This window comes from Scleropages formosus, chromosome 9, assembly GCF_900964775.1.
Source record: "Scleropages formosus chromosome 9, fSclFor1.1, whole genome shotgun sequence".
Lineage (NCBI taxonomy): Eukaryota > Metazoa > Chordata > Actinopteri > Osteoglossiformes > Osteoglossidae > Scleropages > Scleropages formosus.
In genome coordinates this window covers 7664991-7772846 of record NC_041814.1, presented here as the reverse complement: position 1 = coordinate 7772846, position 107856 = coordinate 7664991, and the positions used below count along the sequence as shown (strand labels likewise).

Below are 107856 nucleotides of genomic sequence, written 5' to 3'. Positions count from 1 at the left end.
GAAGCAGGGCTGGGGGGACGCACACCCAGGATGGGACGCCAGTCCATCGCAAGGCACCGGAAGTGGGACTTAAACCCCAGACCTGCCAGAGAACAGGACCCATCTAAACCTGCTGTGCCACCGTGCCACTGCACCCCCCAAACCTTTCAAAAACTCTCTAATTTTTACTGGAACAATTCATTCATTCATACTGTAATGACCCGCGTTACCATGTTTAGGTGGGAAACTTGTTAAATGTAAATAGTTGCATTGTGGGGAAAAATGTGGAACGTAAGTGTGCATCCACTGGGGGCACTTCCGGGGGGAATGATGGAGTGACTGTGTTTGCTAGTGTTAGGAGAGACCCTGGAGCTGCTAAGCAGGCTGCGAAGGCTGGCTAGAGGCACCGGTCCTAGAGGAAACGAGGTCCTCAGACCAAGAGCATTATTTCCCTGGTGTTGGTGTTCAAATAAATAGTTTGATGTGAACGCTGCCTCTGCACCCTTCTTCACCCCATCCAAACCCACAGCACTGCGCACCTCATTGGTTGTCAGAAGTGGGATGAGGCAGGACGATGAGAGGCTGGATTTGTGTGTGTGTTTGCATGGCAGTTTTTAGGATTAATTTATTTATTGAAGAAAGATTTTAATTATCGGAAATGATGAATGGAGAAATTTATTCCTGTCCAGTGTGTGGAGCCAGACACCCTTGGGTTGGTAATCCATTCTGAGCCGTAAAAATGAAAAAAACAAAAGTCTTGAGGTGCAGGTCCTGAAGGAAATGGGGTTCTTGGACCAAGAGCATCATTTCACTGTGTGCCGGTGTTCGAATAAATCATTCGGAATGAATGCTGCCTCTGTATCCTTCTTTGCTCCATCCAAACCCACGGTGCTGCATGCCACAATACATTGATCAAAGATGCTTCTGCAGGTGGTGGGATTTCAACATGGGATTTTTGGAGTTCTTAGAAAAGCTATATTTATTCATTTAGCAGACACTTTTCTCCAAAGCGACATACATGTCATAAAAAATACAATGTGTACATTACACTAGCAGAAAGAGACACTTAGATTCACAGGCATGATTTAAGTTTCTTTCCACCATGTGAACCAGTGTACATCTCATGAGTAGCTGCATAAAACTTTATCTGAATATCAATGATTCCTAATCAGCTTCCTAGTAATTTTTTTAATATAGAACCCCAATTCCAAAATTATGGAATATTTGGATAATTATTATTATCCAAAACTTAACCCCATTGTAAATCGGGAACCACCTGTATACAGCATAAACATTTACCCTACATTACAGAAGCAGCTACATAAGGTTTATCCATTTTTTAACAGGCATGATCTCAAAGTTATAGTACATGAACAAGAGATTTTGATAACACTAGTACTTACCTACTATAACTGCAACATTACACAGTCTTAATCCTTTCCAAAAAGGCAAAGGTAGGGCTCAGGAGGAATGAGGAACGAGGGATGAGGAACAAGGAAGAAAGGTAAGACATTGAGTATACACAAAGAGCAAGTCTGAAGCCATGTTTCTCGTCTTCAGGAATTCCAAGCCTCCCTTTTATGCGCTTGTCCCCTGATCCGACGCAGGTGATCCTTGTTGCACCGTGTACAATACTAAAAAACACTAACAGTAGAGGAGACCACAAGTGGATGTCACACTTTTTACACTCATCAGGATTTCTCAGTTTAAGCCCATCCTTGAAAGCTAATTTCAGCATTGATTTGATGGACACTTGGTGATGGTTTAGGGATGAACAGAAAGAAATACTTAAACAGCATTGCACACAAAGATCGCTGATCACACCAAATGCATATCTCTTGGAGGAAACCAGAACTCCCAGAAGAAACCCATGTATCTCCACACAGGCTTGTGTTCTTATACTTTTTGTTGATCACTCTTAAGATCCTGCATTTGTTACAATGTTTAATTGAATTCTTCTGGCATAAATGGTTAGAGGGTGAAGGGTATTCAGCTGGTTCAAAAGCCTCATTATTGAACAGCTGGTATGTCTCAACTGAACTAAGGACAACAGGATATCTCCCACAGTAGATTGGAAATCCACTGTTATATTTATTTATTTAGCTGATGCTTTTCTCTAAAGCAACTTATAATATTAGTCTATCTACAATTATTTACACAGTTGGGTAATTTTACTAGAGCAGTTTAAGGTAAATACATTGTTCAAGGATACAACAGTGGAGATTCAAACCTGAAATTTTTGGTGCCAAAGGTAACAGCTTTCACCACTATACTACCAGCTGTCCCTTTCTTTCTCAGCCCTGCTTCTTGCAGTTTTAGAGTTTTTATGAGGCCTGTGGCCTTTCTTAGTTACAAGAGATTGTGGGTGGGTGGGTGATCTTATTGCCACATATCACAGCTGGCTTGTATCCACCTGGAGATTCATGAGGTCTCACACCTGAAGTAAAAGTCCTTAACTTGCTGAGTGCATTGTCCATTCCTATGCTGAGTCCACTCCCTAGTGGAGTGCACATCAAAGTCATTTGCTGCATGACTGTTAGGAAGCCTTGCACATTGTCCCAAGAGGGGCAGCAATCTGGCTTGCTATCACAGCATTGTCCACCCTGGAGCACAGCAGACTGGATATTCAGATCCTCTTTGTGATGCCAAGAAACTGTGAAGGGAATTCTAGGAACATTTAATATCATTCTTCAAACAAAAGTAAAAAGTTTTAGTCAGAAGATCAGTTAACATCAGTTCAGCACTCAAACCAGTGCTGAGGAGTCAGGGTTCCCCAAACAAAAAAAAACAATACACTGCTGAAATACAATTAGAGTGGGTGTCAGTTACTAGCAACTTCATGTTGGTGAAATCATGTTTACATAACATGAATTTAGTTATTAAAGCAAAACAAACAATTTGTAAAACACAATGCTTAGGATGAGGACATGGCATATTTCTGACAACAGAAAGACAAAATATCAAAACATGAGCATCTTGTACAGAACAGAGGCATAGTGTCATGACAACAGGACAAGAGGTTCAGAAAGTGTGTGTGTGTGTGTTCATTATTACACTTAACACAATAATCAGTCTAAGACTAAGAGGCACTGCGACAGGAAACTTTAAATGTGAAACTGAAAGGAACTCTCTGCAAACAGAAACACCTTCATTCTCTGCATTTCATAAAATGTATTTTAAACAAAATACAGTATTTCTGTACAGTATTTTAACTGGTGTCATATTTCAGAGGTTTTTAGTTTTGTCCACGTTTCATCTGCGCTGCTCAGGGTACGAAAAAAAATGTCTGAAAAGTGAAATTCACTTGAACAGGAGGAGAGACCGAGGGTTGATGTCACTTTTCACACTCGTCAGGATTTGTCAGTTAAAGCCCATCATGTAACCCCACCCCTTAGTGCACAAAAAGAACATGTAATATCCCACAGCTTTCACTTTCTCTCTCTCATCGGCCTTTAGCACAAACCCGAGGAAGGAGACCTGTTTCTGATGAAATACACATTTCTCTCCCTTGATGTACAACCGGTTGTCTAACAACTTCCGTAGAACCTGCCTCACCAGGCGGATATGCTTGTCCATCATCTGGGAATAGATGAGGATGTCGTCCAGGGACATGAGAACTCCCTTGTTTACTAAGTCCCCCAAAGCATGATTAACAAAAGCTGGGAACACAGGTGGCGCATTGGCTAGGCCGAACGGCATGACCAGGTATTAATAATTCCCTAAGGAGGTGCTAAACGCGGCCTTCTGCTCATCACCGTCTTGAATCCGGATGAGGTTGTAGGCGCTGCACAGATCTAACTTCGTAAACAATCGAGCCCTGTGGACCTGTTCTAATGTAGCGGTGATGAGTGGCAAGGGGCGAGGGTATTTCACTGTGACCGCGTTCAGTCCTCGATAGTCAATACAAGGCCGCAGCCCTCTGTCCTTTTTTGTAATAAAAAAGAATTCGCCTGCTGCTGGGGAGGTAGACGGTCTAATGATCCCAGAGCCCAAGGCCTCTGTCACATACTCCTGAAGGCCTGTTGCTTGTGTAATGACAGAAGGTAGATCCTGCTCCCAGGGAGAGTCGTGCCCGACAGCAGATCAATTGCGCAATCCCAGGGCCTGTGCGGGGGCAAGGTAGCCACCTTACTCTTACTGAACACCTCAGCTAGGTCCTGGTACTCTCTTGGCACAACAAAAGCCTCGGATGCTTCCGGGATCTCCACTGAGGTGGCCTGACAGGGTAGAGTCAAGCGAGTGGTGGCGCACTGTGGTCCCCAGGCCACTAACCTCTCCCGGCTTCTGGAGAAGGCCAGGTCATGCTTCGCCAACCACGTGAACCCCAAAATCACAGGTGGCTCCAGGGAAAGGATCAGATAGAACGCGAGATCCTCTATGTGACACGCCCGGACTTGCAACGGCACTGTCTGTTTCTCCTCTACTCCCACACCCAGTGGCTGCCTGTCCAGGGCACTAATCCGGCGTGTGATTTTGCAGTCTCGCACTGCAATGTTGTGTTACTGGGCGAAGGTCGATAATACTGGGCGTCCGTAAAATAGTTGGCAGCCCCTGAATCCACTAGAGCGTGAGTCTGTACCTGAGAGGCCCCCCAGGACGCCTCTAGGAGTACCGTGAGCTGTGTCTCGGTGTGGAGGGTGGCACTCATCTCTGCTCCGTAGCTGGGCTTGCAAGCAGGTTCTTTCGCAGGGCAGTCTGCTCGGAAGTGCCCCGACTGTCCACAATACAGACACAGCTGGCCCCGGAGCCGCTGCTGTCTCTCTTTGTGAGAGAGAGACACCCCTGTCCCAACTGCATTGGTTCCAGGGCCTCAGGAGGCGTTGACGTCTCCCATGGGGGTAACCTGGGACAGGGCAGATGATCCCGTGCGAGACTATCCACCATGATTGCACTCTCAATAAAACGATCCAGGGTCGAGTCCTCCCCTCGGTACGCCAATTCAGCCTGGATCTGAGGGTGCAGCCCATGGCGGAAGGAGGTTAAAGGGGCAGCCTGGTTCCCACCACTTTTCTCTGCCAGGGTCTGGAATTCTGGAGAATAGGTTGCCATGGTCTGATTCCCCTGCTGGATCACCATCAGGTAGTCGCTGGCTGAGCGCGCCGACAGTGGGTGATTGAACACACCCTGGAACTGCTTTAGGAAGTGCTCATAAGTGGTGGGCTTCTGCTTGTGCCAGACCACTATAGCCCAGTCCAGCGTGGGTCCGGTTAGGAGCGCAATTAAATATGTTATTTTACTAGCATCTGAACTATAAACGTGGGGCTGCCTCAGTGGAGCACTAACTCCCCCCGGCTCAAGGAGAAGGCCAGGTAAGATAAGTCCTCGGCACTTCTCAGGCAAGCTGTCATACCTTTCAGGCGTGGCCAGCCAGGGGCCCGTCGCCGGCAGACACGGGATGATTTCTGATGACGCAGGGGTTGCAGCAGAAGCGGTCGCTGGCGCTCTCATGGCGACTGGTTCAAGTACCATGGCGGGTTTGGAGACCGGCAGCTTACGCATCAACTTTTGGAGCGTCTCCAGGATCTGCCACAGGGTCTGATCGTGGGCGCTGAGCAGGGCTCTCTGCGTGGACACCGCATCTGGCAGGCGCTCCAGCTCTGTTGGGTCCATGGATAAGGCGGATTCTCCTGTCATGCAGAAGGGGCTGGAGACTTGGATGGACCCAAGTGCGTGTCGGCTTTATTTCAGGACGGGTTTTCTAGGACAGATGAAAACAGTGGTCAGGGACAGGCAAGGGTCGTACAAGGCTCAGACGTTGTTACACAGGCGAAGCAAGACTCAGAGTAGTCAGGTGAACAGGCAAGGGTCAGAAGCCAGAAGATCAGAACACAAGCATGCACAAGTCAAGGAGTAACGCTGATTCTGTACAATCCACACAAGGAGGCATTTGCAAGAATCCGTGATGTTGTGCAGTCACGGAGCTCCCTTTATACCGGGTCTCACCAATCAGCTGCAGGTGTTGCCTCTCTACTTGTTCCCAGGGGCGTGACAATCATAATAATGAACCATGTTTTAACTTTTGGCATTGCTTCAACGTTTTAGGATTAACTTAGTTCCAGTTAAAATAACGATTCAACTGATCGCATTTATCTTCAGTGGAGCAGTGTTTTATTTACTATAAAGTACTGTATATACTCAGTCAATTTAAATATGAAAGTAAAACGCAGCGGCACAGCGGGGTTAGCTGGGTCCTGCTTTCTGGTGGGTCTGGAATTCGAGTCCCACTTAGGGTGCCTATTGATGGACTGGCGTCCTACCTTGGATGTGTCGCCTCCCCCTTTCAGCCTTGCGCCCTGTGTTGCCGGGCTAGGCTCAAGTTTGCCTCAACCTTTCAGAAAGTGTGTGTTTTTCTGTACAGTATTTCCACCGGCGTCATATTTCACAGGTTTTTATTTTAGTTCATAGACTATGTTTGAACTGCTTTGCACAGGGTATGAAAAAAATGAAAGTGAAATTCACGAGAACAGTAGAGGAGACCAGGGGTTGATGTCACTTTTTACACTCGTCAGGATTTATCAGTTGAAGCCCATCTTGTTACCCCACCCCCTTAGCGCACAAAACGAACATGTAACATCCTACAGCTTTCACTTTCTCTCTCTCATCCAGAGCTGTTTCCTTGCATCATTTTACTGAGGTGAGTTTAATGTGCTCTTAGTCATGTTTATGCATTTGAATGCTTCTGTATTTAAGGACTATCCATATTACTAATATCAATATAAAATAACAATAACACATTCATAAATCATAACAGTGAACTGCGTTTTAACTTTCGGTATTGATTAAACGTTTTTGGATTATTACATTTAAACTGATAAACTTTATCTTTAGTGGAGCAGTGTTTATACGCTATAAAGTATATACTCAGTCAATTTAAATATGAAAGTGAGATGAACCATCTGGAAGAATGTGTTCCGTGTATCTCACACAATGCATCTTTAAAATATGTAGAGGCCTATTTAAAATTTTGTCAAATAACCTAAGAACGTTGCCATCGGAATTTCGTACATATATTTCTCTTTAAATGTATTGAAAAAGTCTGTTGCTGTATCTTAGTTCCAGTTAAACATTGTGCAGTAGGACTAGTACTTTTAAATGTATTCTATACCATGTCATGTACTTTTTAATTCACCAGAGACTGTTTTCATTATTACATTTAACACAATCATCAGTCTAACAGGCATTGTGACAGGAAACTCTTTAAATGTGAAACTGAAAGGAACTCTCTAGAAACAGAAACACTTCCATTCTCTGCATTTCATAGAATGTATTCTTAAAAAACATACAGTATTTCTGTACAGTATTTTTACCGGTGTCATTCTTCACAGGTTTTTAGTTTAGTCTATATTTTTCAACTGCGCTGCTCAGAGTACGAAAAAAACAGTCTGCAAAAGTGAAAGTGAAATTCACGAGAACAGTAGAGGAGACCGGGGGTTGATGTCACTTTTTACACTCGTCAGGATTTATCAGTTGAAGCCCATCTTGTTACCCCACCCCCTTAGTACACAAAACGAACATGTAACGTCCTACAGCTTTCACTTTCTCTCTCTCATCCAGAGCTGTTTCCTCGCATCATTTTACTGAGGTGAGTTTAATGTGCTCTTAGTCATGTTTATGCATTTTGAATGCTTCTGTATTTAAGGACTATCCATATTACTAATATCAATATAAAATAACAATAACACATTCATAAATCATAACAATGAACTGCATTTTAACTTTCGATATTGATTAAACGTTTTTGGATTATAACATGGGGGAGTGCGGTGGCGTGGCGGGTTTTACCGGGTCCTTCTCTCCAGTGGGTCTGGGGTTCGCATCCCCCTTGGGGTGCCTTGTGACGGACTGGCGTCCCGTCCTGAGTGTGTCCCCTTGCGCCAGTGTGTTGCTGGGTTAGGCTCTGCCTCCCTGCGACCCCGCATGGGACAAGCGGTTTCAGATGATAGGTGTGTAGATTATTACATTTAAACTGAAAAACTTTATCTTTAATGGAGCACTTTTTTACATGCCATAAAGTATATACTCAGTCCATTTAAATATGAAAGTGAAACGAACAATCTGGAAAAATGTGTTCTGTGTATCTTACAAAATGTGTGTTTAAAATACAGATCATAGTTCCAGTTAAACAATGTGCAGTAGTACTTTCAAATGTATTCTATACATGTAATGTACTTTTTAATTCATCAGAGACTGTTTTCATTATTATATTTAACACAATAATTAGTCTAACAGGCATTGCGACAGGAAACTGTTTAAATGTGAAACTGAAAGAACTCTCTGGAAATGGAAACGCCTTCATTCTCTGCATCTCATAAAATGTTTTTTTAAAAAACATACAGTATTTCTGTACAGTATTTTCACCGGTGTCATATTTCACAGGTTTTTAGTTTAGTCCATATGTTTCAACTGCGTTGCTCAGAGTATGAAAAAAAATGTCTGAAAAGTGAAATTCGCTTGGACAGTAGAGAAGATCTGGGGTGGATGACACACTTTTTACACTCATCTGGATTTCTCAGTTTAAGATCATTGTTGGAGATTCATTCCAACATTGATGTGCTGGACACTTCATGATGGTTTAGAGATGAAACTGCACAGCACTGCATACAAAGATCACTGTAACAGCACCAAATGCATGTCTTTGGGAGGAAACCGAAACACCCAGTGGAAACCCATGCAACGCCACACAGAACTGATTTTCTCACAGACCAGTATGTTGAAAAGTATTTCTACATGTTAATAATACCTTCCAAGGTTAAGACATGAGCATTCAAAGAGATTTGGCAAATTACATTTGATCCAAAACAGAAGCAATCCACACCACATCTCACTGACTTCACGACCCTTTTGCTTTGCAAAAGTGGACAGAAAAAACATGTGCAAATTGCAACGTGAAATAAATTGAACAGAAGGGGGTGATTACAGTGGAACAGCAGGAATACATCAACACAACTGATAAAGACAGCACACTCCCTGCCTGTGATCAACAGATACCACAGTTTCAACAGTCTGATCAAGAAACAAACCAAGTTCTTTATTCGGTCACATGGGAAAAATAGGAAGATCAACTCAGGCACAATACTGAAGGAAAGTATATTTCTTTCTCGTTTGGGACATTGATTTCTACTTTACAGACATCCTCATCCTTTCCTGGGACAGCTTTTTGACAGCTTTTTTATGGTGTTGTAGAAATGATCCTGGAAAGTCAGTGTAAACTGTGGCGGATAGGTCACAGGCTAAGATACAGGCACGAGTGAGTGCAAATAGTTCAGCCTGCTGGGCAGAGCATGTATTGGATAGATGGGCCTACTCAAGGACGTCATCTAGGGTGCCAAAAAGAGCACGAGAGGTCAACAAACAAGACAAGGTCAGAGTTAGGGAGGGGCTGATCAGATAAATCAAATAGTAGTTTCAGTACCATATCAACAGTAAGTTCACAATCATGGCTGTTCTCCATGGGTCGGACACCGAAAGAGATAAGCTGGGTTTGGAAGAGGGCAGTGTTCAATGGATAGGTTAAAGGTCATGAGCAAAACAAGTTCACAGGCGCTTGGCAAATGTAAAATGTTACACATTTTTTAGACACCCCGCAGTTTACAACATATCATTCACTGAATGAATGTACGTTTTTAAATGTGTTTTTAACAACTACGGATACATTAATTAATACGAATAAGAAATGGGAAAACTCCTTTGAACAGGTCTGGTAACTGAAGTCTGGAAAGTCTGAAAACTTAAGATGGGAGGCTCTTCGTCCAAACCTCAAACACCTCAGCAAGTGTACAGGCCTCCTCCCAGTCCTGTAGTAAATGGTGAGTGTCATGTACTGCTCTAAATAACCAGTGCTGCTGTTCCTATTTTCAATTACAGTTAAGGTTTTATTCATAAGTTGTGTATATTGCTAGTGCTCTTTTTCTATTTTCTCTCAGAATCTGAAAAACTTCTTGATAAACCATGGAGGGACATTGAATGGACTGCAGTGTATGTGCCAACTGAATCTTAATTTTAAGCTTGTGTAAGTTTTAGGACTTTCTTCTGATTGAATGCATGTTCCTGGCTAATTTTCCAGTTTTGTTCTTTCTAGGAGAAAGGAAAAACTGTTAAATGAAATCAAGAGGTACAAGCCCAGTGTCAGTTCAGTGAAACAGGCACGGATTCTGCTGGTTGGTCCGATTGGTGTTGGAAAGTCCAGCTTCTTCAACTCCATCAACTCTGTCTTCCATGGTCATATTACCAGCCAAGCTGTGGCAGGCACCACTTTAGAAAGCAGCGTGACCCTCAAGGTACAAGGATTTTTTGAGAAACCAAAAAGTGATTGCTCATTATTTCCAAAATAATCATATTATTTATATAATATATTATTATTTTGGTGAACTGAATTCACATACAAGCAAATTGGTGAGCATTGTCTACGTTCAAGTTTATATTCAGTTTTTGCATATTTATCCAAAGTGACACACTGCACAAAGTGTATCCAACAACACAGAGGGCTTAGGTACAAACACAAGGTTATTGAACCACACTACAGTAGAATAATAATATTACAGATTATATCAAATGTTCTGTTTCTAATGCTTTTCCAAATTGTGTTTAATTATCACTTGTGCTTCCAGTTTCGCACTTACCAGGTTGAGGCAGGTCAAGATGGTGAACCTCTGCCATTCATCCTGTGTGACACCATGGGACTAGAGGAGGGCCTAGCACAAGGGCTGAATATTGAAGATATTCCTAACATTCTGAATGGTAAAATTGGAGACAGGTACCAGGTAAGGATAGATTGACTCAATAAGGACACGAGTATTTTGAACGGTGACCAAAAACAGAGGTACTTTAGCACTTTCTGTTAATTGAATATTTAAAAGCTTAGTCGTAACGTCTTGACTGAAAGCCATTTTATTCACCATATCATGAGTAATCATATTGCAAACCTGTACCATCATTTGTTGAAATTTTACAGCTGAAATATATTACATGTTCATTATTTTGTGCAGACCACTTTGCACATCATATTTATGTAACAGAGACAGTGACTAGCACAGTAGGTAAGCATTATTCATAGCAGTGTAAGTTTTCAATCTACATCCACCTGTTCTCTGATCATGCTGTGTACTGATTAATTCAGTCATAGATCCATTTTCATTAACTGCTTGTCCTGATCAGGGTTGCAGGGATCCAAAGCCTCGACCGGAATCAATGGGCGCAAGGCAGAGGGGGGTACACCCTGGATGGGGCACCAGTCCATTGCTGGGTAGCCACACACACACACACACACACACACACACACACACACACACACGCTCACCCATTCACACACTAGGGACAATTTAGCATCAACAATCCACCTGAACTGCATTCAGTTGGACTGCGAAAAGAAACTGGAGCACTTGGAGAAAACCCATGCAAATACAGAGAGAACATGCAGACTAGACACAAACTCAGACAGATTTTAAACTACGCCAGAACAGCTTAGGTGCTGTGAGGCAGCAGCACTGCTCACTGCACCACCATGAGGTTTACTGAAATTACAACTAACTTAGATTTACATTTATTCATTTACCAGATGCTTTTCTCCAAAGCGACGTACATCTCAGAGAAATACAATTTGTGCATTACATTAGGAGAAAGGGGGGGCACGGTGGCGCATCGGGCTTGGCCGGGTTCCCCTCTCTGGCAGGTTTGGGGTTCAAGTCCTGCTTGGGGTGCCTTGCGGTGGACTGGCATCCCTTCCTGGGTGTGTCCCTTCCCCCTCCAGCCCTGCGCCCTGTGTTTCTGGGTTAGGCTCCTGTTCACTGCGACCCCACTTGGGACAAGCAGTTTCAGTCTGTGTGTGTGTGTGTGTGTGTGTGTGTGTGACATAGTTGCAGGTATGTGATTCTTAAGTAAACTTAGTTTGTTTCTTTCCACTATGTGCACCAGTGTTTATCACACGAGTAGCTGCATAAAACTCAGAAGAGACAATTCCCGATAACCTCCCTACAATTTTTTTTTGAGATACACAAACAAGAGTAGCAGCTGTGTAAAGGCTTTTCTGGACATGATCATAAAGTTATGGTCAATGAACATATACACCTTACATGAGCTTAAGAGATTATGGGCAAAGTGAGTCTGGAAGAGGTGAGTTTTCAGACCCTTTTTAAATGTGGACAGTGTTTCAGCAGTTCCAAGTGAGAGGGGGAGGTCGTTCCACCACAATGGAGTCAGAACCGAGAACCTCTGTGCTTTTACCTTTCGTATGTAGGACCACCAAGTGGGCAGATGTGAAAGAGCAAAGTATTCTAGGTGTGTAGCTGATGATCAAGTCCTGTAGATAGCTGGGAGCAGTTCTATTGATGCATTTGTAGTCAATAACCAAGGTCTTAAATTTTATCCGGTCAACTACAGGAAGCCAGTGCAGAGAAACGAGTAGATACATGGGAACACTTGACGGCAAGTCAAACACAACTCGGGCAGCAGCGTTCTGTATCAGCTGTAGAGGTTTGATGGCAGTAGCAGGAAGGCCACATAAGAGAGAGTTGCAGTAGTCCAGAAGGGATTTCACCATGGCCTGTACAAGTAGTTGGGCAGAATCAGTTGCGAGGTAAGGATGGATCCTACGGATGTTATGCAGGATGTATCTGCAGGTCTGGATTGTGGCTTTGATGTGCTGAGAGAAAGATAGACTTGAGTCAATCATCACTCCCAGACTCTTTGCTGAGGAGGTAGACAAAATGAGTGAACTATCCAGTTTGATTGAGAGATCGTTACAGGAAGACGGGCCAGCTGGGAGGTGTAGGATCCCTGTTTTGGAGAGGTTGAGTTGGAGATGGTGATTAGACATTCATGCAGAGATATCTGACAGACAGGCAGCAATGGGTGGAAAGGAGAGGAAGAACTGGGTATCATCAGTGTAGCTGTCATATTTGGATCCATGAGAAGCTATGACAGGGCTGAGGGAAGAGGTATAGATCGAGAAGAGCAGAGGACCCAGTACCAATCCCTCCGGGACACCAGTTGAGAGAGGCAGAGGAGAAGATCGGGAGATCCACCAGACCACTTGATAGGATCTCTCAGATAGGTAGGCCTCAAACCATCTTAGTGCCGTTCCTTTGATCCCAAGCAAAGAGAAGAAAGTCGAATCTGGTGGTTGTCAGTGTCAAATGCTGCAGACAGGTTGAGGAGGATGAGGACCGAGGAGAGGGACGCAGCTCTAGGCAACTGGAGAGCCTCAGACCCTGCCAGGAGTGCTGTCTGAGTTGAGTGACCAACTAGACCGATATCCATCGAGGAGATTGTTCCGGTTGAGGAAATCAAATAGTCGATCACAGGCTGCCCATTAGGGTTTTAGACAGGAAGGAGAGGAGGTAGACTGGTCTGTAGTTTTGGACTGAGTTGGGACCCAGGGAGGGTTTCTTTAACAGAGGTAAAATAAAAGCAGTTTTGAAGGCAAATGGGGAGCAGCCAGAGGAGAGCGAGGAGTTGATAATCTTAGAGATGAAGGTGAAGAGTTGCGGGGAGATGATCTGTGAAAGGTGAAACATGGTCAGCTAAAGTGATAAGATTGAAAAGAAGGATTCTGGTTGTCCAAGAGTTAGCAGAGATCATCAAAGAAAGGCTAAAACACTAGAAAATAAGTCATATATTATCAAAATGCGTATTTTTTCATCATGCTTATCATTTATTTGCAATAGATTGCTTTTGGTAGGTTTTGCAAAAAAAAAAAATCTAATTTAAAAGTTATTGTGCTATGAGCTTTGACTTGGCTATAACTGTACTGTATGAGAAGTCCTTTGTAAGGTGGGGGTACACTGTACTCTGTATTTGATTCATGACTTATTTCCTTTTTAGTTCAATCCTGCATCACCTCTCGAAGACAGCAATTCCAGCAACCCAGAGAAACTGGAAGACAAGATCCACTGTGTTGTATATGTTCTCGATGTATCCAAAATGGGACTCATTCCAGAAAAGCTGTTTGAGAAAATTCGTACAGTTCAAAAGAAAGTCAATGGATTTGGTAAGTCAGCAAGATTATACAGAAAAGTAGGGACATGTGGTCAAGACTGTCCTCAAGTCCTGATTTATGATATAAGAATTAGATTTTGACGGCATTTTGATTTGATCTAATACACGACCAGTGTTTGTTTTGTATTTAGAGCCTCAATGAACAGTCACCTGTTCACATCAAGGGCTGTAACAACTGCTTTAGTGGAAAAAGGAACTAAGAACTGAACAATGAAAAACCTGTGTTCTCTTCACTAAATTTTATGCTTTACTTTTGTGAGATTGATTTGTACTGTGCTGTACAGATGAAGTCATAATGAGGAAAGTGATTTTGTTAGGTACAATGGGTCACCTGCCATATGTAAAAATAAGTGAAGTGTTACACTTAAGATCCTGGTTACTTCTAAGTGAAAAAAATGCATGTTTCAGGTGTTCCTCAGGTGTTGCTTCTGACCAAAGTGGATCAAACATGTCCCCCAGTAGAGAAAGACATACAGAAAGTGTATCACAGTGAATACCTGCAAGCAAAGGTGAGATTTGCAGTGTTATAGGATTTGTCATTTAATGACCTTTAAAAAATAAATGTGTTAAACAGTTGCAACTACCAATATGAAAGCTTTAAAGAAATTGTACTAAGTTTTAATGTAGAGCCTAGTAATTAATGTACAGCAGAAACTTTGACTTAAAAAGGGTCCTACACTTTCAGGATAAGGTAAAACAATAGTGTACTGATTTTCGGACTCTTTCTCAATGGTTTAATGAGCCTTAACAAGAGGCTTACCATTATACCTTTGCTGTAAAAATAAAATCAGTAAATGTCACGTCATCATCCGAACCGCTTGTCCTGTACGGGGTCACAGGGAACCGGAGCCTGACCCAGCCACTCAGGGCGTAAGGCTGGAGGGGACACACCCAGGACGGGATGCCCGTCCGTCGTAAGGCACCCCAAGCAGGACTCGAACCCCAGACCCACTGGAAAGCAGGACCCGGTCTAACCCACTGCACCACCACGCCCCCTTAAAAACAGCAAATGTTAATGTTAAATAGACTTTGTTGCTCAAACTTTCAGACAAATATCTATGAGTACTGATTGATCTCTAGTAATATGTTTCTGAAACCACAAGTTACAGTCATAATCAACTAAAATTAGCAAACTCAAACTTAAATGACATACAGATAACAGGAAATTAGATGTGCAGCAAATTTTGACACCTCTGGACATAAAGCCCATAATAGTAATGTACTGACCGCTCTGTGATCACCAAACAATTTTCAAAAACTGATTTTGATATTGAGGGGACGCGGTGGTGCAGCAGGTCTGAGGTTCGAGTACTGCTTGGGCCGCCTTGTGATGGACTGGCATCCTGTCCTGAGTGTCACCCCTCCAGCCTTACGCTCTGTGTTGCCGCGTTAGGCTCCAGCTCGCCTCGAGACAAGTGGTTTCAGATAGTGTGTGTGTGATTTTGATATAGATATTTAACATAGACTGTATCCTTCAAACACTAAAATTCATTGTATTTATTCACAAAAGAACTTCACCTTTACCTTCACCTCAGATCAAGGATGCAAGTGCTCGTCTGGGCATACCACTGCTTTCTGTGTTTCCAGTGAAAAACTACACCCGCGAGGTGGAGCTTCAGCAAAATGATGACATCTTGCTACTTAGCGCTCTTCAGAAAATACTTCATTTTGCTGATGACTACATGAGGGACATGAATGACAAAAGTGAGTGTTCTTTTTAATTTGTGTGCATATTTTTCCAAATGGTTATTTTTACAGTGTATTTTTACCGTAGAGACTGTACATTTATTCATTTATCAGCAGTTTCTGAATTGTCTCTGCTAAACAGGATGTAACTAATTTAATGTTGAAGATGGAATGAATTACAGTTTAATGCAATTCCTAATTCAAGTTTAAATGCAATTCCTAAAGCCAAGTCATGCAGACCACAAAACGTGGTTTTGTTACCTGAAAACAATTCTTTTTTTTGTTTGCTGCTGAGCAATCTACTTAGATGTTGGAAAAGAGTTACTGATTCAAGAATATTGTGTTCAAGTAATGAGAATGCATGCACTGTTTTATGGAATTTGCCTGAAAGTTTGTTAAATGTACTAATTTTTTTTGATAATTGTGCTTAAGCAAAAACTATAATGTTAATTATTTTCAGCCAAATAAAATGTAAGGTATTGCTTCCAAATTAAAAAGTAACAGTTAAGCTGGGTACAGTAAGTATCAGCACGGTGTTTAGAGCAGTTACCTTACTATCACAAGACCTGGGTTTGAATCCCTGCTCTCGCTATAGTACCCTTGATAAAAGTGTTTGCCCCGGATTGCTCCGGAAAAATGACCCAGGTGCATAAATGGGTAAATCATCCAAAGTCTCTTACTGTAGAAAACTTATTTAAACAAATTAAGGGACAAAAAAGCACCAGCTAATTAATAATTGTTCTTCCACCTGCTTTATTTATTCTCAATTTGGGACATTCTGATTGCTATAGCAACTGCCTACTGTACTGCCTATACAAATGTTATAAACTGGTCTGAGGTTCAAACTGTTACAGTTACTCAATCAGTGCCCTACAGTTTGAGACAGATTGCTCTGGTTTCAACTTAAAAATAAATTGTGGCTTATCTTATTTTGTTCTATTTTGTTGTTTCTTTTCTCAGAACTTATAGGATGTCTTGAAGAACCATGGAGGAAAACTGTGTGGAAATCAGAGTACGTGTTATACAATTGCATAACACACAGTGAAAAACTTCTGTAGCAGCTTATAAAAACAAATATCCTTTCTAATATACTGAGTTCATTATTCAGTCCAATAGCACATTTTGTATTCAAACATGGATCCTTTGAGCCCTGAAGAAATAAAAATAACCAATGAACTGTAAATTTATGTTACTTAAATTATTGTGATGAGCTTCTTTCAGGAACAGGACTGGTGTATACGAATATTTATGTGTTTATTTAATATAAATGCCTTGTTATTTGCTGTTTGTTACTTCTAGGACAAAGAATATGCTGATAAATGAAATCAAGAGGTACAAGCCCAGTGTCAGTTCAGTGAAACAGGCACGGATTCTGCTGGTTGGTCCGATTGGTGTTGGAAAGTCCAGCTTCTTCAACTCCATCAACTCTGTCTTTCATGGCCATATTACCAGCCAAGCTGTGACAGGCACCACTTTAGAAAGCAGCGTGACCCTCAAGGTACAAGGATTTTTTGAGAAACCAAAAAGTGATTGCTCATTATTTCCAAAATAATCATATTATTTATATAATATATTATTATTTTGGTGAACTGAATTCACATACAAGCAAATTGGTGAGCATTGTCTACGTTCAAGTTTATATTCAGTTTTTGCATATTTATCCAAAGTGACACACTGCACAAAGTGTATCCAACAACACAGAGGGCTTAGGTACAAACACAAGGTTATTGAACCACACTACAGTAGAATAATAATATTACAGATTATATCAAATGTTCTGTTTCTAATGCTTTTCCAAATTGTGTTTAATTATCACTTGTGCTTCCAGTTTCGCACTTACCAGGTTGAGGCAGGTCAAAATGGTGAACCTCTGCCATTCATCCTGTGTGACACCATGGGACTAGAGGAGGGCCTAGCACAAGGGCTGAATATTGAAGATATTCCTAACATTCTGAATGGTAAAATTGGAGACAGGTACCAGGTAAGGATAGATTGACTCAATAAGGACACGAGTATTTTGAACGGTGACCAAAAACAGAGGTACTTTAGCACTTTCTGTTAATTGAATATTTAAAAGCTTAGTCGTAACGTCTTGACTGAAAGCCATTTTATTCACCATATCATGAGTAATCATATTGCAAATCTGTACCACCATTTGTTGAAATTTTACAGCTGAAATATATTACATGTTCATTATTTTGTGCAGACCTCTTTGCACATCATATTTATGTAACAACAGAGACAGTGACTAGCACAGTAGGTAAGCATTATTCATAGCAGTGTAAGTTTTCAATCTACATCCACCTGTTCTCTGATCAAGCTGTATACTGATTAATTCAGTCATAGATCCATTCTCATTAACTGCTTGTCCTGATCAGGGTTGCAGGGATCCAAAGCCTCTACCGGAATCAGTGGGTGCAAGACAGAGGGGGGTACACCCTGGATGGGGCACCAGTCCATTGCTGGGTAGCCACACACACACACACACACACACACACACACACACTAGGGACAATTTAGCATCAACAATCCACCTGAACTGCATTCAATTGGACTGCGAAAAGAAACTGGAGCACTTGGAGAAAACCCATGCAAATACAGAGAGAACATGCAGACTAGACACAAACTCAGACAGATTTTAAACTACGCCAGAACAGCTTAGGTGCTGTGAGGCAGCAGCACTGCTCACTGCACCACCATGAGGTTTACTGAAATTATAACTAACTTACATTTACATTTATTCATTTACCAGATGCTTTTCTCCAAAGCGACGTACATCTCAGAGAAATACAATTTGTGCATTACATTAGGAGAAAGGGGGGGTGCGGTGGCGCATCGGGCTTGGCCGGGTTCCCCTCTCTGGCAGGTTTGGGGTTCAAGTCCTGCTTGGGGTGCCTTGCGGTGGACTGGCATCCCTTCCTGGGTGTGTCCCTTCCCCCTCCAGCCCTGCGCCCTGTGTTTCTGGGTTAGGCTCCTGTTCACTGCGACCCCACTTGGGACAAGCAGTTTCAGTCTGTGTGTGTGTGTGTGTGTGTGTGTGTGTGTGTGTGTGTGTGTGTGTGTGTGTGTGTGTGTGTGACATAGTTGCAGGTATGTGATTCTTAAGTAAACTTAGTTTGTTTCTTTCCACTACGTGCACCAATGTTCATCACACGATTAGTTGCATAAAACTCAGAAGAGACAATTCCTGATAACCTCCCTACAATTTTTTTTTTGAGATACACAAACAGGAGTAGCAGCTGTGTAAAGGCTAATCTGGACATGATCATAAAGTTATGGTGCATGAACATTTACACCTTGCATTAGCTTAAGAGATTATGGGTGAAGTGAGTCTGAAAGAGGTGAGTTTTCAGACCCTTTTTAAATGTGGACAGTGTTTCAGCAGTTCCAAGTGAGAGGGGAAGGTCGTTCCACAACAATGGAGTCAGAACCGAGAACTTACGTGCTTTTACCTTTCGTATGCAGGACCACCAAGTAGGCAGATGTGGAAGAGCATAGCATTCTGGTTGGGGTGTAGCTGATGATCAGGTCTTGTAGATAGCTGAGAGCAGTTCTATTGATGCATTTGTTGGCAATAACCAGGGTCTTAAATTTTATCCGGTCAGCTACAGGAAGCCAGTGCAGAGAAATGAGTAGAGGAGATCCATGGACCCTTGACGGCAAGTCAAACACAACTCGGGCAGCAGCGTTCTGTATCAGCTGTAGAGGTTTGATGGAAGTAGCAGGAAGGCCACATAAGGGAGGGTTGCAGTAGTCCAGAAGGGATTTCACCATGGCCTGTACAAGTAGTTGGGCAGAGTCAGTTGCGAGGTAAGGATGGATCCTACGGATGTTATGCAGGATGTATCTGCAGGTCTGGATTGTGGCTTCGATGTGCTGAGAGAAAGATAGACTTGAGTCAATCATCACTCCCAGACTCTTTGCTGAGGAGGTAGACAAAATGAGTGAACTATCCAGTTTGATTGAGAGATCGTGACAGGAAGACGGGCCAGCTGGGAGGTGTAGGATTCCTGTTTTGGAGAGGTTGAGTTGGAGGTGGTGATTAGACATTCATGCAGAGATATCTGACAGGCAGGCAGCAATGGGTGGAAAGGAGAGGAAGAACTGGGTATCATCAGTGTAGCTGTCATATTTGGATCCATGGGAAGCTATGACAGGGCTGAGGGAAGAGGTATAGATCGAGAAGAGTAGAGGACCCTGTACCAATCCCGCCGGGACACCAGTTGAGAGAGGCAGAGGAGAAGATCGGGAGATCCACCAGACCACTTGATAGGATCTCTCAGATAGGTAGGCCTCAAACCATCTTAGTGCCGTTCCTTTGATCCCAAGCTGACTAAGAAAGGAAAGTAGAATCTGGTGGTTGTCAGTGTCAAATGCTGCAGACAGGTTGAGGAGGATGAGGACCGAGGAGAGGGAGGCAGCTCTAGCTGACTGGAGAGACTCAGACCCTGCCAGGAGTGCTGTCTGAGTTGAGTGACCAACTGGACCGATATCCATCGAGGAGATGGTTCCAGTTGAGGAAATCAAATAGTCGATCACAGGCTGCCCATTAGGGTTTTAGACAGGAAGGAGAGGAGAGAGACTGGTCTGTAGTTTTGGACTGAGTTAGGATCTAGGGAGGTTGTCTTTAACAGAGGTAAAATAAAAGCAGTTCTGAAGGCAAATGGGGAGCAGCCAGAGGAGAGTGAGGAGTTGATAATCTTAGAGATGAAGGTGAAGAGTTGTGGGGAGATGATCTGTGAGAGGTGAAACATGGTCAGCTAAAGTGATAAGGTTGAAAATAAGGATTCTGGTTGCCCAAGGGTTAGCAGAGATCATCAAAGAAAGGCTAAAACACTAGAAAATAAGTCATATAGTATCAGACTGCATATTTTTTCATCATGTTTATTTTTAACTTGCAATAGATTGCTTTTGGTAGGTTTTGCAAAAAAATCTAATTTAAAAATTATTGTGCTATGAGCTTTGACTTGGCTATAACTGTACTGTATGAGAAGTCCTTTGTAAGGTGGGGGTACACTGTACTCTGTATTTGATTCATGACTTATTTCCTTTTTAGTTCAATCCTGTATCACCTCTCGAAGACAGCAATTCCAGGAACCCAGAGAAACTGGAAGACAAGATCCACTGTGTTGTATATGTTCTCGATGTATCCAAAATGGGACTCATTCCAGAAAAGCTGTTTGAGAAAATTCGTGCAGTTCGAAAGAAAGTCAATGAATTTGGTAAGTCAGCAAGATTATACAGAAAAGTAGGGACATGTGGTAAAGAGTCCTCAAGTCCTCAAATCCTCAAGTCCTGATTTATGATATAAGAATTAGATTTTGACGGCATTTTGAGTTGATCTAATACACGACCAGTGTTTGTTTTGTATTTAGAGCCTTAATAAACAGTCACCTGTTCACATCAAGTGCTGTAACAACTGCTTTAGTGGAAAAAGGAGCTAAGAACTGAACAATGAAAAACCTGTGTTCTCTTCACTAAATTTTATGCTTTACTTTGGGGGATTGATTTGTACTGTGCTGTACAGGTGAAGTCATAATGAGGAAAGTGATTTTGTTAGGTACAATGGGTCACCTGCCATATGTAAAAAAAAGTGAAGTGTTACACTTAAGCTTCTGGTTACTTCTAAGTGAAAAAATGCATGTTTCAGCTGTTCCTCAGGTGTTGCTTCTGACCAAAGTGGATCAAACATGCCCCCCCGTAGAGAAAGACATACAGAAAGTGTATCACAGTGTATACCTGCAAGCAAAGGTGAGATTTGCAATGTTACAGGATTTGTCATTTAATGACCTGTAAAAAATAAATGTGTTAAACAGTTGCAACTACCAGTATGAAAGCTTAAAGAAATTGTACTAAGTTTTAATGTAGAGCCTAGTAATTAATGTACAGCAGAAACTTTGACTTAAAAAGGGTACTACACTTTTAGGATAAGGTAAAACAATAGTGTACTAATTTTTGGACTCTGTCTCAATGGTTTAATGAGCAAGAGGAACGAAATGAAGCGAGGCTCTCCATCAGGTTTTTGCTGTAAAAATAAAAACAGCAAATGTTAATGTTAAACGGACTTCATAGCTCAAACTTGCAGGCGAGCATCTATGAGTACTGATTGATCTCTAATAATATGTTTCTGAAACCACAAGTTACTGTCATAATCAACTAAAATTAGTAAACTCGAACTAAAATGACGAACAGATAACAGGGAATTAGAGGTGCAGCAAATTTTGACACCTCTGGACTTAAAGCCCATAGTAGTAATGTACTGACCGTTCTGTGATCACCAAACAATTTTCAAAAACTGATTTTGATATTGAGGGGACGCGGTGGTGCAGCAGGTCTGAGGTTCGAGTACTGCTTGGGCCGCCTTGTGATGGACTGGCATCCTGTCCTGAGTGTCCCCCCTCCAGCCTTACGCTCTGTGTTGCCGGGTTAGGCTCCAGCTCGCCTCGAGACAAGTGGTTTCAGATAGTGTGTGTGTGATTTTGATATAGATATTTAACATAGACTGTATCCTTCAAACACTAAAATTCGTTGTATTTATTCACAAAAGAACTTCACCTTTGCCCTCACCTCAGATCAAGGATGCAAGTGCTCGTCTGGGCATACCACTGCTTTCTGTGTTTCCAGTGAAAAACTACACCCGCGAGGTGGAGCTTCAGCAAAATGATGACATCTTGCTACTTAGCGCTCTTCAGAAAATACTTCATTTTGCTGATGACTACATGAGGGACATGAATGACAAAAGTGAGTGTTCTTTTTAATTTGTGTGCATATTTTTCCAAATGGTTATTTTTACAGTGTATTTTTACTGTAGAGACTGTACATTTATTCATTTATCAGCAGTTTCTGAATTGTCTCTGCTAAACAGGATGTAACTAATTTAATGTTGAAGATGGAATGAATTACAGTTTAATGCAATTCCTAATTCAAGTTTAAATGCAATTCCTAAAGCCAAGTCATGCAGACCACAAAACGTGGTTTTGTTACCTGAAAACAATTCTTTTTTTTGTTTGCTGCTGAGCAATCTACTTAGATGTTGGAAAAGAGTTACTGATTCAAGAATATTGTGTTCAAGTAATGAGAATGCATGCACTGTTTTATGGAATTTGCCTGAAAGTTTGTTAAATGTACTAATTTTTTTTGATAATTGTGCTTAAGCAAAAACTATAATGTTAATTATTTTCAGCCAAATAAAATGTAAGGTATTGCTTCCAAATTAAAAAGTAACAGTTAAGCTGGGTACAGTAAGTATCAGCACGGTGTTTAGAGCAGTTACCTTACTATCACAAGACCTGGGTTTGAATCCCTGCTCTCGCTATAGTACCCTTGATAAAAGTGTTTGCCCCGGATTGCTCCGGAAAAATGACCCAGGTGCATAAATGGGTAAATCATCCAAAGTCTCTTACTGTAGAAAACTTATTTAAACAAATTAAGGGACAAAAAAGCACCAGCTAATTAATAATTGTTCTTCCACCTGCTTTATTTATTCTCAATTTGGGACATTCTGATTGCTATAGCAACTGCCTACTGTACTGCCTATACAAATGTTATAAACTGGTCTGAGGTTCAAACTGTTACAGTTACTTAATCAGTGCCCTACAGTTTGAGACAGATTGCTCTGGTTTCAACTTAAAAATAAATTGTGGCTTATCTTATTTTGTTCTATTTTGTTGTTTCTTTTCTCAGAACTTATTAGACGTCTTGAAGAACCATGGAGGAAAATTGTGTGGAAATCAGAGTACGTGTTATACAATTGCATAACACACAGTGAAAAACTTCTGTAGCAGCTTATAAAAACAAATATCCTTTCTAATATACTGAGTTCATTATTCAGTCCAATAGCACATTTTGTATTCAAACATGGATCCTTTGAGCCCTGAAGAAATAAAAATAACCAATGAATTGTAAATTTATGTTACTTAAATTATTGTGATGAGCTTCTTTCAGGAACAGGACTGGTGTATATGAATATTTATGTGTTTATTTAATATAAATGCCTTATTATTTGCTGTTTGTTACTTCTAGGACAAAGAATATGCTGATAAATGAAATCAAGAGGTACAAACCCAGTATCAATTCAGTGAGTCAGGCACGGATTCTGCTGGTTGGTCCTGTTGGTGCTGGAAAGTCCAGCTTCTTCAACTCCATCAGCTCTGTCTTCCATGGTTATGTTACCAGCCAAGCCATCTCAGGCAATTCTGGTGATGGTGTGACAACCCAGGTACTTGGATCTTTCAAAAAGCAAACACACGAAAGCAAACTCACAAAGTAGTTCATATTTAATGCATTAAAACTTGTAATATATGTTTTGTTTTTTACTGAACTGTGTCTATAGCCATGTCTGCATACAGTCCTCACCAAGCCAATACTTATGATGCTCACTTTATATTGAAACATCTCATAGTAATACTACTTCAAATACACACACACACACACACACACACATTTTCAGAACCGCTTGTCCCATACGGGGTCACAGGGAACCAGAGCCAACCCGGTAACACAGGGCGTAAGGCCAGAGGGGGAGGGGACACACCCAGGATGGGACACCAGTCCATCACAAGGCACCCCAAGCGGGACTCAAACCCCAGACCCACAGGAGAACAAGACTTTGGTCCAACCCACTGCGCCACCGCACCCCCGTACTTCTTCAAATAATTTGAGAAATTACCTTTGCTTCCAGCTTCTTCCTTTCAGGATTAAAGCAGGCGAAGATGGCAAGCCACTCTCATTCATTGTGTGCGACACCATGGGGTTGAAAGCGGCTCCAGGTGAAGGAGTGCATGTTGAAGACATTTGCAACATTCTCAAGGGGCATGTTCCTGATCGGTATAAGGTATGAATAATGCATTTAATATGAATATGATTAGCTTCAAGTGTAACCTAAAATTCAGAACATTGTAAGCACTGAAAATTAAACAGGGAAATTTTATCCATTGTTTTTGTTTGAATATTTAAAAGTTTTGCTCAAAGAGTGTGTTTTGCTTCATGAATGATCATATTACGAGAGCTTGTACTAACACTTCTAATTTGTAATTATAAAATTTGCATAATAAGGTTTTTAACACACATTAATGGGAAATGCCTTACAAGACCAAAAATTTCAATTCAAAATATGAGCCTTAGTCATTTTGAGCACCACACAAGGTGAGCAGCCTCTCCCACATGCGTAGCGTGGCTTCTCACATGCACCTCAGTTTTTCTCATAACTCTGTGGCCACTTGCAAGCACACACACACATTTTCAGAACCGCTTGTCCCATATGGGGTCGCGGGGAACCAGAGCTTACCCGGTAACAGAGGGCGTCAGGCCGGAGGAGACACACCCAGGACGGGACGCCAGTCCGTCCCAAGGCACCCCAAGCAGGACTTGAACCCCAGACTCACCGGAGAGCAGGACTGTGGTCCAACTTGCAAGCATTTCTGAGAAATCTTTTGTCCTGTGTTTTATGCTTTGAGATTCCTTCATGCCGTAAAACTATTGTCTGTCATAAATCCTGAAGCGAAATTTAAAAATGAAAGTGCTAGGAAATGTGGGAAATGCCAAAGAAAACCCTTACCTACCAATATAAAACTTCAAGTGAAAAAAATAATTGTCTTGAAAGACAATATTAGTATGAATCAAACTGTTATACTTTGACTGGCTCAGCAAAATGAGGTACACACCTTAGAAGTTATTACAATTATTACAAGAATTGTTCTAATAAAAATAATCTTTCTCTTACATCTTGAAAGCTGTGTTTCAAAGTGCTTTACAATAATTTAAAAAAATATAGGGTACAACTCTACAGCAAAGAAATGTATAATAAATATTAGCATTTAACATTTAAAGCAAAAGAATAACAGAATCAATTCATCTGTTATTTTTAATCACTCGTACTCATACTATGCAGGGTCTCAAGTGGTTCAATCCTTGAAGCTGAAGCTGTGATGCTGTGATGTTGTTCACTCTTATTTGAACAGTTATTTTACTCTGTAAACAGTAGTTTGGTGTGTGAACATAACTAACACTTGTCCTGCTAACAGTGCAATTATATTTATTACAGTATATAGAACTACACAAATCACAGCCTTCATTCTCTTGCTTTCTGCTTCCCTATCTTTTCTCATTCTCTGCATCTCACAATCTCTGGTAACCATACTATATCCCCTCTTTTCTTTTCTGTGACTATCATACAACTGTAATTAATCCATAGCAAGTCACAGGAAAGTATTATCTGTAAAAAAGAAATTAATAATATGGAAATGGAAATCTTCCATTTCTACTGAGTGCATTCAAACATCAAAATATATACATAATGGCTCAAATGTTAGTTGTGTCTGTTTAAAATACTTGTAAATATCACCTCATTTCTATTGGTCTAAGTAACTTTCTGCACAGAAACAAAATAAGGCAGTTTGACATTTGGAAAGTCATGCAGGTCCTTTATTTTGTAATTGTCTTTTTAACAAGCAGTTTTCTTGATAACCCTGCCATTTCTGGTTGTGATTTCACTTTTGGATAAAAATTATCTGGCTTTCTTGTGGAGGTACTCTCCACCGTCTGAGGAAGTTGCACTTCCTGCTGATCGGGAGGTTCAGTGTTCTCAGCATATTTTATTTGTATACAGTGTCACATCATTTGTGTCTTATTGATGGGACATCCAGATCAAAGTGCCTCAAAGTAGCCAACACACTGAAGTGAAACACACACACACACTTTCTGAACCACTTGTCCCATATGGGGTTGCGGGGAGCCGGAGCCTAACCCAGTAACTCGGGGTGTAAGGCTGGGGACACACACACACACACACACACACACACACACACACACACACACACACACACACACACACCCAGGACAGGACGCCAGTCCATCGCAAGGCACCCCAAGCAGGACTTTAACCCCAGACCCACCGGAGAGCAGGACCCAGTCCAACCCACTGCACCGCCGCACCCCCCTATAAGTGAAACAGTTTGTACATTAATATAGAACTTCTTCCCCAAGATGTCCGCTTAAGTTTAGCTCCATGTCAACTTTGTTGAACAGCTCTATTCACTTTCTGTGTCTGTCACCATTTTTATCTCTTGGCCATTTATTTGAACAGTTTCTTTACCTTCAGGGTCAATGGAGAAGACAAATTCACCTGAGATGAAGAAGATTTTTTTTAACTGTGCTCACTGGTTTTTCCAGTTATATTTCAGTTTTCTCCTGTCCACACAAATGAGCAATAAACCACTACTTCACACACTCTATGTAATATGAAAGGGCTCAGAAAAACCATTATGTTTCCTGTATAATTCTTTTTGTTGCTCTCAGTGATTCATTCCTTTTCCCTCCTCTATCTTTAGTTGAAAACAGCATCACCCTTGAAAGAAGACGACCCTCAGTTCGACAAATCAGCGAAACTGCAGAACAAGATCCACTGTGTAGTATATGTGATGGAAGCCTCTAAAGTCACAGACATGCCTGAGCAGCTGATGAAAAAAATTGATGCTATTCGACAGAATGCCAATGAGATTGGTAAGTTGGGAACAATTATTGTGAGAAGTGAGGTTGTTCCACATACATTTTGAATTTCTGACACTGAACCTGTCTTTAACAGTTTATGTCACGATTTCAAATACATAATATTTAGGGTGCAGCAGGTGGCACAATAGCACAGCGAGTAGTGCTTCTGTCTCACAATGCCTGTGTAGCCCCTACGCAACTTGTTCTCGTGTAGTTGGATGTTTGGGGGCGGGATGTTCCGGGGGAAAAAGGGGAGTTGTTTTTTTTTTGGGGGAGACCGGGCGAGGAGAACGAGCAGTTTTGGGTTCGTTCTCGGGCGAAGGGGGTTTTGTGAAAAAAAAAAACCGGCGCGAGCGACAACCAGCTCGCGAGGATTGGGGAGTGGAGGATTAGGGTTTGGCCAGCGCGACTGGCCCCGGAGAGAAGGTCGCCAGGACTCGCCATCATCGTCCCGCCATCCTCACTGGAGAGAGAGTGGCTGTGAGGACAGGTCGCTGTCGGTTTCCTGCCCTGCACGAAAACCGTGAGTAACGGCGGGAATTTCCCTCGGTGGTGGATAAGGAGCTCCAGACTAAAGCGCGCCAACGAGACGACGCCGGCACCAGAGACTGAGTCGCATAAAAGGAAAAAAAAACGTGTTCGTTTTGGTGGTGTGAATTATTTGTGTGGACGTTTTATATTAAATGTTTGTTGGGCTTATTTCACCTGAATGTTGTAACCGTCCCTGTGTAGGTGTGAAGGTTCTTTTTTACGGCAAAGGAAGGCGGGGCTGGGTCGCTGTGTGTGAAGTATGGGAGGTTTATACGACTGTAATATAACAGTATAGCTGTACTACGCTAACTGGGCCTCTCCTCACCCTAGCAAGAGCCATACCCCGAAGTTGGGGGGGGGGGCGACAGTACACGCATCCCAAAGTTGTGCTGTAGACACCACCGATTCACCTCCCATGCTAGAGAAAAAAACATCAGAATTGAGTGGGTGGGCTACACTTGGGGGCTCGTCCGGGATCTGATTACTGTTTTCTGTAATTGTGAGTATATTTTTGTATGATTTGATGTCTCTTTGATATGATTTGTGGTTTGATGTCTGGAAAGTTGTTGTAACATGGAGTCAAAGCAGATAGTCCAATGGTGTAACGACAAGGGTATTGATATAAGAAAAGCTGTTGTGCTTAGTGGGGTTTCTGTTGACATTACTGATGAGACTGTGTACAAGGTGCTGGATGGGGTGGGAGTATTTGGTCATTGTAAGGTAAGGGGACGGTGTTTAGAACCGGCTGGAGACAACCAACTTGTGTTAGTTGAAACCACAAATGATATGACTAAGGCTACCATACCTGAACAGTTAGCCTTTGGAGGTGAGTCGGGGCCCTGGGTGGTTAATGTCAGCGAGACCCGAGAATGTCCAATACTTGGTGAAAGAGGCAGTTTCCAGGCAAAATTCCTGTCATTCCTAGCAAGTGAAGGGAAGACTCTAGCTGATGTCTCAGGCTGGTTTGGGCCTACTCCAGCGCCACCTGTCGCTCCAGACTTGAACACCAAACTCGTGGATGCCATCTCTTCACTTGTGGAGAAATGCCAAGCCACGCCTATGGACGGACTCGGCTATCGTAAACTTCGCTTGTTCTCCGGTGTGAAACCAACTCCACCGGGAGAGGAAGAGTATGATGCCTGGGCTGAGCAGACCACTCACATGTTGGATGAATGGCAGTGTTCAGATATTGTCAAGAAGCAGAGGATAGCTGAGAGTCTCAAAGGGCCAGCAGCAGACATTGTCCGGTGCTTAAGGGTTAGTAACCCCTCTGTCACTGCCGATGATTACCTCAAAGCCCTGGAGGCAGCTTTTGGGACCACAGACAGTGCGGCTGATCTCATGGTAAGGTTCCGTGGTACATTCCAGCAGGAAGGTGAGAAACTATCAGCATACTTGTTCCGTCTAGACAAACTGTTGCATGCAGTTCATCGTAAAGGTGGGGCTGAGGTGGCCGACCTGGACCAAATTCGCATTGAGCAGGTTGCACGAGGAGCTCTGTCCCATGATCTTGTTGCCATGCGCATCCGAACGATGTATAAGCTTAAACCTCCTCCAAGTTTCACAGAGTTGCTCCGTGATGTCCGAGAAGAAGAGGAAATGATCCTGGCAAGGCAAAGTGTGGGGAACGCTGCTCTTCCAGCAATGGTTAGGTGTGTGGGGTGCGCTACACCCTCCCCCGTACCAGTGCAGCCTGAAAATGTTGCAGTACCTGTGGTAGCGGGGAATGGTCAGGAAATAGAACGGCTCAGGGAAGAGTTCAGAGGGCTAAAGACGGAGGTTGCCCGGCTGTTTTCTGCCTCGATAGCTGCCTCCGATGGCATACCACAGCAGACCATGCAGAATCTCAATCCGAAGGGTACAGGGACCTTGTATGCCTGCGGAAGGGAGGGTGCTCCCAGACCCCAGTATCGTGCTGGTGTTTTTTGCTATCGATGTGGTGAAGATGGGCATTTCCAGCGAGAGTGTCCTAATCCAGAGAACCTTCGAAAGGTGACGAACCGACTATTGAAATTAAGGCAGCCGCCGGGAAACTTCCCAGGGGCCCAGTGAAGGAACGGCCTGCCGCCCCGGAGAAGACACGTTCCACCAGGTGTGATATGCTACGGCAAAGGGAGGCTATATTGCCAGAGGGTTTAGTTGGACCCAGTGCTATTGTCTCGGTACAAATTGAGGGCATTTACGCTAAAGCTTTGCTCGATAGCGGTTCCCAGATTACTCTACTGTATCGCTCCTTCTATGACCAGTATTTGAAGCACTTGCCTTTGACCCCTATCGAGTGCCTAGAGATTTGGGGCCTTAGTGTGGAGCAATATCCATATGATGGCTATCTGTGCGTGAAACTGGAGTTCACTGGAGACGTAGTTGGAGTAGTGGAGACCATAGAAACGCTTGTGCTTGTGTGTCCAGACCCGGTTGTGAAAGGGGAGGTTTCTGGGGTGATTGGTACAAACACCTCCATAGTTAGGAGGCTCTTCCAGTCTTGCATAAATCAAAAGGGGGGAAATTTCTTAGCTACCCTTGCTGTCCACCCAGTAATAAAAGAAGCGTATGAGAAGTTCCAGGAAGCTTCTGACGGCCTGGCCGAGGAAAGGCGAGGGACCGTCTGGTTCACGAGGAGCAAGCCTTTCACTCTGGCCCCAGGGGGTGTTGCTACAGTGATTGGCACTCCAAAGTTTCCTGGGCACCTGAATAGTCAGGCCGTGGTTGTAGATCACCCAGAGGAGGGCCCTTTCCCGGAAGGGCTGCTGGTAATGCCTGTTGTAGAGGAGCCAGGAACTGTCCAGTGCCGTCACCTCGCAGTCACTTTGAGGAATGTGTCTCAGCAGCCGGTGACATTAAAACGTGGAATGCCTATTGCGCACCTATTCCCAGTGGATGTGATGAATAAGGGGCTAGGTAGGGAGGAGACGATGCCACATATGTCTCAACTATCCCCCTCCTCTTTCAACTTTGGGGACTCTCCTGTGTCTATTGAGTGGAAGGATAGACTGTGTTGGAAAATGATGGAGAGGAAAGAGGTCTTTTCTTGCAGTGAGTTTGATGTAGGGTGTGCTAAGAGTACGCAGCACCACATTCGAGTGACGAATGAAACGCCTTTCAGAGAGCGTTCTAGACGTTTACCGCCAGGGGATCTAGAGGATGTGAGGAAACATCTCCATGATCTAAAGGAGGCTGGAATCATCTCAGAATCTCGGAGTCCTTACGCTTCTCCGATAGTGGTGGTTCGGAAGAAAAACGGAACCATACGTATGTGTGTGGACTACAGAACCCTGAACAGGAGAACAATTCCTGATCAGTACACAGTCCCTCGGGTGGAGGATGCTTTGGCTTGCCTGAGTGGTAGCCAGTGGTTCAGTGTGCTGGACCTCAGAAGTGGTTATTATCAGATCCCTCTGAGCGCGGCAGACAAGGAAAAGACCGCATTCATCTGTCCCGCAGGATTTTACCAGTTTGAGCGGATGCCCCAAGGGATATGTGGGGCCCCAGCAACCTTCCAACGGGTCATGGAGCGGACTGTAGGAGATATGAATCTTCTGGAATGCCTGGTGTATCTTGATGACATCATTGTATTTGGGCGAACATTGGAAGAGCATGAGCAGCGCCTTCTAAAGGTGCTGGACAGACTAAAGGAGGAGGGACTGAAGTTGTCTTTGGACAAGTGCCAGTTCTGCTGCCCTTCGGTGACTTACCTTGGGCATGTTGTGTCCAGAGATGGCATTGCTACAGATCCCTCGAAGGTTGACGCAGTGAAGTCGTGGCCACGCCCAGAGAGCATTACTGCTCTTCGCTCTTTTCTCGGGTTTTGTGGGTACTACAGACGGTTTGTGAAAGATTTCTCCAAGGTCTGTTATCCTTTAAATCAGCTGCTGCAGGGCTGCATCGTAGCTAGAGGACCAAGAAGAGTGGCAGGGGCTAAGACTGCCTCTCAGCATGGAAGGAAACCAACATCAGGTCTGTGTCCAAAGGAGTGGCACCACCCTTCAGAGCCGTTTGGTCCTAGGTGGGATGAGGACTGCGAGAAAGCTTTTGAAACGCTAAAAAGGAGTCTCACAGAGGCCCCAGTTTTGGCCATCGCCAATCCAGGACTGCCTTATGTGCTACATGTTGATGCTAGTAGAGAAGGTTTGGGGGGTGTCCTCTATCAGGATCAGGGAGCAGGCCTGCGCCCTGTGGCTTTTGTCAGCAGAAGCCTTACCCCAGCAGAGAAAAATTATCCCACCCATAAGCTAGAGTTTTTGGCATTAAAGTGGGCGATTACCGACAAGCTGCATGATTACCTCTATGGAGCTAAGTTTGAGGTGCACACAGACAATAACCCATTGACTTATGTCCTGACCACAGCCAAGTTGGATGCAGCAGGGCATCGATGGCTGGCAGAACTGGCCACATATGATTTCAGCCTGAAGTACCGCCCCGGGAAGCAGAATGTTGAGGCAGACGCCTTGTCACGGCGCTCACATGTCCCTCCTGAGGCATCTCAGGGGAGAGGGGCCATGCCAGCTGACTCAGTCCAAGCTATCTGCCAGATGTCCTCAGTCAGACCACCTCGCTATCGTCACTGCAGAGCGATTGATCTCATGGGCTCATCAAAAGGGGCGGTACCCAAAGCCTATTGCAACTTGTCTTTCCTGAATATTCAGCAGCTGCCCCAACTGACTCCAACAGACCTCTCATATTCACAGCAGAAAGACCCCTGCATTGGCGAAGTGTGGCATGCGGTTAATCAGAAGAATGCCGAGCGTGCCAACAAAGTGAGACATCCTGATGTGTCTTTGCTGCTGAAAGAGTGGGATAAGTTACAGGTTGTGAATTCCGTATTGTACAGGATGAGTAAGCCACCCAACAAGCCGCCTCGCCAGCAACTGTTGCTTCCCCAAGAGTTCAGAGAGACAGTACTCCAGTCTCTACATGACCAGTCGGGCCATCTTGGGTTTGAGAAGACCTATGGGCTGCTACGAGAGAGGTTTTATTGGCCTCGCATGAAGACACAGGTTGAAAGGTACTGTAAAAGCTGTCTCAGGTGTATTCAGAGGAAAACACTGCCCAAGAGAACTGCTGAGTTGTCGCATCTTCGCAGTGATGGACCGATGGATCTCGTTTGCATGGATTTCTTGACGATTGAGCCTGATTCCAGCAACCTCTTCAACGTGCTTGTGATTACAGATCACTACACCCGCTATGCTCAAGCTTTTGCAACTAGGGATCAGAAGGCGGAGACTGTCGCTAAGGTTCTGTGGGAGAAATACTTCATCCACTATGGGCTGCCCAAGAGGGTGCACTCTGATCAAGGCAGGGATTTTGAGAGTCGGCTCATCCATGAGTTGTTGGGCATGCTCGGCATAAAGAAATCAAGAACTACACCTTACCATCCTCAGGGCGATCCCCAGCCGGAGCGGTTTAACCGAACTCTGCTTGATATGCTCGGGACCCTTGACGCGCCAGACAAAAGGAAATGGGGTAAGCACATTGGCTATCTCGTACATGCGTACAACTGCACGCTGAATGAGTCAACCGGCTACTCGCCGTATTTCCTAATGTTTGGTCGAGAGGCTAGGTTGCCAGTAGATGTGGCATTTGGAGCATCGGGTGACGGTACCTCCAACAAATCCTATACAAGATACGTCAAAAACATGAAGCGTGAGCTTCAAGCTGCATATCAGTTGGCTGAGAGTGTGTCGAAAAAGAGGAATGAAGGGAACAAGCGACAGTACGATCAGAGGGTCCGTTACTGCCCTTTAGCTCCTGGTGACCGCGTCTTGATTCGAAATCTTGGACTGCAGGGGAAGGCCAAGCTTGCTGACCGCTGGAAGGACACCCCTTATGTTGTGGAGGATCAACTTCCTGGGTTGCCTGTGTTCAGATTGAAGCCAGAGGGTGAATTGGGCCCTGGGAAAGTACTGCACCGCAATCACATTCTGCCTATTGGGCAGGAGGTACGGTGGCGGTCTGAAAAGACTACAGAGGCATCCAAATTTAAAAGGAGGGCTAGTAAGCGGCTCCAAACGAGAGATGAGAGTTGTGGTCGCTCATGCTTGCCAGCGGTTGAACTGGAATGTGCAAGGGAGCCTGAGTCTGATTCAGAAGAAGAAGAAACGGGGGTCTGGTATGACTGTTATCCTCAGAGGAGGTCACCGGAGCCAGAGCCTTTAAGCAGTGGATCTGTTGAACTCTTTGACCTGGATTTGGGTCTGGATGTTCTCACGAATGGCTCAGGGCTGGAAATGACTGCGGTTGAGGGGCCGGCAGTGATGGACGTGGATGGACCCACTGCAACTTGTAGGACGGATGTTCCGGGAGATGAAGTCGAGTGTGGTGCTGGGGTACGGACAGCAGAAGAAGTGAGTGAGGGACGGGATAATGTCGCAGAGAACTCGGCGGGGTCTGCGCGGCCTCAGCGACTGAGAAGGGCCCCTACCCGACTCACCTATGATAAGCTGGGGAGCCCCACTACAGTAGCTGTTAGCACACATAGAGCTATTTCAGTTAAGGTTGGGGAAGGTTTCGCTAGTTTCTCTTCACCTCCTATCCGGAGATACACCAGCACTTTGTACAAGTGGATAGGTTGAAGGGAATGTATATATTCTGTTCTAATATGATGTTGAAAGGATGGGATGTGATGTGGGTTGCTTGTCATGAGGACATGACAAATTTTGGTGGGGGAAGAGTGTAGCCCCTACGCAACTTGTTCTCGTGTAGTTGGATGTTTGGGGGCGGGATGTTCCGGGGGAAAAAGGGGAGTTGTTTTTTTTTTGGGGGAGACCGGGCGAGGAGAACGAGCAGTTTTGGGTTCGTTCTCGGGCGAAGGGGGTTTTGTGAAAAAAAAAACCGGCGCGAGCGACAACCAGCTCGCGAGGATTGGGGAGTGGAGGATTAGGGTTTGGCCAGCGCGACTGGCCCCGGAGAGAAGGTCGCCAGGACTCGCCATCATCGTCCCGCCATCCTCACTGGAGAGAGAGTGGCTGTGAGGACAGGTCGCTGTCGGTTTCCTGCCCTGCACGAAAACCGTGAGTAACGGCGGGAATTTCCCTCGGTGGTGGATAAGGAGCTCCAGACTAAAGCGCGCCAACGAGACGACGCCGGCACCAGAGACTGAGTCGCATAAAAGGAAAAAAAAACGTGTTCGTTTTGGTGGTGTGAATTATTTGTGTGGACGTTTTATATTAAATGTTTGTTGGGCTTATTTCACCTGAATGTTGTAACCGTCCCTGTGTAGGTGTGAAGGTTCTTTTTTACGGCAAAGGAAGGCGGGGCTGGGTCGCTGTGTGTGAAGTATGGGAGGTTTATACGACTGTAATATAACAGTATAGCTGTACTACGCTAACTGGGCCTCTCCTCACCCTAGCAAGAGCCATACCCCGAAGTTGGGGGGGGGGCGACAGTACACGCATCCCAAAGTTGTGCTGTAGACACCACCGATTCACCTCCCATGCTAGAGAAAAAAACATCAGAATCGAGTGGGTGGGCTACACCTGGTTGGTGGAAGAGGACGTGGGTTTGATACCCCATCAGTCTATGTGGAGTTTGCATGTTCTTGCCGCGTCTATGTGGGTTTCCTCCCACAATCCGAAGACATGCTGTTCAGGTTCACCCGTAGTGTGACAGAGAAAGTATGTGTATTCCACTGTGATGTATGGATGAGTGACCCATTTTAAGTAGTGTACAGTACTCTCACTCTAAGTCACCTTGGAGTGTAGGCTCATAACACTATAAAGTTTGTTGGAAGTCACCGGAGAAAAGCATCTGGTAAATGAATAAATATAAATAATAGCCCATATAAATTTTATGGCCAAATGTCTGAAGATGAACACAATCTAAAACAAAGCATTTCTTTACAGAAATGCCAAATGTTTTATAGAAAGTGTGTTTTTATTTCTGGTTTTTGTCTTTTAAAAGGGTGCTTATTTTAGTTAGTAATAAATAGGGAAATTTTCCCACAGAGTACACTGGTCAACAACATTTTAACTTTTTTGCCCCACAAACTAAAGTTGGTGTACTTTATAGTACTTTTTACACTGAATTCAGGTATGTTTTCAGAATTTTTCTGTCAGACAGGGTTTAAAATGTACAAAGCAATTAAGCTTTGAAAAAAATGTATATTACTTATTCTTAAATAAGACTGTTATTACACTTAAAATAAGTACAAACTTTCTTGTGAAACATACAAGTGTATGATTTTCAGCTGTATTTGGCCTCAGCAATATCCCTCTTCATTGTCCAGCAATTGTCTGCCAACATACTGGGACTCCACCTACCTTGGTATCGTTTTTCCATATCCAAAATGTTTTGGTGAAATCGTTCACCATGCTCGTCACTGACTTCCCCAAGGTTGTCACCTATTGTACTGCACAAATGATGAAAATAGCTGTTTTGCAAACTTTGCTTGAAATGGAATTTAGCATCTTCCCGAGTGGACCGCGTCATCATAGAAACTAATCCCAACATTCTATGACGACGTGGTCCACGCTGGAAGATGCTACATTCCAGTCTAATGACAACTGCCACGGAAGACTACGTGACTTGATATTTGCTTGGAATGCCCCGTATAGTATCGGTACCAATATACGATATTGTATGATATGTAAATATACTAGAACATAACAACTATGGGTGATAGAGAAATTCTGAAAACATATTTCAATTCAGTGTGCAAAAATACATTGAAAACAGGCATTTTTTTCATAGGACCAAAAAAATCTGTTCACCAGTGGTTTTGAAACATTTGATGATAAAGAAAACACAGGTTCTTCATTTTAGGCCTGAATTTGTTTTGGGAGAGTGTATGCAGTCCTTCACAGGTGCAATCAATATATCCCCAAACAATTTCCTGATTTTTAAAAAGTGAATTTAAGCAAATAAGAACTGTAGTAGTGGATAACACTGATTTTTATGTGTGACAAATTATATGATTTCAGGTGTCCCCCAGCTACTGATCCTGACCAAGGTGGATGAAGCATGTATTTATGTGGAGAAGGACATACAGGATGTGTATCGCAGTCCATATATACAAGAGAAGGTGAGAGTTACTATTTAAGAGGCTTGGTTGTTGTATTCTGAACTTCATAAAATATATGGTCTGTGTTATAATTATAGCACATTTTTTGAAACAACATCTGCTAATATTGTGCGAGTAACAGAACAGCAGACAGTGGACCTGCTCTCCCCTCTCGGGGATCCGCTGGTGTGTAAGGGATACGTTCAGCTTCAAGTTAATCACCCTGAGCGGTAATAGTTCTGTGTGATTGGATTTTCATAAACTGAGATTTTATCACTGATAACTCTTATTGATTGCTGAACTTGGTTTCAAGTGGCAATCGAACATGGAGTCGAGTGACATTGGCAAACCTGCACTTCTTTACTAGGAGACAGTATCTGACATTAAAGGAGCTCTAACAAGTGAGCCACAACAATCTGTTCCTAAAATATAAGACTGACTGATTTGAAATAGACTAAAAATAAAAGTTGAAATTGAATTTGTTTTGTTTTTGGAAGAGAGTACTCCTGAGAAATTTTAAAATCATTTCAATGGTGTCATGAAGCAGAAGAACAATTTGAATGATTACAAGGGACACAACCCCAGCTCCACCCAGCCCCATCAGCACACCTGATCCCAAATTACTGACCAGCCCTCTAACAGGGGTGAAGGAGGAATACCAGGTTGTGGACTATTAATCAGCACCGCATTGCTTTGCCTGCATCCAGCAAAAGATCCTCGTTTATGTACCTGTTTTATGAAAGTCTTATTCTCAGTGTATTTTGTCCCTTTCCTGTTTTCACCAGTTCTTTGCGCTGCCGTCCAGGTCCCGTATTCCAGCCCCATCTCCTTCACACCCCTGTATACCCACTCCATTCTCCAACACCTGTTCCACTTACTGTCCTCCTAAGAGGAATCTGTGCATCTTTGTTCCATGTTCATTTCACCTGTGCACTTCACTTTTTGCTTCTAGTTACATTCTGCATTTGAATTCTCACCTAGTGTCCAGTCATTACAGTGAAATATGCCTGTTTGTGTCATGTCTGGAGGTTACAGATGATGATTAAAAAAGTATTTACACAAGATCTGTATCTTTTCTCAGATCCACAAGGTGAGCGATCAACTGGCCATACCAGTGTCTTGTATATTTCCAGTGAAGAACTATAACCATGAGACTGACCTGGAGGAGAACTGTGACATCTTGCTGCTGAGCACTCTTCAGCAAATTCTCCGTTTTGCAAACAGTTACTTTAGCAATATCTGTGACTCAAACGATGATTTGGATATGGAACATTGTTTGTAATTCTAAAGTGTCACTTTCATTAAAAACATATTTTGCAGATTGTCTTACAACATCAGAAAAAGTATAAAAAATAGAAAAATAAATGTACTCCGTTGCAAGTGTCAAATAATGCATGACACCACTTGATTATGGTGATTCACTGAAAATACCTTGTAATAGTGATAAGTAGCTATAAACAGTACAGTTATTTAATCATTTATATACTGTAGCTGGGTAATTTCTCTGAAATATTTCAGTGCAGAAGACAAATCTGTGGTCTGGTGCAAAACGATTATAGGGAACAGTTAGAGGCTGCTGCTTAGATGCCATATTAATAAACTCTTGTAATTTCCCAGTTATGCTGCACTATTATGACTGAGCATGTAAACCTGCATGATTGTCTGTTACATTTGTGAGGGAACAATTCTAATTGATCAAATAAAGCCTCTGCTAAAGCATATACCTCATTGTCTTTGTGAATTCCCTGACAGTTGATTTACATTCATTTCACCATTTATACAGCTGCATAATTTTTACTGGAACAATTCATTCATACCTTGATCAAACATTCTTATGCAGGAGCTGGGATTTGAACCTGGGTCCTTTTGAGTCCTTTGGAAAAAAGCTATAAACATTTAATGATTAGCTCAGTTACTTAAACCATTGTGAAACACAAGCAGCTGTCAGGATCAGGAATAAGGAGAGATTCAAGGTTATAGCGCATACCTCTAGTTGTACTATTTACGGAAACAATGACTGGTGCAAGATAATAGGTAACCTCTCTCAATCTCCTTGCTTTAAATGTAAAAAGTAAATTACATTTGAAGTTAGAGTGACATGGTCAACTAATTTGTTGTAATATTTGTTTCTGAATTTCAATTTTCACTTCTAAAATGGGGAACACCCAGAACAAGCTGCATTAGAGACCAAAGGATGTTAACACTAGTACTTAACGATCACTGCATTCGAGCTACAATGCTGTAATAAGATGCAAAATTCTACAGAATGAGAAATAAACACTTTTTATGCATTCTTGTACCACATCATTAAGTCTCCAAAGAACCAGGAATTGCCAGGGAGAAGATCAATTCTAGCCTATAATTCGACTGTGGGATGTGGTGGTGCAGCAGGTATGGCTGGGGCCTGCTGTGTGGTGAGTGTGGGGTTCAAGCCCTCCTTGGGGCACCTTGCAATGGACTGGTGTCCTGTCTTGTGTGTGCCCCCTCCAGCCCTGTGCTACTCTGGTTTTAGACATTGTGTGTATTCTACTGGATGTTGTCATTGCTCTCAATACAGTAGCTTCCGCCAAAGGTTATATCATAACTGGGAAAGGAGACAGGCTTGCCACCGATCCGACAGAAAGCTGTTTGTATTAACTTGTGTTGAAGGGTTTGACATCTTAATGAGGGTAATTTCCTATCTTAATCCTTGACAAATTAGCTAATAAATTTCCTTTTCCCTGGTCAAACACCTTCTCAGCAATGAGAGAGATGAGGGGAAAAAGGTTCTTGCTAGCCTAACAATAAAACTTATAACATTTAAACCGTGATATGTGTCATGAAAAAAAATGTCTTCTTCCGGATTTCTGCCCTTATTGTAAACTTTTGACAGGGTTTTGAGACAAAATTTAAATTAAATGGAATCTGAGTGAACAAAATTTTTCTTCATGAGCAAAGTTAACACCACCAACAGGTGCTGTGAGAAAATTAATTGCACCTTAGTTACTGTAAATCAACTCCATCAAAGGAATGATGTTAGCTGATTGAATATAGCCAGACTTGCTCAGTACAAACCTCACTTGTTTAATTCTTTACTACGACAGTCAAATTGTCAGCATAAAGATTCAACAAGAACATTATGCCATAATCAAAGGAAATTCCTGACGCGTTCAGGAAAAAAGTTGATACTGAGCAGTCTGGGTTATTTGTAAGGCTCTAAGAATCCACTGAACCCCTGTCTCCAAATGGAGAACAATTTAAACAGTAATGAATCTTCCCAAGAGTGGCTGACTTACCAAAATTTCACTGAGGATGTAAGAAAGTCATTCAGAAAGCCAGAGGATCCTACAAACCATTCAAAGAACTGCAGAGTTCTTTTGCTTCAACTAATATCAGTGTTTCTGACACCACAATCAGAAAAACCATTTAACAATGGGCTTCATGGGAGAGCAGTGAGGCAGAAAACTCTGCTAACCAGTAAGAACAAAAACACTTCTCTCTCATTTTCCAAGAACTATTTGGATGATCCCACAGCCTTTTGGGCAAATGTTCTTTGGACAGATGAATTCAAAGCGGAACTTTTTGGATGATATGGGTTCAATAAGCGGTATAAAGGACACACTGCATTTCACATTAATAAAATCATACCAATAGTCAAACACGGAGGTAGCGTGACAATTTTAGGATGCTTTGTTGCCTCAGCACGTGTACAACTTGACATAATTAGGAGGAACCATAAATTCTTCTCTGTATCAGAAAATTGGGGAGAATGTCCAGTTATTCATCAGTGAGCTGAAGTGTAGTTGGGTCATGCAGCAAGACAATGATCCAAAACACAAAAGCAAGTCCATTTCAGAATGGCTAAAAATGAGCAAAATTAAAGTTTTGGAGTGGCCTAGTCAAAATCCAGACCTAAGCCAAATTGTGATCCTGTGGAAAGATCTGAAACTAAAGCATTTCTGCAAAGGACTGATGTAGAATTATAGGAGTTTCTTTCTTGCAGTCGTCTAAGCTAAAAGACATGCAACCAGTAACTAAGTGAAAGGGGACACTACTGTATACAGTATGTTACTGGTGCTAAACCTGGTTGAGACAAACCCTGTTTCAAGAGGTTTAATGATTCTTGGGAAGACGGTCTCCAGCCTACACGCCAAAGTTTTGGTTACAGTTTTAAAATCCATATTAGACAAACTAGGGGGGGGGCGGTGGTGTGGTGGGTTGGACCGCAGTCTTGCTCTCCGGTGGGTCTGGGGTTCGAGTCCTGCTTGGGGTGCCTTGTGGTGGACTGGCGTCCTGTCCTGGGTGTGTCCCCTCCCCCTCCGGCCTTACGCCCTGTGTTACCGGGTAGGCTCCGGTTCCCTGCGACCCCGTCTGGGACAAGCGGTTCTGGAAGTGTGTGTGTGTATGTACCTATATTAGGCAAACTGAAAAGAGGTGCATCTAATGAATTGTCCCCGTTCTTCAAAATTAAGCAGTATGATTAGGAGTGAGGGATACAACCCTCTTTAAACATGTTATTACCAGTATTGGTATAGAACATTATTCAGAGTTTGGTCCTCATTTCAGCGACTTCTAAAGGAGTTCTTCTCTGGTTGAGCCTTTCCCTGAACAGTGTAAAGAGACCTATAAAATGCACTGAAAGTAACTGCAAGCATAGACCTTTCATTCTGTTGTGATTTCAACTGATAGGCCAGAAGAAACTATTTACTCATACATTTGCAATACATTCAGACTGCAGAAAAAGTGGACACTGGAACAATGGATTTTAGGAACAATGGAGAGTAAATTAAATTATGTATTGGGAGATGAACAAAAATAGAACGATTTAAATTGTCACAAAAGACAAAACACAAAAAATGGGCATTAAAAACAAATGTATAGTCAGTCTGTACATTTTTCCATGACCTGAAACAATGGGACCCAATGTGTCTACATCTGACTGTATGAACAAAGCTGTTAAAGATTAAACTATCTAGAATAAGATTTGTCAGAATAAAATGTATAATCTCTAAGGTCAGGGTTCAGATGTGTCCAGAAATCAACCAGAGCTAGAGTGGTGCTCACAGTCATAAGGGTTTTAAATTTGACAGAGAATTGTGATTTACTATTTAATGTACTGATAAAATCACCCACCAGACTTCCAAATCCTTCATAATATTTGTTACATAACACCATGTGGCATATGAACTGCAGAGAGTCAACATTCAGGGCATGATCATTTAAAATTGCAATATGTCTAAAAAGAAAGCCAGCAATGGAAAAAGAACTGAATGAATTGACAGAAGAAAGGAGTTTATTATAATGTAGAGCTGTGCCTGCAGTGAGTGTGGTTGCTGACAAAAATTTGTGTTTTTGAGTATATTTCTACTCCATTTGAGAGGAAGGGAAGGGAGGAGAAAAAAAAAGGGGGGGAGGGGAAACACCTCATATTAGGTCCGCTGTGTACCACTTCATGCCTGTTCACCTCACAAAGCCAGCATCCCATAATGAGCAGGAAAACTCATTTCTGTTATTCAGGGATGCAGCAGAACCACAAACAAGCTATTTTCAGAACTTCCACATCTTAGTCAGGATACAAATCAACAAACTGGATCCAGTCATTGCAGCCCCGGATGTGTTTCCTATGGTTTAGCAGGAATAAACTGATAATACAAAGTACTGCAGAGAAAATACCCCATAAACAAGCAACAGTGCATTTTACCAAACTGTGACATGGTGAACTTAACACATTTCTTCTGAAAATATGTTGTCCAAAGTTTATTTGCTTGCATAGAGACGGTTTGCTTGAATTCCTTACTAGGAATAAACTTGATTAGGAAGTGTGAAGTATACGTGTGGCATGCACATGTGGCAGGATGAGGGGAACTGGAGGAAGGACAGACACCCACCTTTAGCTAATCATTCACCCTATTCAACCCCTATTCCTAACAGTAGATGGACCCGGAACCTGAGAGTAAGCGAGAACAGCTATGAGACAAAGGACAGACAACCAACACAACCCAAACCCAAGCACCTGTGAAACTCTGACACCAAACTGTTTCTCTTCCCCTCCTGTCCGAGCACTGTAATAAAAGTGCACCTTTTAACACTAACCCATCTGCCAAATTGGTGCCTGTTACAGTGGTGCCGAAACCCAGGGTCATTTGCCCTTTGTGTTGCCATTGATGGTCAACAAATAGAGCAATTCCAGCAGTGGTTACAGGATCAGCAACAGGGGTTGATGTACATGCTGTTGGCAGCCCAGATGGCCAAGAGGATGGCACTGGTTCAAGCCCTGGCAGTCCTCGCAAAGCACATCTGCCAACCTCCGCCTCTCCCAGTACATCCCCCGAAGATGGGCCCCAAGGATGACCCCAAGACCTTCCTGGAGGTTTTCAAAGAGACTGCTGGAGCCTGAAGGTGGACCTTCCAACTCACACCACTTCTCACAGGAGAGGCCCTGACAGCAGCATGTCGGAAGGCCATTAGGGAGCAGGTTGGGCTCACCCAGGAAGGACTCCGGAAGATCCAGCAGGGCTTGAAGTTTGAACCACACAGGCCTTCGTCTTCACCCAGCATGTTCTTGACTCTGCCAGGCAAGGGCTGCAACTACACCAGTAGGAACCCAAGAAAACTGTGAAACTTGGAGCAGACACTCTGGGTTGTGGCATTGCAGCCTTTTGGCAGCTGTGGGAGGCATTGTGGCTATGGAGCAGTTCGTGGCCACAATGCCTCCCACAACTGTCAAAAGGCTGCAATGCCACAACCCAGAGTGTCTGGTGGAGGCTGACTGGCAGAGAAACACCTGACAACCACTCCAGGGACCGTAGTCCTCTCACTGGAGGACTGGGTGTGAGAAGTACCCCAAGCCTGTACAGGGTTTTCCCCCTTTGAACTTTCATACGGGTGGCATCCTCGGAGAATCTTGAATATTATCTGGGAAAGCTCAAAGGCAGGATGCAGCCCAAGAAAGAATGAAGTTCTATATATCCTGGACCTGTGAGCAACATAGCATGCATTGGGATGAGCCATGAGAACACCTGCTCCAGTCCCAGGAGCAACAACCCTGTTCGTACAACAAACCAGGAAGTCGAACTATGTCACTTTTCACCTGGGGACAAAGTCCAGGTGGTGCTCCCCACTATGCAGTCCAAATTACTCACCAATTGGCAAAGGCCGTTTAGAAGTCACACTGGCTATTAAGTAAAGGTTTCTTACCCTCTGCTACTACCTACTAGGGCTGGAGTTCCGTCACTGCACAGACCACACTACCCTTTAGTGGTTGCAATCCATGAAGGACACTAACCCCCGTATCAACTTCTGGTATCTGACCCTACAGCCCTTCCGGTTCCGGATCACCCACCGGCCTGGAGCAGACATATTGGTCCTGGAAAGTGAGAATGGCAACGAGAAAGGATGGACCACCAACATGGCACAAACTGAAGCACCTGTGAAACCCAGAGACCGACCTGTTTTCTCTTCTCCCATCTGAACACCAAGCACTGTAATAAAAATTTACCACAGTCTGCAGGGTACCTATTAAAATATGATGTACATGAATTTTGCTGTGGGAAGAAAAATTAATTTTTTTTTGGTGGGGGGGGGGTTGTATAAACAGCTCTACAGAGTTACAAAATACAATTTAAAACACTACATCAGAAAACACACACACACACTTTCAGAACCGCTCATCCCATACGGGTCACGGGGAACCGGAGCCTAACCCGGCAACACAGGGCGCAAAGCATGCCATCCTTTTCCGTGAGAGAACCATGGACTCTGACTTTGAGGTGCTCATCCTCATCCCAACCGCTTCACACTCGGCTGCAAACCGTTTCAGTGCATGTTGGAGGCAATCATGTGACGGAAAAAAAAGCAGAGATGTCACCTTCCGACTCTCACAAAGACTACCCTCCTGGCCTCAACTGCGCCTTGATATCCTGTCCATGAAGACCACAAACAGGAGTGGAGACAAGGCACAACCTTGGTGGAGTCCAACACCCACACTGAACAGGCTTGACTTAATGCCGAGTATGCAGACACAGCTTTCGCTCCAAATATACAGAGACCGGATGGCCCACAGTAGTGGCCCTGGTACCCCATACTCCCTAAGGACCTCCCACAGGATTTCCCAGGGAACATGGTCATAGGCCTTCTCCGAGTCCACAAAACACATGTAGACTGGATTAACAAATTCCTATGCCCCTTCAATTATCTGTGAGAGGGTAAAAAGCTGGTCTACTGTTCCCTACCCAGGGCGGAATCCGCATTGTTCCTCTTCAAGCTGAGGTTCAACTATCGGCCGGAGCCTCCTCTCCAGCACCCCGGCATAGACTTTTTAGACTCCTTAAGGGAGGCATATCACTCGGGTTTAGGAATTCTTCAAAGTGCTCCTTCCACCTCCCGACAATGTCCTCATCAGAGGTCAGAGTTTATCCACTCCTGCTGAGCACAGCCTGAGCGAAGCTCCTCCGACCCCTTCTGAGCTGCCAGATGGTTCTCCAGAACCTCTTTGAAACCCACCGATAGTCGTTTTCCATGGCCCCTCCAAACTCCTCCCATGCCCTGGATTTTGTTTCTGCAACCGCAGCCATTGCTGCCTGCCGGTACCTGTCTGCTGAGTCAGGAGTCCCCAGAGCCAACCAGGCCCTAAAGGCCTCCTTCTTCAGCTTGACAGCTTCCCTCACCACTGGTCAATTCAGACTCCATGTCCCCTACCTCCTCCGGGACATGGGAGAAGCTCTCCTGGAGGTGTGAGTTAATCATTACGGACAGGGTCCTCCAACAGTTGTTCCCAGCACACATTCATTAAACGTCTGGGCCTACCGGGTCTGTCCATCAGTTTTCCCCGCCATCTGATCCACCTCACCACCAGATGGTGATCGGTTGACAGCTCAGCACCTCTCTTCAACCGAGTGTCCGGAACATATGGCCTCAAGTCAGATGAAACCCACCAGATCACCCCTACCAGATTTCCCAGTCATTGCCAACGTGAGCGTTGAAGTCCCCCAGCAGGACTATGGAGTCTGTAGGCGGGACCTTGTCAAGAACCCCACCCACCCTCTCCAAGAAGGTCGGATACTCTGAACTGCTGTTTGGTGCATAAGCACACACAACAGTCAAAGTTTTCCTCTCTGCGACCCTAAGTCGCATTGCGGCGACCCTCTTGTCCACCAGGACCAACTCCAACTGTATGGCAGCCAGCCAGGGGCTTGTGAGTATCCCCACACCCGCCTGGCGCGTCTCGCCTCACCCCGTGCAACCCCTGAGTAGGAGTGGGATCCCCCTATCGTGGAGTTTGGTTCCAGAGCCAACATTGTGAGTGGAGGTGAGCCCAACTATATCTAGTTGGTATTTCTCAACTTTCCGCACCAGTTCCGGCTCCTCCCCCCCACCAGTTTTTATGTGTTATAAAAAATATAAATAAAAAATTCATAAATCACTTTCATACAGGGTCTCATCAATCAGCCGCAGGTGTTGCCACTCTGCTTGTTCTTAGGGGTGTGACAGGAGACCCCCCTTATGGGCAGCTCCTGCTGCCTGCAGAGGCCAAGGCGCCTGGCAATCTGGGTGGTCTCTGTGAAAAGAAGAGATTAGATCCGGATCCAAGATGTTCTTTGCCGGTACCCAGCTGCGCTCCTCTGGGCCGTACCCCTCCCAGTCAACCAAATACTGCAGACAGCCGCAACACCTTTGGGAGTCCAGGAGCTCTTTAACCTTGTACGCCGGAGTTCAATCAACCTGTACTGGTGGAGGCAGTGCTGCAGCTCTCGGGGACTGGAGATGAAACACTGTATATTGTTTGAGGAGGGAGAAATGGAAGGAAAGATGGACTCGGAAGGACGGAGGCAGACACAGGCGATACGTGATGGGAGTGACCCGGCGGATGATCTGATAGGGACTTATGTACCAGGGACTTAGTTTCCGGGACAGGAGACGCAGCTTCAGGTCCTTGGTTGACAACCAGACCCACTGGCAGGGACAGAAGGTAATGGGGTGCTGGTGGCGATCGGCCTGTTGCTTGTAATGGCCTTCGCTACAGCAGAGCTGGGCAGCTACTGACCTCTATGTTTTCTCACTGTCCTGGTACCAGGCGTCTATGGTGGGGACCTCGGTGCGTTCTGGATGCCAAGGGAACAGGGGAGGTTGATACCCTAGGACACACTGAAACGGGGTAAGTCCGGTAGACGAGTGAGACAAAGAATTGTGAGTGTATTTGGCCCAGGGGAGGAAGCAGACCCACTGGCGTTGTTTTTGACTGCAGTAACAACGCAGGCAGTGGCCTAGGTCCTGGTGTAATCTCTCCACCTGTTCACTGGCCTGTGGATGATGCCCGGACGTTAGGCTCACTGAGAAATCAAGTTTCCGCCAGAACTCCTTCCACAGTCGTGAGGAGAATTGCGGGCCTCTGTCAGAGATAATGTCCTCCGGAAGACCATATAGGCGAAGATGTTCTGGGATTGGGCCACCGTGGTTTCCATGGCCAAAGGGAGTTGCAGCAAGGGTAGCAAGCGGTATGACTTGGAAAACCGGTCAAGGACACTGAGGGTATCGGTGTTACCTTGGGACACTGGGGGTTCACCAGGAAGTCGATGGACATGTGTGACCAGGGCTGAGCCGGAATGGGGAGGGGCTCAAGCAGACCTGCGGGCTTCTGAGTGGGCGTCCAGGCCTGGGCACAGGTCTCACAGGCCTCCATGTACTCCTGCACGTCCTCTCGGATGGACGGCCACCAACAACGTCCCTGGAGGAGGGCTAAGGTCCGGTGGTGGCCGGGGTGTCCTGTCACTGGGGAGTTGTGCGCCCACTGCAGGAGGGAAGGTTGGAGCTGAACCGGCACATATTCCTTACCTTCTGGTTTCTCTGTGGGTCGGGGGTCCTCTTCTTAGGCCGCTGCAGCTCTTCCTGGAACTACCATCTTACTGGAGCCACCACGCAATGTTCCAGTAAGATGGGAGCGGGCAGAGCCCTCTCCGGTTCCCAGCCATGAACTCAGGACAGGGCATCTGCTTTGATGTTCTTGGACCCCAGCCTGTAAGCCACTGTGAACCGAAACCAGATAAAAAACAAGGCCCAGCGTGCTTGCCAGGGTTCAGCCGCCATGCCTTTTGCAGGTACTCGAGATTCCTGTGGTCTGTCAGCACGAGGAATGGGTGTTCAGCGCCCTCCAGCCAGAGTCGCCATTCCTCCGATGTTAATTTAATGCCAAACAGTTCCCGGTCCCTTATGTCATACTTGCACTCGGCTGGAGTCAGCTGCCTCAAAAAGTTTGCACGGGGTGGAGTTTTGGGGGATTACCCTGTCACTGTGAGAGGATAACACCGACCCCTACCTCCGAGGCATCCTCCTCCACCACGAACGGGAGCAATGGATCTGGGTGTCGCAGGATCGATTTTGTAGTGAACCTCTCCTTGAGGGTCTGGAATGCTGTCTGGGCCTCCTCAGTCCATGCCAGTCTCGTTCCCTTTCCCCGCAGCAGTGCCATCAGCGAAGCTGCCACCAAGCTGAAGCCCCTGATGAACCTACAATAAAAGTTTGCGAAACCGAAGAAGTGTTGCAAGGCCTTGACAGTCGTAGGTCGGGGCCAGTCCAGCACTGCCTGGACCTTGTTTGGGTCCATGGCCACATCGTCGGTCTTTAGCACAAACCCGAGGAAGGAGACCTGTTTCTGATGTAATACACACTTCTCTCCCTTGACGTACAACCAGTTATCTAACAACCTCCGTCGAACCTGCCTCACCAGGCAGACATGCTTGTCCATCATCTGGGAGTAGATGAGGATGTCGTCCAGGTACATGAGAACTCTCTTGTTTACTAAGTCACCCAAAACATGATTAACAAAAGCCAGGAACACAGATGGCGCATTGGCTAGGCCGAACGGCATGACCAGGTATTAATAATTCCCTAAGGAGGTGCTAAACGCGGTCTTCTACTCATCACCGTCTTGAATCCGGATGAGGTTGTAGGCGCTGCACAGATCTAACTTCGTAAACAATCGAGCCCTGTGGACCTGTTCTAATGCAGCGGTGATGAGTGGTAAGGGGTTATGGTATTTCACTGTGACCGCGTTCAGCCCTCGATAGTCAATACAAGGCCGCAGCCCTCTGTCCTTTTTTTGTAATAAAAAAGAATCCGCCTGCTGCCGGGGAGGTGGACGGTCTAATGATCCCGGAGCCCAAGGCCTCTGTCATGTACTCCTGAAGGGCCTGTTGCTTGTGTAATGACAGAAGGTAGATCCTGCTCCTAGGGGGAGTCGTGCCCGACAGCAGATCAATTGCACAATCCCAAGGCCTGTGCGGGGGTAAGGTAGCCACCTTACTCTTACTGAACACCTCAGCTAGGTCCTGGTACTCTCTTGGCACAACAAAAGCCTTGGATGCTTCCGGGATAGCCATTAGTTGACCGTCTTCTTTGTTTGTGTCTGTTTTTCTTGCCTTATGTCTGTGTTAAAGCGCTCTCTGTCACTGCGTGAGAAGAGCGCTTTATAAAAAAATGAAATAATAATAATAATAATAATAATAATAATAAATTTCCACTGAAGTTGCCCGACAGGGTAGAGTCAAGCGAGTGGTGGCGCACTGTGGTCCCCAGGCCACTAACTCCCCCCGGCTCATGGAGAAGGACAGGTCGTGCTTCGCCAACCACATGAACCCCAAAATCACAGGTGGCTCCCGGGAACGGATCAGATAGAACGCGAGATCCTCTGTGTGACACGCCCCAACCCGGACTCACAACGGCACTGTCTGTTTCTCCATCACCCCCGCACCCAGCGGCTGCCTGCCCAGGGCACTAATCCGGCGTGTAATTTTGCAGTCGCGCACTGCGGTGTTGTGGTACTGGGCGAAGGTCGCATACATAAAATAGCTGGCAGCCCCTGAATCCATTTGTGCGCGAGTCTGTACCTGAGAGGCCCTCCAGGACGCCTCTAGGAGTACCGTGAGCTGTGTCTTGGTGTGGAGGGCGGCACTCATCTCTGCTCCGTAGCTGGGCTTGCAAACAGGTTCTTTCACAGGGCAGTCTGCTCGGAAATGCCCCGACCGTCCACAATACAGACACAGCTGGCCCCGGAGCCACTGCTGTCTCTCTTTGTGAGAGAGACACCCCTGTCCCAACTGCATTGGTTTCGGAGCCTCAGGAGGCGTTGACGTCTCCCATGGGGGTAACCTGGGACAGGGCAGATGATCCCGTGCGAGACTATCCACCATGATTGCATTCTCAATAAAACGATCCAGGGTCAAGTCCTCCCCTCGGTACGTCAATTCAGCCTGGATCTGAGGGTGCAGCCCGTGGCGGAAGGAGGTTAAAGGGGCAGCCTGGTTCCCGCCGCTTTTCTCTGCCAGGGTCTGGAATTCTGGAGAATAGGCTGCCATGGTCTGATTCCCCTGCTGGATCACCATCAGGCGGTCGCTGGCCGAGCGTGCCGACAGCGGGTGGTAAAACACAACCTGGAACTGCTTAAGGAAGTGCTCATAAATGGTGGGCTTCTCCTTGTGCCAGACCACTATAGCCCAGTCCAGCGTGGGTCCGGTTAGGAGCGCAATTAAATATGTTATTTTATTAGCATTTGAACTATAAACGTGGGGCTGCCTCAGTGGAGCACTAACTTCCCCCGGCTCAAGGAAAAGGCCAGGTAAGATAAGTCAGAACACAAGCATGCACAAGTCAAGGAGTAAGGCTGATTTTGTACAATCCACACAAGGAGGCATTTCCAAGAATCCATCGTGTTGTGCAGTCACGGAGCTCCCTTTATACCGGGTCTCATCAATCAGCCGCAGGTGTTGCCGCTCTACTTGTTCCAAGGGGCATGACAATCATAATAATGAACCGTGTTTTAACATTTGGTATTGCTTAAACGTTTTAAGATTAACTTAGTTCCAGTTAAAATAACGTTTCAACTGATAGCATTTATCTTCAGTGGAGCAATTTTATTTACTATAAAGTCCTGTATATACTCAGTCAATTTAAATACGAAAGTAAAACGCAGCGGCACAGCGGGCTTGGCCGGGTCCTGTTTTCTGGTGGGTCTGGAATTCGAGTCCCACTTGGGGTGCCTATTGATGGACTGGCATCCTACCTTGAATGTGTCGCCTCCCCCTTTCAGCCTCGCGCCCTGTGTTGCCGGGTTAGGCTCGAGTTCGCCTCAACCTTTCAGAAAGTGTGTGTATTTCTGTACAGTATTTCCACCGGCATCATATTTCATAGGTTTTTATTTTAGTTCATAGACTATGTTTGAACTGCGTTGCTCAGGGTATGAAAAAAATGAAAGTGAAATTCACTTGAACAATAGAAGAGACCAGGGGTTGATGTCACTTTTTACACTCGTCAGGATTTGTTAGTTGAAGCCTATCTTGTTACCCCACCCCATTAGCGTACAAAAAGAACATGTAACATCCTATAGCTTTCACTTTCTCTCTCTCATCCAGAGCTGTTTCCTCGCATCATTTTACTGAGGTGAGTTTAATGTGCTCTTAGTCATGTTTATGCATTTGAATGCTTCTCTATTTAAGGACTATCCATATTACTAATATCAATATAAAATAACAATAACACATTCATAAATCATAACAGTGAACTGCGTTTTAACTTTCGGTATTGATAAAACGTTTTTGGATTATTACATTTAAACTGATAAACGTTATCTTTAGTGGAGCAGTGTTTATACGCTATAAAGTATATACTCGGTCAATTTAAATATGAAAGTGAAATGAACAATTTGGAAAAATGTGTCCTGTGTATCTCACAAAATGCATCTTTAAAATATGTAGAGGCCTTTTTAATTCACCGGAGACTGCTTTCATGATTACATTAACACAATAATCAGTCTAACAGGCATTGCGACAGGAAACTGTTTAAATGTAAAACTGAAAGGAACTCTCTAGAAACAGAAACACTTCCATTCTCTGCATCTCATAAAATGTATTCTTAAAAAACATACAGTATTTCTGTACAGTATTTTCACCGGTGTCATTCTTCATAGGTTTTTAGTCCATATGTTTCAACTGTGCTGCTCCCAGTATGAAAAAAAATGTCTGGAAAGTGAAATTCACTTCAACAGAAGAGAAGAAATGGGGTGGATGACACACTTTTTAAACTCGTCTCGATTTCTCAGTTTAAGACAATCCTTGAAAGCTAATTCCAACATTGATGTGCTGGACACTTTGTGATGGTTTAGAGATTAAACTGCACAGCATTGCACACAAAGATCACTGTGATCACACCAAATGCATGTCTTTGGGAGGAAACCGACACACCCAGTGGAAACCCGTGCAATGCCACATGGACTCATTTTCTCACAGACCAATATGTTGAAAAGTATTTCTACATGTCAGTAATACCTTCCAAGGTTAAGACATGAGGATTCACGCAAAAGTGGACAGAGAAAACATCTGCATAGTGCGACATAAAATAAATCGACCAGAAAGGCGTGATTAAAGTGGAACAGCAGAAATAGATTAACACAGTTGATAAAGACAGCACATTCCCTGCCTCCAGTCAACAGATACCACAGTTTCAATAGTCTGTTCAAGAAACAAACCAAGTTCTTTATACAGTCACATGGGAAAAATAGGGAGAGCAACTCAGGCACAGTCCTGAAGGAAAGTATATTTCTTTCTCATTTGGGACATTTGTACTTTACAGACATCCTCATCCTTTCCTGGGACAGCTTTTTGACAACACCCAGTGGCCATTATTTTTTTATGGTGCTGTTGCATGATCCTGGAAAGTCAGTGTAAATTGTGGCGGATAGGTCACACGCTAAGATACAGGCATGAGTGAGTGCAAACAGTTCAGCCTGCTGGGCAGAGCATGTACTTGCTAGACGGGCAGACTCAAGGATGTCATCTAGGGCGGCAAAAAGAGCACAAGAGGAAGAACTATCAACAAACAAGACAAAGTCAAGGTTAGGTAGGGGTTGATCAGATAAATCAAATAGTAGTTTCAGTGCCGTATCAATGGCAAGTTCACAATCATGGGATTCTTCATGGGTTGGAGTCAGAAAGAGATGAGCTGGGTTTAGCAGAGGGCAGCGTTAAATAGATAGGTTAAAGGTCATGAGCAAAACAAGTTCATGGAGATGCACGAGGGGCAGTGAGATGTTGAATGAGTGAATTTTTTCAACCGAGTGGGGAACCATCAAGGTAAGAGGGTGACCAAGTACAAGGAACAATGACTGGTTAACCACATACACGGCTGCAGCAATACCACAGAGGCACGACGGCAGAAATGGGATCAAGGGTGATTCAATTCACACACACATTTTCAGAACCGCTTGTCCCATACAGGGCCGCGGGGAACCGGAGCCCACCCAGCAACACAGGACGTAAGGCCGGAGGGGGAGGAGACACACCCAGGACAGGACACCAGTCCATCACAAGGCACCCCAAGCAGGACTCAAACCCCAGACCCACCAGAGAGCAGGACCAGGTCCAACCCACTGCGCCACCGCACCCACTGCAGTAATACAGTGATGCTATAATAAGCAACTGGCTTGTGTAATATGTGTCATGTTTTTGAGTCAGCACTGATTGTGCAAAGTTCTTCATAGTGGCAGCAAACAGAACAAACAGTTTTGTGTCATCGCAAAAGCTAGCTAAGGAGGCAATGCAAGTGCCTGTTTTAAGGAAACAAAAGAAGCACCTGCTTTGTCAGTAAAAGTGTCCTTTTACGTATAAAGGTTGGCCATACTCGTTCACAGTTTTGCCCCAAGCTACAGTAAAAGCCCCATTCTTTTCTCACACACTCTTAAACAAGATCTTAAGGATGTTCATTTTATAGCTGGCTCCACATTGGTCCAGATCGTCAACATACAGGGGTTAATGCAAAATCTGAATTTTTGTTTGATAATATAATTACAAGCAGTAAACAAATTTGAGCATTTAGATTTTTACAATTTCCTTATATTCACTTTCAAAAATGTAAACACGCTTTAATGTACAAATTTCTCAATCCATTGCATATTGGAGGTAAATGTTTGATTTACAAAGAAAGAAGGGTTTCTGAAATATGTTGAAAAGTGGTTGAAATTTTAAATCATTTGTTAACATCCAAGCACTAAATTTTGTGAACAGGCGAGTGGCAAATGTAAAATGTTACACTTTTTTCGACGCTCTGCAGTTTACAACATATCATTCACTGAATGAGTGTACATTTTTTAAATCTTTTATTAAAAACTATGATTACATTAATTAATACGAATAATCAATGAAAAAACTCCCTCAAACAGGTCTGGCAACTGAAGTCTGGAAAGTCTGAAAACTTAAGATGGGAGGCTCTCAGTCCACTCCAAACGGTGAGTGTCATGTACTGCTCTAAATAACCAGTGCTACTGTTCCTATTTTCAATTACAGTTAAGGTTTTATTCATAAGTTGTATATATTGCTTGTGCCCTTTTTCTATTTTCTCTCAGAATCTGAAAGACTTCTTGATAAACCATGGAGAGATATTGAATGGACTAAAAAGTATGTGCTAATTTAATCTTAATTTTAAGCTTGTGTAAATTTTAGGACATTATTCTAATTGAATGCATGTTCCTGGCTAATTTTCCAGTTTTGTTCATCTAGGAGAAAGGAAAAACTGTTAAATGAAATCAAGAGGTACAAGCCCAGTGTCAGTTCAGTGAAACAGGCACGGATTCTGCTAGTTGGCCCGATTGGTGCTGGAAAGTCCAGCTTTTTCAACTCCATCAACTCTGTCTTTCATGAACATATTACCAGCCAAGCTGTGACAGGCACCACTTTAGAAAGCAGCGTGACCCTCAAGGTACAAGTACTTTTCGAGAAACCAAAAAGTGATTGCTCATTATTTCCGAAATAATCATATTGTGTATATTATATATTATTATTTTGGTGAATTGAATTCACATACACGCAATTTGGTGAGCATTGTTTACGTTCAGGTTTATATTCAATTTTTGCACATTTATCCAAAGTGACACACAGCACAATTGAGAGTAAACAAAAGTGTATTCAACAACATAGATGGCTTAGATACAAACACAAGGTTATTGAACCACACTACAGTAGAGTAATAATATTACAGATTATATCAAATGCTCTGTTTCTAATGCTTCTCTGCGTTGTGTTTAATTATCACTTGTGCTTCCAGTTTCGCGCTTACCAGATTGAGGCAGGTCAAGACGGTGAACCTCTACCATTCATCCTGTGTGACACCATGGGACTAGAGGAGGGCCCAACAGAAGGGCTGAATATTGAAGAGATTCCTAACATTCTGAACGGTCATATTGAAGACAGGTACCAGGTAAGATTAGACTGACTCAGTAAGGACATGAGTATTTTGAATGGTGACCAAAAACAGAGGTACTTTAGCCCCTTCTGTTAATTTGAATATTTAAAAGCTTAGTCCTAATGTCTTAATTGAAAGCCTTTTTATTCACCGTACCATGAGTAATCATATTGCAAATCTGCACCACCATTTGTTTAAGTTTATTTATTTATTTTATTTTTATTTTTTATAGAGCGCTCTTCTCACGCAGTGATACAGAGCACTTTAACACAGGCATACAGCAAGAAAAATTGATACAAACAAAGAAGACAGTCAACTAATGGCTACCATAATGAAGAACTTATTATAGAGCTATAAGTATACCTACTGGCCACCAGGGAAAGGAACAAAAACTCCCAACTGAAAGTTGAGGGAGAAAAAAACCTCTGGGGGTCCACGGGCCAGCGGTTGCCCACCCCTCCTGGGCATTCTAGAAAGTAACAATTTGTAAGCCAGTGTTTAACAAGTAATTATAATGTTGATAAATGGCATCTTGGATCCCCAGTTCGGCATGGAACGTCTTGATCGTCATGGCAGATGGACATCATCCTCTGTCAGCACGGGATTCATCTGTCACCACTGGCCAGCCTCCTCAAGTCTTATGTAGCGAGGTAGTGCTCAACGAGAAGATAGGACAGAGTTAGTAATTTGTTACTTAAGTAAATTTAAAATGCAGTTTTGTAAAGGTGATAAAATAAACAACCAAGGCAGGTCAAATTACATTACGAGGTGGAATGCCTGAGTGAACATATAAGTCTTAAGTTGGGATCTGAAAACAGAAACAGACGGAGCATTTCTGACTAACTGATAGACTATTCCACAGTTTAGGTGCTTTATAACTAAAGGCGCGACCTCCTACTGAGGTCTTATTGATCACAGGTACTTTAAGGTAACCTGCATCTAATGAACGGAGATATCGTCCTGGGATATAAAAATTAATGATCTCACAAAGGTAAGCCGGAGCAATGCCATGTGTTGCCTTATAGGTCAAAAGTAGGATTTTATAATCAACTCTATAAGAGACCAGGAGCCAAAGCAAGGATTTAAGTACCGGTGTTATATGGTCGTACTTCCTAGTTCTAGTAACAATTTTCGCAGCAGCATTTTGTACCAACTGGGGCCTGGGTACAGTCTGGTACGGACAACCCGACAATAAAGCATTACAGTAATCCAGCCTGCTGGAAACAAAAGCATGAACCAGTTTCTCAGAATCCCGTCTACAAAGGAATCGCCGTATTTTAGCTATGCTTCTTAATTGAAGGAAGCACGACTTAGTCAAAGCATTTACATGCGATACAAATGACAGCTTTCCATCCAGCAGGACACCCAAATCCTTGACACAATCCGGACGCTTGAAGGTAATACCACTTGTTGTAAAACAAATAATCCATGATCCATAATTCTGAGAAATTTGACAGCTGAAATATATTACATGTTCATTATTTCATGCAGACCACTTTTGCATATCATATTTATATAACAGGGGGTGCGGTGGCGCAGTGGGTTAGACCACAGTCCTGCTCTTTGGTGGGTCTGGGGTTCGAGTCCCACTTGGGGTGCTTTGTGACAGACTGGTGTCCTGTCCTGGGTGTGTCCCCTCCCCCTCTAGCCTTATGCCCCGAGTTGCTGGGTTAGGCTCTGGTTCCCCGTGACCCTGTATGGGACGAGTGGTTCTGAAATGAAATTTATATAACAACAGAGACAGTGACTAGCACAGTGGGTAAGCATTATTCATAGAAGTGTAAATTTTCAATCTACATCCACCTATTCTCCGATCATGCAGTATACTGATTCATTCAGTCATACATCCATTCTCATTAACTGCTTGTCCTGATCAGGGTTACAGGGATCCAAAGCCTCTACCGGAATCAATGGGTGCAAGGCAGAGGGGGGTACACCCTGGATGGGGCACCAATCCATTGCTGGGTAGCCACACACACACACACACACACACACACACACACACACACACACACACACACACACACAAACACACACACACTCACCCATTCACACACTAGGGACAATTTAGCATCAACAATCCACCTGAACTGCATTCATTTGGACTATGAGAAGAAACTGGAGCACTTGGAGAAAACCCATGCAAATACAGAGAGAACATGCAGACTAGACACAAACTCAGACAGATTTTAAACTACGCCAGAACAGCTTAGGTGCTGTGAGGCAGCAGCACTGCTCACTGCACCACCATGAGGTTTACTGAAATTACAACTAACTTAGATTTACAGTTATTCATTTACCAGATGCTTTTCTCCAAAGTGACGTACATCTCAGAGAAATACAATTTGTGCATTACATTAGGAGAAAGGGGGGGGTGCGGTGGCACATCAGGCTTGGCCGGGTTCCCCTCTCTGGCAGGTCTGGGGTTCAAGTCCTGCTTGGGGTGCCTTGCGGCGGACTGGCGTCCCGTCCTGGGTGTGTCCCTTCCCCCTCCAGCCCTGTGGCCTGTGTTCCTGGGTTAGGCTCCTGTTCACTGCGACCCCACTTGGGACAAGCGGTGTGTGTGTGTGTGTGTGTGTGTGTGTGTGTGTGTGTGTGTGTGTGAGAGAGACATAGTTGCAGATTTGTGATTCTTAAGCAAACTTAGTTTGTTTCTTTCCACTATGTGTACCAATGTTCATCACACAAGTAGTTGCATAAAACTCAGAATAAACAATTCCTGATCACATTCCCACATTTTTTTTTGAGATACACAAACAGGAGTAGCAGCTAAAAGGCTAAAACACTAGAAAATAAGTCATATATTATCAAACTGCATATTTTTTCATCATGTTTATCATTTATTTGCAATAGATTGCTTTTGGTAGGTTTTGCAAAAAAATCTAATTTAAAAATTATTGTGCTATGAGCTTTAACTTGGCTATAACTGTACTGTATGAGAAGTCCTTTGTAAGGTGGGGGTAGATTGTACTCTGTATTTGATTCATGACTTATTTCCTTTTTAGTTCAGTCCTCTATCACCTCTCAAAGACAGCAGTGCCAGCAATCCAGAGAAACTGGAAGACAAGATCCACTGTGTTGTATATGTTCTTGATGTATCCAAAATGGGACTCATTCCAGACGAACTGATTGACAAAATTCGTGCAGTTCGAAAGAAAGTCAATGAATTTGGTAAGTCAGCAAGATTATACAGAAAAGTAGGGACATGTGGTCAAGACTGTCCTCAAGTCCTGATTTATGATATAAGAGTTAGATTTTGACGGCATTTTGATTTGGTCTAATACACAACCAGTGTTTGTTTTGTATTTAGAGCCTTAATAAACAGTCACCTGTTCACATCAAGTGCTCTAACAACTGCTTTAGTGGAAAAAGAAGCTAAGAACTGAACAATGAAAAACCTGTGTTCTCTTCACTAAATTTTATGCTTTACTTCTGTGACATTGATTTGTACTGTGCTACACAGGTGAAGTCATAATGAGGAAAGTGATTTTGTTAGGTACAATGGGTCACCTGCCATATGTAAAAAAAAGTGAAGTGTTACACTTAAGCTTCTGGTTACTTCTAAGTGAAAAAATGCATGTTTCAGGTGTTCCTCAGGTGTTGCTTCTGACGAAAGTGGATCAAACATGCCCCCCCGTGGAGAAAGACATACAGAAAGTGTATCACAGTGTATACCTGCAAGCAAAGGTAAGATTTGCAATGTTACAGGATTTGTCATTTAATGACCTGTAAAAAAAAAAAAACTCCTCCGTGAACCGCCACCTTACCGTGGTGGAGGGGTTTGAGTGCCTGAATGAGTCCAGGAGCTATGTTGTCTGGGGCTATATGCCCCTGGTAGGGTCTCCCATGGCAGACAGGTCCTGGATGACAGACGAGACAAAGCGCGGTTCAAAAACCCCTTATGACGGAAAAATCGAGGCTTTCCTTTACCCCGCCCGGTATGGGGTCACCGGGGGCCCCACCCTGGAGCCAGGCCTGGGGGGGGGGCTCGCATGCGAGCGCCTGGTGGCCAGGTCTATGCCCACGGGGCCTGGCCGGGCTCAGCCCGAAGCCATGACGTGGAGCCGCTCTTCGGTGGGCTCACCACCTGCCGGAGAAACCGTAAGGGGCCGGTGCATTGTGATTTGGGCGGTGGTCGGGGCCGAGTGCCCGGCCGACCCAAACCTCGGGCGCCAACTCTGGTTTTTGGGACTTGGAATGTCACCTCACTGGCGGGGAAGGAGCCTGAGCTGGTGCGGGAAGTCGAGAGATACCGTCTAGATATAGTCGGGCTCACTTCCACTCACAGCTTGGGTTCTGGAACCAATCTCCTCGATCGGGGGTGGACTCTCCACTATTCTGGCGTTGCCCAAGGTGAGAGGCGGCGGGCTGGTGTGGGCTTATTAATAGCCCCCCAGTTCAGCCGCCATGTGTTGGAGTCTACCCCGGTGAATGAGAGGGTCATCTCCCTACGCCTTCGGGTCAGGGAACGGTCTCTCACTGTCGTTTGTGCTTATGCGCCTAGCGGCAGTGTAGAGTACCCGGCCTTTTTAGAGTCCCTGGGGGGCGTGCTGGAAAGCGCTCCCACTGGGGACTCTGTCGTTCTACTGGGGGACTTTAACGCCCACGTGGGCAGCGACAGTGATACCTGGAGGGGCGTGATTGGGAGGAACGGCCTCCCTGATCTGAACCCGAGCGGTGAGTTGTTATTGGATTTCTGTGCTAGTCACGGTTTATCCATAACGAACACCATGTTCATGCATAAGGGTGTCCATCAGTGCACTTGGCACCAGGACACCCTAGGTCGGAGGTCGATGATCGACTTTGTAGTCGTTTCTTCTGACCTTCGGCCATATGTCTTGGACACTCGGGTGAAGAGAGGGGCTGAGCTGTCAACTGATCACCACCTGGTGGTGAGTTGGATTCGATGGCAGGGGAAAAAGCTGGACAGACCTGGCAGGCCCAAACGCATAGTGAGGGTCTGTTGGGAACGTTTGGCGGAGGCCCCTGTCAGAGAGGTCTTCAACTCCCACCTCCGACAGAGCTTCAACCAGGTCCCGAGGGAGGTGGGGGACATTGAGTCTGAATGGACTATGTTCCGCGCCTCCATTGTCGGGGCGGCGGTTCGGAGCTGCGGCCATAAGGTCTCCGGCGCCTGTCGCAGCGGCAATCCCCGAACACGGTGGTGGACACCGGAAGTAAGGGATGCCGTCAAGCTGAAGAAGGAGTTCTATCGGGCCTGGCTGGCTCATGGGACTCCTGAAGCAGCTGACAGGTACCGACAGGCCAAACGGAGCGCGGCTCTGGCAGTTGCCGCGGCAAAAACTCGGGCTTGGGAGGAGTTCGGTGAGGCCATGGAGGAAGACTTTCGGTTGGCCTCAAAGAGATTCTGGCAAACCGTCCGGCGACTCGGAAGGTGGAAGCGGTGTTCCACGAACACTGTTTACAGTGGAAGTGGTGCGCTGCTGACCTCAGCTGAGGATGTTCTCGGGCGGTGGAAGGAGTACTTTGAGGATCTCCTCAATCCCTCCGACACGCCTTCCGTAGAGGAAGCTGAGGCTGGGGACTTGGAGGGGGACTCGTCCATTACCCTGGCTGAAGTTGCTGAGGTAGTCAAAAAACTCCTCGGTGGCAAGGCTCCGGGGGTGGATGAGATCCGCCCCGAGTTTCTCAAGTCTCTGGATGTTGTGGGGCTGTCTTGGCTGACACGCCTCTGCAGCATTGCGTGGAGTTCGGGAACGGTGCCTCTGGACTGGCAGACCGGGGTGGTGGTCCCTCTTTTTAAGAAGGGGGACCGGAGATTGTGTTCCAACTACAGGGGGATCACACTCCTTAGCCTCCCTGGGAAAGTCTATGCCAGGGTACTGGAAAGGAGAATCCGACCGATAGTCGAACCTCGGATTCAGGAGGAGCAATGCGGTTTTCGCCCTGGCCGTGGAACACTGGACCAGCTCTATACCCTCATTAGGGTGCTGGAGGGTTCGTGGGAGTTTGCCCAACCAGTCCATATGTGTTTTGTGGACCTGGAGAAGGCATTCGACCGTGTCCCTCGTGGCATCCTGTGGGGGGTACTTCGGGATTATGGGGTTCGGGGCTCGTTGCTACGGGCTGTTCGTTCCCTGTATGACCGGAGTAGGAGCTTGGTTCGCATTGCCGGCAGTAAGTCAGACCTGTTCCCGGTGCATGTTGGACTCCGCCAGGGCTGCCCTTTGTCACCGATTCTGTTCATTATCTTTATGGACAGAATTTCTAGGCGCAATCAGGGAACGGAGGGTGTCTGTTTTGGTGGCCGCGAGATCTCATCTCTGCTTTTTGCGGACGATGTGGTCCTGTTGGCTTCATCAAGTCAAGACTTGCAGCGTGCACTGGGGAGGTTTGCAGCCGAGTGCGAAGCGGCGGGGATGAGAATCAGCACCTCCAAATCCGAGGCCATGGTTCTCAGTCGGAAAAAGGTGGATTGCTCCCTCCGGGTTAGGGGGGAGTTGCTCCCTCAAGTGGAGGAGTTTAAGTATCTCGGGGTCTTGTTCACGAGTGAGGGAAAAATGGAGCGGCAGGTCGACAGGCGGATCGGTGCGGCGTCCGCAGTAATGCGGTCATTGTACCGGTCTGTTGTGGTGAAGAGGGAGCTGAGTCGTAAGGCGAAGCTCTCAATTTACCGGTCGATCTACGTTCCTACCCTCACCTATGGTCATGAACTCTGGATCATGACCGAAAGAATGAGATCACGGATACAAGCGGCAGAAATGAGTTTCCTCCGCAGAGTGGCTGGGCGCACCCTTAGGGATAGGGTGAGGAGCTCAGTCACCCGGGAGGAGCTCGGAGTAGAGCCGCTGCTCCTCCGCATCGAGAGGAGCCAGTTGAGGTGGCTCGGGCATCTGTTCCGGATGCCTCCTGGACGCCTCCCTGGGGAGGTGTTCCGGGCTTGTCCTACTGGGAGGAGGCCTCGGGGCAGACCCAGGACACGTTGGAGAGACTATGTCTCCCGGCTGGCCTGGGAACGCCTTGGGGTTCCCCCAGAGAAACTGGAGGAGGTGTGCGGGGAGAGGGAAGTCTGGAGGACTCTGCTCGGACTGCTGCCCCCGCGACCCGGCCCCGGATAAAGCGGAGGAAGATGGATGGATGGATGGATGACCTGTAAAAAATAAATGTGTTAAACAGTTGCAACTACCAGTATGAAAGCTTTAAAGAAATTGTACTAAGTTTTAATGTAGAGCCTAGTAATTAATGTACAGCAAAAACTTCGACTTAAAAAGGGTACTACACTTTTAGGATAAGGTAAAACAATAGTGTACTAATTTTTGGACTCTGTCTCAATGGTTTAATGAGCAAGAGGAACGAAATGAAGCGAGGCTCTCCATCAGGTTTTTGCTGTAAAAATAAAAACAGCAAATGTTAATGTTAAACGGACTTCATTGCTCAAACTTGCAGACGAGCATCTATGAGTACTGATTGATCTCTAATAATATGTTTCTGAAACCACAAGTTACTGTCATAATCAACTAAAATTAGTAAACTCAAACTAAAATGACGAACAGATAACAGGGAATTAGAGGTGCAGCAAATTTTGACACCTCTGGACTTAAAGCCCATAGTAGTAATGTACTGACCGTTCTGTGATCACCAAACAATTTTCAAAAACTGATTTTGATATTGAGGGGACGCGGTGGTGCAGCAGGTCTGAGGTTCGAGTACTGCTTGGGCCGCCTTGTGATGGACTGGCGTCCTGTCCTGAGTGTCCCCCCTTCAGCCTTACGCTCTGTGTTGCCGGGTTAGGCTCCAGCTCGCCTCGAGACAAGTGGTTTCAGCTAGTGTGTGTGTGATTTTGATATAGATATTTAACATAGACTGTATCCTTCAAACACTAAAATTCATTGTATTTATTCACAAAAGAACTTCACCTTTGCCCTCACCTCAGATCAAGGATGCAAGTGCTCGTCTGGGCATACCACTGCTTTCTGTGTTTCCAGTGAAAAACTACACCCGCGAGGTGGAGCTTCAGCAAAATGATGACATCTTGCTACTTAGCGCTCTTCAGAAAATACTTCATTTTGCTGATGACTACATGAGGGACATGAATGACAAAAGTGAGTGTTCTTTTTAATTTGTGTGCATATTTTTCCAAATGGTTATTTTTACAGTGTATTTTTACCGTAGAGACTGTACATTTATTCATTGATCAGCAGTTTCTGAATTGTCTCTGCTAAACAGGATGTAACTAATTTAATGTTGAAGATGGAATGAATTACAGTTTAATGCAATTCCTAATTCAAGTTTAAATGCAATTCCTAAAGCCAAGTCATGCAGACCACAAAACGTGGTTTTGCTACCTGAAAACAATTCTTTTTTTTTGTTTACTGCTGAGCAATGTACTTAGATGTTGGAAAAGAGTTACTGATTCAAGAATATTGTGTTCAAGTAATAAGAATACATACACTGTTTTATGGAATTTGCCTGAAAGTTTTTTAAATGTGGGGCATGGTGGCGCAGTGGGTTGGACCAGGCCCTGCTCTCGGGTGGGTCTGGGGTTCGTGTCCCGCTTGGGGTGCCTTGCGGCGGACTGGTGTCCCGTCCTGGGTGTGTCCCCTCCCCTTCCGGCCTTACGCCCTGTGTTGCTGGGTAGGCTCCGGTTCCCCACGACCCTGTATAGGACAAGCGGTTCCGTGTGTGTGTGTGTGTGTGTGTGTGTGTGTGTGTGTTTCTTTTTAAATGTACTGATTTTTTTGATAATTGTGCTTAAGCAAAAACTGTAATGTTAATTATTTTCAGCCAAATAAAATGTATGGTATTGCTTCCAAATTAAAAAGTAACAGTTAAGCTGGATACAGTAAGTAGCAGCATGGTGTTTAGAGCAGTTACCTTACTATCACAAGACCTGGGTTTGAATCTCTCGCTATAGTACCCTTGATAAAAGTGCTTGCCCCAGATTGCTCCGGTAAAATGACCCAGGTGCATAATGGGTAAATCATCCAAAGTCTCTTACTGTAGAAAACTTATTTAAACAAATTAAGGGACAAAAAAGCATCAGCTAATTAATAATTGTTCTTCCACCTGCTTTATTTATTCTCAATTTGGGACATTCTGATTGCTATAGCCACTGCCTACTGTACTGCCTATACAAATCTTATAAACTGGTCTGAGGTTCAAACCGTTACAGTTACTCAATCAGTGCCTTACAGTTTGAGACAGATTACTCTGGTTTCCACTTAAAAATAAATTGTGGCTTATCTTATTTTGTTGTTTTTTTTCCTCAGAACTTGTAAGACGTCTTGAAGAACCATGGAGGAAAATTGTGTGGAAATCAGAGTACGTTACACAATTGCCTACCATACAGTGAAAAACTTCTGCAGCAGCTTATAAAAACAAATATCCTTTCTATTATACTGAGTTCATTATTCAGTCCAATAGCACATTTTGTATTCAAACATGGATCCTTTCAGCCCTGAAGAAATAAAAATAACCAATGAATTGTAAATTATGTTACTTAAATCATTGTGATGAGCTTCTTTCAGGAACAAGACTGGCATATATGAATATTTATGTGTTTATTTAATATAAATGCCTTGTTATTTGCTATGTTTGTTACTTCTAGGACAAAGAATATGCTGATAAATGAAATCAAGGGGTACAAGCCCAGTATCAGTTTAGTGAGTCAGGCACGGATTCTGCTGGTTGGTCCTGTTGGTGCTGGAAAGTCCAGCTTCTTCAACTCCATCAGCTCTGTCTTCCATGGTTATGTCACCAGCCAAGCCATATCAGGCAGTTCTGGTGATGGTGTGACAACCCAGGTACTTGAATCTTTCAAAAAGCAAAGATGGGATTCACAAAATAGTTAATATTTAAGGCACTAAAACTTGTAATATATTTATTTTTACTGAACTGTGTCTATAGCCATGTCTGTATACAGCCTTCACTAAACCATGATCATGTAACAGACCAGTGATGGCCAAGACTTGACTGATGATGGTTTAGTTGATTCATTGAAACTAACTTGACAACCTCCACCAACGTAAGAGCTGGTGTAAAATGCCATCTCATTTCCATGGACAAAACAACAAGTACAATTACATAAAAAAAAAGAAACATTTACAACAATATACATGTACAAACCTTGTGCCTCTTCGGAGGGTTGCGAATCCTTGTATTAAATAAATTCTTTAGTTCTTGTAGCACGCAGCTAACCACAAGCTGAGCTAAGTTATATCTGCGCGCCAACCATTTAAACTAATTCGTCAAATCTAAATGCAGGGCTCTTGGGAATACAAGATCAAGTCAAAATAAAAGCCACCTTATAATGACCGTATTTCATTGCAGTTATATGACAAAATAAAAGTACAAATACAAAAGGAAAAATTTAACAAAGGTATTGACAAAGGAAGACAAGTTTTAAACATCCACTGGGGTCCTTTACAATGATGCTCACTTTATATTGAAACATCTCATAGTAATACTACTTCAAATAATTTTGAAAAATTACCTTTGCTTCCAGCTTCTTCCTTTCAGGATTAAAGCAGGCGAAGATGGCAAGCCACTCTCATTCATTGTGTGCGACACCATGGGGTTGAAAGCGGCTCCAGGTGAAGGAGTGCATGTTGAAGACATTTGCAACATTCTGAAGGGGCATGTTCCTGACCGGTATCAGGTATGAGTAACGCATGCAAATATGAATATGATTAGCTTCAAGTGTAACCTAAAACTCAGAACATTGTAAGCACTGAAAATTAAACAAGGAAATTTAATGCATTGTTTTTATTTGAACATTTAAAAGTTTTGCTCAAACAGTATTTTTTGCATCATGAATGCTCATATTAGGAGAACTTGTACTAACACTTTTAATTTGTAATTATAAAATTTGCATAATAAGGTTTTTAACACACATTTATGGGAAATTCCTATACTTTGACTGGCTCAGCAAAATGAGGCACACAGCCTTAGAAGTTATTACAATTATTGCAAGAATTGTTCTAATAAAAATAATCTTTATTTTACATCTTGAAAGCTGTGTTTCAAAGTGCTTTACAATAATTTTCAAAAATATATAGGGTACAACTCTACAGCAAAGAAATGTATAATAAATATTAGCAATATTAGCAAAAGAATAACAGAATCAATTCACCTGTTATTTTTTAATCACTTGTACTCATACAATGCAGGGTCTCAAGTGGTTCAGAGTCTATCCTGGAAGCAGAAACTGTGATGCAGGATCCAATGTTGTTTGCTCTTGTTTCAACTGTTTCAACAACTCCAAATCAGCGAAACTGCAAAACAAGATCCACTGCGTAGTATATGTGATAGATGCTTCTAAAGTCACAGACATGCCTGAGCAGCTGATGAAAAAAATTGCTGCTATTCGACAGAATGCCAATGAGATTGGTAAGTTGGGAACAATTATTGTGAGAAGTGAGGGTTGTTCCACATACATTTTGAATTTCTGGCACTGAACCTGTCTTTAACAGTTTGTCACAATTTCAAATACATAATATTTGGGCGGCAGCAGGTGGCACAATAGTGCAGCCAGTAGCACTGCTGTCTCACAGCACATGGGTGGTGGAAGAAGACGTGGGTTTGACCCCCACTCAGTCTGTGAGGAGTTTGCATGTTCTTCCCGCGTCTGTGTGGGTTTCCTCCCACAATTCGAAGACATGCTGTTCAGGTTCACCCATAGTGTGTGAGTGACAGAGAAAGTGTGTGTGTTTCACTGTGACGTATGGATGAGTGACCCATTTTAAGTGGTGTACAGTACTAGCACTGTAAGTCACCTTGGAGTGTAGGCTGATAAGACTGTAAAGTTTGTTGGAAGTCACTGGAGAAAAGCATCTGGTAAATAAATAAATGTAAATAATAGCCCATATAAATTTCATGGCCAAATGTCTGAAGATGAACACAATTTAAAACAAAGTATTTCTTTACAGAAATGCCAAATGTTTTATAGAAAGTTGGTTTTTATTTCTGGTTTTTGTCATTTAAAAGGGTGCTTGTTTTAGTTAGTAAATAGGCAAATTTTCCCACAAAGTACACTGGTCAACAACATTTTTTTACTTTTTTGCCCCACAAACTAAAGTAGATGTACTTCATAGTACTTTTTACACTTGTAACCCTGTAAATATATTGCACAATATATTACACGATTAGCAGATTTAACATAAATTAAGGGAAATAACTTTATGATAGAGAGGAATTATTTTTTATTAGAGGAATTAGTTTTAATTTTTTTTTTTTTTGGAGCAACAACGAATTTTTACGCGAAGGCGTAGATGGCAAGCCACCCCAAAAGAACTGAGCCTTGGATTTGACTGTGACTGGGACCCATGGCATCATGGCATGATTTCCAGAGTGTGGTAGGAATAGCTCTGAAATGAATGGCGTATTCACCACTGTAGGAAAAGGACTTGATTTCCAATCTTCAGGTGAGGAGTTTGGCAAGTTTTGTGTTATAACGAACACTATCACTACTTGATGGACACGATTCGATTCCCCCCTCTCTTGGAACTAATTTAAACTTCGGTTATTGAACTGCTGTGTTGAACTGCAAGCACTGAGAAATTAATATTTGAACTGTAAATACTGATTGTTTTACTACTGGTGTGTTAAATTTTAATAATTAAAATTGTTAATTGTTATAATTAATAATTGTTAAACAAGTGTTAGCTTGGTATGCCTAATAATATTGGGGTGCACCCTAGTCTAACAGTAACTTAGTTGCTACAATTTGTATGGTGTGTATTCATTGTGTGTAAGCAAATTATTTTTTTTCCTTGTTGCTTTAGACTATCAGAGTTCAGTTTTATGTTATTTAATGTAATGTTTTACTGAAAATAATGTATATGAGAAAATAAGAGAAATATAGTTTTTGGTAAAGTTTAATAGTTAATTTTAATAATTGCCAAGTCGAGTGGTCCTTTATATTTTTACACCTCCACGGACGAACCTACTGGCCTTAGAACAAAACATTACACCACGTGTTACACGTGTTACACACTGAATTCAGGTTATGTTTTCAGAATTTTTCTATCAGACAGGGTTTAAAAGGTACAAAGCAATTAAGCTTTGAAAAAAATGTGTATTACTTATTCTTAAATAAGACTGTTATTACACTTAAAATAAGTACAAACTTACTTGTGAAACATACAAGTGTATGATTTTTGGCCTCAGCAATATCCCTCTTCATTGTCCAGCAATTGTCTGCCAACATACTGGGACTCCACCTACCTTGGTATCGTTTTTCCATATCCAAAATGTTTTGGTGAAATCGTTCACCATGCTCGTCACTGACTTCCCCAAGGTTGTCACCTATTGTACTGCACAAATGATGAAAATAGCTGTTTTGCAAACTTTGCTTGAAATGGAATTTAGCATCTTCCCGAGTGGACCGCGTCATCATAGAAACTAATCCCAACATTCTATGACGACGTGGTCCACGCTGGAAGATGCTACATTCCAGTCTAATGACAACTGCCACGGAAGACTACGTGACTTGATATTTGCTTGGAATGCCCCGTATAGTATCGGTACCAATATACGATATTGTATGATATGTAAATATACTAGAACATAACAACTATGGGTGATAGAGAAATTCTGAAAACATATTTCAATTCAGTGTGCAAAAATACATTGAAAACAGGCATTTTTTTCATAGGACCAAAAAAATCTGTTCACCAGTGGTTTTGAAACATTTGATGATAAAGAAAACACAGGTTCTTCATTTTAGGCCTGAATTTGTTTTGGGAGAGTGTATGCAGTCCTTCACAGGTGCAATCAATATATCCCCAAACAATTTCCTGATTTTTAAAAAGTGAATTTAAGCAAATAAGAACTGTAGTAGTGGATAACACTGATTTTTATGTGTGACAAATTATATGATTTCAGGTGTCCCCCAGCTACTGATCCTGACCAAGGTGGATGAAGCATGTATTTATGTGGAGAAGGACATACAGGATGTGTATCGCAGTCCATATATACAAGAGAAGGTGAGAGTTACTATTTAAGAGGCTTGGTTGTTGTATTCTGAACTTCATAAAATATATGGTCTGTGTTATAATTATAGCACATTTTTTGAAACAACATCTGCTAATATTGTGCGAGTAACAGAACAGCAGACAGTGGACCTGCTCTCCCCTCTCGGGGATCCGCTGGTGTGTAAGGGATACGTTCAGCTTCAAGTTAATCACCCTGAGCGGTAATAGTTCTGTTTTGTGTAATTGGATTTTCATAAGCTGAGATTTTATCACTGATAACTCTTATTGATTGCTGAACTTGGTTTCAAGTGGCAATCGAACATGGAGTCTAGTGAAATTGGCAAACCTGCACTTCTTTACTAGGAGACAGTATCTGACATTAAAGGAGCTCTAACAAGTGAGCCACAACAATCTGTTCCTAAAATATAAGACTGACTGATTTGAAATAGACTCAAAATAAAAGTTGAAATTGGATCTGTTTTGTTTTTGGAAGAGAGTACTCCTGAGAAATTTTAAAATCATTTCAATGGTGTCACGAAGCAGAAGAACAATTTGAATGATTACAAGGGACACAACCCCAGCTCCACCCAGCCCCATCAGCACACCTGATCCCAAATTACTGACCAGCCCTCTAACAGGGGCGAAGGAGTAATACCAGATTGCAGATTATTAATCGGCACTGCATTGCTTTGCCTGCATCCAGCAAAAGATCCTTGTTTATGTACCTGTTTTATGAAAGTCTTATTCTCAGTATATTTTGTCCCTGTCCTGTTTGCCCCAGTTCTTTGCGCTGCCGTCCAGGTCTTGTATTCCAGCCCCATCTCCTTCACACCCCTGTATACCCACCCCAGTCTCCAACACCTGTTCCACTTACTGTCCTCCTAAGAGGAATCTGTGCATCTTTGTTCCATGTTCATTTCACCTGTGCACTTCACCTCTTGCTTCTATTCACATGCTGCATTTGAATTTTCACTCAGTGTCCAGTTACTACAGTGAAATACATCTGTTTGTGTCATGTCTGGAGGTTACAGATGGTGATTATAAAAGTATTTACACAAGACCTATATCTTTTCTCAGATCCACAAGGTGAGTGATCAACTGGGCATACCAGTGTCTTGTATATTTCCAGTAAAGAACTATACCCATGAGACTCACCTGAAGGATAACTGTGACATCTTGCTGCTGAGCACTCTTCAGGAAATTCTCCATTTTGCAAACAGTTACTTTAGCAATATCTGAGAGTGAAATGATGATTTGGATATAGAGCATTGTTTGTAATTCTGAAGTGTCACTTTCATTAAAAACATTTTGCAGATTGTCTTGCAACATCAGAAAAAGTATAAATAATAGAAAAATAAATGTACTCCGTTGCAAGTGTCAAATAATGCATGACACCACTTGATTATGGTGATTCACGGAAACTACCTTGTAATAGTGATAAGTAGCTATAAACAGTACAACTATTTAACCATTTATATACTGTAGCTGGGTAATTTCTCTGAAATATTTCAGTGCGGAAGACAAATCTGTAGTCTGGTGCAAAACGATTATAGGGAACAGTTAGAGGCTGCTGCTTAGATGCCATATTAAACTCTTGTAATTTCCCAGTTATGCTGCACTATTATGACTGAGCATGTAAACCTGCATGATTGTCTGTTACATTTGTGAGGGAACAATTCTAATTGATCAAATAAAGCCTCTGCTAAAGCATATACCTCATTGTCTTTGTGAATTCCCTGACAGTTGATTTACATTTATTTCACCATTTATACAGCTGGATAATTTTTACTGGAACAATTCATTCATAGCTTGATCCAACATTCTTATGCAGGAGCTGGGATTTGAGTCCTTTGGAAAAAAGCTATAAACATTTAATGATTAGCTCAGTTACTTAAACCATTGTGAAACACAAGCAGCTTTCAGGATCAGGAATGAGGAGAGATTTGAGGTTATAGCACATGCCTCTAGTTGTACTATTTATGGAAACAGTGACTGGTGCAAGATAATAGCAGGTAGCCTCTCTCAATCAAGTCAAGTTAGAGTGACATGGTCAACTAATTTGTTTTAATATTTGTTTCTGAATTTCAATTTTCACTTCTAAAATGGGGAACACCCCTGCATTAGAGACCAAAGGATGTTAACACTAGTACTTAACTATCACTGCATTTGAGCCACAGTGCTGTGATAAGATGCAAAATTCTACAGAATGAGAAACAAACACTTTTTATGCATTCTAGGTACCACATCATTAAGTCTCCAAAGAACCAGGAATTGCCAGGGAGAAGATCAATTCTAGCCTAGAATTCAACTATGGGATGTGGTGGTGCAGCAGGTATGGCTGGGGCCTGCTGTGTGGTGAGTGTGGGGTTCAAGCCCTCCTTGGGGCACCTTGCAATGGACTGGTGTCCTGTCTTGTGTGTGCCCCCTCCAGCCCTGTGCTACTCTGGTTTTAGACATTGTGTGTATTCTACTGGATGTTGTCATTGCTCTCAATACAGTAGCTTCCGCCAAAGGTTATATCATAACTGGGAAAGGGGACAGGCTTGCCACCAATCTCTCCAACAGAAAGCTGTTTGTATTAACTTGTGCTGAAGGGTTTGACATCTTAATGAGGGTAATTTCCAATCTTAATCCTTTACAAATTAGCTAATAAATTTCCTTTTCCCTGGTCAAACACCTTTTCAGCAATGAGAGAGATGAGGGGAAAAAGGTTCTTGCTAGCCTAACAGTAAAACTTCTAACATTTAAACCGTGATATAATGTGTCATGAAAAAAAATCTTTGTCTTCTTCCAGATTTCTGCCCTTATTGTAAACTTTTGACACGGTTTTCAGACAAAATTTAAATTAAATGGAATCTGAGGGAACAAAATTTTTCTTCATGAGCAAAGTTAACACCACCAATAGGTGCTGTGAGAAAATTAATTGCACCTTAGTTACTGTAAATCAACTCCATTAAAGGAATGATGTTAGCTGATTGAATATAGCCAGGCTTGCTCAGTACAAACCTCACTTGTTTAATTCTTTACTACGACAGTCAAATTGTCAGCATAAAGATTCAACAAGAACGTTATGCCATAATCAAAGGAAATTCCTGACGCGTTCAGGAAAAAAGTTGATACTGAGCAGTCTGGGTTATTTGTAAGGCTCTAAGAATCCACTGAACCCCTGTCTCCAAATGGAGAACAATTTAAACAGTAATGAATCTTCCCAAGAGTGGCTGACTTAGCAAAATTTCACTGAGGATGTAAGAGTCATTCAGAAAGCCAGAGGATCCTACAAACTATTCAAAGAACTGCAGAGTTCTTTTGCTTAAACTAATATCAGTGTTTCTGACACAACAATCAGAAAAACCATTTAACAATGGGCTTCATGGGAGAGCAGTGAGGCAAAAACTCTGCTAACCAGTAAGAACAAAAACACTTCTCTCTCATTTTCCAAGAACTATTTGGATGATCCCACAGCCTTTCGGGCAAATGTTCTTTGAACAGATGAATCCAAAGCGGAACTTTTTGGATGATATGGGTTCAATAAGCGGTATAAAGGACACACTGCATTTCACATTAAGAAAATCAAACCAATAGTCAAACATCGAGGTAGCGTAACGGTTTTGGGATGCTTTGCTGCCTCAGCACGTGTACAACTTGACATAATTAGGAGGAACCATAAATTCTTCTCTGTATCAGAAAATTGGGGAGAATGTCCAGTTATTCATCAGTGAGCTGAAGTGTAGTTGGGTCATGCAGCAAGACAATGATCCAAAACACAAAAGCAAGTCCATTTCAGAATGGCTAAAAATGAGCAAAATTAAAGTTTTGGAGTGGCCTAGTCAAAATCCAGACCTAAGCCAAATTGTGATCTTGTGGAAAGATCTGAAACTAATTAAAGCAATTCTGCAAAGAAGGACTGATGTAGAATTATAGGAGTTTCTTTCTTGCAGTCGTCTAAGCTAAAAGACATGCAACCAGTAACTAAGTGAAAGGGGGCACTACTGTATACAGTATGTTACTTGTGCTAAACCTGCTTGAGACAAACCCTGTTTCAAGAGGTTTAATGATTCTTGGGAAGACGGTCTCCAGCCTACACGCCAAAGTTTTGGTTACAGTTTTAAAATCCATATTAGGCAAACTGGGGGGGGGGGGGGGGCGGTGGGTTGGACCGCAGTCTTGCTCTCCGGTGGGTCTGGGGTTCGAGTCCTGCTTGGGGTGCCTTGTGGTGGACTGGCGTCCTGTCCTGGGTGTGTCCCCTCCCCCTCCGGCCTTACGCCCTGTGTTACCGGGTAGGCTCCGGTTCCCCGCGACCCCGTCTGGGACAAGCGGTTCTGGAAGTGTGTGTACCTATATTAGGCAAACTGAAAAGAGGTGCATCTAATGAATTGTCCCCTTTCTTCAAAATTAAGCAGTATGATTAGGAGTGAGGGATACAACCCTCTTTAAACATATTACCAGTATTGGTATAGAACATTATTCAGAGTTTGGTCCTCATTTCAGCGACTTCTAAAGGAGTTCTTCTCTGGTTGAGCCTTTCCCTGAACAGTGTAAAGAGACCTATAAAATGCACTGAAAGTAACTGCAAGCATAGACCTTTCATTCTGTTGTGATTTCAACTGATAGGCCAGAAGAAACTGTTTACTCATACATCTGCAATACATTCAGACTGCAGAAAAAGTGGACACTGGAACAATGGATTTTAGGAACAATGGAGAGTAAATTAAATTATGTACTGGGAGATGAACAAAAATGGAACGATTTAAATTGTCACAAAAGATAAAACACAAAAAATGGGCATTAAAAACAAATGTATAGTCAGTCTGTACATTTTTCCATGACCTGAAACAATGGGACCCAATGTGTCTACATCTGACTGTATGAACAAAGCTGTTAAAGATTAAACTATCTAGAATAAGATTTGTCAGAATAAAATGTATAATCTCTAAGGTCAGGGTTCAGATGTGTCCAGAAATCAACCAGAGCTAGAGTGGTGCTCACAGTCATAAGGGTTTTAAATTTGACAGAGAATTGTGATTTACTATTTAATGTACTGATAAAATCACCCACCAGACTTCCAAATCCTTCATAATATTTGTTACATAACATCATGTGGCATATGAAGGGCAGAGAGTCAACATTCAGGGCACGATCATTTAAAATTGCAATATGTCTAAAAAGAAAGCCAGCAATGGAAAAAGAACTGAATGAATTGACAGAAGAAAAGAGTTTATTATAATGTAGAGCTGTGCCTGCAGTGAGTGTGGTTGCTGACAAAAATTTGTGTTTTTGAGTATATTTCTACTCAATTTGAGAGGAAGGAGGAAAAAAAAAAAAAAAAAAAAAAAAACCCTCATATTAGGTCCGCTGTGCACCACTTCATGCCTGTTCACCTCACAAAGCCAGCATCCCATAATGAGCAGGAAAACTTATTCAGGGATGCAGCAGAACCACATACAAGCTATTTTCAGAACTTCCACATCTTAGTCAGGATACAGATCAACAAACTGGATCTAGTCATTGCAGCCCCGGATGTGTTTCCTATGGTTTAGCAGGAATAAACTGATAATACAAAGTACTGCAGAGAAAATACTCCATAAACAAGCAACAGTGCATTTCACCAAACTGTGACATGGTGAACTTAACACATTTCTTCTGAAAATATGTTGTCCAAAGTTTATTTGCTTGCATAGAGATGGTTTGCTTGAATTCCTTACTAGGAATAAACTTGATTAGGAAGTGCGAAGTATACGTGTGGCATGCACATGCGGCAGGATGAGGGGAACTGGAGGAAGGACAGACACCCACCTTTAGCTAATCATTCACCCTATTCAACCCCTATTCCTAACAGTAGATGAACCCGGAACCTGAGAGTAAGCGAGAACGGCTATGAGACAAAGGACAGACCACCAACACAACCCAAACCCAAGCACCTGTGAAACCCTGACACCAAACTGTTTCTCTTCCCCTCCTGTCCGAGCACTGTAATAAAAGTGCACCTTTTAACACTAACCCATCTGCCAAATGGTCCCTGTTACAGTGGTGCCGAAACCCAGGGTCATTTGCCCTTTGTGCTGCCATTGATTGTCAACAAATAGAGCAATTCCAGCAGTGGTTACAGGATCAGCAACAGGGGTTGATGTACATGCTGTTGGCAGCCCAGATGGTCAAGAGGATGGCACTGGTTCAAGCCCTGGCAGTCCTCGCAAAGCACATCTGCCAACCTCCTCCTCTCCCAGTACATCCCCTGAAGATGCGCCCCAGGGATGACCCCAAGACCTTCCTGGAGGTTTTCAAGGAGACTACTGGAGCCTGAAGGTGGACCTTCCAACTCACACCACTTCTCACAGGAGAGGCCCTGACAGCAGCATGTCGGAAAGCCATTAGGGAGCAGGTTGGGCTCACCCAGGAAGGACTCCAGAAGATCCAGCAGGGCTTGAAGTTTGAACCACACAGGCCTTCGTCTTCACCCAGCGTGTTCTTGACTCTGCCAGGCAAGGGCTGCAACTACACCAGTAGGAACCCAAGAAAACTGTGAAACTTGGAGCAGACACTCTGGGTTGTGGCATTGCAGCCTTTTGGCAGCTGTGGGAGGCATTGTGGCTATGGAGCAGTTCGTGGCCACAATGCCTCCCACAACTGCCAAAAGGCTGCAACGCCACAACCCAGAGTGTCTGGTGGAGGCTGACTGGCAGAGAATCACCTGACAACCACTCCAGGGACCGTAGTCCTCTCACTGGAAGACTGGGTGTGAGAAGTACCCCAAGCCTGTACAGGGTTTTCCCCCCTTTGAACTTTCATACGGGTGGCATCCTCGGAGGATCTTGAATATTATCTGGGAAAGCTCAAAGGCAGGATGCAGCCCAAGAAAGAATGAAGTTCTGTATATCCTGGACCTGTGAGCAACATAGCATGCATTGGGATGAGCCATGAACACCTGCTCCAGTCCCAGGAGCAACAACCCTGTTCGTACAACAAACCAGGAAGTCGAACTATGTCACTTTTCACCTGGGGACAAAGTCCAGGTGGTGCTCCCCACTATGCAGTCCAAATTACTCACCAATTGGCAAAGGCCGTTTAGAAGTCACACTGGCTATTAAGCAAAGGTTTCTTACCCTCTGCTACTACCTACTAGGGCTGGAGTTCCGTCACTGCACAGACCACACTACCCTTTAGTGGTTGCAATCCATGAAGGACACTAACCCCCGTATCAACTTCTGGTATCTGACCCCACAGCCCTTCCGGTTCCGGATCACCCACCGGCCTGGAGCAGACATATTGGTCCTGGATTTCCTCTCCCGCTGCGGGTGACAGGGAATGGAATGGGCTGATCAGTCGAGGGTGGACTTGTTTCCGGCAGTGGAAGAGTATGTAGAACCGTTTCTAACAGTAGTGGGGCGAGCAGCACCCGGGACCAGAGAGAAAGTGAGAATGGAAACGAGAAAGGATGGACCACCAACATGGCACAAACTGAAGCACCTGTGAAACCCAGAGACCGACCTGTTTTCTCTTCTCCCATCTGAACACTAAGCACTGTAATAAAAATTTACTTTTCAACACTTACCACAGTCTGCAGGGTACCTATTACAATATGATGTACATGAATTTTGCTGTGGGAAGAATATTTTTTTTTTTTTTTTTTTGGGGGGGGGGGGGTATATAAACAGCTCTACAGAGTTGCAAAATACAATTTAAAACACTAGATCAGAAAACAAAAGGACAACAATTAATTATGAAAGAAGCATATTTATTGAAAAGGAACCAAAGAAAATTAGTGTTTAAATACTTCATCTACCTTGATACTTTGTACTACAGCTCACACCCCTTCCCGGTTAACCTTGAACAGATCAGGTGGTCTGAGAGAGTTCTTTTCAATTAAAATTTGGTTACTCATCCTCCAACTTGGCAAACATTTTACCCAAGTTCACTGCACAAACTGTTTACTGGATTATCACACCATTCTTACCACACTGACACTATTAATCCAGGTTAATAATTTTGTGGCTGTTTTAAAGCAATGTTTTTGATTGTCTGTACAATCTGGAGTGTCGAAGGGCAGAGGTTAATCAGGAATTCACAAAAATGCTAAAATTATGGCACACAATTTTCTACTGGGTTACTAAATTCAGATTATAATTGCTGTAGCAACCAAAAAGGGAAGAACTTTACATGCTTTAAAATTCAGTGAAAAAGCAGACTCAAAGCCAAAGGTGAAGTAAGCCTATATTTCAGATGAAGTTTGCACAACCATGTTTGATATACTAAGAAACAGTGTTAAATTACAGATGTCAACTTCTACAGCTTCTTGAAACACAGAGACCACTGAGTGAGGTCAAACCAGTACGGGGCAGAACAGACAATCTTCACAGTCTTCTAAGAAGGTGAAAGCTTCCACAGTGGTAGGTGATCTGAAGGGTCAGATTGGGATACTACTCTGCAAGCTTCAGCCAGCTAAACATACAAAATAACATTTCAAAAATAAGCAAAACTTTGGTCAGCTGAAACAAAAGCCAAAGCTCAATTTGTGTTATGATAACTGCAGAGGTGTACATCAAAGTACCGCTGACAGTGCCACTACTAGTCATTCACAGGTGAAATATGACAAAGATGACACTTCTGTCTTGTCACGAGCTGAGCAAATGTTGACAACAACAAGTATAAACCTAAACAAGAATACTTATGTCTGACAGATTAGTGTCATTAAGTTAAAAAACATCTGAAAATAAAAAAATGTAATAATTTAGAAAAAATAAATAAACCGGCCCCTGGATTTTAAGATCAAAATGTGTACAAATTTAAATAAAACAAAGATCTATAAAGTTAGTGGAATTTAGAAAACTCCCCAGAAACTGAAAGGCCTCTAGTATTAATTCACATGCTTGCATCACTGCCAATCTCAAATACATGATAGGCTTAGTTATGAGTTTTTGCTGATGCTTCAATGTTACTTCATTTCAGGCAAAGTAATGAACTGAATAAAAATATATTCATGCTTGTGAAATGCATGCATACAACTGTAATCTTTCACACATTAAGAAATTAAAAAAAAACATCTGTCTACAAAGAAATACTTTTGTAATTAATTCATAAAGGAGGCAAAAGACTCACTTTAGCCTTAACAGAACATGTTTCCTAGAAAAGTTCAGCTAAAAACGGGCACGGTGATCTGAATTGCTCCAGCATGCATTTCGAGTTTTAGATGGTAAAGAGTAAAAGCGCTGTAGCTTACAATACAAATGGTTTACATCCTACAGAAATAAAGTACAAGATGCAAAGCAACAGATGGTGCACCTTTTTTCTCCCCTCTTCTCATCTTGTATATATGACAAACTATTCCTAGGCACTAAAACATTCTAAGGTGAGAGTGAAACCTTCAAATCAAACTAACCAGAGCCCATTTATTTCACCCTTTGTCTAACATGTGCAAGTACTCTGTGCAACTTGAGGTGATTAAAAAATCTGATAATTCTGACATGCAGTGTTTACTGACAACATGGAGAGAGCCCATTTTCCAAATGGGTGTCTGATAACTGGCTTCTCCTTGGCAACTACCCCCAAGAGCTTCAGTGGTTAAGGAAAGATTAACATCGAGTGCCGTATTTTCATTATTCAATGTGATTAACATAGTGAGCATTTTATTTATGGTTCTCCGAATTAAATTTTTAATTGCAATTTAGTCCATTTTACATGCTAGGTTTTCAAAAGGACACCATAATTCTTTCTGAAAATATCTGATCCATACAAAGGGCATTCGTGAGTATGGCAGTTCAAAAAGTACATGGTCAGTAAAGCTTCATTATTTCAACTCCAATTGTAATTTATTTATTTATTTATTTTTTTAAATCGGAAAAAAACTACAAAACCTATTGGTCTCTTGTCAACTCCATAACAATTTACTACTCACATTTATACCCATTTGCCTGGCACACCGCTTAGTTTCCCTTAAAAGGCAGAAATCCTGTAGTTTACAAGTGTTTAAATTGGAGTGCTCAGGTATTCCTGTAATTGCCTCCTCCTCTTCCCTAATGATTTTCAACACTTCCCCAGCGCAGTACAAGTGTCCACCCTACAGCAAATTGGCCTTGTCACAAGCATGTAGTGTTACATGAATGATGTCAACACCAGGCTAACAGAGAACCATTCTGCAAACCCATCTAGAATGGTTAGCTTGCCATAACTCCCACCTGACATTCAATAAACTTTCTGAAGGCAATTCTTGTCACATTCTTTTCTTTTGTTCTTGTCTTTGTCAAAAACTGAAACCGTGCAAGTGGGCAAAAGATTTCATGGAAGAAATGGGGGGGGGAAGAGATACAACGGGAAAGGACACCATGAAAAATCCCTCATGCAGGACTCTCTAAGCCTATTCCTGGAGGGCAGACAGGCATCCATCCAACTACCCCCTATTTTTCACCTGCTCGGTGAGTTACTTACAAACAATTCTGCAGCCCACCAAAGGTCTGGCAGGCTTTGATAACAGCTGACTCAACTGTGTCTTGCCATCTGCCCATGGAAACTACTTAATTGGTCCTTGAGCAAAATGTTTCGGTTGGTATTTCAGAACCCATTATTTCATTCCCTTTCCAATTTCAACATTCCCTCTTTTGTAGCAGCTTCTTTAATTGTAAATGGAACAAACTCAACATTCTGGAATACCAAGCTGGCCCATTCTCCCACTTTCTCAGCAAATGGAAAAAGTAAACATACATGCTGTACATAATTTTCTGCCTTTCTACACCAAAGTTCAAGGTCAACAACAGCCACTGTCACAACCAAAAACACCTAATTATGTTGCAGATCCATTACCCCGAAAGAAAGAGGGGAGTGCGGGGAGTACAGAAGCAGGGTGGTGGGTACATTACTGGACAGAGAAAGAAAGCAGGCAGGTGCCCTTACGGGGGGGAAAGGATGAAGTTCAGTGCTTCTGCCTTTCCCTTCGCCTCAGAATTCCACTTTGCAAGCTGGGAAGGTCTCTTCCTGCATAGCAACAGTGCTGTTGCTACCTAGGACAGTGATTGCCAGCTCCCGCTGCCTCTCATGGGTCTCCTGGTACCACTCATGCATCGCCAAGGAGTCAAAGGTGGGGATCAGGGTCACCTACAAACAGAGAAGAGCAAGATGACATGAGGAAAAAGGAAGCAAAATAAATATTAGTGCCACGAAAAGGTTTGTCTACCTAGGCTATCAGTGCACCATGACTAAAAATGTCTGTTGATGTTGACTCAGTGGCACTTCACAACTCTTGGCAACCACACAGTTTCTGCAGAAGGCTCTGACCTCCAGTTCTGTCAGACTTGAGGAAGGTGCATCTATGGTCGCTGTAAATGATCTCAGCTAAATTGTTCCTGGTCATCCATCTCTCCACCTCTTAAAATCCTTAGCATATTTTCAAAAGAATTCACGTCTAATGATTCTTAAATCCCTTGTTGTTTATTAATACTAAGAGCAAAACATTGTGAAAATGTAAATAGTTGGCAATCAACATTAATGTTTGCTGCTCTGCATGTTTACCAGTCATGTCTTTAGGTTTCTTTAGATTTAATCGAAGTACCTTTTTTTATTGGACCTTTTAAAACAGGGTGTTGAAGTGTTCACCCTCAGTTGACAGAGTATGCAATTATTAGCATATCAAATATTACTGATGCTCCTTCAACCAATTCTGAATCCGTATTTCTCTTTTAGTATGGCTTTTCTCAAATGTGCAGTGCACAAGCTAAGAAGGTAGGGATAAAGTATGCAGTCTTGTCAGACTCTTTTCTCAACTGTGAATCATTCTCTCTCCCTCTTATGTTTACACTTTGGTCTCCTGTCCAGTGTACAAATTCAGCACGTTGTGGTAAACCCATTTTCAACACAAAGGCTTTGCATTAGTCAACAACACACACGAGGAGCTCCGTTTTGGTATTCTGTGCCTTATTCAAATTTTCTACTGCATCCCATAGCAACAATTCCTTGCTCTTTGAGACGACAGAGTTCTCTTTCTATGTATGGCTAAAGCCTAAATTCAAGTACCTTGAGCATAACCTTGTTGGCTTGTGAAATTAAGGAAACTGCAATAGTTTGCACAAACTGTTGTATCTCCTTCCTTTGGTAATGGAACTTGAACTGACCTTTTACCCTTTTGCTGGTATAAACTGGTCAGTCCTTTGACTGATATTTCATCTTTAGCAATACTTCTGTGGAAATCCTATCTTTTCCTATGACCTTTCTAGACTTAACTGCTGAACTCATCTAATTTTCCATTATCAACAGTTCTCGTTTATAGCTTGAGTTTCACGTCAAGCTTTTCAAAATGACTAACATTTTTGCAACTAAATTTTGGAAAATTGTAATAAAGGAGCAAATGCACGTGATTAAGACTATGTTGCACTTAGTGGCAATAATAATAACGTAGATATGACATTTGAGCTATTAAATAAAAGGCTGAAAGCTTACTTGCACACTAGGCCAGCCTGTTTTTCCCTCCAGCAACGAATCCAGAATGGGCCTCATTATGGTTTCCTTAAGGGTATCATCCCCACTGACAACGTAGCAAGAGGAACGCAGGCGCCTAAAGAACTCTACATCAACAGTTGCAACTGCACAACCTGAAGGGAGGTACGCCAGGTCCAAATAAACTGGTGTATCGCTCACTGCACCCACTTTAACTGAAAGATAAAAGTGAAAAATTAAAAGCAATCAAGTAGCAGTCACACAATAAAATGTAAAAACTACAGCGAAAATATTTCTAACATTTGCCTTCAGAAACAATACTCTTACTGACTGAAAAACTGCTTTAACATCTATGCTTACCTGCAGCAACAGACTTAGCAGTACCAGTCTTCGAGCCAGTGCTTGTGTTGCGAGATGGGGGTCTAGCATCAAAGTTGGAGCTTGCTTTCAAGGTGCCAGTGGAAACTCCCAGGGTGGCAGTCTTTGTCTTGCTGTTTTGTCCAAAGCTGTTAACTGAGCTTATTCTCTGGACAACCCCAGTTGGCTTCTTAGATTTTGTGGCAACATTTTTCCCATTCTTTCCTTGTGTGTCTGCCTCAGGATCAGCCATGCAGGCACCAGGCTGTTGGGGCAGCGGGGGCAAGTCCTTCATAGGAGCCGGGGGTGGGTCTTGAGAAGAGAGCTGTGTCCCCCTGTGTGAGGAACAAGAGCTGGGTCGGTCATGTGCCTGATGAGGTAGGAAAATACCACTTGAATCCTCATCAGAATCCAGCCCACAATCTGCAGTAATGGAAGGGCAGTCTTCAGTGCCTGGCGGCACATCAGAGTCAGATGCTGTAGGCAGGGATTCGCTGGCAGAAGTGGGAGGAGTGTCTTGACCCTGAGGGGAATGCCGGTTGCTGCTTATACAGCTCTGTGCCAGGGGCTTTGCTAGTTCCTGGGAGAGGTCACTGTCATCAGAAAGATCATGTGGACTTGGGTTGGCAAGACCTGGGGATAGTGGATGCTGCTGGTTCTCTGGTGACTTGGGATGCTTAAATTCACAAGGTGACACCAGGCACAGATCAACATCATGGGGTGGTACTTCAGCAGGGAACCCCTGCGGTCCAGGAAAACGCCCGTCTGAACCATCACCTGGAGGTCTCATGTTATGAGATGTTCTCAACGGTAGTGACATGCCTACTTTGGAATCAAGGTCAAAGTGCCCATTTGAGTAGGGCCTGTCACAAAATTCCTCCTTGGGTGACTCACTAACTGGTGGAAGCACCTGCTCAAAGGACACGGATAAGGACTCGTCAACCTCTGTAGAATGCGGGGAACCAACCTCTGCTGGCAAAGACGGGGTGGTAATGGTTGGGGAGATATCAGGAATCACATCTTTGAAGGGACTCAATGACAAGAAGCTTGAATGCTTTTCCTGCGAGGATGAAGAATTATTCTCATGGTTTTTTTTATAGCACCCTGACTCTGAGTTTCTACAGGATCCCACAGGTTGGCCATCCTCAAACCCCAGGCTACACATTTTACCGAGACTGCTATCCTCTCCAGAGCCCAGGGCATCCTCCTCTGGAGACTGATGGAAAGGTGTATGCCCAGCACTGTTTGGACCTGAGCCTGGGGGTGAGACTAATTCTAGTGTCTTCTCATCAGAGCTGGCACATGCATCTTCTTGGCCATTTCGTATCAAATTTTCTTTCAGGGCTCCTTCAAGCAACCTGTATTCAGTAGGTGTGAGGTCAAAATTAACACTACGGTCACTTTTAGGAGTCTTAGCCAGAGGTGAAGGTGGCCCCATAGCTTTGTTAGGGTTGCTAAGTGTTTCCATGCTGCGAAATTGCTCTGGGCTGTCTAAAATCTTTGATTGTTCCTTTAATGTGGCTCCATTCAATTCAGGACAACCTTCTGATGACTCAGAAGCTACCTGAACCACTGACTCCCTTTCAACCGGGACAATACCTTCATCTGTATCATCTTTTGTCTTGCCAGACATCCCTTCTTGAGCAATCTCCTGCCTCAACTTTTCAAACTCCGCTGTCATGTCCTCTGGTGTAGACATTTTAGAGCGATCGGCATCCCCATCAAAAGGAGATGGGGCTTTCTGACTTTCTTTATCCTTTTTGTTTGCACTTAATTTTGTCCCTTTATTCACAACTTCTCTCTTAGGGATAATACTTTCTTTCTTTACAGCACCATTTTTAACGGAAGGCCTCTTTGAGTCCACGGCAGCAGAAGATCCTCCAGGTAGCTTTTTGGCTTCCTTGTTCTGAGTTTTCATTTGAGGTTTCCTCTCTTCAGGCTTAATCTCCTTTTTGATTTCTTTCTTTGGGTCAGTCTTTGTCTCCTTTTTTGATTTTGCAGCTAGAGATTCCTTTTTGGTTTGTTCCTTTTTCTTTTCTCCATTCTCCTCTTTTTTACAAATGGCAGTGGTAGGCTTTTCCTCTTTCTTTTTCACATCTTTCTTGTCTTCTTTCAAAGAATCTTTCTTTGTCAAAAGTTTTTCAACCTTTGGGAATTTTGGTTTTACATCAGTTTCCTTTACTTTGGGTTTATCTTCACTTTCTTTGCCTTCTTTAGAGGCAGGATCATTTGTCACTTTTGTTTTGCCCTTTGGATCTTGCTTCTTGACATCACCACGGCCCAGTTTCTCCTTTAGGTTTGCAGTTCCAGGTCTTGAATCTTTGGTTGCTGATTTGAGGCTTTCCCGACTCTCTGCACGCTTAGGTTGCTTATCGTATTTGCATGTCTCAAGATCCTTGAGGTTCACAACTGGGTGTTTGAGGAAGTCAAGATGCTTCAGTTTCTCCAGTCCCTCTAGGATCCTATCCTGCGGCGTGCAGCCAGGAAAAAGGACTCGAATGATCTTTTCATGAGGACTAGCAGGGTGCCATACCAACAGAGCACAAATGGAAATCAAGCAAGGTAAAGGGAAATCTGAACCTTTGGTACTCGAGACCTTCCCAGGCCAGTTCTGCATTAGGGCCTCATGGTCCTTGCTACCTTTCACAGGATTGAGGACATACAACTCAAGACAACCAACTCCCATCTTTTGGAAAAGAATTATTGGCTCAAGATTGGAACCGTTGGAGCGGTAAAGTGGTTCAGATGTGATTGACAATCTTTCCAGGTTCTTCAAGGTGAGAGATACTTGGTCACAACTCCGCAACACTTTCGGATCCCCAATTAATGTCTTTAACCTCTCTGGTGCATTGAGGAACACTACTCCTATTTCAGGGGATATGAGGCGTTTCATCCACTCTTCGTTGCTTTGGGAGCCTGCAGACTGATCCTCTTCTATCTCTGCAACTTTCCTTTGCAAGAGACTATTTATACCAGGAAGGTTGTCTACTCCAATATGCGTGAGCAGCATGGAATCCACTCGGTCCAAATGTCTCACCAATTTCCAAAAGCAGGAACGCAAATCAGAACCGCCATTCACCAAAACATTAAAACCATTAACAGCAAAGAAGGCAGAATCACCTCTCCCACCTGGAAAGATGTAGCAGCAAGGTCGAGAAAGCTTGAGGAAACCCACAGTGCTGGGAGGCTCAAGGAGGTCAAAAGAAGACATTGGTTCCAAAGATACTGAGAGATACTCGGTGAACTCCTGCAGACCTTCCATAGCAGGCAGCACTGAGGGTGGGTTTGTCTTTATCTCAATAAAGTCCTGTAGATTGTGCTTCTCCAAAATCGAATTCTTCCACCCACCAGAATTGGGACAACACAGGGTAAGGCTGGCTTTCTGAGAGGGATCTGCAGAGCTCAGCAACTCGCCGATCTAGAAAAATGAATAAGTTCTTAGAGTTAATTAATGCTACGAATAAAATTAACCCAATCGTAGAAATATGACTCAATTGCAAATGAAATAAGATAATTCTGTAAAAATTGACAAAATATGAAACGAAGGACACAGAATTTCTCAATATACAGGAGTAGCCATGCTGACCTCTTCATCTGTAAAGATCTGGATAAAGTCCTGGAGGGAGAAGCATCCTGTCTGTAGGACCAAATCCCCCGTTTCCTCAACACACTGTCCTGTGAGAACTAGGAGCTTATGCTGAGAAACATCGGATATCAGCCGACGGACCTAAAGAGAGCAGTGATTGTTGCAAAGGAGTGATAAATATGGACACAACAAATGCATTTACGTACATTTATTTATTTAGCAGATGCTTTTCTCCAAAGCAACTTCCAATGAATGTTATGTAGTGTTGTCAGCCCACACACCTTAGTCACCAAGGTGACTTACACTGCTAGATACACTACTTACAATGGGTCACTCATCCATACATCAGTGAAACACACTGTCTGTCACACACACACTATGGGGAAACATGAAGAGCATGTCTCTGGACTGTGGGAGGAAAACGGAGCACCCGAAGAAAACCCACACAGACATGGGGAGAACATGCAAACTCCACACAGACTGAGCAGGGATTGAACCCGTGCCCTCTCGCACCACCCAGGTGCTGAGAGACAGCAGCTCTACTCGCAGTGCCACCGTGCTCCCATTCTGTTTGAGAGTGCAGAGTGAGGTAGGGTCAAAAACAGTCAGCAGAAAATTGTGTCAGAATTCTGAGAATTGTGCCCATTACATTACCAGAAAGAGACACGTAGATGTAGACACGTGATTAATAAGTACAGTTTGTTGCCTTCCACCATATGAACCAATGTTCATCACACAAGTAGCCGAATGTGTTATGGATAAGGGACATTTCCGTTACATTATAGGAGTAGCTGCATGGAGGTTTATCCATTGTTTAACAGACATGCATGCAGCAGATCAGCAGCATCTCCCAAGAGTTCACATATTCACACCAAGTGACCACAAGTGAGGCTAGATCTCACAATTAATCTGTGTGAAATCTCACCTCGGTGCACACACACACTTGGGAAGGGTTCACTACCACTTGGGTTTCCAGAACATCTCCGCTGTTCTGCAGCGTCCTCAAGCCTGGAAGAAGAGCAAGAAACTGAATGTATGACAAAACAGAATATCAAATCATATAATTCTGGGGTGGGGAAAGAGAGCCAAGTGGTGAATGGACTCTTCAAATCTACCTTAAAAGTAATAAAGAACCTATTCTGTGTGCTAGAAATTACATCCATACATACAACTTGAAGGAAGCTTTCAACTGACAGCGTGTGTAGAAATTAATGGGTAACTCTTTGGACAACAGGACATGCCTATGATTGACTAAGTGTAGGAGAAATACTTTTGAAAAGCAGTATGTATAAATACCCATCTTAAGAATGTGAAAACATCCCTGTCATTCTGAGGTCAGAGTCAATGAGGGTAGATGGTCTTCAAAGTTCAAACAATCCTGATCACTTGATTGTACGCAGCACTACAGTGTTCCCTTTGAAATGTATTTAATTCCGAGGCAATACAAGCAATGAGTGCAATTCTTACACTCTACAACCTATACAAGTGAGCATCAAGGAAAAAGTGGAAGTACAAAACAGACCAATGAAACCATCAACAGTGAACAAAGTAATGAAATGCACTGATGTGTACAAGAAAAAAAATTTCACATCATAAGCTAGCAAGTATAAATAATATCATACTCCCTAAGGAAACGGAATAAAGCGAGGTCTTCCATCAAAAACCTCCTGCTCCACAAAATTCTAACCCTAGATACTAGGAACTAGATATGATTTAACAGATATCGCTTCATCTTAACACAAGATCTCATTGAGTCCCAGGCTGAAGGAAATGCCTGTGAATCCTTTCACCACACTTAAAGCAGAATCACATGCAAGCAGATGACAAAACCAACCACTCATGGACTACTCAACAGAAAAAGATATGTCACATCATCACTGAAGAATTTTTTTTTCTTTTAAGAAAAAGGGCACAGAGCATTTTTTTTTTTTTTTTTACAGGGTGTATGAAATATATGTATATTCAAGTCAGCTTTTGGAAATTACAGTAACCAAGCTAATGGATTAATTATGAGAGTAAGAGTAATTTATAGGGAGTGTGTGTGACGAGGAGAGTAAATCATCTGCTTATTTTCCAACTAAAACAGCCAGCCTCCTACTACACACACACACACACACACACACACACACACACACACGGTGGAAAATTCTGACTAATTTAGTTAGACAAATTATGAATGTGTAGCACCATTAAAGTTTTGTACTCTTTAATAAAATTAAATTTTGAATTATGTTTGGCTACTCACAACCTACTCCAAAATAGCATCCCATATTGAATCTCCACTTTATTAAAAACCCAGTTTATTTTTACTTGCAGCACTCTGATGAGTTGAGTTTTGCCCAGAAATGTCCACCCATTTGTTGCATCTTAATATCAGTATGGCAGTATTCCAGCGTTGCACACGGGCCTCCAGATAAATGTGAGGTTTAAAAGTAACTGAAATACTGAATGACTAACAGTTATAGTCAACATATGACACAGCTTTTAAATTTAAAAAAAAATCTGCACATGCTTCAGAAATTGTCATCTATCAGTTTACACCAGGGAAGAAATCTTTTTAAACAAAAACAGGACCAGGATTAAAATGAATACTGAAGAATACAAGTCAATTTTATTATTAAAAAAAAAAAAAAACTTGAGGAAAAAAAAACTGTCAGGTACAGACTTGCTGTTTGAATGCTGCTTTATTTTACGTTACTCAGGGCTGTTTCCCGTTGCGTTCCTATGACCTTATAAGTGCCTCATAGCTTCGTAAATCAGTCCATCACAACCCATTACTTTCATTTACATTTTTCTACTTGTATGTCAGTTCTATATATATGGCATCTTGCAGACATGTACTAGGAACATGGCTGTATTATTGCTATAAATAAGATTTGCTTTAATAACCATGTGTGTACCTAAGCCTTCTGTTGTGGAATTCCCTTTGCTTCAGTTTTGACAAAAGCTTCTGCAAAAGGCATGAATGTACATGTAACAAGCATAGTTCAGAACATTCATTAAGGTCACTAGCATGTCTACATTTTCAGGCATCTGGCCATTCTAGAGTTGCTGCCACACATTCTACCACTTGAAAACCTGCTTTGAGGGGACATATTGCTGTAGTTCTTTGCAAGGAGGAGGTAAAAAATATTTAATACAGAGGAATCCATCCCAAAACCTAACACTGGGTCCTCTGCTGTACACCCTTCTTTTTAATAACATGCCACATGTAAACACAGAGGACAGCACAGGGCAGCAACTGTTACTGTGGTTTCTCTCTGCTGTATGCCTCTGGACTTTTTACTTTACTATGATCTCATTAAGGTAGCAGATGAGGTATTCTGATACACAGGATATAGTATGTTGAGCAGTACACCATTCATTGTACCAATTACTGATTGCCCCCGGCAAACTCGATGTCCCCACAGCTGAAAATTTTCAAAAACTTGCTTTAACATGACTACGGCACAATACCTACCGTAGTCCACTGCATGTTCCTGATGACACCTCAGACTTAAAAGTGGAACTATACTTATCCTAATGTACAAATGAGAATAGCTGTTCTTTGCACTTTTCGCCAACTGCACATTTTATCCAAGGACCCACTGCAGCTGCAACCCTGATCACTTACCTTCTCAGCCCCCTCTTTCACTCCCACTGCTGCTAGCACTAGCACACGTGTGGTAGAAAGCACTTCCTTCCTTCCTTCAGGCTTGCTGAGCTAGCACAGTGCCATGGAAACAGCCACAGGCCTTTCCTTAGAGGGGAAAAAGCTCAGACAGGCAGCAGCACAAAATGTGGGGAATGTCAACCTGATCCAAACAAAACAACTGGTCGGCTGGGATCAGCTCGTGGTCGGCAACATGTTGATGCACACTACCAACATAAAATGTTTAGGGGAAAATGTTCAGCAAGTCTCACAGGTACAAAAGGGTCATCTTCCAAGGAACTTCACAGATTTGGGATTTCCTGAGTTTCAAAGCCATGGGGACCATTTCATAATCACTACTTTACAGGGGGGGGGGGGCAGGGTGGCACAGCAGGCTTGGCTTGGTCCTGCTCTCTGGCAGGCCTGAGGTTCAAATCCTGCTTGGGGTGCCTTGTGACGGACTGGCGTCCCGTCCTGGGTGTGCCCCCTCCCCCTCCAGCCTTACAGCCAATGCTGCTGGGCGAGGCTTCGGCTCACCGTGACCCCATTTGGGAGCAGCTGCTTCAGCGAGTGTGTGTGTGGGTATTTTACATGAACACTTCTGTATATGACAGTTTTCATGGGATAATGTTCAAATGGTTTATGGACTGGTTTTATTTTTCTAGAAAAAGCTATTTTTAGGACTCCCACAATTAAGAAGTCTTTTGTGGACCTATAAATTCATGCACTTTAGAGTTTTTATTTATATATATCAGAGACATGATTGGGAAATGAACAGTTAAGAGACATTGTGATACAGTCACCACCCCATAACATCAGTGGCTGCTGTCTTTTGAATACATACGGCATCTCTCTTACTATGGAGGGCACACCAAACCTGTGTGAAAAGCTGAAAAATATAATTTGAAAATTTCTCTTGCTAGTTCACAAATATGTTAACCAGCTATTGCTTCTTTTAGTTTGCTGGAACAGAACTTTACCAAGAAAATAGAGGAATTTAACAATGTTCTTGTTTTCGTAATTAATAGAATGCTTGCCACATGCTTATAGATGCTTCAGATGAGAAAGCAACCACATACGTACCTAGTTAAAACTTATTTTGCCTAGCTGGTAGTTAGCAGTGATACCCACTGAAGTACTGGCCCAGTTTGTGGAAGTGAACAGATAATGTTTATAGCTTGTGTCTGGTAGTTGTTGGTGATTAATAACAAAATGGCAAATACTCCACATCTTTATGGGATGAACTGTTAAAAATTGTCATTGAAAAGGGAGTTCAGAAAGGACATTTAGTCATTTAACCACATTTTAATGTAGCTCAAAGTTAAAGAATGGTAAATCATGGCATTCCATTACTATAACCTAGTTACAATTCAGATTTTATCTTTCTCAAATGTTTCATAACCATGTTGACTGCAAAATCATCATATCCATGTCACATTTATAAAGTCTGAACTCACACAAAGCATGCAGGGTAGAATAATGTTTACTGCATAAAAGAATCTTGTGGACTCATACCTCTGGCCAAATTCCATTTCTGCTCCCTTTATCACACCCTAATTGCTCCATTTGAGGACAGAGGTGTCAGCTGCCCTATATGGCAGTATATCAAATCCTTCCCCGCGTGCAAAAACAAACAGGTTTAAAGTCTGTAAAAATCATGGTAAAGCAACTAAGTCAGCCGCCATTTGTAAACATTTATTACTACGCTGTGGCTGCTTGTCCTGCTCCATTACAGGGTTCCCATTGCTTCTTCCACAGGAGTCAGAAGTAGCACAGACAGGGCAGCCTTGAGAGATGGAGAAGAAAACCTGCACAAAACTTCAGCCTACACCTATTGCTCTTTTCCTCTTTCTATCTTCCAACTTGACGGCACTCAGGAATTCAACAGGAGCCTCCCGTCTTCCTTGCACGGAGGGTCTAGATTATGCATGTGCACCTACAGCTGGGCAGAGAACTGCTGCAAAGAAGTCCATAAACCACTGTTCACAAAATTGAGCGCATGCACATACACCACACACCAACTACTGCAACAGCACAGAAATCAAGACAACGTTTTGTTTCCCAGCCTTCAAAGGCACACCACATAACTGGTCACAGTAGACAGTACAGGGTAAGAAGTGTCAAATCTGCCCCAACTGCACTGATCAAGCCTTGTGTTACATGGCAATTTCTTCAGGGCTACAGCCCACGTACTTCACTCTGCAACATCTCTTCAATATTTTAAAGCAATGACAACATAGGTTCTTCACACGGCCCTCAACAACACGCAACCCCCCGATCTCTGCACTCTGCAGGCATGCAAGCAGGCTGTTTAATGCATGCAATGATCTGTTGGGACACGGGGACTTGGCAGTGCGAGTAGCTGCTCTAAAGGCCAGAGCCTGTCAGACTCCCCTGGGGAGAAAGCAGTGCGGCCAAGTCACATTTCCAGACAGAAGAGCAGTTTTGACAGGGGTGAGGTCATTCCTTTGCGATCAAAGATGTCAGAGTATGCAGAAATAGAAAACGTCTCATTTGTTTGTCCTTGTACAATTCACTTGCTCTTGTACATAAGTCATGTACGTATTGTGGTGCAGGTAGAGATCACACTGAATAGTTGCTATAGTTTAACATCCAAGTTTATCCACCCTCACCCTCTGCCCCACACTATGTTCCCACCCCACTGTGCTTCCTATAAATGGCCTATGCCAAGGCACACTCCTAAAAGACTGAGCTCAAATTAATCACACACCACCGCCTGGTTAGCAGCAGATTCACAGCACTTCCCCGATTATGAACGATTATTAACTTTGATTTGAGGTTACTGTAATTCCTGTCCAAGAAAGCGGTTTGCACAGCTAGTCCCTGGCGCTTTACGATATGGAAAAAGATGGATGTGTGTTGGTACAAGACTGAGGTGGACTCAGTCCATGTTACAAAGTGGTATGAAGGCCACCACAAGGAGAGGTGCACAATTACGAATGGCTATTTTCAGCAACAGAGGTCAGCGCGACACCCAGCCGCACTCTCCAAACCCATCTCCTACAAACTACTAACTCACCAGTTTTCTTTCTCTCTGGTCTGTCACACCAACACTCAGTTTTGCAGATGTTCCTACAACACATCTAAACACTGTCTGCTTCCCTTTCAAAATGAAGACTCCTCACCTTTAATTCAACAGAAGCTATCTTCCTTCTCTTCCTTCTTTATTCAGAAATGGTTGATGAAACTTAAGAATTCAAGATGCCCACAGCAGCTTAACAGGCAAAAAAAAAAAAAGTTTCTAATCAGTACTGAACAACAAACCACAAGCCAAATGAAACTACAAAGGTGATTTTCTAAAAGTGCACAAATTTAGTTACTACAGCCTTTCATTATACAACATGGGGCATGTCCTCTCCTGTGTTCTTCATCTACAGCAATAATGAACACACACAGTCTGAAACCACTTGTCCCGAGTAGGGTCACGGCGAACCAGTGCCTAACCCGGCAACACGAGGCACAAGGCTGGAGGGGGAGGGGACACACCCAGGACGGGACGCCAGTCCATCGCAAGGCACCCCAAACAGGATTCGAACGCCAGACCCACAAGAGAGCGGGACCTGACCAAGCCTGCTGAGCCATCACGCTCCCCCTTTACATTTAAGTTTATTAATTTAGCTGATGCTTTTCTCCAAAATGAGACTTACAACAATAAGTACCGACACTTATCTACCCATTTGTAGAACTGGGCAATTTTTTTGAGCAAATTTAGGGAGGGTAGCTTGCCCAAAGGTACTACAACTGTAGGTGGAATTCAAACCTGTGACCTCTGGGTCCAAAGGCAGCAACTCTACCACCTTACCAGCTGCCCCACTGCCTACAGCAAAAACAGTTTTAAGACTGAAAAGGCATAGAAAAGCTTTAAAACTGAAAATGATAGAAAATATAGAATACTTTTGAAAGGCAATAATATTACAAATATCCGATTTGATTTAGTATTCTTTTATCACAAACTAATATACTTGACAAACAGCTCAGCAGAGTGTGGTCAGGTGATCACAGTCAATAAGGAAATGGCTTGCTTAGCACAGTTATGATCATTTCTATTCTATAAACCACTTTAAAGGCTGCTTCTCGAAGTGTTAAACAGATATAGAGGTTACCACTAAAGCAATTTATAAGAAATATCACAACAATAAAAGAAGTCAAATCCATCCTTTCATTATTAAATACTGTCAAATGCATAGCCCAGAACGTTTTCCAGAAGCATAGTTAGCGGGGCAGGTTACGCCCTGAACTATTTTCATTTGTTTAACAATACTGTAATAACAATTAAAAAACAAAGGCTTCAAAAGAAAGAATTAAGAGGTGTGTCATAAGAATAATTTTTGAACAATTACTTACAACTGTTAGAGGCAATACTTGCCAATACAAATCAGAGCAAAAAGTAACATGCAATCTCTGCAGTTCATCTTGCAGTGCTTTTGGGTGAACACATGAACCATATGCTTTGGAAGCATTAAAGCACAAGCATATTGACAAGCCCAGGATTGCTGCTAGACAGTCAGCCTCCAGCCAATTGCGGCCACAACTGTGATCTCATGTCAGCTGACTTCTTATTTGGCAGAGAAACTAAGTGGTAGACCAGCACTAATCCCAGATCTCCGCCTATTAGAGTGGATACTGTGACAAATTACAGAATAGCAACAACAACAACACTTAGACTGATAGTTTTGTATTAGGGCAGACCTAAAAATAAATGAACAATTGCCTGTGGCTTTATTAGAACTGTATTGTTCTTTATTAGAATACAGCTGTTCTAATAAAGCCACATGCAATTCAAACAAGACAGAAATGTATATTTACATTTATTCATTTAGCTGATGCTTTTCTCCAGAGAGACTTACAATGTTAAGGTTACAGTTATTTACCCATTCATACAGCTGGGTAATTTTACTGAAGCAATTTTGGATAGGTACCTTGCTCAAGGGTCCTACAGCCAGAGATGGGATCAAACCTGCAACCTTTAGATCTAAAAGGCAGTAGCTCTAACCACTACGCTACCAGCTGTCCCCCTAGACTACAGCCTTTAACATTTGCTGTACACAATAGCAGCCTGACTTTGTTTACAAGGGATTAAGGTAAAGACCTCTTGAAAATCTGTAGTTTCAGCTCAGAAGAGATATTATAGCACTAAGCAGCTGTGTACTCAAGGGACCAGCACCTGTCATTCCTCAGCCTTAGTTTGTGGTATGAAAACTATGACACATTGAAATCACTGCAGCATGAACTACCACAAACTACAACTTAACATGTAATTTGTGGCATTTAACCAAGACAGCTGCTGCCTGTGTGTATGGTATGCCCCCACTGAAAGCAGAGGACCCCGATAACCCATGAGACTGTCATACCACAATGAGCAATTGAAAATTTATAAGTTATAGCAATTGTAGAGGGCACAAAAAATTAATTTGAACATTGTTCATTAGTAAGATGGAAAATTACATGAAAAGCACAAGAGTCATATCATACAAGCATATTTCTAATATTTAGTTCTGTAATACTCAATCATGCTGAGTAAGTGAACACACACTGTTTGATAAATATATAGTGAGGGAGGTGTCAGCAACACCCACAAATGCCCCAGCACTTAAGTCTTCAACTTATACAGCAAAACTCAATCAGTCCACACAAAAATCAAAGTTAAGATTTCAGCTCTCATATCTCTGCTTTTGCAAATACTTGGTACTACAGTGCTGTAGAAGTAAATCCAAGATTAGATAACTTTCAAAGAAAGAGCGGTGTTTTGCAATATATGATTGCTAACTTACTAGCTAGTACAGTACACAGTATTCGTACTTCCATCTTTCCTAGGGATCCAACATTTGCAACAATTTAGGAATCAGCTGGGTATATTCATAGAGCTTCTTAATACTGCAGAAAAGTTAAGTAGTTGGTAGCTCACACACAAGCTCTGAATGTTTGCACTCCCTTGGGTCGAGCATGAATACTATGTAGTTCTAAACGCGTAGAACACACAAAAAAAAAAAAAAAAAAAAAAAAAAAAAAAAAAAAGGGTTTTATCTTTTCTGAACCATTCACAAATGTATCTGTCAGAATACCTACGGTGATGAGAACAGAAAACGCTCTAGGGGCAGGAAAGTGGTAGTTCCACACTGTTCACATTTACCTTTCAGTTCCTCAGAAAAAGAGGCAGAATGGCGTGACACAAAGAGCTTGAGCTGTTCGTCCAGGTTACAGGCAGCGAGGTCCACATCCCAGGAGCGGATGCCTGCGCAGGACAGAAAAACAGCACAGTAAGTTGGGGGAAAGGCACGTACAGTCGACAGGAAATCTACCCAATTACAATAATTGTCGGTTGCACAACTTCATCACAGAATAAACAAGAATAAGAGACTAGTAACAACACTGCACTGATTAAATATAAGTTTCAACTCCAGTGTGAAGCTGCAGTGGTAAATGATACACTCCAGAAAATCTGAATCAAGTTCATGCGGTTAAGAAGCTGAAATGCCTCTACAGGGTGGGAGAATTCATACTTCGCAACAGAGTTAGGAGCTCAGCTGTCCAGAAGAGTTGGACAAACCTCTGGACATCAGCTTTCCAATTTAACATTACTTTCTTGTATAGGGTGGTGAGGTGGCACGGTGGCACAGCGGGTTTGGCTGGGTCCTGCTCTTTGGTGGGCCTGGGGGTTCGAGTCCCGCTTGGGGTGGACTGGCATCCCATCCAGGGTGTGTCCCCTCCAGCGTTGCGCCCCGTGTTGCCGGGCTAGGCTCCGGTTCACTGTGACCCCACTTGGGACGAGTGGTGTCAGACTGGGTGTGTATGTTCCTTGTATAGCTTGAGACATGATAGAATTGTGGAATTGCTACATTTCTTGAGAGGGGTGGGTCAGTGATGCTAGACTGCACTGTTAAGCCTTCCTGAGGCATCATGGTTCTAATCCAAGGAAACACCAAGAAAGGGAAGCGCACACTTGAGAACCTCAATGAAATATGCATGTTGGTACCCAACGACTGATGGGGTGCTTGGGGGTGTCAAGGAGATGGCTCACAGTGAAGTTGGCTGGTTGGATTGGGTCCTTGTGTAAGGTCATTGTAATACTGTATATGCATGGGGTGTAACATCTTATCCTGTGTATGTTGAATGAGGTAAAGTTCCTAAACTGAGGGAAACCGCAACTTTTCAGGGAGATAAGCCACTGCTAGTTCTTGTAAAATTAATGTAGCGAAAATCTAATTTCATGGGTTTGTTGAGGTAATTTTACAGTGACCAAGTTCCTACTCAAATTTCAGTACTACAGAAGCAAGTTTTTCCTCCCCCCAAACTACATATACAGAGGTTTAGTACGTTTAGCATTCAAGGTCAAACACAGTGGATGGCACAGCAGTTCAACAAATAGCACTGTCACCTATCAGCACCTGAGCTGTTCAGGTGTAGGTTCGAATCCAGCTCAGTCTGTGTCGAGTTCACATGTTCTCCCCACATTCACATGGGCTTCCTCCAACAATCTGAAGACATGCTGTTAGGCGAAATGGCGATGCAATATTGCCCATACTCCATATGTGTGCGTGCACAAGAGAGAAGACCACCCTGCAGTGGACTAGTGTCCCATCTACAGTGTACCCCATCGCCGACCCCCCCAATCCTGATTCAGGACAAATAGTTAATAAAAATGGATGGATGGTCAAATAGAACAACCAAGGTCCAAATAAAGCAAAATTAGATGGAAGACCAAGGTATGAACAGCTTTTTCCTCTGTAACAGACAAAGAGGAAGCAACTGCCAGCATCCCCTTCTGTCTGGCTTGGACAAATATAGCCCTGACCTCATCATCACATGCCTCATCCACAACACATAACAGTTCCAGGAGGGGGGGGGGGGGAACAGGAGGGAGAAATACAAATCCCCCCCCAAAACACACCACAATGTGCAAGGTCAAAAGTCTCCCAAGTGAGATACAAGAAGCTTGCCCCAAGCCACATAAATCTGGTTCAACACAGGCCTCATCATCTCACTTCCTGTTGCCACTACTTACCCTTTACACATAGAAATGAGTAAGTGGGTAAGAAGTTGCTCTTCCCTTTAAAACTACTTGTCCATCTCTATCGACACTTGCTACTTTTGGTTTCTGAGTAAAGTAAGAATATGAAAAGGAATTCTCATTTCACCCTGTGTGCACTATGGTAGCAAATTCCTCTTTGAAACCAAGGAACAAGCATGACAAAAGAACAAAAAATGAGGAACGATAGAAAATCACCATGTCGAAAAAGGTTAAAAACTGTCATATCCAAAAATTTTGCATCCATGAAGGCCCTTCAGAGACCAAAAAAAAATTTAAGCTGGAGAAGAGAAAACAAACCATAAAAACAGCACACATTCAAAGCCCAAGTCTGAAAACATATTTGTGCCCAATATGTCAGCAGCGGTTACAGGACTATTACTTAGCCAACACAGAACTTAAGCTCTTCAAAGCAACAGATTAACATTACATCAAGAGCTGCATTTTTCTCCCCTCCATGACATGTTCAGAAATACTTCATGTTGTACCACAGTAAAAAACTCACCAAAGACAGAAGAAAAATTTTTGAAAAACAATAGTATTCATCTTGGTTTTTTCCCCCAAGAAAGCATGGTGGCGCAGCGGGTTTAGCTGGGTCCTGCTCTCTATAGTGGGTCTGGAGTTGAGTCCCACTTACATTTCTGCAAAGGACTGATGTAGAATTATAGAAATTTCTTTCTTGCAGTCGTCTAAGCTAAAAGACATGCAACCAGTAACTAAGTGAAAGGGGACACTACTGTATACAGTATGTTACTGGTGCTAAACCTGGTTGAGACAAACCCTGTTTCAAGAGGTTTAATGATTCTTGGGAAGACGGTCTCCAGCCTACACGCCAAAGTTTTGGTTACAGTTTTAAAATCCATATTAGGCAAACTAGGGGGGGGGGGGGGGGCGGTGGTGCGGTGGGTTGGACCGCAGTCTTGCTCTCCGGTGGGTCTGGGGTTCGAGTCCTGCTTGGGGTGCCTTGTGGCGGACTGGCATCCTGTCCCGGTTGTGTCCCCTCCCCCTCTGGTCCTATGCCCTGTGTTGCCAGGTTAGGCTCCGGCTCATCGCGACCCCACTAGGGACAAGTGGGGTCAGTCAATGTGTGTATGTGTTTTTTTCCCCCAGTCTGCTTTGAAAATCACCAAAACTAATAAACTCATGTACCTAATGTCCCAAAATAAGAGGAAAACAAACAGGTTAAAATATGCTAAAATAATGTGGCATGCCACCATAGCAGTAAGCATTAATTGTTGGTTCTTAGCATCACATTTACTGCGGAGCAGGATGTTTAAAGCTGTTTAATGTTTCACATGCAGCGATGGCTCAAAAGAATCATGCAGAAGAAAAATTGTCTGACATTTTGCATGACAGTTTTGTATACACATAGCTCCGCATAATTATGAAATTACATTTAAGTTAAACATATAACCCAGTTAAAAGCAATTTCTCAATATGTTAAACAATTTTATTGAATAAATTCAGGATCTGTTACAACAAAAGAACATAACGAGACAACAGGTAAAAAGCACAGCCAATGATTAACCGAACCACTGGCGAGAGTCAATTCCATGCATTTACAGCAATCTGTAGTAAAGCACCATTAAAACCTTTCATACAGGACACAGGACTAGCAAAGACAGAGGAACTCAAGGCAAAAAAAATGACAAACAGGGATGACAACGCATCTCTGAAATAAATTATGCTTTGGTCTCAACTCATCTGGTAAAAACTCTATGCAGAGAGACAAATTAACGAAAGAGTAAAGTACCTGGCTTGGTTACCGTGAACATGTTCTGCAAGCCATTTTTGTCTCGAAAAGTACAAAAGGCCATGTGTGATAGAGTGTTAGCTATTGTTCTGTGTAAATTTCATGTTTGCATTTTTGCTGCTCGACAGAACCTTTTAATGAGAATATTGTGTAACAAAAGAAAATAAGAACTACGGAAAATAGCAATGCAGTGGATTGCACAATACCAGTAAACTTGTGCAAGCAGCGAAAAAAAAAATGCTGAATGACTCGGCAATCTGTTTCATCTGTGCAACACTATGCACTTTGTGAAATGTTGGACATGAAAAAAAAAAAGTCAGCCTGTCTTTTACTCTATTTTTGGTTTGTTCCAATATATGCCAGACATATATCAAATGATTCCCATATTACTACTGCAACCAGCTGCAGCAAAACAAATTCTACCCCAGAAAGAAAAATCATAATCAAAGCATACTAAGTCTTGTAAATCTTTTAAAAAAAATCTTTAGGAAAAATGAAAAGGCATGTTGCATTCCATTGTATGACTTCCTCGAAGGGCCAAAAGGCTTAAATCATGGCTCGGAGAGTTAGTGGGGCTTGAACAAGGGTTTAGAGCTCCAGATAAGCCCATTTGTGGCTTTAGAGCTGTAGAAGCTTCGTAATTCTAAATACCACGTGGCCCCAGCAGTTGTGGCCCAGTTAGGAAAGAAGCTCAATGCAGCCTTCATATTCACTCAGTAGGGTGTACGCATCATGTCCCTGCATGGCTGCAGTCAGCTCCAAACTCTGGCGAAATGTGCCCCTCGCATGACAAGAGGACCCTCTTTAGTAATGCGTTTTAGCTAGATCTGAGGAGAACTTGGCCCAAATCCCAGCAGGGTCAGATTTGTCTGTCATGATCACAAAAATATAGCTGCTAGTTTAAAGAAAGAAGATAAACAGTTTTGACAAGTAAGGCACATGAAACTTGTGTTGAATTTAAAAACAAACAAAAAAAAAAAACTATACCCCACAAAACACTTGCAACAGATGGCACAGCTTTATTCACATTTTTCCAGGCTTACCCATGAAATCCATGAAAAAGCAAGTCACAAATGACTAAGTAATCTCAGTATCTTCTCATTCAAAAACAAAGGTAAAAGACAGGAATTGTCATTCTCCAAGGACCATACTGGTTCTGGATCTGGAGCAATATGCTGCATATTCAAATCCTAGGACAGGGTCTTGGAGTCAGCAGGTTGCATAGCAGTTAGGGCAGCAGCCTTACACTTGAAGAATCCCGGTTTCAATCCCACCTCCTGATGCAAGTACTTTTCTCAAAGGTTTTACATTACATTCATCCATTTAGCTGACGCTCTTCTCCAAAGCGACTAACACTGTTGAGATCCTTACCATTTACCCATTTATACAGCTGGGTAATTTTGCTGGGGCAATTTAGGGTAAGTACCTTGCTTAAGGGTAGCACAGCTGGAGGTGAGACTCGAACCTGCAACCTTTGGATACAAAGGCTGCAGCATTAACTACTATCCTACCAGCTGCCCCACAAACACACTGAACTGATACAGTATAAAGTGCACAGCTTATAAGCCAGAAATTTTAAGTAGTTTTGACTACAGGAAACAGTGGCTATGGAAAAAAGCTATAAGAATGTTTAAAAATGTACATATCCTGCTTCAGCAAATATGTTAAACTGCATCATTCTTCACCGTTACACTTCTTAGCATCTGGAAGAGGCAAGAACCTAGCAGCAAGAGTCAAGATGATACAACCATGTTCTTTTTAATAGCTTTGGGTCCCCTTAAACTAATTTTCTTTGTCCAGATTCCAGCAAGTCAAGCCTCACGACAGTCTGCGAGTGGCCAGCTTCATTTGCCTACCATCTGGAATATTCACAGTCAAATTAAAAGATGGTAATGTCTTCGAAAGAGCGCGTGGCCATTTGAAGAGCTTGAGCAAAGCCATCATTTTCGATCAAACAGTATAGAGGAAACAATCAATCCTTTTGATCAATAGAGCATGCAAATTTCCCAAACAGAAAAAATAATTTGAGGCAGCAACTGATGTCAAAAATGATGCTGGATTTTCTCATTTGCTAAATCCAAGGTATTGCCCCTTTCTTCACAAGAGAGCGCAGTGTCCACAGATCATGCTGCAGTATTCAGCTTATGAAATAATTATTGCATCAGTAATGTTGCTAATTTAAGAGTCTCCCTACAAACCTGCACACTGTACAGCATTCTGGAATGGAGATCTATGCATGTGTTCTGCAGCTGATCAGTAGCCCTCTGGCACACAAACACTATGACAAAGATGTCACCATCACTATTCCAGCAACAAGCCAAGGGGTGCCGGCGGTGTAAATTAACAGAGTAAGATCAAACTATCAGACAAACTACCATGAACAGAATCAGTCCTCAAAAGTTGTCACACATCCCCACTCCCATATCCTGTCCACAGCCCACCGCACACCCAGTATGATTCGGACATTTGAAAGTCACGTATATAGAAGACCAAACGAAGTGTAAGAAACTGTGCGGAGCCCTGTAAAAAGTGCATTTGGCATGGATGTGTCATGACTTCCTCAAATACAAGCAAAGCTCTCTGTACCACGGATATGGTGAACGCCGGTGACGTGCATGTTCGATCAGCTGACCAGTAGTGCAGCACGTTCACAGATAAGCACAGCGAGAACTCAAGGGGAGGAGAAAGAAGCAACTGATAGACAGAACCCATCAGATAGGCAGCCAGATATATAGAGGAAATTATGCAAAGAGGCACTCCTACAATGTGTCAGCTGTCCAGGCACACCTCCCTATTCAATTGCAAGTCTTATGACAGCTCTTAACTTCGGACACATGCTGACAGCTATCTGACACTGGAGTCAAAGCCAGGCACGAGCCGCACCCAAGGCCATACACCGAGACCACGGTAGCCTTGCCTGCTTTGCCCCACCCTTCAACGCCAGCTGAATCAAACCAGCTGCCGTGCATTTTCCGCAGGGCAGCATCTGAAGGCAAAGACGTTATGAGGCCTTAATTATATAACATCCTGGACATCTGCTTTAATGTCTGCATGTCCAGTTACTTGCCTGTTTACAGGATTAAATTTGTCAGAGTTTTAATGTGGGCGAGGACGGAAAAATTAAACACACACACAGAGTCTCAAGCACCTATAAAAGGCAATGTTTTTCTTCCCCAGTTCCCTGATTAAGCCATGCTGAAGTAACTAGGTTGCATTATTTATGCTCTGCAGCATAGACTGGTTGTTTGGGCCTGCCACGCAACAGCAGCTGAACTGCCATCTGAGATTACAATTTTAAACATGGCTTTGTGGGAATTATTCTCACAGAAAACATTTCAATTCAATTTTAAAACCATACACTAATCTTCTCCCAATACAGAGGTGATGACCTCCAGTTAAACCCACCAAGCAAGAAAGGCCTCGACCTAGAGTAGTAAAACTGAGCTGGATATACAGTATACCTGTCCTTCTTGCAGTCTCACATGTTGCTCAGTCAGCTAGAGCAGCTTCCCTTTCCCCAGACCTACTTCTCAACTTGTCTGCAGCCTTTGACACCATCAACCACCAAATTCTACTTCTGTTTCTTCGAAAAACACAGCACTGAAATGGTCCCAGTCCTACCCATAATCTGTATTATAGCAGGTAGTCTGATATGGCTCCTCGTCTTCTCAGCCTCTCTTAACTGGTGTTCCACAGGGCTCAGTGCTGATTCCCCAACTCTTCATCTCTTCCTTTGGTTTGGCTGTCGCTTCTCATGGAATCTCCTATCACGTATGCCAATGATGACCATCTCTGCTTCAATGACTGATTTACATACAATTCAGCCTCTCCAAAAACAAGATCTTTTCTCTCTCAACATTATCAGTGGACAACTTGCTCATTTCACCTGCTTCATCAATTAATAGTCTGGGAGTAATGATCAACTCCAGTACCAGCTTCTCTCAACACTGATGCCATCATCTGAGCTTGCAGATGCAACCCACATAACATTTGCAGGATCTCCCCTTATCTCACAACAAACTCTACAAAGCATCTGGTACAGGCCACAGTATAACCCTGCCTGAACTACTGCAATTCTCATGTTCAGCCTAATGGCCTCTCTTTCAAAACTCTCCATCTTATGCAGAATCCCGCTACACGTTGTGTTTGACCAATCCAAGCGTTCCCATGTATTTCCCTTCCTTGTCTCTCTCCAGTGGCCACCTGTAGTTGCCATATCAAGTTTAACTCTGCTTATGGCCTTCAAGACCATCAATGGATCTGCTCCCCAATACCTATAGGCCTGATCGCTCGTTATACCCCAGACAGACTGCTATGCTCCTCCAGCACTAACCGCTTGGCAATCCAACAAACAATAGATCCAAAATCAAAAACCTGAAGTTTCTCAGTTCTTGTTCCAATGTGGTGGAACAATCTCCCTTCCTTACTGAGAACTACCGAATCCCTGTTAGCATTCATAAAGGGCCTTGAAACATCTTTCAGACTCACTTCTCTCTAGATCCCCTACTTCTTAAATTTACATTATATTATTGGTCACAAATACCTTTGCATTTGCTTATACACACACACACACACACACACACACACACACAACTCAGGTAATGCTACTGTTAATGCTACGCTTTTTAAAATTTTGCACTTTCTTCCAATGTAATGTATACTGGTTTAAATGGTGACATCACACAACCTGACTATTTCAAGACTCGGTCTCTCCATCTGTTCATGAAATGTACTCTTGCATTCATTGAGCTGTATGTCGCTTTGGATTAAAGCATCTGGTAAAAGAATAAATGTGTTCCCTACATTCGCATTCCAATTCATGAGACTTCTCAGAATGTCAGACAGTTCTCTGTGAAAAACAATACATTTCTCTGCATCAACACATTTCTGATGGACAGACTAAACTGCTGGTTCATCTTACTTTGGCCATCAACACTTTCATGGATGAACTTACTAACTTTTTTAGTACATAACCGTAGCTGCTGCTAAAAGATTCTTTAAGTAAATGCAGCAGCCACCGACAAGTCTTTCACATACTTAACTTAAATACACAAAGTATCTAACAAGCATATCAATTATTCTCTCCTTATTTATGTGCATTAAGTTTACTACATAATGAGTCTTAAGTATATGTAAATCCATGACAGCAAGTTGATGTCTTTGGCATGTAAAGTGCTTATTATGCATCTTAAAGAAACTCAAGTGATTCTTTACGTCAAACTGATGATGAACTCACATGACCACTACAGAGTGATGATATACTATATATCATACACACACACGCGCAGATAGTCTGAAACCGCACGTCTCCAGCGAGGTCTCAGCAAACCGGAGCCTAACCCGGCAACACAGGGCGCAGGGCTGGAGGGGGAGGAGACTCACCCAGGACAGCACGCCTTTCCATCTCAAGGCACTCCAAGCAGGACTCGAACCCACACCCATCAGAAACCAGGCACAGGCCAAACCCGCTGCACCACCACTGCCCCCTCATACATATATAAATAAATGAAGGACAAGCCCTATGGTGAACAGCAAAGTTCCTAGACTATTCAAAGGATCAAAACCCTGCCAACTAATTTTTTCTCCTTTTAGGCAACTGACGGAACCTGTTCCACTCCATGAATTAAAACCAAGCTGTTTCCTGTCTAACAATATTTTGAAATCCTTTCCCTACAGCAATGCCCTATCCACAAGTTCTTTGTCACCTTGTAAACCAGCATACATTACATTGGTAGCTCCATATAGAATCCTGATGCCCTGTGCACAAGTTCTTTATTGCAAAACTTGCAATATAATGAAAACATGGAACCATGATGGAGTGTTTAGCATCTGTTACCATTAATGGGGTTTATGTAACAATCATAAAAGATATTCAAAACATCTTTACATCAAAAAGAAAGGTAACAGTACAGAATAGGGAACCAACTGCCATCCGCAAAGTGTACCAGGATAGATTAATTTCAGCATCTGTATTCCTCAAAATCACATGCAAATGGCTGAGGACAACCACATGCGTGTGCTCGTTTTCTCCAAAGGAGGATACATCTCTAGCTAAAGACAAAAGCAATAAGGTAGACAGGAGGACAGAAGACAGAGTGAAATCGAGTCAGAGAAACCAGCAGACATCCAGAAAGTTTCTAATAAACTCACTAACATCACATACAGTGATGCTTAAGGTATATTATGAACACTTCATACAAATTCTTGAAACAGCATCTGGAGAACTACCACTAGGAAAAGAAATACAAACTTTTAGCAAAGCATGGTATGCAAGTATAAACTAAGTTTCAAATATTTTAATGTAAAGTAGTACAATCAGTATAGCAAAGAAATAGCTACAGGAGCTCTCTTTCTGTAAGATTCTACAGGCAATATCTAATAAACAGACTAGCTATGCAAAATAACTACATTTTATTCATGAATACTAAATAGTATTTAGCTAACACCTTTTCATCCATTTATAGCTAAACAAAGACAATAGCATTTCTTCCTGCTGTTTTCAATGCAAGCCTTGTACATTGCTCAGATTTCATTCTGCATTCTTCAATGCATAAATCACAGCTCCAGGAATGAGTTCCAAACCATCCCCAGTGTCAAAAAGTAGTCAGTTAACCTTCATGCATTGCAACACTGACACTGAAGTATTGAGACATTTACAGATAAGCATTTCATCCTTTTCTTTACAATGGCAAAATTAGAACTTTTTATTATTATTCTGTTAACCTTTATTTAGCTGACACTTTTGTGCAAGGAGTTATAAATTTTCAATAAACAACTTTTCATTTACAGCTGGGTAGTCTTGCTGGAGCATGCACTGGAATTGGGACTATAAATCACCTACAACTACCCAAGAAAAAAAGTAAGAAAACCATGATGATGATAAAAGCTAAAGCCAGCTGCCCTTCCCCTTTCAAACAAACTCACAATAAACTTGACATGATGAATACACACTTGTGCTGTAAAGAATCTCAGTGAAAAGGTTAATTTGCATTATTCTTTAAACCCTTACATGATTGAAAGACTTTCCCATGATGAACAACGTCACTGGCGGCACAAACAAACAACCACACGAGTACTATGACTGCAGTGTATAACGAACATAAATAGCTAGTGGTTTTCTGCGCGCGCGCGCGCACACACACACGCACACATATTCTGCAAGGTGCGGCCAGTGCGTTATCGCGCTGCGAAAGATTATTCCACGTTGCAAGAAAACACCTATTTAAAGGCCAGGTGCACGACAATAAGTGTCTCTACATTTTAGAGCGTTTCCAGAGAAACTGTCTGAATAATAAACGCACAGAGCCAGAGGAGGAAAGGTCTCCTCGTCCGCGCTCAGAGATGCGCTCCAACTGGGCGCGGCCACCGCGGGAGGGAGACACAGGAGCAGCCAGGCCCCACACAGCCATTGACAGACACACACACACAAACACACACACACTGCACCGACACTACAGTTCAACACCAAAACCACACCAGCGCTAACAACACAGTGCTTTTCTCAGCTGTGAAACTGCGAGCAGCTATTAAAATACATGTGACTACACGCACACGGCAGGCCAACGAATAAGTTAGTAATTGTGTACGTAATGTATGTAGTGTGTGTGTGTGTGTGTCTGCAATGCGTGCCGGGGAGCACGATTTGGGGAGGTGTGTGTGTGTGGGCACAAACACATTATAAAGCACCCTTTAGACAACGTTAAACTTGTCAGCAAGTTGCTCTGGCTCGGAGGAGCACCGCAGCGAGCCCGTTTCCAGCGAGTGAATGCGACAGGGCGAGGGTCGCGCGCGCACACCGCACGGTCACGCAGCTCGCGAGCTGAGCAGTAGGAGCGGCGCGCGCGGACACCCCTCCCATTTTCCACGCGCGACATGTGGCAGCCCTTCGCAGCCCCCGAGCTCAAAAAAAAAAAAAAAAAAAGACACACGTAGAGTCGTTGAAACTGAACAGTTTGCTACTTCTGTCCCGTATATCTGTGCAGAACTGCAGGCGGCGGTCGCCAGCGGTTACAGATGAAAAAGCCTAAGGTTAGGCGAAAGCAGAGGTTACGGATTTAAAATGGGTGAGCGCGCTTTTTACCTCTTTCTATCTCCTCCACCACGTATTCCACCTGGCCAGGGAGACTGTGCTCCCCGACAATGACGAGCAGCGAGTATTTGTCGTTGCTGAAGCCAGGATGTGAGCCACGAACTGCATTCTCTGCCACTTCCATTTCTCCACACAGCCGTGACGCCATATTGAAAAGTTTGGTCAGTGATGTTCCAGCCACACAAGCCAGGTTGATACAAAGGGGCGGGTCGCCGGGCGATCGGCACGTCGAAGCGCCAATGAAATGCTGAAAAACCCAAAGTAATATTTAATTAAATACGTATAATACAGAGCGTGCGCTGAAAAGTGTTCATTTGGAAACTTGTTAGAAAAGGGAAAATCGACAGTAGGACGAAAATGGACGGCTGCATGAAGCTGTTCCTGCTTCGTTTTTAGGCGTTCTTTGTGTTTCCATTGGACCACACTTGGACTGGTTTTGCCTTTTGGCGGCGGACAGTTATTTTTTTTGTGTGTGTGTGTGTGTGTGTGTGTTGCACAGGGTGGCGCAGCCATCTTAAAGCGCCCGGACTTTGTGGGTGTGGGTTCGGGTTCAGATTCATTTCAGGCTGAGTGGAGTTTACGCGCGTTCCTCCTGCCTCCACAGGTTTCCGAGCGTAATCCAAAAAACATGCAGTATAGGCGACGATGATATATTTCGTGTTTTTCTACTCCGGCACCCTGGTGTACCCCTCTTAGCTTAGCATCTACCAGATCTAGTAATTCCGGGATGGGCTCCGGACCACCGTGACCCTGACAAGCATAAACGGTTAATGAAAGTGCGTGTTTCGCACAGAATTATAATCATGCACCCTGATAATCGTTTTTCATGAGTTTTCATATATTAAATAAGTGCTACATAGATACCTTGGTAAAGAAGGCTGTATAATTAATTATATTTTATGTCTCCGTGATAGGCGTCCTATGTTAATGAACATAATGCCGTAATGTTTTCAGTTCTTACATGCGGATTGAAAGATTCGAATTTTAAGCGTCGAAGCGCCGCTTGGTGGTGCAATTTGGCCGTTGAGTCGCGTGGGGTTTCCGCTTGTCTGCGTGTATACGCAGAAATAATATTCTACAATTATGTCATGAATATAATTTTCATTTGCTCCAAAAATCGACGAAATTTACGGACAACATTTACAAATTGATTAACTGCAGGTCTCGCCAG

General features: G+C 43.2%; 3 protein-coding genes across 3 annotated transcripts; 2 read left to right on the top strand and 1 right to left on the bottom strand.

Annotated features, from left to right (window-relative positions):
• Positions 1–6580: 6580 nt before the first annotated feature.
• Positions 6581–43046, top strand: LOC114911267 (uncharacterized). The gene is made up of 21 exons (XM_029254798.1): positions 6581–6613; positions 9675–9785; positions 9903–9954; positions 10058–10256; positions 10587–10739; positions 13798–13963; positions 14380–14480; positions 15507–15675; positions 16618–16669; positions 16957–17155; positions 17486–17638; positions 20714–20879; positions 21308–21408; positions 22230–22398; positions 23341–23392; positions 23680–23875; positions 24338–24490; positions 26985–27156; positions 36591–36691; positions 37752–37944; positions 42889–43046. The coding sequence occupies exons 2-21, from the start codon at positions 9713–9715 to the stop codon at positions 43044–43046; spliced, it is 2778 nt and encodes a 925-aa protein (XP_029110631.1). The 5' UTR covers positions 6581–6613; positions 9675–9712.
• Positions 43047–53890: 10844 nt separating this feature from the next.
• LOC108930536 (uncharacterized) lies at positions 53891–70044 on the top strand. The gene is made up of 13 exons (XM_029254791.1): positions 53891–53918; positions 54036–54087; positions 54190–54388; positions 54734–54886; positions 57877–58042; positions 58458–58558; positions 62766–62934; positions 64102–64153; positions 64440–64635; positions 65337–65489; positions 66001–66220; positions 68717–68817; positions 69883–70044. The coding sequence occupies exons 1-13, from the start codon at positions 53891–53893 to the stop codon at positions 70042–70044; spliced, it is 1752 nt and encodes a 583-aa protein (XP_029110624.1).
• Positions 70045–78589: 8545 nt separating this feature from the next.
• Positions 78590–106856, bottom strand: map1sa (microtubule-associated protein 1Sa). Its single transcript, XM_018745867.2, has 7 exons — positions 106677–106856; positions 94948–95049; positions 86091–86173; positions 85166–85306; positions 81583–84997; positions 81226–81437; positions 78590–79887 (listed from the first exon to the last, which is right to left on the bottom strand). Exons 1-7 carry the CDS (start codon positions 106831–106833, stop codon positions 79732–79734), a joined length of 4266 nt encoding a protein of 1421 aa, XP_018601383.2. The 5' UTR covers positions 106834–106856; the 3' UTR covers positions 78590–79731.
• Positions 106857–107856: the final 1000 nt, after the last annotated feature.

Coding starts and splice junctions, on each gene's coding strand:
- LOC114911267 (XM_029254798.1), top strand. CDS start 9,713: ATGGGAGGCTCTTCGTCCAAACCTCAAACACCTCAGCAAGTGTACAGG. Junction 17,639..20,713: donor AAATTGGAGACAGGTACCAG/GTAAGGATAGAT, acceptor TTTCCTTTTTAG/TTCAATCCTGTATCACCTCT. Junction 20,880..21,307: donor AAAGAAAGTCAATGAATTTG/GTAAGTCAGCAA, acceptor TGCATGTTTCAG/CTGTTCCTCAGGTGTTGCTT.
- LOC108930536 (XM_029254791.1), top strand. CDS start 53,891: ATGGGAGGCTCTCAGTCCACTCCAAACG. Junction 53,919..54,035: donor CTCTCAGTCCACTCCAAACG/GTGAGTGTCATG, acceptor ATTTTCTCTCAG/AATCTGAAAGACTTCTTGAT. Junction 54,389..54,733: donor AAAGCAGCGTGACCCTCAAG/GTACAAGTACTT, acceptor TTGTGCTTCCAG/TTTCGCGCTTACCAGATTGA.
- map1sa (XM_018745867.2), bottom strand. CDS start 106,833: ATGGCGTCACGGCTGTGTGGAGAAATGGAAGTGGCAGAGAATGCAGTT. Junction 85,307..86,090: donor AAGTGTGTGTGTGCACCGAG/GTGAGATTTCAC, acceptor TGCTCTCTTTAG/GTCCGTCGGCTGATATCCGA. Junction 79,888..81,225: donor CAGGCTGGCCTAGTGTGCAA/GTAAGCTTTCAG, acceptor CTCTGTTTGTAG/GTGACCCTGATCCCCACCTT.